We start from the raw sequence: 144,179 nt of genomic DNA on the forward strand, positions 1-144,179 counted from the left end.
CACAGTCGTCGCTTTGTGAGCTGAACTGTCGTCATGGCGGAGCAACCAGGACCTGCCTCGCGGTATTCGAATCGCACTGGAGGAATTCTCGCCCACAAATACTGGACGACTCAAAAAACTTGATTTTGCCTCACTGCCCCTACCGCCATTTCCGATGAGTGTCAGCCACGTATACCGTTACATTTGCGTCCAGGATGTCTGCTACTTTGACTTTCCACACAGCTATTTCTGAATCTTCAAGGATCGGTAACTTCACAACCCACCACGAAATAGCTTTACAGCTTGCAGTTTCACACAGTCAGTCCTAACGGAACTCGAACTCACTGTGTATTTCGTGCTTTCTTGACAAAACTGGAGAAAAATACGGAAAATGTCAAATGTCATGTGAAATGACTTGTCTAAAAGTGAGAATTAAAGTACATTAGAAAAATTACTGACACGCGTTGGAGTGATCCTGGAAATCAGTCACAGCGAAGTAGGGGCCGATTGACAATTTGAAGTCCGTTGTTTAACTTACAATCTCAGAATTTTAAAGAATACTTGAGGATACTTCTTTGGGAGAATTTCACTCAGTGGTCTTCTTACGTCAATAACGTACGAGCACCTCAGCTGCTGTACATGATTTCGAGAATCATTCAAAGGAGCGCCAACTGTCTTTCTAACCTATCGTATTTCTTAACTCATTTCACAAAGCATTTGGCCAGTTTTTCTTCGAAAATTTTTTTTATTTCTCTCAGTATTGCTCCACTGTTTTAATAACACACAAAGTTGTTAAAATCTCCATTAAAGTTTTGTAATGGTGGTCCACAGCCTCTATAAATTCTTTATTTATAATATCCATTTCAGCCATAGTAAAACTAATATCAGTTAGGTTGCCTACACGTTTAAAAAAATTAAAATGCGCTCAGTATGATCAGGCCGAAAACTGCTGCTGCATTCCCTTAATTTGTCGAGCTTACGACGATGTCTTTTCTCACTTAGTTACTGATCGGATGTACATAGTCATGTACCAGTTAGGCAAACTGTAGCGGAATAAGTTAGTTCCTAACTCTAGATACACTTTTCTGTTCAGCTCCTGCTTACTTTAAACTTATCACCCACTTCACATTTAATCCAGAGTCGCTCACTACTTAATTTTTAGTTTGTCTGGCAGACTTGACTTCAAATTTGTGGAAACATAAACATGTTTTGAACTCGCTAAGTGTTTCAAACATTGTGTTCTGCAACAACGGCAGGAAATGTCGCAATTAATAAAATGTTCCGGGCTATTGCGCGGTGGTCGAATGGCTTTCACATTAGAACCAATCTGCGGAGGAAATTATCAAGGGAGATGGTAGCTTCTTTGAATGGCGGAGACAGCCTGTGAATCGGACTTTCAGAGAAACTACTATCACCCTCCACAACGTCCTCCGCAGATGGACACGAAACGTTTGGTTTCAGTGTGAAATCTATTCGACCACAGCTTAATAATCCGGAACATTTTATGAATTGTGGCTGGAACAAATGTCTTACACGAGTCTCACCATTTTTTTGTCAAGTACGTTGGTATGTCAGTAGTACAGTCATTCCCTTCTTCTGATGCGGAACGACAGCCTCTGTTCATTGTTATGCAACGCTTAAAATGGAGTATTCCACATGCCGACAATTGAAAAACATATTATGTACCTGTTTAGTGCTGTGTAAGTAAATGGATCTGAAGTATGATACGGCGTCATCCAGAACAGAACACAACTGAGGCGTGAATGGGTATTTGGATGGAAGAGGAACACGTGATAGGGTAGTCCGTGCACTGTCCGAAGGTACTTGACAGTCATAATTGGCTATGGTATTTGGTTCTTTTCACCAAAGATATTAGCAGCTCCAGTATTTGCCTGGCACATGAATACCAGCTTACTTCAAATGAGAAGAAAAACGTAAGTTAATACAGATTAGTAGGAAAAATAATCCTCTAATTTTCGATTACAGTATCAGTGATGTGCTGCTTGACACAGTCATCTCGATTAAATGTCTACCCTAAACGTTGAAAAGCGACATTAAATGGAACTGGCACCCAAGGTCGTTTGCTGGGAGGAGACTGCTCGACTTGGGAGAATTCAAGGAAAGTGTAGCTCGTCTCTAGTGGAGACGCGTGCGGATCACTTGTACAACCCATTTTTCAGCACTGCTTGTGTATTTGAGAATCCCAGTAGGTCAAATTAAAGCAAGACATCGAAGCAATTCAGAGGCGTTCTCCTATATGTGTAACCGAAGTTCAGTCGGCCGGGGTGGCCGAGCGGTTCTAGGCGCTTCAGTCTGGAACCACACGATCACTACGGTCGCAGGTTCTATTCCTGCCTCGGGCATGGATGTGTGCGATGTCCTTAGCTTAGTTCGGTTTCAGTAGTTCTAAATTCTAGGGGACTGATGACCTCAGAAGTTAAGTCGCAGTGCTCAGTGTCATTTGAACCATTTTTGTAGCCGAAGTTCGACTGACATGCTGTACACTGAGAACTCAAATAGGAATCCCTATTGAGAAAGTTTAGAGAACTAACATTTGCGACAGTCTGCAGGATGATCCAACTGCCACCAACATCTCGCTTAAGACCGTGAAGGCAATATAAGAGAAATCAGGGCTCGTATTGTGTTAGACAGTCGTTTATCCATCGCTCCATTTGCGAAGTATGTGTGATGATGTAGATCGAAGGGAAACATTCCGCTCCTTCTTCCTTCTTTCTCCGTCCCACAAACTCTTTCACCAGAACCATTGGATGAGAACCTACTTTAATTTAAATGGAACTGTATGGATCCTAAAACCTTTTTTAAGTCTCAAACCTCTGTGATGTATATATGCAGACTAAAGCGACGTATTAAAATTTCTACCAAGGCCCGAATTCGATCCGATGTCCTCTGCTCTCGAGGCAGATGTGCTGACCACTACACCACGCTGGTACAGTGCATAGACTCCCCTAGCACATCTCCGTCCTCAGTCCAACTCCCCATTCACTCCTCACCCCACTTGGTATTCCCCCTAAACTCAAACGTTATCGCAGACACTCTTGAAGTGTAATAGATTAGCACCTCAGCATAGAATGAAACGCGGGTTCGAATCCCAGCCTTGGTACAAATTTTCATTCATCGCATGTTTGAGACTTGAAATGTATAGTTTCATTTGATTGAAGCACCTATGCTTGGGTTTCAGACGTGATGTCGCGTTTCATTCGATGCTCAGGTGCTATTCCAGTGGAGCTGGGGAGTCCCTCCAGCGCTGCTTGAGTTTAGGGGGGATTCCAGTTGGGCTGGGACGTGAAACTTAATATGGACTGAGGACGGACGCGTGCTACAGTAGTCCGTGCAGTTATGCAAAGCCACTGTGCCACTGTGTTTAGCGCATCTGTCTAGTGAGCAGGAGACCTGGGTTCGAATCCCGGCTGTGGTAGGAAGTTTCATTCGTCGCTCACTTTTAATATGATTCTCGGACGATGTATACAAAACATAATGCGCGCGCGCGCGCGCGTGTGTGTGTGTGTGTGTGTGTGTGTGTGTGTGTGTGTGTGTGTGTGTGTATGCGATACCATGCTGTTGTCAATATCGGCAGCAGTTTATTTCGGTGTAAGAAAACGTAATTTGCACGTAACGGGGAAAAATCATTACAACCAATTTTTTAAAAAAGCTAATATTTAGTTGAACCCGTGCGTTAACTCAAACAACAGTTAATTCTGTTGTGCGGACGAATACTAAACTAAAATCTTTAGTAACAACAAGCAATGTAACTGATTGAAGGTGAAATACACAACCAAATTCTCGTTCGAGTTGTATACGAAAAGGACTGCTCTCAGAGTTACAGCTCGTTAGTTTCGCTACTCCCTGTTGTGACCACGCGAAGCGTTTGCTGCAATCGCGGCGTTCCTATATTCTGAGTTTCGGCTATTATTCGAAGAGTAAGGTTCTCTCTGAATCACTGACTTTCTTCTAACGTCTGCAGTTGTGCTGCAACTGCAAGACTCTCCAAAAAAGAAACATGGAACATGGTGCCCTGCACAGATAGCGTTATTCATTCCCGTGGCTTTTTATGACAGGAAAGTTGCTGCAATTCTCCTTCGAGTGGAGTAACAAACTGTGCTATGATTCACTCTCTAGGAAGACACATACGACATTGTCTCAGTTTTTGCAGACGCAACCTATTCCTAGCTCTTTTGCTCCACTTCTCAATGACGACGCTATCCATTTCTCTCGAGAACTGAAAACATCGTTCTCGTCTTCCGCAGGAATTTCATATTCACGGTATGCGTGTAAAATTTCTTCTCTTTCTTTTGTTTCCTTGATTTAAGGTACGAGCAGCACTATGTGAAAAGATACTCAGGGGAGATTGAAGTTCGACATCTGATTCAACGACAACGTTCACCTAGCTATAATATACCAATTAGCCAACTTCAACTGTAAGCCCTGTATAACGCTACATGAAACTTTTTTTAAAAAATCTGTCAATGTGTTACAGTAATGGTATTGTAGTTGTGAATACATTCCGGTTCATAAAAGGTAGAAATTCCTTTAAACGAACAAAGTATTAAACAAACATTTCAAAAAGGCAATAATGATGTGTATAAATAGTGGAGTTATTCCGTCCAGTCAAGAGGCTATTCTACCCAGTGTATTTCAGTGTTCAAATTACAAGAATTTATCAACTTGTTACTGCTTGTTTCACGTCTTCCTCGGACCATGAAGCACTTGGCCTTTTTCCCCTTCGTACGTACGGACCATCTGAAGACAAACCAAGAAAATGTGATCTCTAGATTTCTGCAGCAAAACAACAATTAAACTGATAATCTGACTTAACGGAAATAGCCCCAAATGTACAGGACGAGATAGCTCCTTGTGCAGTCATTTCGAAAGACGCGGAAAATCAGACCTTTGTGGAAAAAGCTAGCAATATTTATCGCTAAAACACTGCGTAATCTGTGTTCTTATACAAGTAACAATGAGAGTTTAAAATTTGATAGTGTTGTGCACGGTACACCTTAATCTGTAGGTCATATTCCTTAGCTATGGAATTGGTTTACCTCTATAGTTTGTTCTTCTGTCCTGTCGATAATGCGAAAGAAAACGCTCTTACTACAACCACACGCGGCGACACACAGGTACTGGCACACACTGAAGGCAAAACTACCTCGACTCGGTGCGGAACTAGCGCACTGTTGCTACATTTCTTATTTCAGGTGGATAAGCCTCGTTATCGGAATAGTCCTGCTGTACGCAATTAGTAGTTACAATGTATAATTTCGGAGACAGACGAGTGGTACGTGAAATTATTGAATTCATAGTGGGTCCCGTTAATTCCTCGGCCGTTAAAAATTGTTGCATTTTTCATGACACATAAAAGGCGAAGAACAAGAGGACTGAAACTTCCTGGAAGATTAAAACTGTGTGGCGGACCGAGACTCGAGCTCGGGACTTTTGCCTTTCGCGAGCAAGTGCTCTACGATCTGAGCTACCCAAGCACGACTCACGCCCCGTCCTCATAGCTTCACTTCTGCCAGTACCTCGGCTCCTACATTTCAAACTTTACAGAAGCTCTCCTGCGAACCTTGCAGAACTAATACTCCTGAAAGAAAGGATATTGCGGAGACATGGCTTAGCCACAGCCTAGGGGATGTTTCCAGAATGAGATTTTCACTCTGCAGCGGAGTGTGCGCTGATATGAAACTTCCTGGCAGATTAAAGCTGTGTGCCGGACCGAGACTCGAACTCGGGACCTTTGCCTTTCGCGGGCAAGTGCTCTAGCAAAGTACCGAGTTCGAGTCTCAGTCCGGCACACAGTTTTAATCTGCCAGGAAGTTTCATATCAGCGCACACTCCGCTGCAGAGTGAAAATCTCATTCTGGAAACAAGAGGACTGCATACCGAAAGTAGTGCATCAGCAATGTAAATTGTCACCAGTTTCGTTCATCCTCTGTATTGGGGGAGCCAGTGGGGAATGTAGAGACGATATGAAATAAACAAAACTTCATTAACTGGTAGCCACAATATAAGATTTACCGACGACGTAGCTGTCACTGAGGAAGACTAACAGAAACAGCGAAAAACGTTAGCAGGAATGACGAAGATCTTGAAACAGATCTATTACATAAAGTTTAATACAAATAAGAGGCAAGTCAGGGTGTGGAACCATCAAAATACGAGTACGTAGCCACTGAAGCTGATGACATACCACTTACGGAACACTCAGCAATCAGATGGATAGCACCGTCAGTGACAAGTCGAGCGAAAGATAAGATGTAATGTCGGATTTGTCTTTCTAGAGAGCAGGCCAATACAATTACAAGACCTTTAACAACTCCAGAAGTGAAATCAACTCACATGTCAAACGTTTAGCCGAAATACGAGTATACTCAGGTGATACAAGTAATAGGTTACGTCGTAATGTCGTTCAGACCTCCTGCCGCCCACCGTAGTTCAGCACTCGACGTGGCATCGACTCAACAAGTCGTTGGAAGTTCCATGCAGACATATTCAGTCATGCTCCTTCTGTAGCCGTCCATAATTGGGAAAGTGCTGCCTTGCCGGTGCAGGATTTTCTGCACGAGCTCACCTCTCAGTTATATCCCATGAATTTTCGATGAGATCCATGTCGGGCGATCTGGGTGCCTCGAATCCTCCGGAATGTTCCTCAAACCAATCGCGAACAAATGCGACCTGGTGACAGGGCGCATTATCACCCATAAAAATCCCATCGTTGTCTGGGAACATGGAGTCCACGAGTGGCTGCAAATGGTCTCCAAGTAGTCGAACATAACCATTTTCCAGTCAATGATCGGTTCAGTTGGAGCAGAGGATCCATTCCATGCAAACACAGCCCTCACCATTATGGAGGTAGAGCCAGCTTGCAGAGTCCGTTGTTGACAACTTGGGTCCATGGCTTCGTGAGGTGTGCGCCACACTGTAACTGTACCATCAGCTCTTTCCAACTCAAATCGGGACTCATCCGAGCAGGCCACGGCTTTCCAGTCGTCTAGGATGCAACCGACATGGTCACGAGCCCAGGAGGCCCTCGCGTCCGTCGTCTGATGCCACAGCCCATTAACACCAAATTCAGCCACACTGACCTAACGGATACGTTCGTCACACGTCCCGCGTTAATATCTGCGGTTATTTCACGCAGTGCTGCTTGTCTGTTAGCAGACAACTCGATGCAAACGTGACTGCTCTCGATCGTTAAGCGAAGGCTCCGGCCACTGAGTTGTCCTTAGTGAGAGGTAATGCCTGAAATGTGGTATTCTCGGCACGCTCTTAACACTGTGGATCTCGGGATATCGAATTCCCTGACGTCCAATACGTCCAGCTCCTACTACCATTCCACGTTCAGAGTCTGTTAATTCCCGTCGTGCGGTCATAACCACGTCGGAAACCTTTTCACGCGAATCACCGAAGTACATATAACAGCTTCGCCAATGCACTGTCCTTTTACACCGAGTGTACATGATACTACCGCCATCCGTATATGTGCATATCCCTATGCCGTGACTTTTGTCACCTCAGTTTGAAGAGAATATGAAGCAGACAAAACTTGATGCACTGGAAATCACGATAATAAGATTTACTTTAGACGTAGCTGTCACTGAAAAAAATTAAGAAAAACAGCAGGAAACGTTAGGAAGAGTGAGCAAGATCTTGAAAATGATGTCTAACATAAAAATTACTACCAACAAGAGTGAAATCAAGGTGTGGAAGCACCAAAATACGGCAGCAGACATTAGAGTTGATGATATCCCACTCAGAGAACAACTGTCTGTCAGATGGATAGCGTCGTCGGTGACAAGTGGAGCGAAAGAGTTAAGAGTAAGTTGGGTCCGCAGAAGCTCAGATGTAATGTCGTGTTTCTCCTCCTAGAGAGTCGACCAACACAGTGACAAGACCTTTAATCAGTCTGACATGGCAAAAGTTCGTCCGCTATAAAGAACTGAACTGCACATTCAGAGGTAGCTTGTTGTGGTCTTGTATGGCTCGGAAACGCAGACTATTGCTGTACACGACAAGAGACGTCTGGAAGCATATGAAATACTTCGCTGTAGGGGGATGGAGAAGATCTCGTGGCTGGCCGGGGTGGCCGAGCGGTTCTAGGCGCTACAGTCTGGAACCGCGCGACCGCTACGGTCGCAGGTTCGAATCCTACCTCGGGCATGGATGTGTGTGATGTCCTTAGGTTAGTTAGGTTTACGTAGTTCTAAGTTCTAGGGGACTGTCGACCTTAGAAGTTAAGTCCCATAGTGCTCAGAGCCATTTGAACCATTAGAAGATCTCGTGGCCACAAAGATGATAAACGCAGAATGCTTAGGAGAATACGTGAAAAAAGACGTCTGATTCCAACAGTTTGGAAAACAATAGCTCAAATAATTGGCGTCCTCTATCGACACAATAGTTTTTTAGTTAATCTAACGGAGAAAATGATTGCAGGCAAGAGAGCACGGCCTCTGACTGCAGCTGCCAAATACGCTCATTGTTTCCGGTACGGTACAGAGGGAAGGCGTTTTCTCTCTGTCCGTCTTGCATCCAGACACGACGTTGTATAATTTTTTACAGATCTTGTTTTACACGTAATGTATTAAGCTTCCGTAATGTCTTTAAGATCAATAATGTATCTGGTTTACCTCGATTTCTAGGACTTGTTTTCTTGTTGGAAGTGAGAAGGGGAGGTGCTTCCATTTCGAAAGATCTCCAGCTGCAGATATCCGTACTGGAACACTGTCATATACTCTCATGCTCATAAGTTAAGGATAATTGCAGAATGTGGTGCCACACAACGTGGCACTACACAAAATTGACGCTAATAGCATAGGCACATAGGCAAAACAGACGACACAGATCTGTAAGTCCACGGTATTGGTGATAAGTTGAGAAAACCGTCCCGAAACACATGTGCTACAAAACGCCACTGTTTCCTGCGCATGTAACCCGACATCAGTATGGGATATGATCACCATGCACACGTACATAGGCCGCACAACGGGTTGGCATACTCTGGATCAGGTGGTCGAGCAGCTGCTGGGGTATAGCCTCCCATTTTTGCACCAGTGCCCGTCGGAGCTCCTGAAGTGTCGTAGGGCTTTGAAGACGTGCAGCGATACGTCGACCGAGAGCATCCCAGACGTGCTGGATGGGGTTTAAGTTTGGAGTGCAGGCCACTCCGTTCGCCTGACATCTTCTGTTTCAAGGTACTCCTTCACGGTGGCAGCTAGGAGCGGCCGTGCGTTATCATCCATCAGGAGGAACGTGGGACCCACTGCACCCCTGAAAAGGCGGACATACAGGTGCAAAGTGAGGTCCCGATACACCTGACCTATTACAGTTCCACTGTAAAACACATGCAGGGGTGTAGGTACAACAACCATAATCCCACTCTACACCATCAAACCACGAACTCCATACAGGTCCCTTTCAAGGACATTAAGGAGTTGGTATCTGGTTCCTGGTTCATGCCAGATGAAAACCCGGCGAGAATCACTGTTCAGACTATACCTGGACTCGTCTGTGAACATAACCTGGGACCACTGTTCCAATGACCACGTACTGTGTTCTTGACACCAGGCTTTATGGACTCTCCCTTGACCAGGGGTCAGTGGAATGCACCTTTCAGGTCTCCAGGCGAATAAACCATGTCTGCAGACTGTGTGTCTGGAGACAATTGTTCCAGTGGCTGCGGTAGGGTCATGAGAAAGGCTACCTGCAGTATTCCGTGGACGTCTGCGGGCACTGATGGTGATATATCGGTGTTCTTGTGGTGTTTTACACTGTGGACGTCCCGTATTGTAGCGCCTGAACACGTTTCCTGTCTGCTGGAATCGTTTCCATAATCTTGAGATCACACTTTCTGGCACACGGAGAGCGCGTGCTACAACCCGCTGTGTTTGACCAGCCTCCAGTCGCCCTGGTATTCTACCCCTCATAACGTCATCAATATGTGTTCTTTGAGCCATTTTCAACGCACAGTCACCACTTGCACGTGTGAAAACGTCTGCACTCTTACATGCACCTCTGCGTATATGGACTGTTGCCAGCGCCACTGTGCGACGACCGCAGGTCAAATGCACCGCATGGCCATACCCCGAGGTGATTTAAACCCGCAAACCGCCCACCAGAGCGTTGTTTCACCATACATCAGCATTATCCTTAGTTTATGAGCATGAGTGTAGTTTTGAAAGCATACCGCCTCATGAAAATAGTGAACCGAATGTTCAAAAGAAGTTCTTAATAAGTTTTACTGTGATTTGCAACCCAAATTTTCAGCCGTGTATCTCTGGTAACGTAATCAGACTCGGAAAAATCTTTATATCTTTATTCACAAAATGGAAGCTTTGCATCTCTGCATCTCATGTGCTCTAAGACAAGAAAACGACGCACCACGAAGGAATTATCTAAATGGTACGGAAATCGGTAGATGTGGTGTATATTTGTAGGGAAAAAAAGGACACAATTTCAGAAAAATTTGATGATTTCTGCAAGAGAAAGAGCTTCAAAAATTGGGCAAGTCAATAACACGTTGGTACACCTCCGGCTCGTATGCAATCAGTTATTCGGCTTCGCCTCGATTGAAATGATGGATGTCCTCCTGAGGGATATCTTGCGAAATTATGTGCAATTGGCGCCTTAGATCGTCGAAATCTCGAGCTGGTTGGCGGACCCTGGCCAGGATGCTTCAAACGTTCTCAATTGGAGAGAAATTCGGCGAACTTGCTGTCCAAAATAGGGTTTCGTAAGCCTGAAGATAAGCAGTAGAAACTTTCGCCATGCGCAGACGGACATTGTCTTACTGAAATGTAAGCACAGGGTGGCTTGCCGTGAAGGACAAATGAAACAGAGAGTAGAATTTCTTCGACGTACCACTGTGCTGTAAGGGTGTGGCGGATGACAACCAAAGGGGTCCTGCTATGAAATGAAATATCACCCTAGACCATCACTCCTGGGTGTCGGTCCCTATTGGGACGACAGTCACGATGGTATCTCACCTCTGCCCGGGGCCTACGGACACGTCTTGTTGATCATCGGGGCTCAAACCGAAGATTTGGGGAGCCATTTCTGATCATAACAAGATACCTTTGGTTGTCACCCGTGGCAGTCTTACAGCACAGCAGTACGTCGACGACATTCCACGCCCCGTTTTGTAGCCCTTCATGGCAAGCCATTCCTGGTTTACATTGCAGCAAGGTACTGCCCGCCCGCACACGGCTTTTCTTCGTGCTTGTTAAACAATACCATGGCCAGCAAGGTCGCCGCATCTCTTCCCAATTGAGAACGTTTGGAGAAAGCATTGGGGAGGGGGGGGGGAGGGGAGACTTTGACGATCTAACGCGCCCTGCCTCAGCAGGGTACCCAACAATTCTACCAAACAATGCCAAGCCGAACAGCTGCTTCCATAAGGACCAAATGTGCACCAACAAGTCATTGATTTTATAAGTTTGTGAAGCTATTTCTCTTGAATAAATTATCCAATTTTTGTGAAATTGTAATCATTTGTTTTTCTGTAAATATACATCAAATCTACCGATTTCCGTCCCATTCGGAGAATTCCTGCGTGATGAGTCGTTTTTATGTTCAAATGGTTCAAATGGCTCTGACCACTATGGGACTTAACATCTGAGGTCATCAGTCCCCTAGGACTTAGAACTACTTAAACCTAACTAACCTAAGGACATCACAAACATCCATGCCCGAGGCACGATTCGAACCTGCTCGCTTCCAGATTGAAGCGCCTAGAACCACTCGGCCACAGCGGCCGGCTCGTTTTATCTCTTAGAGTGTATTTCTGAAGGACACGGATTAACATATGAAGCACATTTACTGCCTAACCAATAGCAATGCGTGTAACGGACTTCGCTTTATAGGCTAAGCTCGAGCAGGAACATTGTATTTGGCATTTCTTATACACTGCTGGACATTAAAATTGCTACACCAAGAAGAAATGCACGTGATAAACCTGTATTCATTGGACAAATATACACTCCTGGAAATGGAAAAAAGAACACATTGACACCGGTGTGTCAGACCCACCATACTTGCTCCGGACACTGCGAGAGGGCTGTACAAGCAACGATCACACGCACGGCACAGCGGACACACCAGGAACCGCGGTGTTGGCCGTCGAATGGCGCTAGCTGCGCAGCATTTGTGCACCGCCGCCGTCAGTGTCAGCCAGTTTGCCGTGGCATACGGAGCTCCATCGCAGTCTTTAACACTGGTAGCATGCCGCGACAGCGTGGACGTGAACCGTATGTGCAGTTGACGGACTTTGAGCGAGGGCGTATAGTGGGCATGCGGGAGGCCGGGTGGACGTACCGCCGAATTGCTCAACACGTGGGGCGTGAGGTCTCCACAGTACATCGATGTTGTCGGCAGTGGTCGGCGGAAGGTGCACGTGCCCGTCGACCTGGGACCGGACCGCAGCGACGCAGGGATCCACGCCAAGACCGTAGGATCCTACGCAGTGCCGTAGGGGACCGCAAATTAGGGACACTGTTGCTCCTGGGGTATCGGCGAGGACCATTCGCAACCGTCTCCATGAAGCTGGGCTACGGTCCCGCACACCGTTAGGCCGTCTTCCGCTCACGCCCCAACATCGTGCAGCCCGCCTCCAGTGGTGTCGCGACAGGCGTGAATGGAGGGACGAATGGAGACGTGTCGTCTTCAGCGATGAGAGTCGCTTCTGCCTTGGTGCCAATGATGGTCGTATGCGTGTTTGGCGCCGTGCAGGTGAGCGCCACAATCAGGACTGCATACGACCGAGGCACACAGGGCCAACACCCGCCATCATGGTGTGGGGAGCGATCTCCTACACTGGCCGTACACCACTGGTGATCGTCGAGGGGACACTGAATAGTGTACGGTACATCCAAACCGTCATCGAACGCATCGTTCTACCATTCCTAGACCGGCAAGGGAACTTGCTGTTCCAACAGGACAATGCACGTCCGCATGTATCCCGTGCCACCCAACGTGCTCTAGAAGGTGTAAGTCAACTACCCTGGCCAGCAAGATCTCCGGATCTGTCCCCCATTGAGCATGTTTGGGACTGGATGAAGCGTCGTCTCACGCGGTCTGCACGTCCAGCACGAACGCTGGTCCAACTGAGGCGCCAGGTGGAAATGGCATGGCAAGCCGTTCCACAGGACTACATCCAGCATCTCTACGATCGTCTCCATGGGAGAATAGCAGCCTGCATTGCTGCGAAAGGTGGATATATACTGTACTAGTGCCGACATTGTGCATGCTCTGTTGCCTGTGTCTATGTGCCTGTGGTTCTGTCAGTGTGATCATGTGATGTATCTGACCCCAGGAATGTGTCAATAAAGTTTCCCCTTCCTGGGACAATGAATTCACGGTGTTCTTATTTCAATTTCCAGGAGTGTATTATACTACAACTGACATGTGATTACACTTTCACGCAATTTGGGTGCATAGATCCTGAGAAATCAGTACCCAGAACAACCACCTCTGGCCGTAATAACGGCCTTGATACGCCAGGGCATTGAGTGAAACACAACTTGGGTGGCGTGTACAAGTACAGCTGGCCATGCAGCTTCAACACAATACCACTGTTCATCAAGAGTAGTGACTGGCGTATTATGACGAGCCCGTTGCTCGGGCACCATTGACCAGATGTTTTCAATTGGTGAGAGATCTGGAGAATGTGCTGGCCAGGGCAGCAGTGGAACATTTTCTGTATCCAGAAAGGCTCGTACGGGACCTGCAACATGCGGTCGTGCATTATCCTGCTGAAATGTAGGGTTTCGCAGGGATCGAATGAAGGGTAGAGCCACGGGTCGTAACACATCTGAAATGTAACGTCCACTGTTCAAAAGACCGTCAATGTGACCGAGACGTGTAACCAATTGCACCCCATACAATCACGCCGGGTGATACGCCAGTATGGCGATGACGAATACACGCTTCCAATGTGTGTTCACCGCGATGTCGCCAAACACGGATGCGACCATCATGATGCTGTAAACAGAACCTGGATTCATCCGAAAAAATGACGTTTTGCCATCCGTGCACCCAGGTTCGTCGTTGAGTACACCATCGCAGGCGCTCCTGTCTGTTTTGCAGCGTCAAGGATAACCGCAGCCATGGTCTCCGAGCTGATAGTCCATGCTGCTGCAAACGTCGTCGAACTGTTCGTGCAGGTGGTTGTTGTCTTGCAAACGTCCCCATCTGTTGACTCAGGGATCTAGACGTGGCTGTACGATCCGTTACAGCAATGCGGATAAGATGCCTGTCATCTCGACTGCTAGTGATACGAGGCCGCTGGGATCCAGCACGTCGTTCCGTATTACCCTCCTGTACCCATCGATTCCATATTCTGCTAACAGTCATTGGATCTCGACCAACGCGAGCAGCAATGTCGCGATACGATAAACCGCAATCGCTACAGTCCGAAATTTATCAAAGTCGGAAACGTGATGGTACGCATTTCTCCTCCTTACACGAGGCATCACAACAACGTTTCACCAGGCAACGCCGGTAAACTGCTGTTTGTGTATGAGAAATCGGTTGGAAACTTTCCTCATGACAGTTCGTTGTTGGTGTCGCCACCGGCGCCAACCTTGTGTGACTGCTCTGAAAAGCTAATCATTTGCTGCATATCACAGCATCTTCTTCCTGTCGGTTAAATTTCGCGTGTGTAGCACGTCATCTTCGTGATAATGGCCAGCGGTGTATTTGATATAATTCTCTCACGGTGCACGGCATAGCTGCGGCTATGCGTTCTTACGTGTGCCTGCAGGGAGGTGTCTTTAGTAGTGCTCAGTGATTCTCTACGGACCCTCGGTGGCTTAACACAGGCTGTAAACACGAACGCCGCCTGTGCCGACAAAAGCACACGAATGGCCTGGCCTCTCAGACTCCGCAAACCGCAGTCCCTTGGGAAGCTATTTGTGTGCACAGAGAGCCCGGCAACCGGCCACAAAGAGCGGAAATGGACACCTGAATTGACCCGTCTCAAGACAATATGTAGCTTTAGTAAAAACGTAGGCTTCTGCGGCCATTGTCACAGTCAATAAAATTTTTCTGGCTTTGTGGCCGCATTGTCAATATGTAAAACTACCGACGTTTCGGTCACTGTTGCAAGTGACTTTCCTCGATGTGTTTTTGTTTACTGTAAAACTTGCAACAGTGACTTAAATGATGGTAGTTTTACATATTGACATTGCGGTCACAAACCCAGAAAAATTTTACTGTCAATTTGTAGCTTTATTCCTGAGCTAAAGACCCACACACTTTCCTCCAACATACGATGCATGTTCAGAAAATAAATGTACTAGATTTTTATATTTTTTACAAAAATTATTTTTTAAAATTACGGGTTAGTGTTGACACACTTGTCTATTTTTTTCATATAATCGCCATCTCGCTGAATACATGTGTAGAGCCGTGGCATAAGCCTCTTTATGCACTCCTCGAAAAGTTCTTCCGCCAGCTCCTTCCCCCACTTCCTGCATCTGCTCGTCCGTTGAAACTTTAATTCCACTCATGTGTGCCTTCAGAGAGGTGAAAAGATGACAATCCGAAGGCGCCAAGTCAGGGAAATACGAGGGTGGCTTATAACATCCCAACCAAATCAGTCCAAGTGCGCCTTGGTCGCTAAGGCTGCCTGAGGACGCGCGTTATCGTACATCCGACACACTCCTCTCACCAAAATTACCCTCCTTTTGTTCTAAATGCTCCTTTTGAGTATTTATAAGGTCTCACAATTCCGTTTTGCATTGGTGATCACCATCGGAGGCAGAACTTCGACTAAAATTATGCGTTTTATGTCCTAAAACGCTGGGGCCGTGGTTTTTTTTTCCAGATATGGTACATTTGAACTTTCTAGCAGCTTGGGAATTGGTGTGACGTCACTGCGTTCAGTGCCGCCTTGTCTCAGGCGCGTAATGAGTCACCAGTGTTTCATTTCAACTCACAACAGAGCTCATAAAACCCTCACCTTCCAATTCAAGTCGCTCAAGAACCTCGCGGGCACTACTGACCAGATTTTTCTTTGCCTGCTCTGTCAACTGTTTCGGTATCCATCTTCCGCAGTTTCCGATATCGTAGCGTTTCTGAGAATGTCTCGTCTTGGACAGTTCTGGAGAGTTATGGAAACACTGCATAACTTTCATTTACAGTGAATTGGTAGTTTTCACGAACAGATTCCTCGATTTTTTGCACCCACTGATCAGTCAGATTTAGTCTTCCACTCCTCTGTTTCATCATGAGCATTTCTTCTGCCACCACTAAACTCCCTACACCATATAAACACAGTCGTTCTGTTCATAACATCTCCTTGGAGTAGGAAGCGGATCACAGCACTTGGCGGGATTTCTTACCGAGTTCTTTCACGCAACTGGACACGGCAGAGAGAGTTTGCATGTCGCCATGTTCCTATGAGCCTCGGTCTGGTCAGGAGATTTCCCTCTACCACTCTGTGTTGCCAACCCTCAAAAAAGAAAAAAACACAGTTCGTTATAGTCACAGTACGCTTACTTTCTGAACATGTCTGGTAGTTAAGAAAAATAAAGAAAAGGAAAGTAATCAGACATCGCCTACCGATATGAGACTGTGAAGTCACTATGTTCAAAACATAGCCGGCCGCGGTGGTCTAGCGGTTCTGGCGCTGCAGTCCGGAACCGCAGGACTGCTACGGTCGCAGGTTCGAATCCTGTCTCGGGCATGGGTGTGTGTGATGTCCTTAGGTTAGTTAGGTTTAAGTAGTTCTAAGTTCTAGGGGTCTTATGACCTAAGATGTTGAGTCCCATAGTGCTCAGAGCCATTTGAACCATTTTTTTTTTCAAAACATAAACTAAGCTAGTTTATGGCGTCATTGCTGAAATTATTTGTCACAATTTGGAATCTTACAGTTTTCTTCCTATTGACTCCAAAAACTTATTTTGGTGTAGAGTGTGTGCTGTGACATTCACAGCTGACGTGAGAGAAAAATAAGAAAATAAAAAGAGAGAGAGAAAAGGCTGTTATGGGATTGACAGTTTGGAATTCGAATACATTTTTTTTCATTTTTGTTGAAGCTGTGGACGAGAGGCCTTTAATCAATAACTGTTTCAATCGCAGAGTCATTTTCGCAATCGCGTGACTGTGTAACGTTAGTGGAGCCTATGGCTACGAATCAGGTGTGACCTCTCTCGTTACAAGAAGAGGTTCAGGATATTACAGTGCCTCAAACGCTAACCAGGCCTTCATATTTCCGTAATAGGCTCATTAACCGACAAGCACCTTACTTTCCTCGACGTTACACCGCAGGCAAGAATCACAAAACCGTAGTGGATTCAGAATTAAGTGGTTCAGCGCATGCGAGTGAAACCCGAGGCGGCAGTTCCGAGGGTCGTATAACTCTCGTAACGGCGGAGAAAAGGACGCTGCGTCCATCGGCGTGCCCCGCGGGCTGAGCCCGAAAGCGAGCGGCCGCAAGTGTCCCAGATGCCTGCGGGAAGAAAGCCGTGAGTGAGTGGTTCTGCTCTCCGCCGCCGCAGGTGCTGGCGCTGCTGCTGCTGTTGGCGGCGACAGCCACGGCCGCGTCTTCGAGGCGCCCGGCGGCCAAGGACGCGGCCGCTGACGTCATCTCGGGGGTGTCGCTGGACCGGCCGCACACGCAGCGGCTGCTCAGGCGGCAGCTGCAGGAGCTGGAGCGTCAGGACAGGCGGCCGAGGCCCGGGGGCCGCGACCAGCGCCGCTACGCGCTGGGGGGCTTCGGAGGCGGCGGACACGGGGGAGCCAGCCTGGGGGGCTTCGGAGGCGGCGGACTGGGGGGCGGCGGACTGGGGGGCGCCAGCCTCGGGGGCGGAGGACTGGGGGGCGGCTTCGGGCCGCTCGTGCTCAGCCCCTCCCTCATCGACACGTCTTCTCTCGGAGCTACAGGTATGTACACAGTGACGGTTTCGCCTTTGGAGCGTATCTGCATTCAGCATATGTTGTTGTTGTCTTCAGCCTGCAGATAGGTTTGTCACTGGTCTCAACGCTAGTCCATCCTGTACAAGCCTCTTTATCTCTGCTTAACCACCGCATCCTACTCCCATCTGACACTACTTACTGTATTCAAGCCTTACTCTTTCTATACAGTTTTCACCCACAAGCACTTCCCTCCAATACCAAACTCATGATTTCCTGATACCTCAGCAGGTGTCCTACTAACCGATCCCTTCGTTTACTCAAGTTGTGCCGTAAATTTCTCATCAACATATAAGCAGTTTTGATTTAGGCATCATTACCTGTTCCAGTTTCTGGTAGGCTGCACCTGATCTTTTTGTACTTTTTTAGGACGCCCAATATTTCGTTTCCCATTGGAGTGTACATCTGTGTATTAGGTTAGGTATACGTTCTTCAGACATCCTTTGAATACACAGATTCCAATGTTTTCTGTACTACTCTGTTATTTAAAGTATGGATTTGACGTTCATTTAATTTCTAATTTCACTATTCCTCATCCGACTGATGAATCTGTAACTAACTCGTGGTCTTAGGAGTCTCATCTCTGTTGCTTCTACCCTTCTCCTTTCACCGGGAGTTTGAGTCAAAACGTTCGACCCATACATTAGAACTGGTAATTCCATCACATTATAAAATTTTGGTAGCATCTCTTCTCTTTCCTAACGTTTGTGAGGAGTGCGATTTATAGTACCTACCAACTGTTGAAACTTCTGCAGTTTTTATTCTTGATCATTGAATGTAATGTATGAGATCTCACATGCTAGGTATTTAAAAGTACACTCATGCTAATAAATTAAGGATAATTGCAGAATGTGGTGCCACACAACGTGGCACTACACAAAACTGGCGCTAATAGCACAGGCACATAGGGAACATATACGACACAGATATGTAAGTTCACGGTGTCGGTGGTAAGTTGAGAAAACAGTCCCGAAACACATGTGCTACAAAGCGCCACTGTTTCCTGCGCATGTACCCCGACATCAATATGGGATATGATCACCATGCACACGTACACAGGCCGCACAACGGGTTGGCATACTCTGGATCAGGTGGTCGAGCAGCTGCTGTGATATAGCCTCCCATTCTTGCACCAGTGCCTGTCGGAGCTTCTGAAGGACTTTTGTTTCAAGGTACTCCTCCACGATGGCACCTCGGTGGGGCCGTGCGTTATCATCCATCACGAGGAAGGTCGGCCCACTGAACCCCTGAAAATGCGGAACATACTGGTGCAAAATGACGTCCCCATCCCTACACCTCACTTGTTACAGTTCCTCTGTCAAAGATATGCAGGGGTATACATGCACCAATCATAATCCAATCCCACACCATCAAACCACGACCTCTATACAGGTCCATTTCAAGGACATTAAGAGGCTGGTATCTGGTTCCTGGCTCACGCCAGATTAAAACCCAGCGAGAATCACTGTTCAGACTATACCTAGACTCGTCCGTGAACGTAGCCTGGGACCACTATTCCATTGGCCAAGTACTGTGTTCTTGACACCAGGCTTTACGGGTTCTCCTGTGGCCAGCGGTCAGTGGAATGCACCTTGCAGGTATCTGGGCGAATAAACCGTGTCTGTTCATTCGTCTATAGACTGTGTGTCTGGAGACAACTATTCCCGTGGCTGCGGTAAGGTCCCGAGCAAGGCTGCCTGCAGTACTCCGTTGCCATCTGCGGGCACTGATGGTGAGATATCGGTGTTGTGTTGTACACTGCGGACGTCCCGTACTGTAGCGCCTGGGCACGTTTCCTATCTGCTGGAATCGTTGCCATAATCTTGAGATCACACTTTGTGGAACAGTGAGGACCCGTGCTACGACCTGCTGTGTTTGACCAGCCTCCAGTCGCCCTAGTATTCTACCCCTCATAACGTCATCAACATGTGTTCTTTGAGCCATTTTCAACACACAGTCACCATTAGCACGTCTGAAAACATTTGTACACTTACTCGCTGCACCGTACTGTAACATGCACCAACACACCTCTGCGTATGTGGACTGCTGCCAGCGCCACCGTGCAACGACTGCAAGCCAAATGCACTGCATGGTCATACCCCGAGGTGATTTAAACCCGCAAACCGCCCAAAGAGCGTTGTTTCATCATGTATCAGCATTATCCTTAATTTATTAGCATGAGTGTAGTTATTTGTTCTAGTGGTTTGTCATGAGTTATTATTGTTACTTTTCAGTGCTTCTTACCATGGAATGCCAGTATTTTAGTTTTACCTTTGAATATTGTTGTACTGCAAGAGATCAAAAAGTGTCCGTTCGTAGGCCGTGCAATGGAGAATCGATATGTCAGTTAGGCAAAACTGGCGTGATCATTGAGGCAATCATCCTACCGATGTACCAGACTGAATATACAGTTTGATAGAACACCGTGTCTTGTTGCGTGAAAAAGTTCGTAACCACCTGCTGCACATCCTCGTACGACAGAAATCGTTGGCCCTTCAAGGAAATTTTTAAGGGACCAAAGTCGTGATAATCGGGACGGGAGAGATCAGGACTACAGGATGGGAGCTCGACTGTCTCCCACTTTATTTGGCATAACTTCTGCGTTACGACATTTGTGACATGAGGGGTCTTGTTTTGAATCACGACCAGCACCGAACTTGGCACACCATTCCACAACGACGGCTTTCATTGTTCATTCTCCGATGGATTTCCACATGCATTGCTCATTCTCCGATGGATTTTCCACATGCATTGTTCATTCTCCAATTGATTTCTACCTGTCTTTCTCCTTCAGCAACTTAAAAGGAAATAAATGTTTCCATTTGGTAATGAAGTCGCTATAGTTGACGTTTCCACATTTACCGCATGCGAGTTGTTAAGACACGAATGCCACATTTATCCCTTGGCTACATGTCGGTGCTTCTATACCCGCATCGCAGTCACACTACGTTCCATATACGTCGCAGCAAGGCCTCAAACGGAAACTTTTATCGCCTCTTATAATAAAGTAGCAATCAAGGGTGACAGGAAGTGCTTAAATCCGTTACCTCTTCATCAGTTACCCGACCTCCTGAGTTAATCTTCAGTTTTTCTTTTGGAAAGCTTCCATTCTCTTCTTGAGCGTACTGTCTTTGTTCTGCATTTCACCTTCGTACAACGACAATACTTTCAGGAAAGATTTCCTAACACTGAAATCTATATCAGATGTCGATAAATTTGTATTTCTCTTTCTCAGTAAATCTCTTGTTACTACGGACAATCAGCATTCACGTCCTGTCTACTTCTGGTACCGTCTGTTATTTCGCTCCCCTGACAGCAGAAGAAATGTACTATTTTTAGCATCTCAGTTTGTAATATCATCCCCCGGTATCTCCCGATTGAAATAGAATACATTCCATTGGCTTTGTTTTGATTATGTTCGTGTTCTTCTTTTAATTTCTTTTTAAAGACACAATCCATTCCGTTCAACTAATGTCCTAGGTTCTATATCGTGTCTGCCAGAATTACAGTGAAGTCAGCAAACCACAAAGGTTTTGTTTCTTCTTCTTCTTGAAGTTTAACTTCCTTTCCAAATTCGTCTTTGGCTTCCTCTCCGCTTACCTAATACACAGATAGTATACTACATCGGCCAGGCTACAAATCAGTCCCTCTCTCTCTCTTCTCGGCTACTGCTTGCCTTTCATGACCTTCGATAGGCTGGTTCCTGTGCAAGTTGTAGCTAACCTTTCGCTCCTTTTATTTTATTCCTGCAATTTTTAGAGCTTTTAAGAGCATATTCGAGTCGACATTGTCGATATATTTCTTTCTCCAAACCTGCATACGAGGAAATTTTGGTTTGGCTTTTCCTAATCTAAGATAAATCGATGGGTCAGTATTTTCTCTTCTGCTCCTACGAAATAATACCATCGTGATATTGTGCGTAGAACCACGACTCGTCAGAAAAGGTGGTCGCGGGACCACTTCTGTGTCTAGTGCTGGTCCTGGGCGCACTACTCCCGGGGCGCCTCTCTCTGCTGCCGTCGAAGAAAACCGCAACCAGGGGGATCATTCGAAGCAAAAACATACATACCTTAAGAGCTATTAGCACTTGTTCAATAGAAGAGATGTGTTTCGCAGTAGCGAAGACGAACAGGCGCGCATAGCTCTTAAGGTATGCACTTTGTAGCTCATATTACTGGATTTTTTTTCTTATTTTAGCCCATGTACCACGTTTAAAGATATGCAAAGCAAACAACTAGCAGTAGAAGAGATATGTTTTAGAGTGTCAGTGACGGTGAAGTGCTCATAGCTCTAGAGGCATGCATTTTAGAGGCCATGTTTCTTTGCCTTTTTTCTTTTTCCTGGAATGATCTTTCGTTTCATATCCCTAAATAATGACCATTCCTTCTGGGACGCCATGTAAAATAGGACAGATGACATGTTTCGTTATTGCCCATATAACGCTTCCGTAGAATCGGTGCCAGAATGTCGATATCCAGTGAGGTGACAAAATCATTGTGTAGTTCCCTAATATCGTCTCGGAGCTCCTCTTGCCCGGCGTAGTGCAGCCACTCGACGTAGCGTGAACTCAGCATGTCACTGCAAGACCCTTGCAGATATGTCGAGCCATGCTGCCTCTATATCCGTACATAATAGCGAAAGTGTTGCCGGTGCACGATTTTGTGCACGATCTGACCTCTAGATTATGTCCCATAAGTGTTGGATGGTACTCATGTCGAGCAATCTGGGTTGCGAAATCATTCGTTCAAATTGTCCACAACGTTCTTCAAACCAGTCGTGAACGAAGCAACCCAGAGACGACGAATTATCACTCATAAAAATTCAATCGTTGTTTCGAGCCATGAAGTCCATGAATGACATAAAATGGTCTGCAAATAGTCGAACATAACCATTTCCAGTCAATTATTGCTTCCGTTGGAGCGGAGGACCCATTCCATTCCATGTAAACATAGCCCACACCATAATAGAGCCACCACCAGCTTGCACAGTGCGTTGTTGGCAACTTGGGTCCATGGCTTTCTCAGGTTGAAAATGGTTCAAATGGCTCTGGGCATTATGGGATTTAACTTCTGAGGTCATCAGTCCCCTAGAACTTAGAACTAATTAAACCTAACTAAGGACATTACACACATCCATGCCCGACGCAGGATTCGAACCTGCGACCGTAGTGGTCGTGCGGTTCCAGACTGTTGCGCCTAGAACCGCTCGGCCACTCCGGCCGGCCCTTCTGAGGTCTGCGCCACTGTCGAACCCTACTTTCAGCTCTTACCAACTGAAATCGCGACTCTTCTGACCAGCCCACGGTTTTCCAGTCGTCCAGGATCCAACCTCTATGGTCGGGAGCCCAGGAGAGGCGCTACAGACGATGTCGCGCTGTTAGTAACGGCTCTCTCGTCGGCCGTTTGCTGCTACAGCCCATTAACATCACATGTCGCCACATTGTCCTAACGGATACGTGCGTACCACGACCCACGTTTATTTCTGTGGTTATTTCACGCAGTGCTGATTCTGTGATAGCACTGACAGCTCTATGCAACCGCCGCAGCTCTCGGTCAAGTGAAGTCCTTCGGCCACTGTGTTGTCCGTGGTGAGAGATAATGCCTGAAATTTGGTGTTCTCGTCACACTCTTCACACTGTGGATCTCAGAACATTGAATTCCGTAGCCATTTCCGAAATGGAGAGATCCATGCCTCTAGGTCCAGCTACCACTCAGCGTTCAATGTCTGTTAATTCCCGTTGTAAGTAGGCTGTTTAGGTTCTTATATTGGTAACGCCACGTAGCGCTCTGTATGAATATCACTGGCTGTGCTGGATAGCATTGTTGTAATATTCGCTATTGTAGTATTGGGCAGTTGGCTGTTAACAGCGCGGAGCGTTGCGCAGTTGGAGGTGAGCCGCCAGCAGTCGTGGATGTGGGGAGAGAAATGGCGGAGTTTTGAGAGCGGATGATCCGGACGTGTGTCCATCAGAGAAAGTAACTTTGTAAGACTGGATGCCATGAACTGCTATATATATATATATATATATATATATATATATTATGACTTTTTAACACTATTAAGGTAAATACATTGTTTGTTCCATTGTGTCTAACCTTTGAAGCTTTCGTCCCATTTGTTGTATTAATTGTAATAACAATGCACTGGTGTCTGAAACATGTTCCTCAGTGCTTTTCGGCAGTGAATTTGCACCGGCAACATTCACATTTTGACAAGCAGAAAATGTGTCTTGACTTATTTGAGACAACGGCGAGGACCCAAAACCTGAATCTACAGTATTTGCGAAATTGTGTCCTGTCGTTTCGGATTCCTGAGGCGAGCTGTTGCCGATCGATCGATCGGTAATGCTTCCCTGTTCATTAATTGTTCCACTGTCCACACCATTATTTGCAGGCCGCTCCATTTCCCTATGCACAATTACCAGATTATTAGTTTGAACCTTAGTTAATTCATTACACGGTGGCGCTAACACACTGCTTTCGTCTTCACTGTAATTTCTCAGTTTACTTTGGAGCCTAGTATTACGTTTTTCACTCGCCATTATTGTCACAATATTTTACACGATAACACAGAAAAGTACAATTTGAAGTGCAAAATAAGAAAACACATTAACATAGCATTGAAAATAATATCTCGTTATTTGCAAGCGGAGCTGCGAAATACTTGGTGCAAATCTACATGCATGCCACAACTGTTTTACTGTACCACGATGAAAAGCTACAACTACAATGGAAATTCTCTTCTATAATTACGTGGTAGCAATAAACAATAGCTACACTAATTACACAAACTACAATAAAAAATCAGAAGATTCCAGTGAGGTATCCTCGACTAAGCGTCGACATATCAAACGTCCCCTTAGAAAAATTAGTGAAATACTGTGCTGATAAACCTCTTACATTATTTGATTTTCAAACAGCTGAGCAGAACTGAACCTACTCAGACATTTCGCTCTTTACCTATTCTGATCAACACTAAACTGACAGCCAATATTTTTAGGGCAACGCGATCTGACTTTCAATAATCCCTACAAAAGAATGGCCCTGACTAACATTAACCTATACCTTTCACAAATAACTTACCTCACAAAAATCTTCGTTACTCAAACTACTGCAATACAGCGAGCGCCACTACTGCCAGCTAAATAAAAGATTCAAACTACTAAAGGCACTAACTACTGATAGGCATACTTAGCAAATAAAAGATTTTGATAAAGAACAAACAATGTATTTACCTTAATAGTGTTAAAAAGTCATAATATATATAGCAGTTCATGGCATCCAGTCTTACAAATTTACTGCCTCTGATGGACGCATGTCCAGATCATCCGCTCTCAAAACTTCGCCATTTCTCTCTCCACATCCACCACTGCTGGCGACTCACCTCCAACTGCACAACGCTACGCGCTGTTAACAGCCAACTGCCCAACACTACAACAGCGAATATTACAACAATGCTAACCAGCCACAGACTGCACAAAGCACAGCCAGTGATTTTCATACAGAGCGCTACGTGGCGTTACCAATATAAGAACCTAAACAGCCCACTTACACCGTCGAGCGGCCATAATCACGTCGGAAACGTTATCACACGAATCACTCGAATTCAAATGACGGTTGCGCCAGTGCACTGTCCTTTCTACCTTGTGTACGTGGTACTCTCCTGCAACCATCTGTGTCTGTGCATATCGCTGTCCCAAGACTTCTGTCACCTCATCGTGTTTCTCTGTCTGTATTTCTGTTGCGGCGGCTGCCTGTGTTGCGTGAGTCACAGTAGTGGTTGCCCGCTCCTGCAGGCCACCAGCCTCGCACTCCGGTGTACCACGCGACGCCGCTGCAGCCGTTCGGCGCGCTGCTGCCGTCGCGGCCCGCGGAGGAGCCCAAACCCATAGAGGAGGAGCAGCTGGAGGACCACGAGCCGCCGCCAGCCGCAGTAGCCGTGCCTGCCCCGGCCAGCCACGGCCAGGAGCATAGCCCGGCCGCCGCCAGCTACCAGAACGCAGAGTACAAGATCGTCGAGCCCGCCTACCGTCACCAGCTGCACCACGACGAGGACGAAGGGCATGGGGTGAGCGCCGTCTTTCGTACATTTTCCAGAAGCTAAACTATTTCAGCCCATACTGCAACGAAGTGTTACAGCACTTTTATTTGATCGTGTGTGAACTGCACTGGGCAACGGCCCTGCCGCAGTGGATACATGGGTTAAGCGCTGTCGGGCGTGGTCGGCACTTGGATGGGTGACCGTCCAGGCCGCCATGCGCTGTTGCCATTTTTCGGGGTTCACTCAGCCTCGTGATGCCAATTGAGGTGCTACTCGACCAAATAGTAGCGGCTTCAGTCAAGAATACCAGCATAACGACCGGGAGAGCGGTGTGCTGACCCCAAGCCCCTCCTATCCGGATCCTCCACTGAGGATGACTCGGCGGTCTGACGGCCCGGGTAGGCCACTCGTGGCCTGAAGGCGGAGTGAACAGCTCTGAAGGTCCAAAGAAACTGGTACACATGTCGAATATCGTGCAGGGCACCCGGGAGCACGAACAAGTGGCGCAACTAATGGACTCGACTAATGGCTGAAGTGGCTCTGGAGAGAACTGTCAACATGAATCCTGCAGGGCTGTCCATAAATCCGTAAGAGTACGAGGGGGTGGATATCTGAACAGCACGTTGCAAGGCATTCGAGATATGCTCAATAATGTTCATGCCGGGGGGAGGGGGGGGGGCGGGGATGTCGGTGGCCAGCGGAAGTGTTTAAATTCAGAAGAGTGTTCCCAAAGCCACTCTGTAGCAAATCTGGACGTGTGGGTCGTCACATTGTCCTGCTGGAATTTCACAAGTCCATCGGAATGCACAATGGACACGCATGGGTGCAGATGATCAGACCGGATGCTTATGTACGCGTTACCTGTCAGAGTCGTGTCTAGACGTATCAGGGGCCCCATATCACTCCAACTGTACACGCCCCACACCGTTACGGAGCCTCCACCATTCATGAAGCTGTCTCCATACCTGCACACATCCATCCACTCGCTACAGTTTGGAACGAGATTCGTCCGACCGGGCAACATGTTTCCAATCATCAACTGTCCAACGTCGGTGTCGACGGGCCCAGGCGATACATAAAGCTTTGTGTCGAGCAGTCACTAAGGGTACACCATTGGGCCTTCGGCTCCCGAAGCACATATCGATGATGTTTCGTTCAGTGATCCGCACGCTGACAGTTGTTGATAGTGCAGTATTGAAAACTGCAGCAGTTTGCGGAAGGGTAGCACTTCTGTCACTTTGAACGATTCTATTCAATCGTCGTTGGTCTCCCGTTCTTGCAGGATCTTTTTCCGGTAGCAGCGATGTCGGAAATTTGATGTTTTACCGGATTCCCGATATTCACGGTACACTCGTGAAGCCGGCCGGAGTGGCCGAGCGGTTCTAGGCGCTACAGTCTGAAACCACGCGACCGCTACGGTTGCAGGTTCGAATCCTGCCTCGGGCATGGATGTGTGTGGTATCCTTAGGTTAGTTAGGTTTAACTAGTTCTAAGTTCTAGGGGACTGATGACCTGTGAACTTAAGTCCCATAGTGCTCAGAGCCATTTGAGCGACTAGTGAAATGGTCGTACGGGAAAATCCCCAGTTCATCGCTACCACGCACATGCTGTGTCCCACTGCTCGTGCGCCGACTACAACACCACGTTCCAACTCAAATCCTGATAACCTGCCATTGTAGCAGCAGTAACCGATCTAACAACTGCGCCAGTCACTCATTTTTCTTATATAGACGTTGCTGACCGCAGGACCGTATTTTGCGTGATTAAATATATCTGTATTTGAATACACATGCCTATACCAGTTTCTTTGGCGCTTCAATGTATTCGTGTATGAACTAGGACTGCTGATATTTTTAAAGACATCGGGTATCCGATATATAGATATTTAAGAACGTATCTTTACCGGGCTAGCTATATCGGTAAATGTATCAATATAACGACCGTAGAAATATCGACGTAATGGCCAATAATATACCGGCTGGACATTGTAAATACACTTTTTGTTTTAGAACTATGTATTTAAGTTCAAATGGCACTCAGTGTTGTGGCGTATCAAGACAGCCACGCCACTCGGAAGTAGCCGAAATGCACGCGTTAAATTCAAGCAGGCTTGCTGAGGTCTGAAACAGGATACGTAATGAATGCTATAAAGAAAAGTACGTAGCTTCTGTAATACTTAACTTTAATCCATCATTTGTATACAGCATTCTTGATGATACAAGTGAGACTCTCTCTAGATATGGTTAATGGCGCCTTGCTAGGTCGTAGCCATGGACTTAGCTGAAGGCTATTCTAACTATCTCTCGGCAAATGAGAGAAAGGCTTCGTCAGTGTAGTCGCTAGCAACGTCGTCGTACAACTGGGGCGAGTGCTAGTCTGTCTCTCAAGACCTGCCGTGTGGTGACGCTCAGTCTGCGATCACTGACAGTGGCGACACGCGGGTCCGATATGTACTAATGGACCGCGGCCGATTTAAAGCTACCACCTAGCAAGTGTGGTGTCTGGCGGTGACACCACACTCAGCACTATGGGACTTAACATCTGAGGTATCAGTTCCCTACACTTAGAACTACTTAAACCTAACCAACCTAAGGATATCACACACATCCATGCCCGAGGCAGGATTCGAACCTGCGACAGTGACAGCAGCCCGGTTCCAGACTGAAGCGCCTAGAACCGCTCGGCCACAACGGCCGGCTATATTTAAGTTTTGACTCATTATTAGATATCCTGTGCATCAACAAATTAGTAGACTGCTTATTCCCCTTAGACAAAGAATTCAAAGGGAAACGATGGAAGTTCATACTTAGCGATAACCGCCTTGCCAACAAGGGTAACTGCATGTAGGTGGCACAATAAAAGGTGTCCTATGGGTCCGTCGTTCGGTTTCATCACGTATCGGATTCGTCGGGAACGCTTCATGTCGAATTCCCTGTTTTCCATTACAGCAACCGCCAGAGAAATAGCAGACGTAGTGTCAAAGTTGCGTTGTGAAGCTAAACGTTGCAGTTTCTGTTGGTAGCGCCCAGCGCCGATTACGTCACCGTTTACCCTCACACGTCTCCGCCCATCTAAAATAGCAGTCATTTAGAATTTTGTTCATCACTTTCATTTACTGTTTTTGTAGAATGATAATGTGAAGAAATAGCCACTAATTGCCTTAAAAATTGTTTTTTAACGCAGCTGATGTACTACACTCCTGGAAATTGAAATAAGAACACCGTGAATTCATTGTCCCAGGAAGGGGAAACTTTATTGACACATTCCTGGGGTCAGATACATCAAATGATCACACTGACAGAACCTCAGGCACATAGACACAGGCAACAGAGCATGCACAATGTCGGCACTAGTACAGTGTATATCCACCTTTCGCAGCAATGCAGGCTGCTATTCTCCCATGGAGACAATCGTAGAGATGCTGGATGTAGTCCTGTGGAACGGCTTGCCATGCCATTTCCACCTGGCGCCTCAGTTGGACCAGCGTTCGTGCTGGACGTGCAGACCGCGTGAGAAGACGCTTCATCCAGTCCCAAACATGCTCAATGGGGGACAGATCCGGAGATCTTGCTGGCCAGGGTAGTTGACTTACACCTTCTAGAGCACGTTGGGTGGCACGGGATACATGCGGACGTGCATTGTCCTGTTGGAACAGCAAGTTCCCTTGCCAGTCTAGGAATGGTAGAACGATGGGTTCGATGACGGTTTGGATGTACCGTGCACTATTCAGTGTCTCCTCGACGATCACCAGTGGTGTACGGCCAGTGTAGGAGATCACTCCCCACACCATGATGCCAGGTGTTGGCCCTGTGTGCCTCGGTCGTATGCAGTCCTGATTGTGGCGCTCACCTGCATGGCGCCAAACACGCATACGACCATCATTGGCACCAAGGCAGAAGCGACTCTCATCGCTGAAGACAACACGTCTCCATTCGTCCCTCCATTCACGCCTGTCGCGACACCACTGGAGGCGGGCTGCACGATGTTGGGGCGTGAGCGGAAGACGGCCTAACGGTGTGCGGGACCGTAGCCCAGCTTCATGGAGACGGTTGCGAATGGTCCTCGCCGATACCCCAGGAGCAACAGTGTCCCTAATTGGCGGTGCGGTCCCCTACGGCACTGCGTAGGATCCTACGGTCTTGGCGTGCATCCGTGCGTCGCTGCGGTCCGGTCCCAGGTCGACGGGCACGTGCACCTTCCGCCGACCACTGGCGACAACATCGATGTACTGTGGAGACCTCACGCCCCACGTGTTGAGCAATTCGGCGGTACGTCCACCCGGCCTCCCGCATGCCCACTATACGCCCTCGCTCAAAGTCCGTCAACTGCACATACGGTTCACGTCCACGCTGTCGCGGCATGCTACCAGTGTTAAAGACTGCGATGGAGCTCCGTATGCCACGGCAAACTGGCTGACACTGACGGCGGCGGTGCACAAATGCTGCGCAGCTAGCGCCATTCGACGGCCAACACCGCGGTTCCTGGTGTGTCCGCTGTGCCGTGCGTGTGATCATTGCTTGTACAGCCCTCTCGCAGTGTCCGGAGCAAGTATGGTGGGTCTGACACACCGGTGTCAATGTGTTCTTTTTTCCATTTCCAGGAGTGTATTTATACACATCGGGAAGCTTGTTATTCCATTCAGACCGCCAGTTCGCCGTGTAATCGGACTACTTCTTTGTGCCATCTGTACTTGCTTCAGACCGTCAAAGAGGAAGATTGGATATAATCAAAGCTGAAAAAGCAGTAGGACTCCTTCACACAGTTAAAGGAAAAATTAAGTTCTATTACAGTTTCAAAAGAACAATTTCAAATATTTATAGAAAATTTCTAAAAAAACACATTATATAAAGTTAAAATATCGGCAATTGATAATGACTCCCCAACATCGATAGATCGGAGATAATAAGTACCGACGTTAACTATTGCTACTTCTGGAGAAAACTACGCTATACCGATATATCGCTATTTTATCATCAGCCATAGTATGAACAACACTGCTGGCCATTAAAATTGCTACACCAAGAAGAAATGCAAATGATAAACGGGTATTCATTGGACAAATATATTATACTAGAACTGACATGTGATTACATTGAGAGGCACCCACATGCCTTGCTCATACTGTGGCATCAAGCAGTCAGGCCTGCAATATGAGTGGTCTGCCAAGCGAGTGGATTCATTCTTATTTATCGGGTAACATGAACTCTAGTACTCACAATTAAGTTACAAATTATTCTTCTGTATGAATATTACGCAACGGAAACGCATATCTGACTATTAGTAATTTACACAACTCTGACTGTTCACTACGCACTGGCAATACCACATTTTCTTTTTTATTTAACGGCTTTGATCAACACGTGGCCATCGCACTGAATATGAATGGGGCACACATTATAAATTCTGGATATCATGGCAACATACAATTCGAAGGAAAAGGCCACCAATCTTTTTCTTTTCACTATTTTATTTATTCTGATAAATTCTATAACCTAAACACACAAATTCTATATCCTACAACAATAACACATGAGAAATTCCGCCAAGAGGGCATGGCTTTACACTGGTGATTCTCTATCTTATGGTCTCGTAATTCTTTAACGCTACAGTGCACTTTCTGGATAGGATGGTGGATCTTTTGCTATATCTCACACTTCGACTCTCACAACCATCATCACGAAACTTCCCTCCAGACCAAGCGGTACAAAAGGAACATGCATAACCCACTACCTCTGAAACTACCTTGCTGCTCTCCCATGCAAATCACACATACTTAAATTACATGACATACACCACACTGCAACATGGAATACAACATAAGGAACAGTCACAACATTATAATCACATCACTTTATCTTTCCCACTTCAATTAGTATTCATCCCAGTTCCACACGCCGGCCGGAGTGGCCGTGCGGTTCTAGGCGCTGCAGTCTGGAACCGAGCGACCGCTACGGTCGCAGGTTCGAATACTGCCTCGGGCATGGATGTTTGTGATGTCCTTAGGATAGTTAGGTTTAAGTAGTTCTAAGTTCTAGGCGACTGATGACCTCAGAAGTTAAGTCGCATAGTGCTCAGAGCCATTTGAACCATTTTTAAACCAGTTCCACACGACACTGCCCCACTTCGTAACTTTTCTTTCCTACTACGAACTCTGGACGATATATGCACGTCTTCCTGTGCAATGCAAGCCAAGTGGCGTTGCTGGATAGACGGCTGACTCACCTTGCTTCTCTCTGAGTATTATAGTTTGAATCAAGCGTCACACGGAAACATAACACGCATAGTAATATTAAGAACATATTCATTACACACACGAGTCCTCAACTGATACCATGGACGAGTATTTCTCTTTATCCTTTGTCTCATACACAGATTGAGACACACAGTACTCACCACGTGGAAGTACTCGTCTCTAATTTCAAGTCCTGCACACGCCATTTCTTAAATATTTCCAACTTATAGTACACACGCTAGTAATTCAGCTTAACTTAAGCACTCGGAAGTATTTCAATTTATTGCTAGACGTGGTTTCATTGTGACCGTTGGTCACTTCCGAAGATTACTACGATCCCATTAATATTACCTGCCTGACATTTAATTCTCCCCACAACAGTTCCTGAAATAGAGAAATTATTATTCTAAACTACTCTTATGTATTTCACATGCATACCATGTCTCCACTCTTTTGTCCTTACGGAGCACGCCTAAGACAGGTCTTACCAACACTAGCTCCAGCGGCAGAGTGCTGAAACATGGCCGTTCTTCAGGTCATCTCGCACCTCTGTCGAGGTGGGGGAAGACCATGCTACCGTATTGGTCAGCCACATTTCAGGCGCTCAAAGCTCCGGTATGTTTCATCTCTTTGGTTCCACCAAAGGTGGCCAAAGGATCGTCTCAAAGAAGATCATATATTCACATTCACTATCTGCGGTTAGCAGACGACCATACATTCATTCATTTCACAGATCTCACCAAACTGGATGTAGGGATTTATTTTGTGGGAGTCCACATGTGATCAATTAAATAAATAAATTGTCATTCTTTCCCACACTGGTATCCGGCTTCGCTGTATTAATTGAAATTGAGTTATTTTTACAAAAAATATGTTGTACTGACAAGAATAACGAAGAATGTTGTACCTATTTTCAATGTCGGACGGTACTGTACCCTTTTAACATTTTCACGCAATTTGGGTGGATAAATCCTGAGAAATCAGTACCCAGAACAACCACCCCTGGCCGTAATAACGGCCTTGATACGCCTGGGCATTCAGTGAAAAAGAGCTTGGATGGTGTGTACAGGTACAGCTGCCCATGCAGCTTCAACACGATACCACAGTTCATAAAGAGTAGTGACTGGCGTATTGTGGCGAGCCAGCTGCTCGGCCACCATTGACCAGACGTTTTCAATTGGTGAGAGATCTGGAGAATGTGCTGGCCAGGGCAGCGGTCGGACATTTTCTGTATCCAGAAAGGCTCATACAGGACCTGCAACATGCTGTCGTGCATTATCCTGCTCAAATAAAGGGTTTCACAGGGATCGAAAAAGGATAGAGCCACGGGTCGTAACACATCTGAAATGTAACGTCCACTGCTCAAAGTGCCGTCAGTGCGAACAAGAGGTGACCGAGACGTGTAACCAATGGCACCCCATACCATCACGCTGTGTGATACGCCAATATGGTGATGACGAATACACGCATCCGATGTGCGTTCACCGTGATGTCGCCAAACACGGATGCGACTACCATGATGCTGTAAACAGAACCTGGATTCATCCGAAAAAATGACGTTTTGCCATTCCTGCACCCAGGTTCATCGTTGAGTACACCAGCGCAGGCGCTCCTGTCTGTGATGCAGCGTCAAGTATAAACGCAGCCATGGTCTCCGAGCCGATAGTCCATGCTGTTGCAAACGTCGTCGAACTGTTCGTGCAGATGGTTGTTGTCTTGCAAACGTCCCCATCTGTTGATTCAGGGATGGAGACGTGGCTGCACGATCTGTTAGAGCCATGCGGATAAGATGCCTGTCACCTCGACTGCTAGTGATCCGAGGCCGTTGGGATCCAGCACGGCGTTCGGTATTACCTTCCTGAACCCACTGATTCCATATTCTGCTAAGTCATTGGATCTCGACCAACGCGAGCAGCAGTGTCGCGATACGATAAACCGCAATCGCGGTAGGCTACAATCCGACCTTTATCAAAGTCGTAAACGTGATGGTACGCATTTCTCCTCCTTACACGAGGCATCATAACAACGTTTCACCAGGCAACGCCGGTCAGCTGCTGTTTGTGTATGAGAAATCAGTTGGAAACTATCCTCATGTCAGCACGTTGTAGGTGTCGCCACCAGCGCCAACCTTGTGTGACTGCTCTGAAAAAGCTAATCATTTGCTGCATATCACAGCATCTTCTTCCTGTCGGTTTAAGTTCGCGTCTGTAGCACGTCATCTTCGTGTTGTAGCAATTTTAATGGCCAGTAGTGTACATCATAAGATACAATTCCAGAAAAATGAATTAGTACACTCTTTTACAGGTTTCCATTTCGCGCAAGATATATTTTTCCGACAGTGCATATGGAGTACATGAAACGATTACATTTATAGATCAATAGCACAAGCGAGTCTGAGGTATCAGTTATTGACCCATACTGAAACACCAGTGTTAATAGGAGGTGTAGCATCCACTGGCGGGAGTGCAGTCTCTGACTCTGGCATCTAGTCGGTCGTACAGATAGCGAGCACTGTTGTGCCATACGTTATGCCACGCCTGCTCGACCTTTTTACGTAATTCTGTAAGAGTTGTTGGTTGAAGTGTCGCACGAGCCACTTCTTGTCCCATCATATCTCTCACGTACTAGATTGGAGATTAGTCCGGAGATCATACTGGATAGGAAAGTTGGTGCAAGTCTTGCAGAGTATGTCGAGTTTCACGGTCAGTGTTCGAGAGAGCATTATCCTGTTGGAACAACACATCGCCTTCCTGTTGCAAGAACGACAAAAGAACGGATATAACAATATTCTGTACGTACTGAACGCTGGTTAGGATTCCCTCCAGAAACAACAAAGGTGAAAGAGAGTTGTTGCTTGTCGCTCTCCATACCACCTGTGGTGGGGCGAGTGTGTCTCGGACGAATGCACTCTACGAGACCGGACTCACCAGTTCTATGTCGTACGTGCAAACGACCATTACTTGCGTGCAGGCAGAATCTGCTTTCATCACTGAAGACCACGTCACGCCATTCCATCTTGCAACTGACCATCTGATGGTACCAGTCGAACAGTGCACGTCAATGCTGTGGCGTGAATGACAGACAGATTACACTTGTGCGTGCCCGTAGTCCCACCGTTAACAACCAGTTCGCAACGGCTCGTGATGACTGGCTCAGAAGCCCTCTCATCCGTGGTGTGGAATCTATACGATCTCCCACTCGTGCCCTCACAATAGAAAGATCCTGACGTCATCTGCGCTGCGGGGATGTCTGGAACCTCGTCTACAGGTGTGAGAATGTTCACGTGGACGCATGATTAGCCGAGGGGTCAAAGGCGCTGCAGTCATGGACTGTGCGGCTGGTCCCGGCGGAGGTTCGAGTACTCCCTCGGGCATGGGTGTGTGTGTTTGTCCTTAGGATAATTTAGGTTAAGTAGTTTGTAAGCTTAGGGACTGATGACCTTAGCAGTTAAGTCCCATAAGATTTCACACACACACATTTTTTTTTTTTTTAACGTGGACATTGATACCAGCATCGTTGCAAAACTGACGCAACACGTCCGACTTGTGCGGTAATTATCCGAAAGGACCACCTCTCCACTCCTAAGGCCGCAATTTTACCACTTTCAAACTCATTCAGTTGGCTGTAGGAAGCACGAATTCTTCTCCATGGCATGGTTGCCTGTTTGCTTCACAAGAGGGAAGTAGCGTTGTCTATGGCAGCTGTCTGTGTGCTCGCACGTCAGTACCAGGGAACATCCGCCCCAATGGTGTTGTCGACGCCCGGACGAGTGTTGTATAAAGCAGCGCTGCGAGGCAATGGCCCGTTATATCAACCAGAAATACGAAGTGTGTTCAACAAGTAATGCAACACATTTTTTCTGAAATAAGGTTGGTTTTATTCAGGATTCCGATAAGTCATATTATTTCCCACACCTCTGGTTACAAAACATAATCTCCGTTCAATATGACGTCTTTGCGCCACCTAACTGGGACGGCCTGTACAACTGTTAGTCTACGTCAGAGCCAACCCTTTGATGCGTCAGTAACCTCCCCCTCACCCTCCCCCTTGCCGAGGAATGGGTCCTTCATTGGGCCAAAGTCATTTACAAATATGTCAGAGGGAGGGACATCCGGGCTGTAGAAGTAATGAGGAAGAACAGTCCAATGAAGTTTTGTGATCTCATCCCGAATGCGCAGACGTTTGTGAGGCCTTACGTTGGCATGGAGAAGGAGAAGTTCGTTTGCATTTCTGTGGCGATGAACACGCTGAAGTAGTTTCTTCAGTTGTCTGAAGGTAGCACAGTACACTTCAGAACTGATCGTTCCACCATGTGAGAGGACGTTTTCGCAACCTTTTACACTTCGAGTGGGCTCTTGAACTAATTATTCAAAATAATTTTCTGTGAAAGAATTCAGTAGATTTCGGGCGATGTTTTATGTCTATCACCAACTTTAAATATGTATTTTCTGCAGCAAAACGAAGGTAGATTAAAGTCACCACCAACTATAATTATAGAGTAGGGTATATGTTTGAAATGAGACTCAATATTTCTTTGAACTGTTCAACAAATGTATCATCTAAGTCGGGGGGTCGGTAAAATGAACCAGTCATTAGTTTATTCCAATTGTCAAGACAGCCTTCACCCATACTAACTCACAGGAACCATCATCTTCAATTTCACTACAAGGTAATCGCTTTAATCTATAGTTTATGAACACGGTTAGATCCTTTGTAAAAATTTAGGCTGAGCTTATCTATAGCATCAGTCAGCTTTCCGAAACTATAGCGATTTGAGCTTCAATGCTTTATATTAGCGCTTGGAGCTCTGGTTCGTTCCCAACACAGCTACGACCGTTTACAGTTACAATACCGATTGTTGCTAGGTCCACCCTCGTCCTGTGTTTCCCCTGCACCCTTTCAGACTGACGCCATTTTCGTAGTTTCCCAAGTCCAGTCTGGAAAACCACCCTGTCGCCTCCACACAGTCGTCACTATCCACGTATCCCCTTCCTGTGTGTAGTGGACCCCTGACCTATTAAGTGAAACGCGAAAACCCACTACTCTATGGTGCAATTTGAGGAATCTGCAGCCTGGACAGTCGCAGAAACGTCTGGGCCTCTGATTCAGACCCTCCACTCGGCACTCTACCATGGGTCCCCAGTCTTGTCGATGATGCTGCAGATGGTGAGCTCTACCTTCATGTCGCAAGCTACACTAGCAGTCTTTACCACTTCAGCTAGCCGCCCAATACCGGAGAGAATTTCCTTCGTTACAGAGTGACATATCACTAGTATCGACATGAGCTACCACATGCAGTTGGTTGCACACTGTGCTCTTCAAGACACCCAAAAGCACCCATTCTATAACTGGAATGACTACTCCCAGTAAGCACACAGAGTGCACACTGAATGCCTGCCCCTCATTGGCAGCAGTGTCCATAAGGGACCCATCGTGTCCCTAACGGTGGAGCTCCCAACTACTAGTAATCCAACCTCTGTTACTGCCCAGATCTAGCAGGCCGAGAGTGAAACAGAGCAAGCAACAGCATCTGGTTCAGAACGTTTATCAGACAGAGACAGCACCCGAAACCTGTTCCTCGGACGAACCAGGGAGGCTCTATGATTCAACCCCTGGAAAGTCTTTCGCTGCATGCAACACCTTGGAACGACCTCCCACATGACCACGCGTGAGTGATTGTGGCAGGTACAGTATTAGGGACATGTTAGTCGCACTGGACGTCCGTTGGATCCTCCCGCCCAGCCCCCATGTTGATATCCCATCGGTGACAACCTCAAGCTGCGTGACCAGAACCACCACTGCCTGTAACTGTGACTGAAGAATCACCACCTGAGCTCTCTTCTGAACACAATAATTACAGTTCCTACCAATACTGATGACGGCGGTAATACATCCTAGACAGTTTTTAAAACGCTGCACTGTACCCGATAATAAACAAACACGCAAGAAAATTAGGGGGATTAAACTAAAGAGCACAGAGGAAATAAAATAAGTTGCTTCTTATGAGAAGCCGTGTCAGTTCACAAACTAAATGGTGTGCTACAATGCACTGCAGCAGCTACGAAAGCTACCACACAACTGCAAGTACCACGAGTGAATGGATCACGTTTATTTCTAAACAAGGCACACAGTGCATACCGTCTGGATTTACACTGCTGTGTAGGTACGTAAGTTCAGTGCAATGGAGATATAAAGAGAATGTAATTACTCAGTAACGAACCACCAGAGTCATGGCTTTGTTATATCAAAACATTTAGAAAATATCTTTGAAAAATATCCCTAATTTTTTCAGTGGTGTTCTCGTCCCCACTGTGTCCCCACTGTATAAAATACTTTGTTACGCACTTGGAAATGATGGGCCCTCATAATGCATAAAGGTGTAATACGTAGTCATTTGTGGCAGTATGCCAGATGCTGTGTGTCGTTTAGTTATAAAAACACTGACAGGTCAGTTACTAGAAAAAGAGCGTTCCAGTATTTTATTGAGACATTAATTTGTTCAGTGTCAACAGATTTATCCGAGGTGAAAGCCATGGATGTCAGGTAACTTCTTGTGTAAGTTATTTCCCAACCGTCATAATCGTAAAAGATAAACCAATTGTGCAATGGTTTATAGCATAAAGTGTCGAAATGTGGGTTATCCAGACCTCTGAAAGTAATTTATCACCAGTTTAAAAATATGGGTGGTTTTGTATCCAGGGAAAAATACAGTTCCATTTCAGGTATTTCCAGAACTTTTTAAAGAGAAAAACCACATTAACAGTTGCAAGGAGTATAAAAAATTTTCTTACATCTTTAAAGGCTTGAGGCCTTTTTGTTATATATAAAAAGAATATTAATTCTGTTAAAAACCAATTTTAGCCGTTTTATGTGTCAAGTGGAATATCTAAATTACGAGTATGTTTAATTTAGAACGTTCATGACAGTTTTTGATGTGCTCTACAGAAATAGGTCACCAGAACTGCATTTCGACGGTAATTTATGTTTTCCTTCGTGCCACATATGATTCTTCTACGTCACGTGGAACTATGGAAACCTATGGATGAATGAATGACTATGACTGGCCAGATTTCATTCGGTGATGCCTGATGGCTACAGCCGTCGACTTCGCTCATTCCTGTAGAAAGAAAGAAAAAAAAAAGTAATCATCCATCACCAGCGCTGCAGATTCATCATAGCGCTGTTATTTTAATATCACGGTCTATATTTTCGTGCGACAGGATGCGAATTAATGCTTTGTTAGTTGAAATACTCGTTTCATGGTAAAATCACATAATTTGCAATAGGGAAAAGTGGAAAACACACGAATCCTTTGTAGTCACGAAGTTCTTTGTGTATTATTTGAGCCTGCAATTGCGGAACAGATTTAACAGCGCCACAAAGAGCTGATGGAAGTAACATACATATTTCGCTGTTCCCGAGGGCAGTTAAAAACAGACAATAAATAGAATATTATTCATCGCTAATAATGATTTAAAAACGGTGCATTATAACATGCATCACATTAACCAAATGTATGTATGCATCTACTATCAAAGAGAATCTTGCCTGTTAGAGGCATATTTTATCCTGATCTGTAGATTACAGGATCTCTTTCAAATGCAGTCGGTTAAAATTTGTGAGAAGCTTTTCCGAATATTCTGTTTAAAATTATTTGAGAAATTTTCATTACTCCCGTACGAACCTGATTTCTAGTACATCCGCACAGTCAAAGAATGTGATCGAAAAACACCTTTGCCAGAAGCAGAACGAGGGTTAAAAAGCACACTATCATACTATTTTTCCGATATTGTTTTAATAAGACACTTCCAGCTTAAATCGCTTATCGTTACACGACATATAAGAGTTGGAAGCTAAATAGTGGCAACTATTTATTTACATGCGATACAAAAGAGTTACCTGTTTGCACCTGGTACTGTCCTTCAAAGTAGTCACCAGCGATGTCTAGAACCCGTTGCCAGCGACGTGGAAGGCGTAGTATACCGTTAGCACAGTCTGTTCTGTAGATGGTGCGAATGTAGCGGTCTACTGCCTGTCGAATCTCTGGAACAGTAACGAAGCGAATGCCGCGAAATGGTTCCTTCATCTTCGGAATGAAATCAAAGTCACAAGTCTGGGGAGTATGGTGGATGGTACAGTACTTCCCATTCCCACAGACCGAACAGAGAAGCCATAGATTGCGCTATATGCGCTCGCGCATTGTCGTGCAAAATGATGGGTGGGTTGCGCATAAAGTGTCGCCGCTTCTTTCGCAAAGCTTGTCACAGGTGATGCTCCAAAAACGAACAGTAATACTGTGCACTGATGGTCTGCCGTGGAGGAACGTAATGGGTTCAGTACAATCGTACACAAGAATCACCATAACTTTCACCATACTGGGGCTCTAACACACTTCCGACTTTCGCGGCGACCCATAATGACGCCATTCGTTGGATTGGCGTTTCAGTTTTGACTCTTACGATGTGGCCCATGTCTCATCCAGCGTTACTATACGGCGTAAGAAAGCCTCTCCTTCGCTCTCATAGCGCTCCAAGAGCGTCTCAGCAGCGTCGTAACGCATCCATTTCTGCATTTCCCTCAAGTCATGCGGAACCCATCGTGATGCAATTTTTCGCATGCCCAGGCGTTCCTTCAGCATGCGAAACACAGTCGTATGCGCTAATCCGGTTTCGTGGTCGAGCTCACGAATTGTATGGCGTCGATCACTGTCCACTAACGTGGCAACAGCATGCACTTATTCTTTTCAGAGACGCTAGGACGACCTGCCCGATGCATGTCCGCCACAGTTTGCCGACCTTCGTTGAAGGCTTTTTACCCAATGTGCCACTGTTCTGTACGGCAATGCCGATTCCCCTGTCGCCTCTTGAAGACCTTGATGACACTGTCGTGCTGTACGATCTCTGGCACGTTCAATCTTGATCCAACTCCGTTGTTCCTGTTTCGAAAACATAGTGACACCGTTATGACAGACCGCTCGCTCACAAGTGCCTGTGTTTGTCTCGATTGTGAGCACGCCGGGGACGTGGGTCGGACGAGTCCATTTGCTCGGAGGTAAGGTAGGTGTGTCAGCAACGTGTGCTATCAGCAGCAACAGTAGATTCCATTGCATAGTGTCTCTACAGCAGTGTTGCCACTACTTAAGTTCCAATGTACGTAATTTGACGCGCAAAGTCTCGGTGACACCTTGATATCCTTACTGGGCATATTACGGTAAGTCATTGTGTCGTATGTTCTATGGGAACATGCCTTGCCTATTTTTTGTCAATCTTGTGATGAGTTTGATGAAGTCCGCCACTGCTTTCCCTCCTGCACCCATCTGTTCATCGCGAGCAGCATTTACGCCCAACGTTGTCAATTATTTGTCGGAGCTATAATCTCTATTTTGCCCTAACTTCTACCAATTTATTCGCTATAATAAACGTGACTGAAAATAGAAGCTTCTAAGTAGACTTCGCACTCTCAACCTTTCCCAGCCTGACACAAAAATGAAAGCAATATTAGTGCTTTAAGTACCATCGACGACGAGGCGATTAGGGACAGAGCACAAGCTTCGACTGAGGAAGCATAGAGAAGAAAATTGCATGTGATCTATCCAAAGGGTCCATCCCAGCATTCACCAGTAAGTGATTTTTGGAAGCCAAAGATAACCGCTATCGAGATGACCAGGTGGAGGATTTGAACCAGTGCTCTGACGAATACAAGTCTAGTGTCTTTCTACTGTGTAACTTTGTCCTGTTCCTGACATGGAGGACGTATGTGATCAAGCTTCGGAGACGGTACTGATTTAGTGCTTTATACAAGATTGAAATGTCAGAAATTCCTACCGATTTCTCGCTTATATTTCGGCATCGTAGAACACGTCTGCACAGTCCGATCACAAAGTGTTCTGTCGCTCCGTGGAATAATGGAGGTACTGCTGCAAACACGGAGTGTTTCTCCTGCCATCCATATCTCATAAAGCTAGTAGAGAAGCGAAAGTGTCCTTCAACACATATATTACTGAAACACTGAAATATAAAAGCGAATTTGCGAAAGTTAATGTTTCAGTGACTGAATTTTATATTTTGTAATTGCAATACTTTTTAATTCTTCTCTTTCACACTTGGAACTTGTTTCAGAAAATAATTTGTGTCAGGTGAATAAAATACGTAACAAATGGTTGTGAGCACTATGGGACTTAACATCTATGGTCATCAGTCCCCTAGAACTTAGAACTACTTAAACCTAACTAACCTAAGGACATCACGCAACACCCATTCATCACGAGGCAGAGAAAATCCCTGACCCCGCCGGGAATCGAACCCGGGAACCCGGGCGCGGGAAGCGAGAACGCTACCGCACGGGCACGAGCTGTGGACGAAAATACGTAACAAATGGCACACGCCCATTTCTATTACTCGTAAGTAACCAAGACTTGAGCTTCAGTGCTTTAATTGCAAAATAAAAATTTTATTTCCAATAATAGCTGTATATATGAGTCGACAAGAGGAAATGTGTATAAACACGTTTTAGTGGTTAAATCCTGTGTAATAAATCAGACACGAAAGATTTATTGCGTTTTGTGCTGTCAGTTTTTACTTTACAACTCTCAAATGAAGCTTTTTGTTTGTGGAGTAACAACCCACCAATTGTCAATAATATTGATGTATTTCCATCGTTCCTAGTACCACTCGCCATCCAGAATTTCAATGGAGAAATAATACACTCAACCTGTTGCAGACAATTGTTGAATACATTTATCAAGACTTTGATGCCTCTAAGTGTGTCTTCATCAGAATGAAAATTTAAAAGTCCTATAAAATTATACACAAAAAAGTAAGTTTGACAGATACATTAACCAAGATAAATAATGTCATAACGAAGAAAGGTTACTTAGTGTAAAGCTACACTGCGAGAAGGCAATAGTCAATGTTAAGAGCAGACATGCTCATGTCAAAAATTAAAAGTTGAAAACGTTCCAGCGCTTGGTACGTACACCTTGCAAGGAACAACATCAGTCCGAGCGGCCAAGTGGCTTACATTGCTACGAAAACAAGACAAAAGTTGTGACCGCCTTATCGGACGCGTACAGTGACATATGCCCATTTTAGAAATTATAATAGGAGTAATCGAATTAAACAAGTTAATTATAGAAAAAAATTAAGAATATGAGAGTTTAATGTACCGGTACTTTTGAAAATAGAAAGTAGCCAAGTAAACGAAATACAACTGAGAACAATTTATTAGGCTATACTGAAATGACCATTACGTGAAGTACGGAGTGCTGTAGAATGTTTACACAAACAGCTGCTAGGCGCTCAGTCCGGAAACGCGCGACTGCTACGGTCGCAGGTTCGAATCCTGCCTCGGGCATGGATGTGTGTGATGTCCTTGGGTTAGTTAGGTTTAAGTAGTTCTAAGTTCGAGGGGACTGATGACCACAGATGTTAAGTCCCATAGTGCTCAGAGCCATTTTGAACAAATAGCTGCATAGTCCAAAAACACCTGCATGAAGGAAACTGTAATAGAACACATCTATATGAGATTTGAAGGGAAAGATGTTTCGGAACTAGAGCTAGAAAAACACACCAAAAAATAAAGGAATCAAAAATCCGCGAGTAGTGAATTAGGGTCTATCAGTAAAATTCTTTGTGCTGGTTTTATATTTACGAAGATAATTAAAATGGTCGTACGCTTCATTTAAATTTAAATGAAGCACTTTAGTGTATAATAGTTAAAGTGACACAGCCTAATTCTTACTCTATTGAGGATTACACATTCTTCTGTCGAGCTCTTTTGATTGGTCACTGCGGGCGAATTTCGTGAGAACTGTTTCAGTGGATGAGTGATAATACCACATCGTACGGAAAGTAAACCATAATTGACAAATCACAGTATAAACGCTTCTACATAGCCACTATTATAGAGAACCATACTTTATTCTTTACACTGGATTCTTATTTGAAAAACGACTACTTTATTCCCACGTAGGTGTTTTATTTTGTTCAGCTATCTGCAGCAGTTGATTAACTGTCCTAACGTATTTGGAGGGTTACGCCAGACACCTTTATGTGAATATTGACGATTTATACTTATAAACTGTCCATCGACATCAATGTGGCCACATGTCAAAAACCAGAATAACCACCTTCTGCACCGTAGAACGCTGTGAAACGTGCGGGAAGAGAGTGAGTGAGGTTCTGGAAGGTACCAACAAGGACCTGGAGTCATGCTAACTCCAGTGCCGTCGCAGCTACGCTAGGTTTCTCGGTTGAGAATCCATGGTGCGAACAGCCCAGTCCAAGTGGTCGCACAGATTCTCGACTGGGTTTTAATACGGGGAGTTTAGTGGCCAGTGGAGTGCGGTAAACTCATCCTGGTGCCCTTCGAACTACGCACGCACACTGCGAGCTGTTTGACACCTTGCATTGTACTGCTGGTAGATGCCATCGTTCCTAGGAAAAACAGACTGCATGTAGGGATGGACATGGGCCCCCCAGGATAGATGTAGATGCGTATTTGTATTGATCCATTTTGCTTTCCAGAATGACGAAATCACCCAGGGGATGCCACGAAAACATTCCACAGACCATAACACTCCCTCCTCCGCCCAGGGCCTTTCCGAAAATTGTTACAGGACCTTTGCTTTCAGAGCTATCACGCCGTGCACGCCAAAGGCCATCTGTCCGATGGGGCATGAAACGTGACTTATCTGAAAAGACCACGCCATTCACGGACGTCCAGTTGCGGGAGTGGAAATCCCAGCGTCCGTTGCTGATGAACAGCAGTCAGCACTGGTGCATAATCCAGGCATCTGCCGCTGAGCCCTACACGCAGCAACGTTCCCTGAACGGTCGTTGATGAGACACTGTTGGTAGCCCCCTGGTTCATATGGGCGGTCAAATGCTCAACAGTTGCAGTCTGTTCGTCCATAGACACCTCCTGAGCTGTCGTTCGCCCCCCTTTATCTATAGCCTATGCCTCGGCGCCGGTTTTGGATAGTGGCGTTTTGTCATGCATGGTATTCTTTAACCACTGCGCCGGCCATTGTGGCCGAGCGGTTCTAGGCGCTTCAGTGTGGAACCGCGCGACCGCTACAGTCGTAGGCTCGAATCCCGCCTCGGGCATGGATGTGTGTGATGTCCTTAAGTTAGTTAGGTTAAAGTAGTTCTAAGTTCTAGGGGACTGATGACATCAGATGTTAAGCCCCATAGTGTTCAGAGCCATTTGAACCATTTTTTTTAACCACTGCGGCATGTGCACAGTTAACAAACGTAGCTGTTTCAGAAACGCTTCCATCCTTGGCCTGAAAGCCAATGATCCTGCCGTCTTGGACGTCAGCTAAATTTGACGGTTTCCGCATTACAATGACTACACTGTTTCCTGCGTCCGGCCCCTCCCCCCAAACATGCTTTATATACCCTCCACTGCTAGTGCTGCCATCTGTCACCTGGTTATCGTATGTTGATATCGAACATAAGTGGTGGTCACATTACTATGAAGGGACCGTGTATATTGGTAATAGTCGTCTATTTTATATTTCATTGCGAACATATTGATCTCCTGCTTTGTTATGATATTGTATAGCATTAATGGTTGTAAATGTGTAAACGTGATCAGTGTCCTCTTCGTTAGATTACAGCAGTACCTTCAAAATGAACTGCGAATCAACAACCAGTCGAAGTACATACGTAGGAATATCTACTGGAAGACGGTAATACAAGCACATCATTGATGAGGATAAGAAAAAACGTGACTGACGGAGATAACTGTTTTATTTCGTTAAGTTTTTATTATTTTTTTTCGATGTGACCTTCGACAGAAGCGAATTCTTTCAGATGACCGCTTTTTATAAAATAACTGTTCCATGTAGGATATGAGCTAACCAGTATTAGTCTCCTAGTTAACCGAATAAACAGCTAACTTTGGAGCGCTGCAGAAGGTACAGAACTAAAGTTGAACTAAATAAGCCCTCGGTCACAATTTTTAGTCTTTTTGACCAGGTTTCAACACTTCTATGAGTGACTTCATCAGAATTAAATTTTAAAGTGGTCTATAACATAAGTACAAATTTATGGGAATTTTTTTTATTTTTAGATATCAGTGGAAGTAGTGACTAACAGTACAAGAAAGAAACAGTAGTTACATGTCTCATATAAAATAAATATCAAGTCAGACGTGTAAGTACTGTCTCTTTCTTGTATGGTTAGTCAATACTTACACTTTTATATAAATTTCTTCCATAAAGTTGTACTTACGTAATAGGCCGCTTTAAATATTTAATTCTAACGAAGGCACTCATAGAAGTGCTGAAACCTGGTCAAAAAGACTAAAAATTGTGACCGAGGGCTCATTTAGTTCAACTTTAATTTATAAACGGTCGCTGAACCAAGCAGACACGTTTAAAACTCGGTACAGAACTGGTCCCAGGTCATCACGTGACCCTGCATCGCTGACGTAAGTAGTGGCAGTAAAGTAGGGGGCCATTCTGCTGTATGGGATCAGCACAGTGAGATGTGGAAAAGTGTCAGAACGACAGAAAAAGAGTTATCCTATTTGACGTACCCGTGACCAAGCCGTTAATGAAATTTCTCTTTTTGATGGCGTCTGAACGCGGACCCTCTCACTTGTCAAAGGGACGGCTTACACTGACAGCAATGTAAGACAGTATAAAAAGATCGTAACCGACAGGGATTAGAGACGAGTGTAACGCTGGGATGGTTCCTTCAAAGGGCACGGCCGACTTCCTTCCCCATCGTTCCATAATCCCATGGGACCGATGATCTCGCTGTTTCGTCCCCTCTCTCAAATGAACCAACCAACCAACAAGTGTCACGCATTGGCAGGGACAGTCGGTTTCAAGTTCGACAGGAATTACTGCTGTCAGGGAATGTATGTCTATCTCACCGAGGGCCGCCGCTGTGGCCAAGCGGTTCTAGGCGCTTCAAACCGGAACCGCGCTCCTGCTACGGTCGCAGGTTCGAATCCTGCCTCGAGCATGGATGTGTGTGATGTCCTTAGGTTAGCTAGGTTTAAGTAGTTCTAAGTTCTAGGGTACTGATGACCTCAGGTGTTAAGTGCCATAGTGCTCAGAGCCAGTTGAACCATTATCTCACCTAGTTTCCAATCGAAAACCGCCAACGGAACTGCATACAATGAACATTTAAAGTGGGTACCTCGCCAAATAACATTGCTCGCAGCGGCTCATGCAACAAAGAACGTAGAAACAGAAAGTAGCTGATATGGAGGCTAGTAATGTGGTCGAAAAGTCGTGATTTTTACAATTTTTTGTAATGACTTAAGGCGTAGTGTGCATTGGTTGTCCAAAGGGGACATTTACGCGCAGGGTGTGCAGGGTGTAATTCGCACCGGTGGCGGTTGAACGATGTTTTAGGCGTGTCTTCCGTACCACGACATGGGCGCGCTCATTTAGGCTATCGTCAACATGAATCAGGATGCCTACTTCACCATTCTTGGTTACCAGTTGCCGCTGTTTCGTCTAAATCTTCATGGTGTGGAACGTGCGGAGGTCTCAAATTGAATCCAGGACATTGATACAGAGACTAGGTTGAGGCACTTACGCCACCAGCCTTCCTGTCCCCTCTGCTGTAAAGGCAATGGGGAAAATGTCGACACCCCTCGGCGGATCTGGAGGGTCACCCCATCCAAGTACTGCGCATGCCCGACGGTGCCGAACTTCGGTAATCTGATGGGGTTATTATCACGGCTAGAGCTGATGATACAACGTATTAGTGTGATGTCCTGTGGTGTGATGAATTTTTCGTCCAGTGCGTTTAGTAACACTGAGAAAATCATTCTTCAAACCAGCTGAAACGTTAGTTCAGAAACTTAGGAGCAGAATTTAAACTGTGACTCATCTTTAACTTTCTGCGGAATACGGCGCTTCAATTCGGACAAATTTCAATTTTAATTTCCCGCCATTTCGTAGTTCCCCCCGGAGGTCGCGACTGGCGTTCTTGAAAGCCATAGCCATCTAGTAAATAGTGAGAACTTGAAAATGGCCGAGACGTTACGGATAAGCGCGGTGTACAACCGAAGAGCCGCGATTATCGCGCTGGGAGTTCGCCCACTGAAATAGTTCGATTATTCGGGTACCCGAGATCAACTGTTTATGATATTGTGGCCAAGTGCAATACCTCGGAGAAGTCTGGCGGAGGTTTCGCTAACCCGGCGAGGAAACCTCATTCGAGGAAAAGCTTGTCACGAAGTGCGGCAGTCATCGAAAATGCTCAGGCGCTAATTTCGAAGGACCCAGGCAGTCGCTGAAGACATTGGCGTCAGTATTTAATGTTAGCGAGCGAAATTGGCGTCAGTATTGGATGTCAGTGAGCGAACAGTGCGTCGGATGGCAGAGGATGACCTCATACGAGCCGTTTATTACAAAACTGACTCTCCGATAACATTGACATTTTCTGGTCAAAGAGTTCTGGCCCCCGAATAGCCCGGATTTGTACCCTCTCGATTACTATGTGTGGAGCTTAGTCAAAAGAGCTACCAGTAGGACGAGACCCCCTGACGTCGCATCCCTACGCACCGCTGTCGAAGCAGCGTTCGCCATTACGGACAGCGCTGTTTTACACTGAAGCGCAAAAGAAACTGGTATAGGCATGCGTATTCAAATACAGAGATATATAAACAGGCAGAATACGGTTCTGCAGTCGGCAACGCCAGTATAACACGACAAGTGTTCTGGCGCAGTTTTTAGATCGGTTACTGCTGCTGCAATGAAAGGTTATCAAGATGTACGTGAGTTGGAAGGTGGTGTTACAGTCGGCGCACGAGCGATCTCCGAAAATCTCCGAAGCAGCACGAGTGTACCAGGCGCAGTCGTGTATCCTTGATGACTGCGTGACGCAAAGCTTTACGCATCGCCTGGGCCCGTCAACACCGACATCGGACTATTGATGACTGGAAACATGTTGCCTGGTCGGACGAGTCTCGTTTCAAATTGTATCGAGCGTATGGACGTGTATGCGTATGGAGACAACGTCATGGATCCATGGACTCTGCACCTCAGCAGGGGACTGTTCAAACAGGTGGAGACTCTGTAATGGTGGAGGACTTCTGCAGTTGGAGTGATATGGGACCTTTGATACGTCTAGATACGACTCTGACAAATGACACGTACGTAAGCATCCCGTCTGGTCGTTTGCATCCATTCATGTCCATTACGGATTCCGATGGCCTTGGGTAATTCCAGCAGAACACTGCGATACCCCACACGTTCAGAATTGCTACAGAGTGGCTCCAGGAACACTCTTCTGATTTTAAATACTTCCGCTGGCACCGCTACGGTCGCAGGTTCGAATCCTGCCTCGGGCATGGATGTGTGTGATGTCCTTAGGTTAGTGAGGTTTAATTAAAGTTCTAGGCGACTGATGACCTCAGAAGTTAAGTCGCATAGTGCTCAGAGCCACTTGAACCATTTGAACTTCCGCTGGACACCTAACTCCCAGACATGAAATTTATTGAGCATATCTGGGCTGCGTTGCAACGTGTTGTTCGAAAGACATCTCCACTTCCTCGTTCTCTTACACTTTTATGGACAGCCCTGCATCATTCATGGTGTCAATTCCCCCCCAGCACTACTTCAGACGTTAGTCGAGTCCATGCCACGTCGTGTTGCGGCACTTCTGCGTGCTCGCGGGTGCCGTACACGATATTAGGCAGGTGTACCAGTGTCTTTGGCTCTTCAGTGGAAAGAGTGTGTGCGATACAGGACTAGATTGGAGGCGGTCAGCCCGCATCTCGTGGTCGTGCGGTAGCGTTCTCGCTTCCCACGCCCGGGTTCCCGGCTTCGATTCCCGGCGGGGTCAGGGATTTTCTCTGCCTCGTGATGGCTGGGTGTTGTGTGCTGTCCTTAGGTTAGTTAGGTTTAAGTAGTTCTAAGTTCTAGGGGACTGATGACCATAGATGTTAAGCCCCATAGTCCTCAGAGCCATTTGAACCATTTTTTGGAGGCGGTCATTGCGGCTGAAGGCGGCTACATCGAGTAGTGTTACTCTTGAAAAATACCAGTACTTATATGCAAAAGGATTTTCATTTTCATTTGCATTTTTTTAATAAATTTGATATAAAGAAAGGTTTCCTTTGACCGGATTTGAGCGCCGCATTTTGTATTTGTTGGCGGCGGCGAATCTTCTTCTGATCCGTCTAGTTGGAACGACAAGCTTCCGTTTCTGGAAAAAATGTCTGACTGTTATTTTGTACGACCAAAACAATTACGTTCCAATTTTCGGCACGTTAGCGTTGCTGGACTTGAGCAATTATCCGCACGTTCAGTTCGAATGGCATTATGCCCGCCTTGTCCGTTCATCATACCCTCGGTGCTGGAACCTCCCTCTCTTTCCTAACTAGCAGTAATTTTTGATCGAAACTAATGGGCGGATCGAGTGAGGAGAATCGTTTAATTGCAATCAGGGAGCGTTTTATCCGGGGCGCCGCCGCCCTAATCCGCTCTAACTGCCATTGTTTAGTTAACCCTATCAGCGCCCGCGAGGGTCGCTTTGTGCGGGCAATCCAGCGGACCGCCTGCCGGCTGCCGATGCGCCGCTCCAACGCCCCCTGTCCGCCGGTTCGCCTCTGACATTTCGCCACCCTCGCCCTGCCGCCCCTGGCCACGTGCACCTCGCAGTGGCCTTCCTCAAATAGCATTGCTCACCACCAACTAATAATGGTTCCCGTGCTTATAGCTTTTTTTTTACGTTTTTAATGTAGGGGTTTTTACAGGAGTTTCGCTCGTACACTTTTTATCACAGTGAAAATATTAGTGTTTAAGAATTTGGTTCTGTTATGAGACGGTAAAAAAAACCTCCCTCAACTCGAAAGTTGATTTAAACAGCACATCACCAGACATGGCCAATAGGAGGTGCTATGCTCTTCCGTTCCCATCTCTAGCCTCACGTCTGACAAGGGAACCTCCCCATCGCACCCCCCTCAGATTTAGTTATAAGATGGCACAGTGGATAGGCCTTGAAAAACTGAACACAGATCAATCGAGAAAACAGGAAGAAGTTATGTGGAACTATGAAAAAATAAGCAAAATATACAAACTGAGTAGTCCATGTGCATCATAAGCAACATCAAGGACAAGGTCAGCTCCAGAGCGCCGTGGTCCCGTGGTTAGCGTGAGCAGCTGCGGCACGAGGGGTCCTTGGTTCAAGTCTCCCATCGCCTGAAAATTTTAATTTTTTTATTTCCAGTTTATGTGACAAACTCTTATGTTTTCATCACTTTTTTGGGAGTGATTATCACATCCACAAGAAAACCTACATCGGGCAAAGTAGAAGAATCTTTTTACCCATTCGCCAAGTGTACAAGTTAGGTGGGTGGACAACATATTCCTGTCATGTGACGCACATGCCGTCCCCAGTGTCGTATAGAATATATCAGACGTGTTTTCCTGTAGAGGAATCGGTTGACCTATGACCTTGGGATCAAATGTTTTCGGTTCCCATTGGAGAGGCACGTCCTTTCGTCTACTAATGGCACGGTTTTACGGTGCGGTCGCAAAATACAGACACTAAACGTATTACAGTGAACAGAGACGCCAATGCTCGAACTGACAGATCATAACTTTGCGAAAATAAAGAATGTAAACTTTTCACTCGAGGTGGGACTTGAACCAAGGACTTCTCGTTCCGCAGCCGTTCACGCTAACCACGGGACCACGGCGCTTCTGTGCTAACATTACCCTTCGTGTTGCCTATCTTGCGCATGGACTACTCAGTTTGTATATTTTGCTTATTTTTTCATAGTACCACACAACTTCTTCCTGTTTTCTCGATTGATCTGTGTTCAGTTTTTCAAGGCCTATCCACTGTGCCAACTTATAACTAAATCTGAGGGGGGGTGCGATGGGGAGGTTCCCTTGTGAGTTACCCCAGCTAGTAAAACAATGAGGAGACAAAAGTTACAGGATAGCGATATGCCCATATACAGATGGCGGTAGTATCGCGTACGAAGCATATAATAGAGCAGTTAGTGGTGGAACTGTCATTTGTACTCAGGTGATTCGTGTGAAATGCTTCCCAACCTCATTATGGACGCACGGCGGGAGTTAACAGACTTTGAAATGGTAGTTGGAAATAGACGCGTGGAACATTCCACTACGGGAATCGTCAGGGAATCTAATATTCCGAGATCCACAGTGGCGAGAGTCTGCAAAGAATACCAGATTTCCGGCATCACCTCTCACCACGGGCAACGCAGTGGCTGATGGCCTTCACTTAATGACCGAGAATAGCGCCGTTTGCGTAGAGTCGTCGGTGCTAACAGACTACCAATATTGCGTGAAGTAACCGCAGAAATCAATGTGGGATGTACGACATATGTTTCCGTAGGACAGTGCGGCTAAATTTGGTGTTAACGGGCTATGGCAGCAGACGAGCGACTCGAGAGCCTTTCCTGAGATCACGACATCAGCAGCAACTCTCTTGGGCTGGCGACCATATCGGTTGAACCATATACTGGAAAACCGTGGCCTGTTCAGATGCGTTCCGATTTTAGCTGGTAAGGTCTCATGGTATGGTTCGAGTGCGCTGTAGACCCCAGGAGGCCATGAATCCAAGTTGTCAACAAAAGCACAGTGCAAATTGATGATTGCTCTGTAATGGTGTGGTCTATGTTCACATGTTTCTAATCAAACTGAACCGCTCATTGACTAGGACTGTTTATTTTGGGTACTCGGACACCTTTTGCAGCCATTCATGGACTTCATGTTCCAAAACAACAGTGGAACTTCAGTGTATGACAATGCACCACGCCACCGGGCCACAGATGTACACGATTGGTTTGAAGGACATTCTGGCCATTTAGAGCGAAATATTTGGGCACCCAGATCGTCCATCATGAATCGCACTGAACATTTATGGGACATAACCGAGAGGTCAGATCGTGCAGAAAATCCTGCACCGGCAACTCTTTTGCAATTATAGAATGCTATAGGAGCAGCGTGGCTCAACATTTCTGACTGGGACTTAAACGACTTGTTGAGCCCATGCCACGTCGAGTTGCTGCACTATGACTGGAAAAAGGAGGTCCGTCACGAAATTAGGAGGCATCCCGTCACTTTTGTCTCTTCAGTGTAAGGGGACTTGCGAATTAACATGGACTCTGAACCTTCAGTGTAAGGGACTTGTGAATTAACGTGGACTCCGAATCTTCAGTGTAAGGGGACCTACGAGTTAACGTGGACTCCAAACCTTCAGAGTAAGGGGACCTACGAATTAATGTGGACTCCGAACCTTCAGTGTAAGGGGACCTACAATTTAATGTGGACTCCGAACCTCCAGTGTAAGGGGACCTACAAATTAACATGGACTCCGAACCTTCAGTGTAAGGGGACTTGCGAATTAACGTGGACTCCGAACCTTCAGTGTAAGGGGACTTACGAATTAATGTGGACTCCGAATCTTCAGTGTAAGGGGACCTACGAGTTAACGTGGACTCCAAACCTTCAGAGTAAGGGGACCTACGAATTAATGTGGACTCCGAACCTTCAGTGTAAGGGGACCTACAATTTAACGTGGACTCCGAACCTCCAGTGTAAGGGGACCTACAAATTAACATGGACTCCGAACCTTCAGTGTAAGGGGACTTGCGAATTAACGTCGACTCCGAACCTTCAGTGTAAGGGGACTTATGAATTAATGTGGACTCCAAATCTTCAGTCTAAGGGGACCTACGAATTAATGTGGACTCTGAATCTTCAGTGTAAGGGGACCTATGAATTAACGTGAACTACGAATCTTCAGTGTAAGGGGACCTACGAATTAATGTGGACTCCGAACTTTCAGTGTAAAGGGACCTACGAATCAATGTGGACTCCAAACCACAGTGCAAATTCACGATTTGCCCATGAACAACTCATTCCCACCGATTAAAACGCGATGAGTGGCACATAGAAGTCCTAGAACCGTTAGAAGGCAGTGAAGATTGCAGCTGCTTGGGAAAAAGATCCTGACACGACCTGTTACAAATGGCAGAGGCTTGAAGATTTTGGACTGTGATGTGGAGAGAGCATGGGAGTTACGACGCATAAAGTATGATGTGGAGAACAACCAACAAACACAGACGACGAAAGAACTCTACCATGAACCTTTACCAAAATTAGGGGCTGCATATTGAAATGCTGACTAACACGGGGACCCAGCCCGCTCGTCAACACAGATTTCATCCACATTTATGGTATGTTTGGGACTTGGCTGGAAATGAAAGTGACAGAAGGGGAAGTGTTTAGAAAATATAGCATTTTTTGTCGTGGGTGACAATGGTTCGCGCAGTGGAAAGAGTGTAGGACTGGAATCCAAGGAGCGAGAGACCGAGTTCTCCTGCAGAATCTCTTCCTTTTTTTTTTTTTACTTTCAGTTTGTATGTTACTTTCATGGAAAATAAACCAAAACGATGTATATTTTATTTAATAATATTTTCATGAAAGGCACAAAAACGATAGGCAAAGAAAAATTTGGTGGATGAATAGGTGGCAAAATGTAGGAATTTCGTCCGTACTTCATCGAAATCTGGAAAACTTACAACCTTATACAAATTTGTTTTGACTGATGTGACGAAACCTTATGTGCAGGAGTAGAAATTTATTCTTTTGACTGACTCGTATGGAAGAGAAACGTATCCACAATTACTCAACCGAGAGTTATCAAGTCGAAAATGTACGGTTGTCGCGCAGTGTGAAAGTGATTTCACCTGCCCCACATCCCCCCCCCCCCCCAATCGCCGCCTAATGCATTCCCTACTGCAACGCTGCGTTGTCAGATTTTATCAACAGGTAAAGAATTTCATCAAAAAGCTTCGAAGCTGATTTCATCTTATCGAGAGAGAGAAAAAGAAATCACATCCCGAGAAGACCGCATCTAAACATATTCCATTGCCAATATTTGACGAAATGATTCGTTGGATATGGTTCGCTTCCACACTTTGCGATGAGCGAGAACCTTTTATGAACTGAAACCAGTTTCGTTTTTCTGTAGAAAGTCTAAAACCACAATGTAAATTGTAATGCGACGCCTATAACGTGTGTAAGATGGCAAGAGAATTACTGCCCCCCTGTTTCTACGATTATCACCGCGGAATACGTAAATCATCAACTGCAAAATAATCTAATTTGGTATACGAAGTTCTCGTACATGCGTTACAATCCATTTTTGGAAATTTATTTGCAATCTCAAATTTTCGATGACCTTTCCCTTTTCATGCCTTTCGTAAAAATGTTAATAAATACAACATATTGAGTATTATTTCGGTATGTTTGCAGTATGAGTAACGTAAAATTGAAAATAACAAAGGTTTCCGTATAGAGACTCAACCCCACGATCATCGGATTACCATTCAATGCGCTTTCCTCAGCACCAGCACCTCTCTGGACACAACAGAAAAGAGAGAGAGAGAGAGAGAGTGTGTGTGTGTGGTTCATGCATCGCCCTCCTTGTGCTAAAAATGTGGTTTTCTCTGAACGCTTCGTCATCTAGACTCCCACTTTTGTCACTGTCATTTTGGCCAAGCCCTGCATTTACCATAAATACGGATGAATTCCGTGGTGATGAGTTGGCTCGGTCCTCTGGTAACGCATAGATGAGTGGACATGTTGCCAACTGAAACGAACAGTAGAGAGATTCTGTAATTAGAAAGAGTAAAATATTAAAACTGCCTATCTTTTGCAAATGGCTGCCGGCCGGAGTGGCCGAGCGGTTCTAGGCGCTACAGTCTGGAACCGCGTGACCGCTACGGTCGCAGGTTCGAATCCTGCCTCGGGCATGGATGTGTGTGATGTCCTTAGGTTAGTTAGGTTTAAGCAGTTCTAAGTTCTAGGGGACTGATGACCTCAGAAATTAAGTCCCATAGTGCTCAGAGCCATTTTTTGCAAATGGCTTTTCGAGAAAGAAGACAGTTCTGACAGAATGCCAAAGGAAACTGGTTTCGTATATTGGCCGAAAATTCATGACGAATACTAACGAATTATCCCAGATTACATGTCAATAGAAAAATAGTAGATACAAGTATTTGAAGAATGTGACAAATCAGTGTATCAGAAAGAACCGCTGCAGAGGAAGCACTCGGTTGAACACAAAGAGCACGCGATGTAACTGAAGACGTCTCCAAGAAGCAAGCCTTTTGTCTCTGGGAGAACTACGTTAAACAATCAGTAACTGAATGAACTACAGTTACTAGAACTAAGAGTATCAAAATACGTAAAGGGAGCAAAATAAAAGAATGAGAGGTGGAAAATAAGTAATATTGAGAAAAGTGTTGAAGAATAAAGAAAATATCAGAGTTTTTGACAAGGTGAAGGAGGAAATTTATGTGAAGACGGTTACAGAATTAATAAGACAAGTAACGCCGATAAAATAAATATTCTAGACTTTTTGCGAAAAAATTAGCTATTTGTTGGATTAAATTGAGTAAAACTATGGAAAGAATTAACATTCAGCTATTAGAACTAGTACGATGGTTTAATTATAGGTGAAATAAGATGAATTGGAACCTGTGAGAACCTGTCAGTGCAGAGAAAAAAAAAAAAAAAAACGTTGTGAGGAGAAGAATAAAGAATAATGGACACGTAAATCCTAGTAGGAAGAAACGACAAAGGAGAATACTGAAGTTGTGAATTGTGCTGAACGTTGGTATGCCAATTGAAGAAAGAGGTAAATGGTGGCTTCATCCCAACAGAGCCATCGCGAAATCGAAAGCAGGAACAAAATGAGAAAGGAAACCGTTGCTTCATATAGGAACCGAAAGCTTTACGGGAGGCCACGTTTTATTATAAAACGAGATTCTTTTTTCTTCTTTCATCTTTCTGAAGTAAGCGATTAAAAAGTTACTTAAATTCTGTATATGCAACAAGGAACAGAAGGCGCTGCCACGACTATATGAAATCCGTAGAGTCGCTCGTTTAACGACAGAAATCACTCAAAAAGTTTCTTTACGTAAGCTGCGTTTCACAACGTGCCGGGCCAGATTGAAGGGGAGGACGACTACTTGCCTCGCAGGAGCGGCAGATGGAGTGGTTTTTCCTCTAGCGGACGGCGAAAGCGGTCGGTCGCAGGAAACGTAATACATTAAAGGGCCCTCCAAACGGACGGTTACCGAGTCGGAGGTCGAGGACCCGGCGAGCAGAACAAATCGGCGCGCTTGTTGGCTCGGAAAGACAAATGGGATATTTTAGGAAGGAACGTACGCGCATAAAAGAGTTCCTTTCCCCCAATGATGGTGCTCCGCATCGGTAAACGAGGGGCGGCTTAAGCGGAGGAGGGAGAGGAGAGAGAGAGAGAGAGGGGGGGGAGGGGTGGTAGAGTAGGAGATGAGATCGGAGAACGCTCTCGGACGGGCGGTGGGCGCAGACCAGTGCCGGAAGTAGGGGAATGCGGGAGTGGGGAGAGGGGGAGGCGGTTAGCGGAGGCTGCACAGTGGCGCCGGAAATTGACGCCGGCGGCGGCTGGACCCTCTGATCGAGCAGCCCTGCAAACACGGCGCCGTCGAGGACGGTCTGTGTGGCCGATGGCGGACGCCGCCTCGGCGCGTGTCCAGTGCCTCGGCCGTTGTCCTCTCGTCTCAAGGGCCAGTGCACCGCCGTCCCAGCGTGTACTTGAGTGCTCGCGGAGGACAGATCGGTTTGGCGGTCTGCGACTGCCGACTACACTGCCAACGGACGGTGGAGACTTGGTTGCGTCTCACGCCACATCGTCGAGCAGTCAGTCCCATTTTCAAGCTGATCACAGGAAGAGATTCCTACTCATCTTGGGGTAACTTCCTCCAGAAATCTCACTATTTCCGTCCGTGTTCAACAGTAAATAGTTTTTTACATATACTAAGATGGTATCTGTTCTTTCGGACATGTCCGAAAGAACAGATACAAATCTTAGTACATACAGGGTGTTTCAAAAATGACCGGTATATTTGAAACGGCAATAAAAACTAAACGAGCAGCGATATAAATACACCGTTTGTTGCAATATGCTTGGGACAACAGTACATTTTCAGGCGGACAAACTTTCGAAATTACAGTAGTTACAATTTTCAACAACAGATGGCGCTGCAAGTGATGTGAAAGATATAGAAGACAACACAGTCTATGGGTGCGCCATTCTGTACGTCGTCTTCCTACTGTAAGCGTCTGCTGTTCACAACGTGCAAGTGTGCTGTAGACAACATGGTTTATTCCTTAGAACAGAGGATTTTTCTGGTGTTGGAATTCCACCACCTAGAACACAGTGTTGTTGCAACAAGACGAAGTTTTCAACGGAGGTTTAATGTAACCAAAGGACCGAAAAGCGATACAATAAAGGATGTGTTTGAAAAATTTCAACGGACTGGGAACGTGACGGATGAACGTGCTGGAAAGGTAGGACGACCGCGTACGGCAACCACAGAGGGCAACGCGCAGCTAGTGCAGCAGGTGATCCAACAGCGGCCTCGGGTTTCCGTTCGCCGTGTTGCAGCTGCGGTCCAAATGACGCCAACGTCCACGTATCGTCTCATGCGCCAGAGTTTACACCTCTATCCACACAAAATTCAAACGCGGCAACCCGTCAGCGCCGCTACCATTGCTGCACGAGAGACATTCGCTAACAATATAGTGCACAGGATTGATGACGGCGATATGCATGTGGGCAGCATTTGGTTTACTGACGAAGCTTATTTTTACCTGGACGGCTTCGTCAATAAACAGAACTGGCGCATATGGGGAACCGAAAAGCCCCATGTTGCAGTCCCATCGTCCCTGCATCCTCAAAAAGTACTGGTCTGGGCCGCCATTTCTTCCAAAGGAATCATTGGCCCATTTTTCAGATCCGAAATGATTACTGCATCACGCTATCTGGACATTCTTCGTGAATTTGTGGCGGTATAAACTGCCTTAGACGACACTGCGAACACCTCGTGGTTTATGCAAGATGGTGCCCGGCCACATCGCACGGCCGACGTCTTTAATTTCCTGAATGAATATTTCGATGATCGTGTGATTGCTTTGGGCTATCCGAAACATACAGGAGGCGGCGTGGATTGGCATCCCTATTCGCCAGACATGAACCCCTGTTACTTCTTTCTGTGGGGACACTTGAAAGACCAGGTGTACCGCCAGAATCCAGAAACAATTGAACAGCTGAAACAGTACATCTCATCTGCATGTGAAGCCATTCCGCCAGACACGTTGTCAAAGGTTTCGGGTAATTTCATTCAGAGACTACGCCATATTATTGCTACGCATGGTGGATATGTGGAAAATATCGTACTATAGAGTTTCCCAGACCGCAGCGCCATCTGTTGTTGAAAATTGTAACTACTGTAATTTCGAAAGTTTGTCTGCCTGAAAATGTACTGGTGTCCGAAGCATATTGCAACAAACGGTGTATTTCTATCGCTGCTCGTTTAGTTTTTATTGCCGTTTCAAATATACCGGTCATTTTTGAAACACCCTGTATATAGTTAAGGCTCACCGGGCACTTGACCATCTTCTTCTTCTGTGCGAAAGCACAAACAGTGCCCGAACTCTTACGGGTATCGGCAACGCGCCGCGAATAATGAGTATAATGGGCGGGGGCACTACGAATGCAGTGCGGGACAATACGTTGAGAATGTGGGTATCGCGGGAGGCGTGCCAGAGATAAATCCCTGCAGTCGCGCTATCCTCTGTGTCCTCGGTGGCTCAGATGGATTGCCGGCACGGTAGCTCAGCGTGTTCGGTCAGAGGGCTGCGCGCTCTCTGTAATAAAAAAAACTGTGGCAAGGAATAAACGTTCAACTTGAAGGGATGTCTTGTGACGTCCGCCCAGACCAAACGCAACGAACTACATAGAAATTAAAAAAAAATGGATAGAGCGTATGCCATGTAAGCAGGAGATCCCGGGTTCGAGTCCCGGTCGGGGCACACACTTTCATCTGTCCCCGTTGACGTATGTCAACGCCTGTAAGCAACTAAGGGTTTTCATTTCATTGTAAAATAGTTTTTTGTCTGTTCTCCTTTGAATAAAACATATTTTCTTAACTATGTAACTAATGAAGTACAGTACCACTTAAGCCTTTTCGTGTGTAGCAGGATGCATTTCATAAATTTATTCCCATTTTCAAATTATGTCGTAATTGAATTTAGTAGTGTTCCAATAGCGGCGCCCTCGAATCTTTAAATAACTGAATTCCCTTGTATAAGACAGCTTCACACTCTGATTATGGAAAGCCAGCTTTTCACCCTTCTAACTGTTTATGACTTCATACCTCCTGAACCACAGAGGGATTCTTTGATGATCTACAATGTTTCAGGGATGATGGAGAAGGCTAAATCTATCAATCTGATACAGGAAATGTATTCGCAGTTGCGAATATGAACCACTTTCCTCTGTGTACTAGAATGACGACAATGAAAATTTTTGCTCGACCGAGACTCGAACCCAGATTTCTAGCTTTACGTGAACAGTCGCCTTAACCACTTTTTTATCTCATTTTGTTCGTTATTGTTCATTCTATTTGTTCGGAGCTGACATCCCATGACACCCTTTATAGTTCACTGTTGACCCATTAACTCAGGTGTTTTATTTTTTTATTATTATTATTACAGAGGGTAGCTAACCCTTTGATCGCACACGTTGTGCTACCGTGTCGGCATCACTTCGGGTATCCGTTCACAAATCACGTTCACACACAAATTTCCATATGTCGTCTTCGTCGTGTCACAATATGCACTTGAACGTTACTATTTCTCCGTCCAGAAAGAACACATTTATTGAGAGTCTTGTACGTTACTAAGTTCCCAACCAGAAAGCACATATTTGTTGAGAGTCGAAGGCCTGTTATTGGTGAATAAATACGAAATAGCAGTGCGTGTGTTATTAAGAAGTACGATGCATGCATCTTCGAAAGGACATTGCACCGTGCTTCTTAATAGTGCAGCCACTGCTATTTCGTAGCTATCAATTTGAGATCAGGGCCGCTGGTCTGGAAAGGACGAGGTCAAAATTTAAACGAAACCAGTTCTGATACGTCTGGCAGTACAATACACTACTGGCCATTAAAATTGCTACACCAAGAAGAAATACAGATGATATAAACGGCTATTCATTGGACAAACATATTATACTAGAACTGACATGTGATTACATTTTCACGCAATTTGGGTGCATAGATCCTGCGAAATCAGTACCCAGAACAACCACCTCTGGCCGTAATAACGGCCTTGATACGCCTGGGCATTGAGTCAAACAGAGCTTGGATGGCGTGTACAGGTACAGCTGCCCATGCAGCTTCAACACGATACCACAGTTCACCAACAGTAGTGACTGGCGTATTGTGACGAGCCAGTTGTTCGGCCACCATTGACCAGACCTTTTCAATTGGTGAGAGATCTGTAGAATGTGCTGGCCAGGGCAGCAGTCGAACATTTTGTGTATCCAGAAAGGCCCGTACAGGACCTGCAACATGCAGTCGTGCATTATCCAGCTGAAATGTAGGGTTTCGCAAAGATCGAATGAAGGTTAGAGCCTCGGGTCGTAACACATCTGAAATGTAACGTCCACTGTTCAAAGTGCCGTCAATGCGAACAAGAGGTGGCTGAGACCTGTAACCGATGACACCCCGTACCATCACGTCGGCTGATACGCCAGTATGGCAATGACGAATACACGCTTCCAATGTGCGTTCACCGCGATGTCGCCAAACACGGATGCGGCTATCATGATGCTGTAAGCAGAACCTGGATTTATCCGAAAAAATGACGTTTTGCCATTCGTGCACCCAAGTTCGTCGTTGATACACCATTGCAGGCGCTCCTGACTGTGATGCAGCGTCAAGGGTAACGGCAGCCACGGTCTCCGAGCTGATAGTTCATGCTGCTGCAAACGTCGTCGAACTGCTCGTGCAGGTGGTTGTTGTCTTGCGAACGTCCCCATCTGTTGACTCAGGAATCTAGACGTGGCTGTACGATCCGTTACAGCAATGCGGATAAGATGCCTGTCATCTCGACTGCTAGTGATACGAGGCCGTTGGGATCCAGCACGGCGTTCCGTATTACCCTCCTGAACCCATCGATTCCATATTCTGCTAACAGTCATTGGATCTCGACCAACGCGAGCAGCAATGTCGCGATACGATAAACCGCAATCGCGATAGGCTACAATCCGACCTTTATCAAAGTCGGAAACGTGATGGTACGCATTTCTCCTCCTTACACGAGGCATCACAACAACGTTTCACCAGGCAACGCCGGTCAACTGCTGTTTGTGTATGAGAAATCGGTTGGAAACGTTCCTCATGTCAGCACGTTTTAGATGTCGCCACCGGCGCCAACCTTGTGTGAATGCTCTGAAAAGCTAATCATTTGCATATCACAGCATCTTCTTCCTGTCGGTTTAATTTCGCGTCTGTAGCACTTCATCTTCGTGGTGTAGCAATTTTAATGGCCAGTAGTGTACATATGCCGGTACTGTTGTTGGTACGATTACAGTGTAAGCAGTTTCAAGAGATGGTAGTTGGACCAAAACAGTAAAAAAAAAGTGTGGTATATTGGTGTTTACCTTCTTCCAACGCGGATTCGGTTATGTGTTCACTGTTATTGCGCTGTTTGTACGTATAAATGGTGTAGTGCATTAACATTTTCTCCCTTCCACCACTTGTTAGAAATGAAAGCCTCCTATTCGACAGGTGAAGTGGCGGTTATGATTAGACCACGGATTTTTAGGTCCTAAAAAAGTGTCTTTTAGGCACCTAAAATAGGCTCATTCAGTAGTTCATGTAGGCTATATAAAACCTAAAATAGGCTCTAATAAAAATGATGCAGAGAAAATAAAAATAAATTAAAATACACAGTGTAGACAGTATGAACATCGTATTAGTCATTAAAACAAGAAGATTGAATATTAACACAGTTACAGAGCACAGCAATCTACAACACTAATGTTGAACATAACTTCAAATATTTTTGAGTTCCTGCAAGATAAAGATCTCCGTAAAAAAGATGTGGCAATGGTTTAATTAATACATTCGTAGTTTCACATATTCTGATCATAGTTGGCTTCACAATAAATAACCAAAGTCTTTTCTAGGTTTTCTAGTGAAAAACTGTGGCGCTGAAAAAGAACGTTCTACATCAACAGATGTGACAGGGGCGTACTTCATTTTCGGCACATGTTGGACAGGAACGCTGCAGTCAGGAGTGCTGGATTTTCCACTACGTATGTTGGCTGCTGCACACAACTCCTTCAGGCCAGTGTTCTTCTGCAAAACTTTTTCTCCTGCTTCACGTGACGCTTCATTAATTTCATTTTGACTTCTTCAAGCAAAGAAATATGTCGTAGATAGGTCTCCCTGAGCCTTCTAATTACGAAATTATTCTTGCCATAAATGTGTAGTGGGCCCTAATGTAAGATAAGTCCCGTTTTAAAGAAGAATCTTTGAGTAACTCCATTGCTGCAGTTACTGATGCAGCATCCTCCGGTATATTTTCAACTACCTTCTGGACAGCGGAGAGATTCGTACTATAGTATTCTGCTGCTATCACCCACGTGCCCCAGCGGGTGACAACAGGCTCTGGCGGCAATGGGACATCTGGAAGCTGTTCTTTGAATGCCTGTATTCTTGATGGTGCCTTAACAAAAACTTTCTTCACCATAGATATTACTTCATTTACTTTGGGAAATTGTAGCCTTACTTGCTCTGCTACGCGGTTGATCCCATGCACTGCACAAGTTAGTGCAGCATCAATGGGTAGAAAACTTTTAATAGTTGAAACTCTGCTATCATACGTGCAGCAGCATCAGTGACGACCAGAAGCACCTTATTCTCATCCACTCCGTTTGGGTGTAGCACCTTAAGCCCGTTGTTCACAAACTGAGCTATTGTTTGTTGGTTAGTTTTTGCAAGCTGTTTTGAGTAAATCAAATGAGCCCTGGATGGAGCATCTGGATCTAGCTTGCCAGTAATCAGATTTGCAAATGTAACGGCCAAGGCTGTCAGTAGTTTCATCCACAGAAATCCATATACAAGATTCTCCAACATCTTCTCGGATTCTGTGCAATGCAGCATTGTAAGCTGAATCCACATAATTCTTACGTAAAGTTGACTCTGCAGGAATTGACTGATGGCAGTACTTCTCAAGAAAACCTCTGAAAATAGGGTTTTCTAGTTTCCGAAAGGGGATATTTGCTGCCACAAGTGCATGACACAAATCACTGCAGAACTTTTTTTTCCGGAGGATTCACCAGATTTATTGGTTAAAAGAGTTTGTTTCAATTTTGACTTTCGTTCAACATTAGCCTTATGTGCGATTCCATCTGCATGCTGAGTCAAGTGAGATTTCTTAACACTCGAAACCTAGTACGAGAGAAAAAGGAAATGCAGTTTAGAATCACATATAAAGAGTATTTCGTATTACTAAAGGATAGCGATAAAAAAGAATCCTAAGTGACAGGAAAATAAGAAGTCTAAGAAAAACATCAACAAATCTCCTTGTTGCGTGCTTGACAGAAAATAATTTTCCCATCTGTTGTATGATGCGGAAAATGTTGCAGCCACTGCCTTATATGAGTAGACTTTGAACTAGCTGTTTTCGGCATGGCGTAGTATTCTCACACAGAAACTAGAATTTATTGTGCACTTAGGTCGTCAGTAACACTTAACACGTCGGTTGCTACACAATGTACTGATTTGTTTTCGCTGTGAAAAAAGTGAACGATGACTTTTTTTTTTTTTTTTTTTTTTTTCTGCGGTGTATGGGAGCGGTAGGGGAAGAACCGTACTCGTTGCTGGACGTATGGCACCTGACAGATGGCCGCCCCTTCTGAACAAGCGAATGGAATCTACCGGTGCTTCAGATGAAAACATCTCACTACTGGCAAATTATTTTTCGAACCGGAAAATTCACGTATAATACCTTTCACGAAACAGAGTAGTTTGATAGGACTGCCTGTAAACAGCAGCGAGAAAACGCGCGAAGGGCAGTAATTTAGCTATAGAGGGCGTTTACGATTAACATTGTGATTTTTTAATTCGTGCTCAGCTTAAGGCCTATGAAACAGTTCCTTTGCGAAAATACACAGCTGGCCAGAATCCTACGAACGAAATATTTTCAAATATAACATTTAGTACTCCCACGTTCGATTCTAATGTGTAACTCAAATCTTTGACTTGTTCCCATTCGCTCACCGAAGTTAAGCACTGTCGCGCTCGGCGCGTACTTGGATGGATGACCATTCAACCGTGCCGAGTGCTGTTGGTAGTAAGGCAAGCAAAGGAATTGTAAACAGTCTCTAACGACGTTCGACGAGACGTAAAGCCCTAAGTTTATTTCCTTTTCCTAATCTTTGAAAACACAAGAACTCTGTCAGATTAACGAAATAGGTAGTTTTCAGGATTTTGATGCCAAAATAAGCAAAATTAGGCGTCAACGTCGAAATACGCAATTTTAGGTCCTATGGAACTAACGGTATTCAAACGTATAAGTACCAACTTATATGCAAATTGGTGGTTAGGAAAAAACATAGGTTTTCACGTAAAGATCCGTGATCTATTTCTTACATATGAATAATAAAACACCTATAAAGAGTATTTGGTATTAACAGGAATAGCGATAGAAAAAAATAAAAAAAGACCGATGTGTTAGGCAAATACGAAGCATGAGCACATATCAACTAGCCACCTCGCTGCACGCTGGGCAGAAAATATTTTTTTTCCATCTGTTGTATAGTGTGGAAAAACTTGGAGCCACTGTCTTATTTGATGAAATAGGCACTTTTTAGGGTGTTGAAGCCGAAATAGGCAAAAATAGGCACTAACGTCGAAATAGGCTTTTTAGGTCCTATAGAATTAACGCTATTAAGTGTAAATAGTCATGAAACGCATAAGTAAAAATTTTTATGCAAATAGGAACTCAGGACCAAAATAGGTTTTTACCTAAAATCCGCGGTCTAGTTATGATATTCTGCTATGGTTTAACAAATGGGCGTAACCTGCAAGTCCATGCCATCGACGCTGGAAAATAACCACTAATAAGCTGTTCGGCAGACTTTTCCAGCATCTCAGGGACACAGATACCCTGGGACCTAGGGAGGCTGACAGTGAAAGGCCCCGGACAGTTCGCACACCGCACATGGAAGAGCGTGTGCTACGTTCGGTGGAAGAAACCCCTGAGACCAGTGTGCAACGAGTAGCGGCAGCAGAAGGCGTGTCTCACTCTCTTAGATTAATGGGGCCGTACTTGCTACCACAAAGGTTAACTGGGGCGTATTATCTGGACTTTCTCATTAGTGTATTGCCTACCTTGCTCGAGGCTGTGCCATTGCAGCAATGAATACAAATGTGGTTCATGCATGATGACGCACCAGCACACTTTCGTCTCAACGTGCGCGAACATCTAACGCAGACATTTCAGGACAGCTGGATTGGTCGGGGGCCCAACGCCTTGACATTGTCGTTCCACAGAGCCCAATCACCTAGTCCAGGGGCGGGCAAACGTTGCACGCGGCTCATGAGCGCACAGCGCTGCACGTGTGCTGCTCACGTGCAATCGTCGAACGGGACAGTGCCGACAGCCTGCAGGTTGCGGCAGTGTAGTACCAGGCTAAGCTGCGGACGTTGAAGCGAAGCGTTCACTACGTAGTGAACGTTGTATTTCAATAACCGGAAAATGCAGAGTGAATCAAGGAAACGGAGAATTGGAGATTTGCTATCTTTTAAAAAGGAATGGGAGAATCATTTGTTCTCTGTGGAAAAACGTGAAAATTGGAAATGTATAATATGTGACAGTATTCTCGCTGGTGAGCGGAAGTTTAATATTGAACGCCATTATAATAAATTTCAGTATGTTGCCGTTCTTAGTGCAATAAAAGAGGAATTTCTCAAGCGATTTGGGGATATATCTTACTTATCCCAAGGTTTTGAATAGTTCTCGAGAGCATCTGGTTTCTGTAGATGATATTCATCTCAGTTTGCAAATGGAATTAATAGATCTACAGTGTAATTCTCGTCTGAGAGACAAGTTCCTTTTGGCAAGACGTGCAATAGATTTTTATCACGACTTTCCACAGCAAGAGTTTCCTCGTCTCCATCGTGAAGCCATGAAGGTAGTCAGTGTTGGGCTTGACATACTTTTGTGAGAGATTTTTTTCTGTTATGAAAATTAATAAGTCTCGGTTAAGAGCAAACATCAGTAATGAAAATTTACGTAACTGTTTGCGTTTGTCTGTATGTAGAAATTTTGTTCCAGACATTAAACGTATTGTAAACTCCACCTGTGATAATTAAATAAAACGTATCGTAGGTAACAGGTACTCTTTTAAACCATGATTTCTGTCAAGCACTCCTACTAACCTTATTCCTTCATTTAATAAAGCAGGCCAGGAAACAAAACGCATTACAGAGGAAGAAGCGGTGAGACGGTATGGTGGGGAGGGGTGAGAAGCGGGTGGCCAGCTTGCCCCTGTGTGCACGCAGAACACCTGTTAACTGCACACGTGCATGTGCACCGCACATGTGCAGAATTCCTGCCCGCCCCTGACCTAGACTGTTATTTATGAGGACACTTGAAGGAACTGGTCCAATCAACGATGTGTGGACAGTACGTGGTCGCGTCTTCAATGCGTTTCAGTAGGTACATCAGCAACCGGGTATACTTGAAAGGGTGCCTCATTCCTTACGTCGGGGGGCAAGAAGGCTGCAGTGTCGTGGATGGACGCCATGTTGAACACCTCCTGTAAACACGTGTTTATCGCAGAAAGTTGGATTTCCGGACCCATGTTTACTGGACTTATCTCAGGAAGTATGCGTTTCCGGACCCATGTATATTGGACTTATTTCTCGTATTTCGATGAGTACTACCACCTCTCAAAGTACTCGAAACTTTTTTGAACACCCTGTAGTTACTAGTAAAGAAGCAGTAAATTTAAAACGTCATGCCTGATGCTCTTGAGTAATTGTGTTAAACCTTTAACGTAGGATTATATCTCTTAATGAGTAGATTATGACAGCATTTTTAATTTTTAAATTCCGTTAGTAATTAAACGAAATACCGAAAATTAAATTTTTGTTGCCCCTAGACGTCGTTAGACAAACAAAATGCAACCGAAAATGTGATCCTCTTAGCCGTTAGTAGTACGGATGAGATGAATACTGCCACAGTAATTGAAAATAAATTTCCGCAACGCGTCGTACCACGGATGGAAAAACGCAACAGTTACAGTACTTTACAAGTTAAACCAATGTTGACACCCATGTAGGCTTTCGAAAGCGGTTTATGTCATGAATGAAATTAACATTTTTTCTAATTTTTCTTATGCCAACGGCCTTGCCACAGTGGTAACACCGGTTCGCGTCATATCAGCACAGATCACGTAGTTTCTTACGTGATCTGGGATATCAGCTAAGTTAAGCGCTATCGGGCTTGGCTGCTCTTGGATAACTGACCGTCCGGGTTTGCCGAGCGCTGTTGGCAAGCAGGCCGCACTCAGCCCTTGTGAGGGTAATTGGGGAGCTACTTGATGTATAAAACAGCGGCTCCGGTCGCGAAAACTGAAAACGGCCGCGAAATCGGTGTGCTGACCACGTGCCACCCATATCCGCATCCAGTTACACCCGTAGTTTGAGGATGACACGGTAGCCGGTCGGTACCGTTGACACTTTCGAGCCCTATTCGTACAGAGGTTTTTTTTTTTCGCATGGAAACATCACCAGCTTGACCTCATATTTTAAGGACCACACTTGTAAGATATCAGCCCTGGAAATTAACCCCCCTCGAAAATTTGGGCCATAATTTTGACGGTACACAGTTATGACCTTGTGAAAGTACAGCTTTTAAACTTTTGCGTGCACCGGTTGTTTGTCATACGCTCCGTCCCACTGCAGCCGCTGAACGGCCGAACGTGTAAGTAATGTGCAGCGGAGTGAGAAAGAGGTTTATGAAATACTGTTTTGGCATTGGTAATACGCTTTGTTTATTGCCTCAAAATGTGTGGTTTCTAACCCGTCGCTGGAGCCAGAGGTTTTTTTTGTTTTGAACATTTTTATGTTGTGATTCCCAAATGCAGTATAAATAAATGAAAGAAGTGAGTCCTCATTAAAGAAATAGCGCAGCGCTATTTAATTATTAACATGGCTGTTGAACTTCATTTTCTTTGCATTTTAAATATGGCTCTGTTAGAGTGAAGGACAGTAGCAAGCGATGCCCTATTCTTAAACATGATTAGGATGATCAAATTGTAAATTGAAAAGCATTAATTTCCGTTCATAATGCTTCTTCACTTGCTTAGGTTTGTTCATCTTGATTTTGAGTCTCATGCATAGCTGCAGAATATCAGCATTACAACAATGATCGTGTATGTATGTGACGTTTATTCTACGGGAAAAATTATATGTTAACATAATTTTTCACGGGGGACAACATCTTTTGTCGAACATGGTTTCGTAGCACGTTGGGCAGACATGTCGACCACCTGTAACTGCACTTGTCGTTGTGACCACATGCACCTGTTCACCACGCCCCCAACTCCCTCCTAATATTGCTCATAATCTGAAGATGACCAATTAAACGTGCCGAAACTGGTCATTTCATAATTGAGACATTCTGCGATCTTTTCACTAACTGATCTTCAAGAACAGATCGCTGTTACCTAGTGTCCATGTTGATGAATGAATTAATGTCGTGTGACTAGTGCCTCCCGTCGGGTAGACCGTTCGCCGGGTGCAAGTCTTCCGATTTGACGCCACTTCCGCTACTTGCGCGTCGATGGGGATGAAATGATGCTGATTAGGACAACACAACACCCAGTCCCTGAGCGGAGAAAATCTCCGACCTAGCCGGGAATCGAACCCGGGCCCTTAGGATTGACATTCTGTCGCGCTGACCACTCAGCTACCGGGGGCGGACACCACGTTGTTTGATATTACAGTTGCGTCCACTCCCCCTTCCTTCTTTCCTATTCTGCAAATAGGAGGGCTTTGCTGCAGAGTACTTCGCACTCAGGCAATAGGAGGCTGCAGTGGGACGGAGTGAGTGCCAAACAAGCGGAGGGAGCAAAAGTTTAAAAGCAGTACTTTCAGTAGGTCGTAACTGTGCACTGTCACAATTATGGCCCAAATTTTCGCACGGGATCGATTGCGGGGGCTGATATCTTGTATGTGTGTTTTTTCCTTAAAATATGAGATGGATTTCGTGGTGTTCCCCTGTCAGCGTATTTTCAGCCAACATTTATTTATGTCTTACACTAGAATGAAGAGAAAGCCACTGATGACGGTGAAACCTCGCCCAAATACAATCGGTAATCAGCGAAATCAACAAATTGTGCCCAGAATGAAACTTCAATTCTGTTGTGAAGCGTGCGGTGTTTTGAAACTTCCTGCTAGATTTTAATTCGAACGCGAAACATTGCCCCTCAGTCTTATCGATTGGGCTATCGAGCCACATTTTCCCTCAGCTTTCAATCATTGTCTCCAACCAGTAACATTAAAATTTGAAAATAATACAGTAAATAGCTTCTTCATAGAGTTTAACAATCTTCTTGAGAGCTAAAATTTCTCTTCCAACAACGGAAATCTTCTTGAAAGCGGCACTACATGTTTCTTGAAAACTGAAAATTATTCTGACGATCAGAGGCTTCTTGGACGATACAAGTCGTGTTTTCCACTGAAAATTTTTTGAAATTTAACAGGTGATTATGGCGCCGTTTTGGTATTATAGCTACAAGTAGGTAATTCTGAAATTTGTTTCTGTTCTCACACTTGTCGGATCAACATTCAGTGCTACAAAGAAGGTAACCTAGATACTTCATTTTCCGCGTTCGAGTCACGGTCCGGCACCCACTTTCAATCTTCAGAATGTTAGCAGAAGGCAGTACACATGGAAAGTACTTGCGATTGTACATATTATCGCTGCTGGTCGGGTGCATGTATTCGGCATATCATTAACGTGACTGGCGTTATCAGTTCGATGCCTTATATGGTACACAGCTCTCATGGAAGCATTTCGTTCAAAGGCGTCTATGGCTTCGATCTATTACACAAGGAACATTGGCTGCCGATATTGTAATAGTTTGATAAGCGTTGCCAAAAATTTATTGGGGCTCATGAAGGATGCTTTAAATTCAAACAAAGGTATTCCATATGCGGTTTTTTTGTGTTTTATGATAATATTAACTTAACTTTATAGACGAACTTTTACTAATAGCTTTCAGGATCAACAGCCCACAATGCTTACTACGAGGGTAATCCCAAAAGTAAGGTCTCCTATTTTTTTATAAGTACATAGACCTGTTTATTTTTACAATGTTTTACATCGGTCCGCAGCTCGTGGTCGTGCGGTAGCGTTCTCGTTTCCCACGCCCGGGTTCCCGGGTTCGATTTCCGGCGGGGTCAGGGATTTTCTCTGCCTCGTGATGACTGGGTGTTTGTGTGCTGTCCTTAGGTTAGTTAGGTTTAAGTAGTTCTAAGTTCTAGGGGACTGATGACCATAGATGTTAAGTCCCATAGTGCTCAGAGCCATTTGAACCATTTTTTTTTTGTTTACATCAATTTACAGCTTGAATATTTAGCTATTTTCCGACTTAACCACCATTTATGTCGATGCATTTTTGTAGACGCTGTGGAAGTTTTTGTATGCCTATGTCATATCAGCTTGCCGCCATGCTGCTCGGAAAGTTATGAACCTCTTGAAACTTCCTGGTAGATTAAAACTGTGTGCCGGACCGAGACTCGAACTCGGGACCTTTGCCTTTAGCGGGCAAATGCTCTACCAGCTGAGCTACCCAAGCACGACTCACGCCCCGTCCTCACAGCTTTACTTCTGCCAATACCTCGTCTCCTACCTTGCAAACTTTTTTTACCACGTCGTCGGAGCTCAATCGCTTTCCGGCCAAATGTTCTTTTAACCTAGGGAACAGGTGATAGTCACTGGACACCTAGTCAGGACTATAGGGTGGTTGGGTGATTATGTTCCGCTGAAACTGTTGCAGGAGTGCAACCGTTTGCCGAGCGATGTGTGGGCGAGCGTTGTCATGGAGAATGTGTACACACTTCCTCAACATTCCTCTTCTACGGTTCTGAATTGGCCGTTTGAGTTTTTCAGAGCCTCACAATACCTGTCAGCGTTAATTGTGGTCCCAGCAATTCAGCTCCGACAACCAGGTGAAAGAAGAGGTTCATAACTTTCTGAACAGCATGGCGGCGAGCTGGTGTGACATGGGCATACAAAAACTGCCACAGAGTCTACAAAAATGAATAGACAGAAATGGTGATTATGTCGAAAAATAGCTAAATGTTCAAGCTGTAAACTGATGAAACCATTGTAGAAATAAGCAGGACTATGTACTTATAAAAAAATAAAAGACCTTGCTTTCGGGATTACCCTCGTATATGTCTCTAACACTCAGAACAAGCTTGTGTCTTTTTTTTTTTTTTTAAATCATTTTTCCAACTAGTCTGATGTTACCCAGCATGAGCACATGTCGTGTGGCAATCGCTTCACCTCATAGTAACACATCTTATACGTAACATTCTAAGTTGAATATCGGATAAATTCTTATCTCTGACTTCCCTTACAGCTCTCCCTGGTTCCATGGAAGTTATTTCTTGATGTCCTTTCACACGGTCTGTCATCTACTCCATTGGCCATCAGACTGCGGCCCACGGTTCTCAGTCGCATTTTACAATAACAAGCAGCTAGCAAATAACAGCCGAACCCGCTCGGTCTAGGAGCCTTGCCACGGTTCGCGCGGCTGTCCCCGTCGGAGGTTCGAGTCCTCTCTCGGGCATGGGTGTGTGTGTTGTCCTTAGCATAATTTAGTTTAAGTTAGATTAAGTAGGGGCCTCAGCAGTTTGGTCCCATAGAAACCAGCGTTAAGACCTTCTTAAGAGTGTAGTTTTCTCACTCATTAAATGGCTCTGAGCACTATGGGACTTAACATCTGTGGTCATCAGTCCCCTATAACTTAGAACTACTTAAACCTAACTAACCTAAGGACATCACACACATCCATGCCCGAGGCAGGATTCGAACCTGCGGCCGTAGCGGTCGCGCGATCACTCATTAGAAAACAAGAATACTTACAGAGATAGTAATGTTTTAAGATGAGCTTAAGTTTAATTAAGTTGGTGAATTCGGCCGTGAGCTAAGTAAAGTTGGCAGCTTCCCTGAGCGACAGAGGCGTACGTTGCGAGAGAGGACGTGAGAGGGGGAGTTTTTATCCTTTGTCTTCCAGTACTGACAACCCACGGGAGAGTGTGGCTGGCACCGATCACCTTCTATGGTATAAATGTTGACACCTAAGTAAGATCGGATCGTGAATCCACGTTATATCATCTTGAAATGCGGTACATATTTATTGCGAGGTATACGAAATTAATGCTTAATAAACGTAAACATAGTCCGTAGTGGGCTGTGATGCGATGTTTATTTAATGGCGCTACTACTATCTACGTTCGACTAAGCGTCATTGTCAAGCACATTTGTGACATCTATATATCATGTTATTTTCAAATCAATCTTAATTACAGGTAAAAAGTAGCCATATTCCGTCATTTTATGAAAGGATTTACACTACAGTGACATCTTTTAAGATCGTATTCTACTTTTTACTTGTATGTACATGAAATTACTTGTATGTACATGAAATTACAAATGTGCTTGACAGTGAAGCTTAGTCGATATCAGTTAGTTACACGATTAAATAAACATCGCCTTACAGCCTTCTAGTCGGCCGCGGTGGTCTCGCGGTTCTAGGCGCTCAGTCCGGAACTGCGCGACTGCTACGGTCGCAGGTTCGAATCCTGCCTCGGGCATGGATGTGTGTGATGTCTTTAGGTTAGTTACTTTTAATTAGTTCTAAGTTCTAGGGGACTTATGACCTCAGATGTTAAGTCCCATAGTGCTCAGAGCCATTGGAACCATTTTTTGAACAGCCTTCTACGAACCTTGTTTACTTTTATTAAGCATCTGGAGACAGTGAATCCCCACAAAAACAAAATTTTAAGGAATTAAAATTGTTATAATACGATTCAGTGAGTAGAGTATAAAAGACATTCCAAACATTTGGTTAATATTTGTCATCGCGTCTCATAGTGAACGTAAGTCTCACATTGTGTATAACTAAAATTTCCGTTATTCAATAATCATCTCCTCACACAGACAGCACAAGACCACTTCGTCAGACTATTACGGATTTATGCCTTCAGGGTCACTTAGGATGCCAGCAATCAAACAGAGAACAGTTGACGCGAAGTGTTCGTAATAATGCCGACTTCTGATGGGACCAGTGACCAACTTATCGCGCTCTTACTGTAGTCAGTCTATCGTGGGCTCATAACATAGTAACTGATGTAGGTTATCAATTCATAATAAGACTATTACGTATGTGATCAATACAATGTCAGTATTGGCTCTTGAGCAAAACGACGGCTGATCCCGGTGGAGGTTCGAGTCGTCCCTCGTGCGTGGGTGTGTGTGTTTGTCCTTAGGATAATTTAGGTTAAGTAGTGTGTAAGATTAGGGACTGATGACCTTAGCAGTTAAGTCCCATCAGATTTTACACACATTTGAACTTTTTTTTGTGCAAAATGACTTGAAGACGGCCCGCCCCGGTAGCTGAGTGGTCAGCGTGACAGACTGTGAATCCTAAGGGCCCGGGTTCGATTCCCGGCTGGGTCGGAGATTTTCTCCGCTCAGGGACTGGGTGTTGTGTTGTCCTAATCATCATCATTCCATCCCCATCGACGCGCAGGTCGCCGAAGTGGCGTCAAACCGAAAGACCTGCACCAGGCGAACGGTCTACCCGACGGGAGGCCCTAGCCACACGACATTTCCATTTCCATACTTGAAGACCACTGATCTAGGTCCCTTCTTTTAGTTTGTGATTTCCAAATAGTGCTTCGGCTTCCTTGCGGGTGCGATTTCTGTATGCATCTAAAAATTCCCCTGTCTAGTGAACCTTAAGAGTTCAGGTAGTCTGCATTACATTAATGCTATAACACTGATACTTAGTCAAAGATGCTGGAGTGTGAACAAGAGAAGATCAGTGATAGTGACCCATTCTTCTGGACACCACTACTAAAGCGTACCTTATAGTGGTTGTCGTACTCTTGGTAAAGTACCTTCGTAACTCTACGAGGAAGGACAAGTGATAAATATTTTTCTTCGCTGCTGTTCAGTCTATATGTTTTCATTCCAAGCGGAAAAAAGTAAGTAAATTGTTTATTATTTTAAAACTAATCGTCATAACTGTTATACATTTATCACAAAGTAAGAGAAGATGGTCAACGTCATAATCGTAAAATGTTCGCTGTTGCCTACTGAATCATGGTTGTAGCCAGGCGTGCAGCTCTTCGTTAGAAGCAAATCGACAAGTCGATGGAGCCTCACGTTGCCAACGTTGTTTCGATTGCGCTGCAGAAATTACGACAGAAAGCCCTAACGCGTACTCTGAACAGTCACGATCTCTTCACATGCGATTTCCATATTTTTGGAGCGCCGAACAAAGATATCAGTTGAAGTCGATTTGCTTCGGACGAATCGTGCACGCCTGGATACAATCAAGGTTCTGCGGGCAACCACAAACATTTTTCATGAAGGCATTGACCGCCTTGTCTCACAGTAGGGGAAAGAGTTACGGCGATCGCTTTTGAAACAATAAACAGTTTACCTCCCTTTCCCCATCTGCCTCGTTTTCATTTGACTGCCTCTTATACTTTGGTTTTGAACTGTGAGCTTTGTTTTACGAAAATATCGTTCTGATTTTGCATTAACGCTCAACAAAATTCAGTTCAGGCAAATTCGTGGAATTTCGCGTTTCTGCTGGTCGATATTAAAATTTCTATCTCGTATTCAATCCATCAGAGGTGTTAACGTGCACAATGACGGTTATCGCCATTATTTACGATTCCAGGTACTATTTTTTTCTGGTGAAAGCTCAACACCGTGGAACAAAACATTCGACGAGTAAATCAAAGCGAACGCAGCGGGTGCGGGACGCGTCATTAATTTCCTATGTGCAGCCACAGTACCTGCTAGTGGGCCGCCATGAGCGCGCTTTAGCTGTTCGCTGCGGGCGACCCCATCGTCACGAGCGGTATTTGCGGTGATTAATGAAATATAAAATCGTCCGCCCGGCGTAAATCACAATATTGCATTTTCGTCGTCGCTCTGTGTTTGTGGTCGCGGCCGTAGGCGAGCGCGCGCGACAGGTCGGGGCCGAAAGTCCATCTTCCATGTTTCGCGTTTCATTAATTTTTCGTTAATACGGCGCGCGCGCTATCACCGCGTGTTTTGCGCCGGAGGTGCGAACACGTTCGTGCAGTCATTTGTCGCGGATAATGCTCTTCCTGTCGGAGTATTCACTGGACCGTGTTACACTGGAGTGTGCTTGGTGTTCGCCAGGTGGTATTGTATTTTTATCTATGACATCAGTTCATTAAAAACATAAACTCAGAGTGACAATGCAATCAATTGAGCACTTGGGATAAAAAAAGGTTGGTTCGTGAAAAGCCGTGTTACGAGTGGGTGATATAATAACAAAGCAGTAAGAAATGGACTGAGGTAACAAAAGTTATGGAATAGCGATGTGCTCTTATACAGATGGCGCTAGTATCGCGTACACAAGGTATAAAATGGGAGTCCATTGGCGGAGCTGTCTGAAAAGGCCTACGACCGTGTCTGGCATCCCGGTCTCCTGTTTAAACTCCAAACCTACGCCCTTCCTATCAACTACATCCGTCTGGTGGCCTCCTTCCTCTCCCGCCGCCCCTCCTACGTTACCATCCATCATGCCAATTCTCGCACCTTCTACCCCTCTGCCGGTGTGCCCCAGGGCTCTGTCCTCTCCCCTCTCCTCTACCTCCTGTACACAGCAGATATGCCCCAACCCCCCCCTCCAGTGCACCTCTTGCAATATGCTGATGACACCGCATTCCTCGCCCTCGCTCCTACCCTCCAACGGTCCCAACGCCTTCTCCAGAATCACCTTGACCTTTTTGCTGCATGGTGTAACCAATGGCTCCTGAAACTCAATCCTTCCAAGACCCAGGCAATCATCGTAGGTCGTACCACTCGCTCCTTCCGGCTCCTGGATTTCTCCCTTACTGTCTGCGCACGTCCTGTCCGTCTCACCCCCACCCTCACCTACCTTGGCCTCACCATTGACCGTCACCTCACCTGGATCCCTCATCTCCGATCCATCCAATCCAAAGCCCACAACCGCCTCCGCCTCCTCAAACTCCTCTCTGGCCGGACATGGGGGTTGCACCCCTCTACCATCCTCCACACCTACAAATCCTTAATCCGTCCCATCCTCTGTTATGCCAGTCCTGCCTGGATATCTGCCCCCCCCAAATTCTATCAGTCCCTCCAGATCCTTGAGCGTCATGCACTCCGCCTCGCCTTCCGTATCCGCCTCCCGTCCCCCACGCGGATCCTCTATGATCTCATTCCTTTCCCCCATCTGCTCCTCTTCCTCGAACATATCCGCATCCTCTACACCTCCCGCCGTCTTGACCCCCCTCACCCCCTGGTTGCTCCTCTCCTCTCCCATCCTCGCCCCCTGCCCCGTCTTCACTGTTGTGTCCCCCCTACCCTCCATCTCTACACCCTCCATCTCCTTTCCCAAGGTGGCTTCCGTCAACTCCCCCTCCCGGATGATGCCCTCTCTCCCTCCATTTATCCTTCCTATCAACTCTGATCCTCCCTCCCCCTCCTTTCCTCTGTCCTTTCCCTGGGCTCCCTCTTCCCCCCCCCTTCCGTCCTGTTTCCTCCCCACTACACCTCTCCCTACCTCCCTTCTCCCCCCCAGTCCTTTTGTATTCCCCTCCTCTGCCTACCCCCCTCCCTGTCGCGTCTGCCCCCCACCCCTCTTATGGGTTCTCATCCTCCATCAGCTCCTTTCCCGGTTTCCCCCCCCCTTCGCTTTTCCTCTCCTTTCCCCCCCTTTTTGTTTTCCCATCTCCTGTCCAGTTTCCCCCCACCTGCTCTCGACTGTGGTGTCACCTTTGCCGACTTTTCGTGCTGTGTTCTAGTGACTATTCAGTGTTGTGTTGCGAACAGAAACCATGCTGTCGCTGGGTGTGCATTTTTATATACTTTGCGAACAGAATCCAGACTGTCGCCGTGTTTTTTTAATTGTCTATTGTTTCCCCTGTCTGCTCCGTATGTATTTTTATTCGCTTCATCCTCCCTCTGTTGTTTGTTTTAATTTCCCCATTTTCTTTTCACCTGTTTACTCACTAAGTCCCCGATTTTATCGCCTGTTTTTTATTATTGTTTATTCTCCTGCTTTTTATCAGAAAATCTGTAGGCTGCAGAGCGGCGTCCTAAGCTGCTGCCAGCCCGCCCCCTTCGGGGGGAATTGAAATTCAATAAAGGAAAAAAAAAAAAAAAAAAAAAAAAGCGGAGCTGTCATTTGTACTCAAGGGACTCGTGTGAAAAGGTTTCCGACCTGATTGAGGCCACACGATGGGAATTAACGGTTGGTTGGTTGGTTGGTTGGTTTGGGGAAGGAGACCAGACAGCGTGGTCATCGGTCTCATCGGATTAGGGAAGGATTAGGAAGGAAGTCGGTCGTGCCCTTTCAGAGGAACCATCCCGGCATTTGCCTGGAGTGATTTAGGGAAATCACGGAAAACCTAAATCAGGATGGCCGGACGCGGGATTGAACCGTCGTCCTCCCGAATGCGAGTCCAGTGTTTAACCACTGCGCCACCCCGCTCGGTCGGAATTAACGACTTTGCACGCCGAATGGTAGTTGGAGCTAGACACATGCGATATTCCATTCCGGAAATCGTTTGGGAATTTAGTATTCCGAAACGCACAGTGTCAAGAGCGTACAGAGAATACCAAATTCCTGGCATTACCTTTAACCACGGACAACGCTGTGGCCGACGGCTTTCACTTAACGACCCAGAACAATGGCGTTCGCGTTGGTTTGTCAGTGCTAACTGACAAGCAACACTGTGTGAAATAACCGCAGAAATCAATACAGAACGTACACGCACGTATCCCTTAGGACAGTGCCGGCAGGGGTGGCCGAGCGGTTCTAGGCGCTACAGTCTGGAACCACGCGACCGATGATCTCAGAGGTTAAGTCCCATAGCGCTCAGAGCCATTTTTGAACCTTAGGAGAGTGCGGCGAAATTTGGTGTCAGTGGCTATGACAGCAGACGACCGACGCGAGTGCTTTTGCCAACAGCACGACATAGTCTGCAGCACCTTTCGTGGGCTCTTTGGACGCTGACCCTTTGAAAACGGTGGCCTGGTCAGATAAGTCCCGACTTCAGTTGGTAAGAGTCGATGGGAGTGTTCGTGTGTGGCGCATACCTATGAAGCCATGGACTCTCGTTGTCAACAAGGCACTGTGCAAGCTGGCAGAGGTTCCATAATAGTGTGGATTATGTCTACGTGGAAGGGACTGGATCCTCAGGTCACATTCAATCGACCATTGACTGGAAATAGTTAGGTTATTTTTTTTTTTATTTTAGTTATTTATTGTTCCGAGGGACCAAATTAAGGAGAAGTCTCCATGGTCATGGAACGAGTCAATACATGAAATTTAAACACGATAGTAGAAACAGATAAAATAAAATATAAGAAACGTGTTCAGGCGACAATTCGTAAGTTTAAATAAAGAAAATCAACAATGTAACACTGGAATTTGCTTAATTTTTCAGCTCTTCCAGGAGCTCCTCAACATAATACAGGGTTATTACAAATGATTGAAGCGATTTCACAGCTCTACAATAACTTTATTATTTGAGATATTTTCACAATGCTTCGCACACACATACAAAAACTCAAAAAGTTTTTTTAGGCATTCACAAATGTTCGATATGTGCCCCTTTAGTGATTCGGCAGATATCAAGCCGATAATCAAGTTCCTCCCACACTCGGCGCAGCATGTCCCCATCAATGAGTTCGAAAGCATCGTTGATGCGAGCTCGCAGTACTGGCACGTTTCTTGGTAGAGGAGGTTTAAACACTGAATCTTTCACATAACCCCACAGAAAGAAATCGCATGGGGTTAAGTCGGGAGAGCGTGGAGGCCATGACATGAATTGCTGATCGTGATCTCCACCGCGACCGATCCATCGGTTTTCCAATCTCCTGTTTCACCATCCTGTTGAAAGATGAAGTCGGCGCTGTCGGTCTCAAGTTGTGGCATGAGCCAATTTTCCGCGGGCTATGCGTGAAACTTGCCCGCACGCGTTCAACCGTTTCTTCGTTCACTGTAGGCCGACCCGTTGATTTCCCCTTACAGAGGCATCCAGAAGCTTTAAACTGCGCATACCATCGCCGAATCGAGTTATCAGTTGGTGGATCTTTGTTGAACTTCGTCCTGAAGTGTCGTTGCACTGTTATGACTGACTGATGTGAGTGCATTTCAAGCACGACATACGCTTTCTCGGCTCCTGTCGCCATTTTGTCTCACTGCGCTCTCGAGCGCTCTGGCGGCAGAAACCTGAAGTGCGGCTTCAGCCGAACAAAACTTTATGAGTTTTTCTACGTATCTGTAGTGTGTCGTGACCATATGTCAATGAATGGAGCTACAGTGAATTTATGAAATCGCTTCAATCATTTGTAATAGCCCTGTAGACGGAGTGAGCCATGAAGAAACTCTTCAATTTAGACATAAAAGTCTTTGGGCTACTGCTAAGATTTTTGAGTTCTTGTGGTAGCTTATTGAAAATGGATGCAGCAGAATAGTGCACTCCTTTCTGCACAAGTGTCAAGGAAGTGCATTCCACATGCAGATTTGATTTCTGCCTAGTATTAACTGAGTGTTTTGCTACTTAGAGATTATTTCCAACCATTCATGGACTTCATGTTTCCAAACAACTGTGGAATTTTTATGGATAACAATGCGGCATGCCACAGGGCCACAAATGAGCGCGATTAGCCGGAAGAACGTTCTGAACAATTCGAGGAGTGCTTTGACCACTCATCAGATCGCTCCACATAAATCTCATCGAACACTTATAGGACATAATCGAGAGGTGAGTTCGTGCACCAGCCAAACTTCCGAAATTATAGACCACTATACAGGCAGCACGGCTCAGTATTTATTGACGGGACTTGTAACGACGTGCTGAGTCCACGCCACGTCGAGCTACTGCACTACGCTGGGCAACAGGAGGTCGGACACGATATTAGGAGGCACTCCATAACTCTTGTCACTTCAGCGCATTTAAACTGAGTTTCAGTAGAACACGTTCAGGGTTTTGACAAGACAGTAGTTTCCAATCTTTCTGACACCTTTACCCCTTGCACAAAATTAGACCTGAGCCAACATTACAACGAGGTTTAGAAATGTATTAAACTTCAAATTGAAAAAAAAGATGTTCAAATGTGTGTGAAATCCTATGGGACTTAACTGCTAAGGTCATCAGTCCCTAAGCTTGCACACTACTTAACCTAAATTATCCTAAGGACAAACACACACACCCATGCCCCAGGGAGGACTCCTCCGCCGGGACCAGCCGCACAGTCCATGACTGCAGCGCCTTAGACCGCCCGGCTCAAATTGAAAAAAAGTACTTTATTTTTTAAATCACGATAAATTACTAACGATTAGGTAGCTCACCTATAAACAACAACTGAATGTTTTGAAGCTCTTTTTAGGTACCTTCGTTATCCCCAGTGCGTGCTGTTTGGTTTGAACCCCAAACGCTTGACTACATCCTGAAGCGGGACACACAAGTGACTTCCAGGCAGCTTCTTTTGTAGCATTTTCTCAGTACCATGCTAATGAACTGAAGTCTGCGACCTGTCTTACCTACAGTTGAGCCGATGTTCAAAATGGTTCAAATGGCTCTGAGCACTATGGGACTCAACTGAGGTCATAAGTCCCCTAGAACTACTTAAACCTAACTAACCTAAGGACATCACACACATCCATGCCCGAGGCAGGATTCTAACCTGCGACCGTAGCGCTGAGGCGATGTGATCATTCCATTTCATATCCCCACAAACTTTTACATACAGTTATTTGTATGACTGACTGAGAGTAATTGGAAGTTACTGATATTTTAATCATAAGATAGTACATTGTTACTTTTTGTAAAATGTATAATTTTAAATTTCTAAATATTTTAAGCAAGTTGTCAATCTTTGAACTCCTTTATAATCTCATTAGAATTTGACCGAAAATCCTTTTTGCTCTCGGCAAGAGCACATTAATAGAAAATTCACATTCACTCATGTAAGTTGTGGCGAATGGCATCAGTATTCTTAAGGTTTTCCCCGATAGCAGTAGGGGTTCACCACCTACCTTGCACCAAAATGTTACCACTCCTAATCCCTCGAAAACTAGTTCAGTGTCATCTTTTCGCAGAGCTCAAGAGATTGTAACTTCCTGGCAGATTAAAAGTGTGTGCTAGACCGAGACTCGAACTCGGGACCATTTGCCCGCGAAATCCAAAGGTCCCGAGTTCGAGTTCCGGTCCGGCACACAGTTTTAATCTACTAGGAAGTTTCATATCAGCGTACATTCCTATGCAGAGTGAAAATCTCATTCTCAAGAGATTGTACTTACGGAAAATGGCCTACGGGAAGTTCCCGATGAGCAAATAGCTGCCATTAGAATCTATTACTGACGAGAGAAGCTAAATTTTTATACGGATGCTTGAGTGTTCTTTCTTGCTTGCGTCGAGCATTATTGTCAGTTCTGTGAACGTTGAAGCGTCGTCAGTTTTAGCCCTGCGTCGGTGAAGCCTCAATTTTTAACGTGCGCTCTTAAAAGATTCACCATATTGCGTATTTATTTCTCTAAAGAGATGCACGAGGTATGCCAGTTTTGAATTAACACATAATCTGTTATTTCGGATGAAGAGGCGTGGCGAGGTGGCGAGTACCTGACTGGCGAGACACTGTGCGAAAAGCGACGTGGTAAATCTGTGCGTGCTGCCTGAACGAAATGGCTGCGATAAAATCGCTGATTGCATTCCTCAGAAAATTTCGATTTGTCCCCCCCCCCCCCCCCATGAGCACAAAGCTCATGGCCACTGGCTTCCTAACTGAACTGTGATGGTCTACCGATGGAACGCATTACCGAAGCGATTCTACGTGACGCGGATTAGACAAATCCTCGGATGTTTACGGAGATATAAACCACCAGATGTCTACGTAAGGACCACGCAATTCCCGTAAATTAAGGTTCGGTGATTTGTAGCCACAATATGACGCCTGATAGCGTCCCAGATGTGTTACATTGCGTTCAGGCCACGCGAATTTTATGGGCGAGACAAAGACGTGACTTCACTATTATGTACCATAAACCACTGTAGCGCGATCCTGGCCTTATGACACTGGCCGTTATCCTGCTGGAAGATGCCAACGCCGTTAGGGCAGGCATCAAACAGAAAGGGCCGCAAGTGGTCCACAGTCATGTTCAGAAAGTTCAAAGCTGTGCCTTCGAGTACTACCACATGTCCCATGGACGCCCAGGTAGATGTCCCCCACAGTATAATATTGCTCCCACCGGCAGGCGTCCGTGTCGTGGTGCAAGTTTGGAGCATACGTTCTCCTAGATGACGACGTATCCAGACACGACCACCGAATTATTATAGCAAGAAACGTGATCCATCCGTCCAGGCGACACATTTCCATTGATGTACGTGGATCAACGTAGGACAAGTAGGGGTCATCAGCTGCAGAGCCCCATGTTCAACGAAGTGCGCTGAACTGTGTGCTCCGGAACACTTACGACTGCTCCAGCATTGTACTCTACTGTCGTCAGATCTGCCACTGATCGCCACTTGTGCTGCTTGAGAGAGCAGGAAAGCGTCCGACCTCCATATTCTGTGGTTAGGCGTGGACAGCCAACACCTTATCGCTTACTCGTGGTTTCATGGTCCTTCAACCACTTTCCATACATGCTCAAGACAGTATCACATGAACAGACGACCAGCTTGTCTGTTCCCGAGATGATCGTTCCCTTGCAATGCACCTCGACAATCTACATTTTGTCAAAGTCTCTCACGTCAGTGGAATGCTCCATTTTCAGTCCGTATCATCTCCGAAATGATTCCCCTTTCGTCTCTGCTACGTCATACAAGGTGTTTTACATTTCCCTTTACAGGATTTTAGGGATTGTAGATGGGACTTAGTAGACGAAGTTTTTACAAAGAGACCATGTCCAGAAATGTACTGTTTGCATATAAAATAAGTTTTCAGATCGAATCACTTTCAAATCTCCCCGCTTCGCGGTACGCTCACGAGCTAAGAAGAGGGTGACGTGGCCAGTTTTTGTCGTGACTATGACGTCACATCACATTGTCGTCCGACTACAACAACAACTGGGAGAAAGTGGTACGTATCTAGCCGGCTGCTCCACGGACACTCTGCACTTTTGACGTTGTAAAAAACGCGCTTCTTGGCGTATAAGAGAACCCGACCACGAGTACTCGAAACACTGTTCATTTCAGCGACACGTGTAGAGCGCACAGTTCAGAACTCGTTGTCTCCGCTGTGTGAGTACCGTGAAGCGGAAGATTTGAAAGTGGCCGAACTTCGAACTCATTTTATATGCAAATGATATACACCCGGATCTAGATTCAAAACTTTGACTGTAAGTCATCTCTACAGCCCATAGAAGCATGTGACGCTATTATCAAACACCATACATACTTTCTTTAAAGCGTCATGTGTTCACAGTGCCATAACATGGAATTCATCCGTCTCGCGTTGACCAGAGGTCATTATCTTTCGTCTCTTCAGTGTAGGATAGTTTTGCAGCAATACGTCTGTCTACAGTAAAAAATTAAAGAAAGAAAGAAAGTAATGAAGAAAGAGATTGAAGAAGGAATAGAAAATGCCACAAAAATTTATGTTCAAGATCCCATAACCATAGAAAATAAAGAAAAGCTCGCAGTCAAACGCCTCTATTGGGACCATTAATGTCTTAATGAGCTCGGGTGAGCTAGCTTGGTCTAGAATATAGGCAGTGGTCTTGTGAAGGATTCACTCCGGCATTCGCGTGAAGTAATTTAGGAGCGAAGCGGAGAAACTGAATTACGTCCAGGTAGAGATTTGACCACCACTTCTCCCGAAGACCACTGCACTTTTGAGGTTTGTCTCACACTAAATTATTTGGCTTCCTGAGGTTTGCTCCAGAAAGTATGTGCATGCTCGGGTATCCAGTGGTGAAACGACGGAACCAGACAAACTCTAATATCTAATGGAACAGTTCAACAGACCAAGCTTGAAAGTGAGCTTGAAACCAGTTTTAAGAAAGGTAAAATAATTTATTTCCAGTAAATCGAAAACAAAATTGTACAAATTAGTAATGAAGGCATATAACCATTCAGTGTGTATGTATGTGTGTGTGTGGGCTTGTGTGTGCGTGCGCGTCTATTTAAGGCAATTCAAAATGCTTATTCCAAGAACACGGAAAAATGAAAATCATGGACTATAAATGGCCTGGAGCGGTGAGATAAACTTATCTTTCGATGAGTTACGAGTTCTACGAAACTGAGACCTGGATAACAAATTCAAAAATCAGTCGAAAACGGTGAGCTGTTAAGCGAGTAATAGACAAATGCTTGTTGGTTATTAGTATAAGAGATAAGAAAACAAGTGGATCGGGACAGATTGCAATGGAAGCCGTGATTAAGAGAGTGAGAATAAATGAATGACGGCTACCCCCGTCGGAGTTTCGAGTCCTCCCTCGGGCTTGGGTGTGTGTGTTGTCCTTAGTGTAAGTTAGTTTAAGTTAGATTAAGTAGTGTGTAAGCTTAGGAACCGATGACCTAAAGTTATGAGAAGGTTTCATGATCATCCAGAGGATTTTTAATAACCTTGTACACTACACGATACCAGCACTACAGTAATATATTCCACGTATGATTAACTTACTGGTAAGACATCACGCGTTCCATGTATTCTGCAAGTGTAGCTAAGATCAACTGTTTTTCTACCTTAATTTACTAGGCAAATGCGCAAACAAGCACTCGAGATAACACCCAATGGCCACGATAAAAGACTTAAAACAACTGAGACCGCACCATCGTTAAGAGACTGCTTCACCAACAATGTCGTTAAGCAAACAATTGCTGAAGTTGTAACATTGCCTTCAAACAATCTTCGAATAACATTGTAAGTAGGCTGTTTACGTTTTTATGTTGGTAACGCCATGTAGTGCTCTGTATGAAAATCACTGACTGTGCTGTGTGCAGTCTGTGGCTGGTTGGCGACCCTTCCAGAATCATATAAAACGACCCTTTAGAAAAATTATAAATTACTGTGCTGGTAAACTTCTACGTTATTTGATACAGAGACAGCTGAGTAAAACTGAATGTACTCAGACATTTCTCTCTTTACTTATTCTGATCATCAATAAACTGACACACAATATTTTTAGCGCAACGCAATCCGACTTTCAATAATTCCTACAAAAGGATGGTCCTGACTAACAATAACCTATACCTTTCATGAATGGCTTACCTCACAAAAATATTCGCTACTCGAACTACTGCAATACAGCGAGCGCCAATACTGCCAGCTAAATAAAAGGTTCTAACTTCGGAAGGCATTGTTAGCAAATGAAAGATTTTGATAGAGAACAAACAATGTATTTACCTTAATAATATTCAAAAGTCATCATATCATGATATCCAGTCTTACAGATTTCCTCTTTCTGACGGACACACGTCCATATCGTCCGCTCTCAAAACTCTGGCATCTCTGTCCCCACATCCACCACTGCTGGCGGCTCACCTCCAACTGCGCAACGCTACGCGCTGCTCACATCCAACTGCTCAACACTACACAAGCGAATATTCCAACAATGAGTCCAACCAGCCACAGACTGCACGCAGCACCGTCACTGATTTTCATACAGAGCGCTACGTGGCGTTACCAACGTAAAAACCTAAACAGCCTACTTAACAACATCCGTTGGCAACACTATGGTCTTCGTCGGACAACACCTTGATGAGCAGTCTTGTGGTGCGCGCATTGCGGCTATTTATGTATCTACATAAACAGCCATTAGTACTGCAGAGCAGCTGAGACTCCTACCCAGCGACCAGGAACCCCCCCCCCCTCCCTCCCCCCTTGCAAGAGGAGTGCAGTAGGTGCCGGGTCGTCTTACGTATTGACTTGCTACCCTTAGACGCTACGTGAGCGGAGGTAGAAATTGAAGCGCTGCCCTTTGGGGCGCTATTAATACAATAGATGACTCGCAACAGCTCAGTGATGTTCTACATCTACATCTGTATCGATACTCCGCAATCGACGGCGCGTAGCAGACAGTACACCCTACTCGGAAATAGAATGGGGAAAAAACGACTATCTATTTGCTTTTGCATGAGTCCTAATTTCTCATATCTACGTGGTCCTTATGCGCAATGTATATTGGAGACGATAGAATCATTCTGCAGTCAGCTTCGAATGACAGTTCTCTAACTTTTCTCAGTAGTGTTCCTCGAATGATCGTCACTTTCCCTCCAGTGGTTACCGTTTGAGTTCCCAAAGGATGGGTGGAATACTTGCATGTTGTTCGCACCTACAAATAACAAATCTAGCAGCGCGCCTCTGAACTGCTTCGATGTCTTTCTTTAATACAACCTAGCACGGATCCCAAACACTCGAGCAGTACTCAAGAATAGGTAATACCAGCGCCCTACGCAGGTCTTCTTTACAGATGAACCAATCTTTCCTAAAATTCTCCAAATGAACCAAAATCGACCATTTGCCTACGACAATCCTGACTTGTTCGTTACATTTCATGTCGCTTTGCAGCGTTACACCCAGAGATAGATCAGTGAGAAACAGCATTGCCCGTGTGTGGCAGGCACCCGGTTTCGAGTCGTGGTCCATCGCAAATCGCATGGTATGTAACTTACAACGTATCTTGAGGTCAATGGATTCGTCATCTCTCTGTTACTGTTGCAGTAATGAAACTGTATCACTGTTCAGCTGTGCAGAACCCTGGAGCACAGTATGGGAACCACTGGTTTAGTGAGTCAATGTGAGTTCTGAATGGGAAGAGTTCGTACAGTCGACCGGCCACTTTGCCAGTGGTTTTTTATAAATTTCCCAATCGATGTTACGGATTATCGCAGTGTTTCCTCAAACAGACCAGCGCTGCCTGTTTCCTCGACTCTTTTCCATCTATTACGCCTTTAATTAGTCCGGTTTCGAGCTTACTCCCTACCCCTTCTGCTGTTGGTCACCAGTTCTGTAAGAGGTGGACCACACTAGGCCGGTAATCATTTAGTGACTTCGTGTATTTAGGCAAAAATTATTTAAACAAATAAAATGGTAAAATCATTTAGTAGATAGTCCCTGTCGAACCGTAACCTTAAATGTAACCTTCCCGACAATTAGCAGCACTGATCCAAACTGCACACTTTCCCAGGTTTCGCGTCGAGCAGAGGTGGTGCCTGCTAAATTTTACTGCAGGGTATCTGGAAAGCTTCTGCGCGCAGGCGGACTCGTGAGTGAAAAGTTTCCAGAAAATTCGGCGGGAAATTACGGCGCGCGCGCCAGTGGCTAGTCGCTAATGCACGCACCTTACGGCCCACGGGACAGCTGACGGCCCGCTCCTGGTACAAGCCAGGACCGCGCTTCCAAACTTCGGAAACTAAATTAACGTGTAGAGCGGAGTCCGCATACGTGTGTACTCGCATCGCATGAACGTTGTAGGCGGGCGGTTAGCTCCTGCCAGCGAAGTCGCGGAAGTTTGTCTCGAGTGCCGAGTGGTAGACCCGCCAGGAAGTGCTCACGGCGTAACTCATGCACGTAACGTACTGTCTTTGCAAGTTTCGTTACGTCCCTGAAGTTTCTCGCGGCATCGTCATCGCTCAATACAGTCCCTAATTTTTCAGTGGCATCAGCTGTTAACTGTCAACGCTGTGAAGATTATTTCCGTCTTCACGAGTATGACTGAATTTTACCTTTAGGGAATCATTCACACATCAAAAAAAGTTTTGCATCACTTCGGTTCCGAGAGTTACGGAACCTGTACAGAAAATTGAAATAGAGATCAACATAAACATCATTTCCGCCCCTTTTATTGCTCATAAAAAACACACATTGCATGTTGTACCACCATACAGCGAGACGTTCAGAGGTGGTGGTCCAGATTGCTGTACACAACGGTACCTCTAATACCCATTAGCACGTCCTCCTGCATTGATGCATGCCTGTATACTACTACTATATATATATAGTATATGGCATACTATCCACAAGTTCATTTAGGCACTGTTGGTCCAGATTCGGTGTAGAGACCTCAGAGTGGTTGGTGGGTCACGTCGTCCATAAACAGCTCTTTTCAATGTATCCCAGGCATGTTCGACAGCATCCACTATGGATAAAATTCATTTAATGTTCGACAGGGTTCAAGTCTGTAGAACATGCTGGCCTCTCTAGTCGTTATACTGAAGGAAGTCATTCACAAAATGTGCACGATGCGGCCGGGAATTGTCGTCCATGAAGAGGAATGCCTCGCCAATATGCTACCGACATGGTTGCACTATCGGTCGGAGGATGGCATTCACGTATCGTGCAGCCATTACGGCGCCTTCCATTACCACCAGTGGCGTACGTCGGCCCCACATAATGCCACCCCAAAACAGCAGGGAACCTGCACCTTGCTGCACTCGCTGGGCAGTGTGTCCAAGGCGTCCAGCTTGACCGGGTTGTCTAAAAACATGTCTCCAACGATTGTCTGGTTGCAGGCATATGCGGTACTCATCGGTGAAGAGAACGTGATACCAATCCTGAGCGGTCCATTTAGCATGTTGTTAGGCCCATTTGTACCTCGCTGCATGGTGTCGTGGTTGCAAAGATGGACCTCGCCATGGACGTCGGGAGTGAAGTTGCGCACCATGCAGCCTACTGCGCACAGTGCGAGTCGTAACACAACGTCCTGTGGCTACACGAAAGCATTATGTAACAGGTGGCGTTGCTGTGAGGCTTTCCCCGAGCAATAATCCGTAGGTAGCAGTCATCCACTGCAGTAGCAGCCCTTGGGCGGCCTGAGCGAGGCATGTCATCGACAGTTCTTGTCTCTCTGTATCACCTCCATGTCCGAACAACATCGCTTTGGCTCATTCCGAGACACCTGGACACTTCCCTTGTTGAGAGTCTTCCCTGGCACAAAGTAACAACGCGGACGCGATCGAACGGCGGTATTGACCGTCTGGCATGGTTGAACTACAGACTACACTGTATCTCCTTCCTGGTGGAATGACTGATCAGCTGTCGCACCCCCTCCGTCTAATAGGCGCTGCTCATGCATGGTTGTTTACATCTTTGGGCAGGTTTAGTGACATCCCTGAACAGTGAAAGGGACTGTGTCTGTGATACAATATCTATAGTCAACGTCTAACTTCAGCAGATCTGGGAACTGGGGTGATGCAAAACTGTTTTTGATGTGTGTATATGTTATTTCTCAAGTTAACATCACTTTTTCTCAAAACATGCTAATCTTACTGTGATAAATAAGATATCGGCAGAAAGGTTTGGTAATCGGCTTCTGACATTGCATATCGATTTGGCGCTAGAATTTACTATTGAAACGTCCCCTTTGAACAATTTATACACGACTGTGCTGATAAACCTCTTACACTATTTGCTTTTCAAACAGCTGAGCAAAACTGAACGTACTCAAACGTTCACTAAAGTGACACACAATATTTTTAGCGCAACGCAATCTGACTATCAAAGATCCCTGCAAAAGAATGGCCCTGAGTAACATTAAACTATACCTTTCAGAAATCACTTACCTCACAAAAATCTTCATTACTTGAACTACTACAATACAGCGAGCGCCACTACTGCCAGCTAAATAAAAGATTCAAACTACGGAAGGCACTAACTACTGATAGGGATAGTTAGCAAATGAAAGATATTAATAGAGAACAAACAATGTATTTACCTTAATAGTCATAATATATATATAGCAGTTCATGACAAATTACAAAACTCCGCCATCTCTCTCCCCACATCCACCACTGCTGGCGGCTCACCTCCAACTGCGTAACGTTACGCGCTGTTCACATCCAGCTGCCGCTGCCCAACACTACAATGGCAGACAACAATGCAAACTAGCCACAGACTGCACACAGCACAGCCAGTGATTTTCATACAGAGCGCTACGTAACGTTGCCAATGGAAATGGAAATGAGCGTTTGGCGTCATTGGCCGGGAGGCCCCTCGCGGGGCAGGTCCGGCCGCCATGGCGCAGGTCTTATTACATTCGGCGCCACATTGGGCGACCTGCACGCCGGATGGGGATGAAATGATGATGAACACAACACAACACCCAGTCCCTGAGCGGAGAAAATCTCCGACCCAGCCGGGAATCGAACCCGGGCCCGGAGGACGGCAATCCGTCACGCTGACCACTCAGCTACTGGGGCGGACACGTTGCCAATAAGAAAACATAAACAGCCTACTTACACTATTTGTGGAAAATTTTAACATGAAAGAGACATTCAACTATCATATGCAAAAGGGCATCATGGATGACCACCTTGAAACCTATATTTTACGAAGCTAACTTATTAATCACGAATAAGAGACTCCCTTTTCATATTAACTTACCACAAACACCATTTTATTTGTTTTAAAATACTAGTAAAGGGTAACTTGTGAACAGCATAGTCATGGATAATAACCGTGACCACTGCGGTAGTCTGTTATCATTGCCGCCGATCGGAGTGACCGAACGGTTCTAGTCGCTACAGTCTGGAACCCGGCGACCCCTACGGTCGCAGGTTCGAATCCTGCCTCGGACATGGATGTGTGTGATGTCCTTAGGTTAGCTAGGTTTAAGTAGTTCTAAGTTCTAGGGGACTGATGACCACAGTAGTTACGTCCCATAGTGCTCAGAGCCATTTGAACCATTATCTCTGCCCGTTGTTCAAGCTGACTTTTCTAAACGAATATACTTTCCGAAACAAACTAATTTCTCATTTTCGGCAATCACCCTTATCCCAGCGACTACACTTGTTCCAAATTTACAACAATGAAACTGCAGAAGTTCCGCACAGGTTCCTAATTTACAATTAATGCTCAGCTGATTGACACTGATGCGATCATACATTTTCAACAGACGTGAAGACAGTTGTCTATTAAAAGTCCCTTGGTGATCACTATAACCGCATAGACAGATGCTTCAAAGAGCATGATGTACACTACTGGCCACTAAAATTGCTTCACCACGAAGATGACGTGCTACAGACGCGAAATTTAACCGACAGGAAGAAGATGCTGCGATATGCAAATGATTAGCTTTTCACAGCATTCACACAAGGTTAGCGCCGGTGGCGGCGCCTACAACGTGCTGCCATGAGGAAAGTTTCCAACCGATTTCTCATACACAAACAGCAGTTGACCGGCGTTGCCTGGTGAAACGTTGTTGTGATGTCTCGTGTAAGGAGGACAAATGCGGACCATCACGTTTCCTACTTTGATAACAGTCGGATTGTAGCCTATCGCGATTGCGATTTATCGTATCGCGGCATTGCTGCTCGCGTTGGTCGAGATCCAATGACTGTTAGCACAATATGAAATCAGTGGGTTCAGGAGGGTAATACGGAACGCCGTGCTGGATCCCAACGGCTTCGTATCACTAGCAGTCGAGATGACAGGCATCTTATCCGCATGACTGTAACGGATCGTGCAGCCACGTCTCGATCCCTGAGTCAACAGATGGGAACGTCTGCAAGACAACTACCATCTTCACGAACAGTTCAACGTCGTTTGCAGCAGCATGGACTATTAGTTCGGAGACCATGGCTGCGGTTACCCTTGACGCTGCATCACAGCGCCTGCGATGGTGTACTCAACAACGAAACTGGGTGCACGAATGGCAAAACGTCATTTTTTCGGATGAATCCAGATTCTGTTTACAGTATCATGATGGTCGAATCCGTGTTTGGCGACATCGCGGTGAACGCACATTGGAAGCGTGTATTCGTCATCGCCATACTGGGGTATCACCTGGCGTGGTGGTATGGGGTGCCATTGGTTACACGTCTCGGTCATTTGACGGCACTTTGAACAGTGGACGTTACATTTCAGATGTGTTACGACCCGAGGCTCTACCCTTCATTCAATCCCTGCGAAACCCTACATTTCAGCAGGATAATGCACGACCGCATGTTGCAGGTCCTGTACGGGCCTTTCTGGATACAGAAAATGTTTGACTGCTGCCCTGGCCAGCACGTTCGCCAGATCTCTCACCAATTGAAAAGGTCTGGTCAATGGTGGCCGAGCAACTGGCTCGTCACAATACGCCAGTCACTACTCTTGATGAATTCTGGTATCGTGTTGAAGCTGCATGGGCAGCTGTACCTGTACAAGCCATCCAAGCTCTGTTTGACTCAATGCCCAGGCGTGTCAAGGTCGTTATTACGGCCAGAGGTGGTTGTTCTGGGTACTGGTTTCTCAGGATCTATGCACCCAAATTGCGTGAAAATGTAATCACATTTCAGTTCTAGTATAATATATTTGTCCAATGAATACCCGTTTATCATCTGCATTTCTTCTTGGTGTAGCAGTTTTAATGGTCAGTAGTGTAGCTGCCTTGTCTTCGATAATATTTCCATAACAAAAGCGAAGGAGACTTACTTCAGACGATAAATTAAAATACACTCCTGGAAATGGAAAAAAGGACACATTGACACCGGTGTGTGAGACCCACCATATTTGCTCCGGACACTGCGAGAGGGCTGTACAAGCAATGATCACACGCACACACGCACACACGCACACACCAGGAACCGCGGTATTGGCCGTCGAATGGCGCTAGCTGCGCAGCATTTGTGCACCGCCGCCGTCAGTGTCAGCCAGTTTGCCGTGGCATACGGAGCTCCATCGCAGTCTTTAACACTGGTAGCATGCCGCGACAGCGTGGACGTGAACCGTATGTGCAGTTGACGGACTTCGAGCGAGGGCGTATAGTGGGCATGCGGGAGGCCGGGTGGACGTACCGCCGAATTGCTCAACACGTGGGGCGTGAGGTCTCCACAGTACATCGATGTTGTCGCCAGTGGTCGGCGGAAGGTGCACGTGCCCGTCGACCTGGGACCGGACCGCAGCGACGCACGGATGCACGCCAAGACCGTAGGATCCTACGCAGTGCCGTAGGGGACCGCACCGCCACTTCCCAGCAAATTAGGGACACTGTTGCTCCTGGGGTATCGGCGAGGACCATTCGCAACCGTCTCCATGAAGCTGGGCTACGGTCCCGCACACCGTTAGGCCGTCTTCCGCTCACGCCGCAACATCGTGCAGCCCGCCTCCAGTGGTGTCGCGACAGGCGTGAATGGAGGGACGAATGGAGACGTGTCGTCTTCAGCGATGAGAGTCGCTTCTGCCTTGGTGCCAACGATGGTCGTATGCGTGTTTGGCGCCGTGCAGGTGAGCGCCACAATCAGGACTGCATACGACCGAGGCACACAGGGCCAACACCCGGCATCATGGTGTGGGGAGCGATCTCCTACACTGGCCGTACACCACTGGTGATCGTCGAGGGGACACTGAATAGTGCACGGTACATCCAAACCGTCATCGAACCCATCGTTCTACCATTCCTAGACCGGCAAGGGAACTTGCTGTTCCAACAGGACAATGCACGTCCGCATGTATCCCGTGCCACCCAACGTGCTCTGGAAGGTGTAAGTCAACTACCCTGGCCAGCAAGATCTCCGGATCTGTCCCCCATTGAGCATGTTTGGGACTGGATGAAGCGTCGTCTCACGCGGTCTGCACGTCCAGCACGAACGCTGGTCCAACTGAGGCGCCAGGTGGAAATGGCATGGCAAGCCGTTCCACAGGACTACATCCAGCATCTCTACGATCGTCTCCATGGGAGAATAGCAGCCTGCATTGCTGCGAAAGGTGGATATACACTGTACTAGTGCCGACATTGTGCATGCTTTGTTGCCTGTGTCTATGTGCCTGTGGTTCTGTCAGTGTGATCATGTGATGTATCTGACCCCAGGAATGTGTCAATAAAGTTTCCCCTTCCTGGGACAATGAATTCACGGTGTTCTTATTTCAATTTCCAGGAGTGTATAATCGTATGCGTTAGAAATGTTAATCACATTAACTCTTCTACAAAGCGTATTAAACATGAGTTGCAGTAAATTACTTGATAAATGTTATTGAAACAGTTTCCGGGATACCACATATCGTCAGTCTCATGTAGTCTTGCTTTCTTGTTAGCAAATCATTTCTCTCCTTCTATCGTATTCTGGCAGAACGAATAAATACTGTGTGGTCGAAATTTTAAAAAAAATGCTCAAATGTCTGTGCCGGCCGAAGTGGCCGTGCGGTTAAAGGTTCTGCAGTCTGGATCCGCAAGACCGCTACGGTCGCAGGTTCGAATCCTGCCTCGGGCATGGATGTTTGTGATGTCCTTAGGTTAGTTAGGTTTAACTAGTTCTAAGATCTAGGGGACTAATGACCTCAGCAGTTGAGTCCCATAGTGGTCAGAGCCATTTTTCAAATGTCTGTGAATTTCTAGGGACCAAACTGCTGAGGTCATCGTCCCCTAGACTTACACGCTGCTTAAACTAAATTATGTCAAGAACAGCACACACATACATCCCCGAGAGAGGACTTGAACCTCCGGCGGGAGGGGCCTTGCAATCCGTGACATGGCGCCTCAAACCGCTCGGCCACTCTGCTCGGCTCGAAATTAAATATGTTAAAAGCGAGATGCAAATAGAAAAACTGTAGCGCTAGTTTTCACATCACGACATAACTGTTGTTGTGAAAACATTAGTTTAAAATTCCTTATATTAAATAAAGACCCACAGAATTACTAAAGACGTCTGGGCGAAAGTAAAATATCGAATTGGGACCATTCCTGTGTTAAGAAGCACCTTTTGATTAAGGGAAAAAAGGATTAAATGGAACGAAAGAAAACAAAGAATTTCAGCTGGGAGCAAGACAGTCTTTATAGTACTGACTAACGCCAAGTTATGGCTCTTCAAATAGAAGGCAGCTTTTGCTCTTTTCTAAGGATCTCGTCTTTTTTACGGCCCGCGAGATGAGCAGCTTTTCAGTGTGAATCGGATGCTCGGTCAGGTAAGAAGAGAAATAAAAAAGGAAGAAAGACAGAAAGGATATGGAAGGACGTGGCACGGCGGTGGAAGGGACAGGGGTAACTCATCCAGCGGGGAATCCCCCAGGGCGTTGCAGCTGTTACCTGCAGAGCGCTGTTCTCCGCTGGAGAATCCGGGACGCCCAGGGCCAGCAAAAGTGCCGGCGAGGGAGTCGACGAGCGATCGATGCTGCGGTCGAACAAAGATTCGACCGCGGTCGACAACCTGTCGACAACTCTTTAATTCAAGTCCAAGCGCTTGCTGCGGGCTATGAAAAAGTTTCCTGGGACAAAACTGCAAGCCGTTCGTTCAGAAGTGGTTTTCAACGTGCAAATATAAACATGCCGTTTAGTTATTTATTTTTGTTTCTAGCTCCATTGTTCTGTAAAATGTATCAGAGCCATAACCTCTAATTAATCTGTTAATTGGTACAAAGCCACTAATTAGTTTCGGTATCTTCAATTTTCGCAGCAAAATATCCTGAAGGAAGCCAACCCAAGTAGCCATGGGCAGTTCATAAGCAGTCTAGAAGGAAGGAATATTAAATATGACGCCGAACTGACGTCGGACTCGTTATGGACGATACGCAAACTCATGTAGAGCAACGGGTGGGGAAAGAACTGCTCCAGTTTCTCCTCATATTAATTTGAAAATCTACGAATTCTGAATATATTAGTTGCGCCATGTCGCCCTATGCGGTGGCTAAAGGTCTACAAGAGCTCTTTGCGGTTTTGCCGTTCCGAATCAGTTTCAATAAACGAGCTGACGATGTTGTACAGATACCGTGATTCCCCGATGGTAAAGACGACTGGACTAATATTCTTCCTTAACAGTAATTGCTTTAAATTTTAAACTTCTCATAACTACGTCTTTGTCAAGGTGTGAACTACACATTCTACTGTTCTGCTGTCTGGAGATACACTTTCGTGCTAGACTTCATCAAATTTCGGAACTTTTTATGGGACGAGCTAGTTTTAACGGCTGCTGTTGGTTTTGTGTTCGTGCTATCGGTCTGAAAGCCTCAAGTACACTACACGTTTACTGCGCTGATGAATTTGTTAACTTCAATGCCAATTAAAATAAAAAGAACGTCAAGCGTGTAGTGATATCAACATAGTTCATAAGCTGAATAAATTTAATAAGGAATTACACATCTTTTAGGCTGCAGTGCAGTGTTTAATGATCATAAAGTAATCCTACAACTTTCCTACGTCATTACTACCTTCCGAGGCACTCCCGCAGTAAATGATTTCAATGCAGTCTTTCCACCGTATCTGCGGAACCATATATGACACGAGATTCCTTTACTATTTATGTAGCATAATCTAAGGCGATCAATTGTGAAAACTTTCTGCAGGATCTGGCGTCTTGGTCTATATCCCGATCCGGAATGCAGCGCACACTTCTCCCAGAGCAAAATTTATTTACATAGAAAGTCGAATATTTGAACAGATTGAAGATATACTTACAGAAGTCCTGACCTCTCTGGCATCGTATTACAGGGATAATGCACTGAGATCAAGTCCACCTGTACTCAAATATGTCACGGGAAGACTAGTTAACAATACATAGTTAAACACGTACTAATCCGAGAGTGAACTTAGACTGGTTTTTTTTTCAACTATAAGAAATGACATCCTTAGAAAACTGATGAACAGAAAATGGTAACCAAGTTATCGCAGAACCGAATTATTTTTTTTTTTTTGTTTATTAATTTTATTTTGATTTTTTCTTTTTTTTCAGTTGTATATTCCTTATTCCTTCCCAGTGAGAACAGATTTGTCCACACGAAGAAAGCAGATACCATTTTTAATTAAAAATACTGTGCAATACCTGGTTGAACAAAGCAGCACGTTCCACCAATGCGATGAACACCTTTTCAAATTCAGGCAAGACTCTGAAGAAAGCCATGTCATGCGTGGAGCAGAGCACACTTCTCGTATACCTGAACGGTTTAAATCAAGCGGTCGGGCGAGATGCCGCAGTGGTAAAACAACGGACTCGTAATCAGGCGACATCGGTTCAAATCCGCGTCCGACCGCCCAGACACAGGTTTTCCCTGATGTCTATAAATAACTTAAGAGAAATAGCGCGATAATTCTCTTGACTGTGTACGACAGATTTGCTTTCCTATCCTCACCCAATCCGATACCTTTACTTCGCCCGTGGGGCCTAGACGTTTGCGGGGCGTCAAACCCTAATCTTCTTCTACGTAAAAAGGAAAATCAAGGAGAGCTTTCTTGATACAGCGTAGTGTAGAACCTCCAAACTGGAACCCACTTCAAGAGGGTGGTACTATTGGCATGGAACTTCCACGGAGGACTTGCACGGCTGCTATGGTCGCAGGTTCGAATCCTGCCTCGAGCATGGATGTGTGATGTCCTTAGTTAGGTTTAAGTAGTTCTAAGTCTAGGAGACTGATGACATGTTAAGTCCCATAGTGCTTAGAGCCATTTTTTGAGGATTTGCACCATGCTCATTCGGCGACGAGCACGTATAGTTTGCACGGAGACCATCTTACTAGCACGAGCCCTGTGCAGTGTGGTCGACCTCCTTTGTGATTGTTGACAGGCCCAAGGCATCCAGCATGTTCTCACGCTTTTGCCGTTCACAGTACTCATCAGTATCAATGGGAAACAAATTTGCCAGTGATGTATTTCGCAAGAAAAAACCGAAAGAAAGTTCTATACAATACTGCAGTGCATGCATGTCTGAAGGCAATGCAATACAGTATTTCATGCCAGGGCAAGGTGCAACAATAATCATACGTTTCTCCCAGTTCGGGGATCACAGAAAGTGGGCGATCACGAGACATAGACACACGATAACGTATGGAACTTTGGGTCAGTCATGGCCGAGGCGGTTAGGTGAGCGCTCGCTAGAGCAAAAATCGGGTTTGAGTCCCGCTTCGACACAGATTTTCATTGTTACCAATGCACTGTTCACCTTGAGCCGGATCACATTCACAATTGCGAATACATTCCTTGTATCAGAAGGAAGTTGTAAACTATGCAGGTGTACCTGTTCTACCGCCCATCACGGTTATTTGTCTGTAACACTCTGCATCTGTGTGCAATCGGCATTTGAATGTTGTCTAGAGATTGCAGAAGAAGCAATACCGGTAATCAGACATTTAGAACCAGCAGATTCACAAAAATCAGAAATGGGGAATTGGGGGAAAAGCTAAAAGTTGCTTGCAACAATATATGTTAATACATGCAGTACTTGCGCGTCATATTTTCTAAAATACACTGCTGAAAAAAGTTAGTACACTCTTTTAGATATGTCATTCACTCAAGATTTATTGTTGCAACAGTGCAGTTACATATCAACAGCACGAGCGGTTGTGGGATGAAATGAAATGTCGTGGTGTGACGAGGGCCTCCCGTCGGGTAGACCGCTCGCCTGGTGCAGGTCTTTCGATTTGACGCCACTTCGGCGACTTGCGCGTCGATGGGGATGAAATGATGATGATTAGGACAAGACAACACCGAGGCCCTGAGCGAAGAAAATCTACGACCCGGCCGGGAATCGAACCCGGGCCCTTTGGAATGACAGTCTGTCGCGCTGACCACTTTTTTTCTTTTTTTAATCTCATTTTGTTCGCTTGTGTACGTTGCATCTGCTCGGGGCGGACGTCGTAAGACATCCATTTATGTTCGTTGTTGATCGATTGACTCAGTTTTTTTTATTACAGAGGGCACGTAACCCTCTGACCGAACACGCTGAGCTACCATGCCGGCAACCGCTCAGCTACCGGGGGCCGACGGTTGTGAGATACCAGGTATCGACCCGCGCTTTAACACCCATATCAGCACGTGGTGTAGCCTCGATGGGCGACGATGCAGGCGCTGACTCTGGCTTCCAGTCGATAGTACAGATGGCGAGCACTGTACTGGTTCAAATGGTTCAAATGGCTCTGAGCACTATGGGACTAAACATCTGTGGTCATCAGTCCCCTAGAACTTAGAACTACTTAAACCTAACTAACCTAAGGACATCACACGCATCCATGCCCGAGGCAGGATTCGAACCTGCGACCGTAGCAGTCGCGCGGTTCCAGACTGAGCGCCTAGAACCGGTAGACCACCGCGGTCGGCCACTGTACTGGGATGCGCTGTGCCACATCTGTTCGACCTGGTCACGTAGTTCTGTAAGAGTTGTCGATTATTTATCGTCCTCTTTTATCCCACACATCGTCGAGTGAAGACAAGTCTGGAGATTGTGCTGGCCAGGGAAGTTGCTGCGCGTGTTGCAGAGTAGGTTGAGTTTCACGGGCAGTCTGTAGGCGAGCATTATTCTGCTGGAACAACACGTCACCTTGATCATACAATGTAGGCTTTCACGGCCGGTATTGTGTTCACTTAAGACTTCCGGGCTTATAGGCCGTGGTCGATGTATAAACCTCTCCCCTGACGTTGCTTCTCCGACTGCGGGAGACATCCTCCGAGGTAGAGCGGCGAACTGCGAAGAGAATTCGAGGAAGCGCTGATTATGTAGGCAGTACAGAGGGCGCCTCTGTCCACCACGTGGCGTCGGCTACGAGACTGTCTCTTGTAATGCCAACATTCTCGATTGAAAGTAATCGATCGTCGCGCTTCCGGTGCAACGCTGACATCCCAATTTTATCCGGTTTAACACCTTCGTCTTTCCTGTTAAAATTATTACGGTGTTTATTAATCTCGATAGCCTCTCTATACATGCGTGCATAATAATGCGAGGTTTTAGATATGACGCTCGTCTCGCTGAATTTTATTTCGTGATCACCTTCCTGGTAAACATGTTCCGCTACGGCCGATTTATCAGTGTGACCCAGGCGGCAATGCCTCTTATGTTCAACAAGATCGGTGTTCACACTTCTCTTTTTGGTACCGATAGATACCTGTCCACAACTACAAGGAATTTTATATACCCCCGGTGTAGCCAAAGGGTGTCGTTCATCTTTTGCCTATCTTAAATATTCTTTTATTTTCATGGTGGGTCTGAAAATAGTTTCCACCCCATACTTGCTTAAAACTTTCCCAATGCGATCTGTGGCCTTACTAATGAACGGAAGAAAAACCTTGCCCTTGGACGGTTACTTTCAGCCGAGAATGTTGGCATTACCAGAGACAGTCTCATAGCCGACGTCAAGTCAGGTGATGGACAGAGGCACCCTCTGTACTGCCTATATAATCGGCGCTTCTTCGAGTTTCTTCGCAGTTCGCCGCTTTACCTTGGAGGATGTCTCCCGCAGTCGGAGACGAAACGTCAGGGGAGAGTTTTATACATCGACCACGGCCTAGCAGCCCGGAAGTTTTAAGTGAAGACACGTCACCTTCCTGTTGCAAGAACGGCAAAATAACGGGTCTACAAACATTCTGCTCGTATCGAGCGTTGGTTAGTGTCCCCTCCAGAAACAGCTAAGGTGAACGAGATTTGTAGCTTATCGCACCCCAGACAATGAAAACTGCAGTGGGACGGGTGTGTCTAGGACGAATACACTCTACCAGACAGAGCTCACCAGGTCAACGTTGTACGTGCAAACGACCATCATTTGCGTGCAGGCAGTCTGCTTTCATCGCTGAAGACCACGGCTCGCTATCCCATCTTCCGAGTGGTCGTCTGACGGCACCAGTCGAACAGTGCACGTTGACGCTGTTGCGTGAGTGGAAGATGGGCTACAGCTGTGCGTGCTCGAAGTCTCACTGCTAATAATCGGTTCGCAGCAGTTCGTGATGACACGTCCGAGTTCACAGGCCTTCTTAACTGTGCTGTGGTAGCTGCACGATCTGCCACTGATGCTCTTACAACATAACGATCCTGGCTGGCGTCTGTCCTATGTGGACATCCAGAAACTCGACTGTGGGTGTGAGAATATTCACATGACCACTGATACCAGCATCGTTGAACAACTGAAGCAGCACGTCCAACTTGTGCAGTTCTTCGAAAGGACCGTCCCGTCACTCCTAAGACCAGAATTTGACTCCTTTCAGATTGGCTCATTTGGCTGTAGAAAGCTCGAGTGCGTCTCCATGGCATGGTTTCTGCTTGCTTCACACGTTTGCGCCACACTGAACCTTCTGGCTGTGAGCATTCCGTATTAAATCGTAGACACAGATGGCGCTCTGGTAGCTATGTCACAACGCTATCTGTTGGTGAACGACACTCAAACCATTATCAGTACCTCTACCATCCCTCAGGTAATATATGGCGTCATCGGATCTATGTTATTCCGTTATTCGTTACCGAAGCGCGAGTGAGCTGTTTCAGTAAAGTGATTGAACCAATGTGAGCTGAGTTTTTGACAGTACATTCTGGAGAAGTATAAAGGCGCAGCGTACCTCAGTAGGATGTAATTTTTAAAAAAAATGTAACTCTTGAGCAAATGATTTTAATTGCACTAAAAAATAAACGTTAGTCTAATGTAAAAGTACTTTCTAAAGATGCGTTTGTAAACATGTCACGTGCTACTATAGTTTGTAATCAAGCTCATATCCAATCACTTATGCATTTACTAAGGCGTGCTAGTTTTCAAGCTCTCGAATTCTTTCAGAAAGTGAAACAAAAACCGCTTCTGAATTGATAATGAACGCTTAAAGTTCAGCATGGACACACGTCTGTTTAAATGGAAATTTAACATTCCACTAAACAGATTGCAAGTTTGTAAGTAGAAAGTAAGAGGAAGGAAGGGAGGCAGATTTATATTTTACAGGGTGACCATTGTTGAACTGTACGAAACAAAATCGTCATAACTTCTGAACAGTTTGCGTTAGGACGGTCAAACTGCACGGTTGGCCGAGGGGCATGATGGGAATTAGAAATACGTGAATACGGTTTGGTGTAGCTACGAAGCCCACTTTCATTTGGATGGGAGGATGTTTGATGTCCTGGAGGAGCACTTTGGGGCACGCATTCTGGTTCCGGGGTATCCAGAGGCGACTGACGTGGGCCCCGACTGGCCCCCATATTCTCTGGCTCTGAACACATGCGACTCCTTTTTGTAGGGCTATATTAAAGACAAGGTGTACAGCAATAAACCCAAAACCATTATTACTGAGCTGAAAACAGCCATGCAGGAGGTCATCGATAGCATCGATGTTCTGACACTTCAGCAGGTCACGCAGAATTTTGCTATTCGTCTGCGCCACAGCATTATCAATGATGGCAAGCGTATCGAATATGTCATAACCTAAATCTGAATATCTGTAGTGACGTTTACACATTGAATAATCTGTGTGCACGCTGTAGTTTGCAACTAATTCAGTAATTGTCACCCTCACCCTGTATGTGTAAGCAAGTTTACATTAGTTTTTTTTTAAGTTAATGTCGTAGTAACAAGTAACAACACGAGAAAAATATTTCCCACAGTTCCATTTTCCAACATGAGGAGGGGTGGGACGTACAGCGTTATTCACAAGTACCTCCGAGGTTTTTTCATAAGATTACTCCCAAAAAATTACTAGACAATTTTTGTTTATAACGGATTTGATGGTGAAATACTGTTAATGAAAGTGGATTTGATAGTAATTTAATTTATTTAATTTAACTGATATTGGCTCTGAGGTGTGTACACATCGCCCGTCGCTCTCATTATTGATTATTCTATTTTATTATTTTAAGGTAGCTTCAATTTAGATGAGATAAGTCGTAACGTAGTAGATGTACTGGAAAGTGTATCTAGGAAGAGTTTCAAGATATAACTTATTAGTAAAGTGTTTCACTTACACTGAAAATTTTTCTGTGCAAATCAGGATATCTTGATTATTTATTTTATTATATTTATTTTTTGTTTATTTAATTATTTAATATAAATAATTTTGTCGAATTTTGTCTTAGTATATTCTGTAGAATTGATTTTTTAGATTATAGTTTATTGGTAATGTAAGTGTTTTATGAAATATTATTTTAAATTTTTAAAAGTAGATTTTATTTATTGTACCTTTTGTATCAGGGTTTATCAAAATTTTGGTATTTACTTTACTTGTCTCGATTTGGGTTGATTTATAAATAATTTATAGTTAATGTATCATAATTATTATTAAATTCTTTATAGAAATGAGATGTTAGTCGTTTCCCAAGATATCTAGTTTCTTAAGAAAAAATTTAATTTTTTGAAGTTAATTGTTTTCATTTAATTTTTTAAATATAAATTTTAACTTATTTATTCTTTAAGGGATAAGCTTTGAAGTTAATAACCTACAAAAAACTGACACACATCACTGGATGGAGCATCTCTCCAACTTTGTAACTACAGAATTGCAGGTGTCACATACTGGCGCCCTTTGTGCCAGCGTCAACGATCTCGATGCAGCAATGCGGAGTGGAGAGGAGCGGAGGGTTAACAATGAAACGTGAGGGCAACGCAACCTACAGGTGCAATATGTGATTATAAGAATCCTTAAAACCATTGGCATACTTTAGGAGTAGGACATTGACACACAGCAATAACCTGCACCCAATTGCCACTGGTTCTCTGATAACTTATCGTCGTACAAATACGTCCCAATTATAGTGAAAGAGTCGAAGACGGTGCACAAACTCGGACTGGGAAAGTACGGGAAAGGAAAGTAGCCACGCTCTTTCAAGGGAACGATCCCTGCGTTCTCCTCGACCGATTTGCAGAAATCACGGGAAATGTAAATCTGGATGGCAGAACAGGTTTTGAACCTCCATACTCCCGAGGGCGCCGACAGACTCAGAGAGGTAGGGATGGAGGTATTCATCACACTGCACGGACACATGAGCAGCCAATTTCTCTCGCTCGTTCTGTGTGGAAATTATCAGAATAAATAAAGGCAATTAATGGCACTGCTCTTTGGTCAGCTTATATTAGAGTTGACAGCTGATGAAGGGGCACTTATCGGGGTCGCTGTACCTCGACACACAGCTATCAATATACTCAGTTGTTTTCGAGTTCTGAACATCGCACGACAGCCGTAAATGTTAAGTGGTGAAAACTCCGCAAATATTTTCGTTAATCAAATAATGAATCGCAACAGTATCCAACTTTCGGTCTCTGAGTATTTGCCAGGACAGGCAGTTGACCAACGAGTTGCTTGTTTTACTGGGACAAGGGTATTACACAAAGCGTGACATTAAAGTACACAAATCAATTATACACTGCGAGGGATTGTGGTGCGCATACAAATGTTCCGTGGCGGCGCAATTCCGGTCCCCATTCAATTAGAGCGGACCCAGCGCGCCGCTGCGGACGCGCCACGGGATTATTTAAACCAGATCAACTGTTCACTGTTTTCTCGTCTGTATCTACGGTTTTTTTCTGACACGTACACAACGAATACATAAAGTTATAGCTTGAAGTAATTCGACTGGAAAGACCTAAATAGTAATTCAGCCACTTTTCTTCGAATGGAACTGTTTCAGCGGCATTGTGAAGTTTCTTTCGCAAGTTTTAAAAAGCACAGAAGCAGCTGTAAAATTTCAGTGTGTCGTGATATAAGTTTTCCACTGAAATAGGATGCAAACTCACTGGTTAAAATGCAGGTGAGTATCAAAGCTCGATTTCAGTTTCCATGAAATTACACTTGTCATAATTCTCAGTGCTGTGACTGGTCGCTAGCGCTGTCGAAAACCATTGCAACCAGCGAGTCGGCTTAAGTCACGTATACGGAATAATAATGAGGGGGGCCACAAGTCAACGAATACCATCCGTTGAAAACTGGACTGATAAAGGGCAAAGTTATTTTAAAAAACAAATATAAAAAATTAGTTAGTGTGTAAATTATTACTCACTTACTTGAGAGGTTCTTTCGAAATGAATTCCACGGAAAGTAGCGGAGTTAAGTCTGTGTTCCCTTATTGACTGTTCGACAGCAATGACGATTAGGCTGTAGTTTGAGACATGGCTCAGTGCATGCTGCGATCGGACAAATACGTAGAATCCAGCAGCTCTCACGAGTAAAAATAGAAATGTCGTGTGGCTAGGACCTCCCGTCGGGAAGACCGTTCGCCTGGTGCAAGTCTTTCGATTTGACGCCACATCGATGACTTGCGCGTCGAGGGGGATGAAATGATGATGATGAGGGCAACACAACACGCAGTCCCTGAGAGGAGAAAATCTCAGACCCAGCCGGGTATCGAACCGGAGCCCTTAGTATTGACATTTCATCGCGCTGACCACTTTTTTTCTGTTCGTTCGTTATAGTTCGTTGCGTTTGGTCTGGGCGGACGTCACAAGACATCCGTTCAAGTTGATCGTTGATTCCTTGACTCAGTTTTTTTTACTACAGACAGCACGCAGCCCTCTGACCGAACATGCTGAGCTACCGTGCCGGCAGCACTCAACTACCCGGGGCGGACGGCTCTCAACAAAAGTAGCAAGTTACAGTGTGTGTATACACAATTGTCCTGTGTTGTTCTCAGTGCACAAATCTTTCCCACCATCCAGTCCATTACACAAAATTCCTTTGTTCTTATTTTTAGAACTATTGAATAAATGTGGCGCAACACTATCGTCTGCTAACATCTTTTTTCCAGTTATCTACGCAATTTCCTTCAGTACACATCCATGCTTACGAGTTCTATCTACAGACTGGCTACTTTACAAATCAACGCAAAAATACGTGGGAGCCCATCAGAAGGGAGTAAAAACTTGACGGTAGTTATGTTACAGCAAAGCAGGAAAGTGTTCCCATATGGGACATGCTCCAGCGTCCTCATCTGCCAAGAGAGAGAGGGCAGATGTAGGAAAGAGAGAGACAGCAGACTGATGCCACTGCAACCTGCTGTGTGTCTCTCCACACGAAAGATGCGCCACGCTGCCGGGCTGTTATGTACCTCCAGAGTGATTTAACTAACAGTCTGCATACAGTTTCTCCACTTCCCTCAGTCTAGCTCTAGATCCATTTGAGTATCACACTGACGTGACAAAAGTCCTCGATGTGGCATGAACTAAACAAATCGTTGGACGTTCACTGCAGAAATATTGACCGATGTTCCCTCTACAGTCGTCCATAATTGCGAAAGAGTTGTGCAGAATTTTGTGCACGAACTGACCTCTCCATTAGGTCCCATAAATGTTCGCTGCGATTCATGTCAGACGATATGGGTGGCCAATTCGAATTGTCCAGAATGTTCTTTAAACAGGTCCAGAATAACTGTGGCCTGGTGATATAGCGCATTCTCATACATAAAAATTCCATCGTTTTTTGGGAACATGAATACCTGAATGGCTGCAAATGGTCTCCAAGTAACCAAACGTGCCAGTCAATGGTCGATTCACTTGGATTAGAGGACCCAGTCTATAATACACTCCTGGAAATTGAAATAAGAACACCGTGAATTCATTGTCCGAGGAAGGGGAAACTTTATTGACACATTCCTGGGGTCAGATACATCACATGATCACACTGACAGAACCACAGGCACAGAGACACAGGCAACAGAGCATGCACAATGTCGGCACTAGTACAGTGTATATCCACCTTTCGCAGCAATGCAGGCTGCTATTCTCCCATGGAGACGATCGTAGAGATGCTGGATGTAGTCCTGTGGAACGGCTTGCCATGCCATTTCCACCTGGCGCCTCAGTTGGACCAGTGTTCGTGCTGGACGTGCAGACCGCGTGAGACGACGCTTCATCCAGTCCCAAACATGCTCAATGGGGGACAGATCCGGAGATCTTGCTGGCCAGGGTAGTTGACTTACACCTTCTAGAGCACGTTGGGTGGCACGGGATACATGCGGACGTGCATTGTCCTGTTGGACCAGCAAGTTCCCTTGCCGGTCTAGGAATGGTAGAACGATGGGTTCGATGACGGTTTGGATGTACCGTGCACTATTCAGTGTCCCCTCGACGATCACCAGTGGTGTACGGCCAGTGTAGGAGATCGCTCCCCACACCATGATGCCGGGTGTTGGCCCTGTGTGCCTCGGTCGTATGCAGTCCTGATTGTGGCGCTCACCTGCACGGCGCCAAACACGCATACGACCATCATTGGCACCAAGGCAGAAGCGACTCTCATCGCTGAAGACGACACGTCTCCATTCGTCCCTCCATTCACGCCTGTCGCGACACCACTGGAGGCGGGCTGCACGATGTTGGGGCGTGAGCGGAAGACGGCCTAACGGCGTGCGGGACCGTAGCCCAGCTTCATGGAGACGGTTGCGAATGGTCCTCGCCGATACCCCAGGAGCAACAGTGTCCCTAATTTGCTGGGAAGTGGCGGTGCGGTCCCCTACGGCACTGCGTAGGATCCTACGGTCTTGGCGTGCATCCGTGCGTCGCTGCGGTCCGGTCCCAGGTCGACGGGCACGTGCACCTTCCGCCGACCACTGGCGACAACATCGATGTACTGTGGAGACCTCACGCCCCACGTGTTGAGAAATTCGGCGGTACGTCCACCCGGCCTCCCGCATGCCCACTATACGCCCTCGCTCAAAGTCCGTCAACTGCACATAACGGTTCACGTCCACGCTGTCGCGGCATGCTACCAGTGTTAAAGACTGCGATGGAGCTCCGTATGCCACGGCAAACTGGCTGACACTGACGGCGGCGGTGCACAAATGCTGCGCAGCTAGCGCCATTCGACGGCCAACACCGCGGTTCCTGGTGTGTCCGCTGTGCCGTGCGAGTGATCATTGCTTCTACAGCCCTCTCGCAGTGTCCGGAGCAAGTATGGTGGGTCTGACACACCGGTGTCAATGTGTTCTTTTTTCCATTTCCAGGAGTGTATATCTGAGGACCCAGACCTTATCGTGTAAATACATCCCACATCATTATGGAGCCATCACCAGCTTGCACAGTGCCTTGTTGGCAACTTGCGTCCGTGACTTCGTGTGATCTGCAACACACTAGAACCCTACCATCAGCTCACACCAACTGAAATCGAGACTCATCTGTTGATGCCGCTGTTTTACAGTCGTCTATGTGCAGCCGATACGGTCACGGGTCCTGGAGAGGCGCTGCAGGCGATGTCGTGCTGTAAGGTTGCGGTCACAGTGGCACCGTTATCGGTGGATTCCGCCGACGACCGACATCGGCCGAAGACGTCCGATCGTTTCAAATCAGTGCGCCACTATGTGCACGCTCGCAATGTAGCCGACCTTATCGTTCGAACGTACATATTACGGACGAACACCGATGAAATTCAAATCAGTTTTTTTTCGATCAAAAAATGGTTCAAATGGCTCTGAGCACTATGGGACTTAACATCTCAGGTCATCAGTCCCCTAGAACTTAGAACTACTTAAACCTAACTAACCTAAGGACATCACACACATCCATGCCCGAGGCAGGATTCGAACCTGTGACCGTAGCGGTCGCGCGGTTCCAAACTCAATTGCCTAGAACCGCTCGGCCACACGCGGCTGGCTTTTTCGATTATAATGGCCGATACGACGCGAAACATGCACTATGAGAAACTGATAGATATAGTCAAAGAGCGGAGATTGTGGCATCCTGAGCATAAAAAATATCATAACTGGGATACAGTTCAGAATCTATGGACTGAAATCGCAGGTTTATTAGAAACCACAAGTGGGCTAAATCTTTATCAGAAATTGTAGGTGTGGATTATAACCTAAAAAAATCATTTGTTAAAGTGGGAAGGACGGCTTATCTTTTGTTTAAAGTTACTCTAGCGGATGTTCTTGGGTTGGAATAGATGGACATCAGCTACCTACAGATTATTATTACTGCTTACTGGCGTTGTTTTTAAGCCAGTAGGGTGGTGATTCTGTTACGTGAAGTGGTTTGCAAATGCGGTGTACGTATGTGTTCCAATTTTCAGTGCTTTAAGTGCTCAGAGTACCTTACACTAAACCTTATGTTTGTCTTTCACACGTGTAGTAAATGACAGCCATTGAAGGTTAACTGATGTTTTCTTGCACAACGTTAAATAAATTCAGCAAAACAGATTTCGAGTAGGCCCCTGCTTGTAGAGGTGTGATTCGAGGTTGTTGTGTTTCGTAAGAGTGACGTCTTTTAAATCCGTTTTAACTATGTGCCAATTGACGGTTCTCTTCGAGGTAATTCATAACGTTCGAACACAATATATGTTCCAAAATACGCACATCGACGCTAATGATATGAGCCTGCAATTTAGCGGATTACTCCTACTGAATTTCTTGAATATTCGTGTGACCTGTGCAACTTTCGAGTCTTTGGGTACGAATCTTTCGTCGAGCGAACGGTTGTATATCATTTTTAAGTATGCAGCTACGTATTGCATCAGTATATTCTGAAAGAAACCTAAACGGTACAGAATCTAGACCAGAAGACTTGTTTTTATTAAAAGATTTAAGTTGATTCACTACTCCGATAATATCTACTACTAAGTAGGTAAAAAGACGAGGGCTAGTAGTAATCCTTGGGTAACAGAAGAAATATTGAATTTAATTGATGAAATGAGAAAATATAAAAACGCAGTAAATGAAGGAGGCAAAAAGGAATACAAACGTCTCAAAAATGAGATCGACAGGAAGTGCAAAATGGCTAAGCAGGGATGGCTAGAGGACAAATGTAAGGATGTAGAGGCTTATCTCACTAGGGGTAAGATAGATACTGTCTACAGGAAAATTATAGAGACCTTTGGAGAAAAGAGAGCCACTTGTATGAATATCAAGAGCGTTGATGGAAACCCAGTTCTAAGCAAACAAGGGAAAGCAGAAAGGTGGAAGGTGTCTATAGAGGGTCTATACAAGGGCGATGTACTTGAGGACAATATTATGGAAATGGAATAGGATGTAGATGAAGATGAAATGGGAGATACGACACTGCGTGAAGAGTTTGACAGAGCGCTGAAAAACCTGAGTCGAAACAAGGCCCCGGGAGTAGACAACATTCCATTGGAGCTACTGACGGCCTTGGGAGAGCCAGTCCTGACAAAACTCTACCATCTGGTGAACAAGATGTATGAGACAGGCGAAATACCCTCAGACTTCAAGAAGAATATAATAATTCCAATCCCAAAGAAAGCAGGTGTTGACAGATGTGAAAATTACCGAACTATCTGTTTAATAAGTCACAGCTGCAAAATATTAACGCAAATTCTTTACAGACGAATGGAAAAACTGGTAGAAGCCGACCTCGGCGTAGATCAGTTTGGATTCCGCAGAAATATTGGAACACGTGAGGCAATACTAACCCTTCGACTTATCTTAGAAAATAGATTAAGGAAAGGCAAACCTACATTTCTAGGATTTGTAGACTTAGAGAAAGCTTTTGACAATGTTGACTGGAATACTCTCTTTCAAATTCTAAAGGTGGTAGGGATAAAATACAGGGAGCGAAAGGGTATTTACAATTTGTACAGAAACCAGATGGCAGTTATAAGAGTCGAGGGACATGAAAGGGAAGCAGCGGTTGGGAAGGGAGTGAGACAGGGTTGTAGCCTCTCCCCGATGTTATTCAATCTGTGTATTGAGCACGCAGTAAAGAAACAAAAGAAAAATTCGGAGTAGGTATTAAAATCCATGGAGAAGAAATAAAAACTTTGAGGTTCGCCGATGACATTGTAATTCTGTCAGAGACAGCAAAGGACTTGGAAGAGCAGTTGAACGGAATGGACAGCGTCTTGAAAGGAGGATATAAGATGAACATCAACAAAAGCAAAACGAGGATAATGGAATGTAGTCGAATTAAATCGGGTGATGCTGAGGGTATTATTTTAGGAAATGAGACGCTTAAAGTAGTAAATGAGTTTTGCTATTTGGGGAGCAAAATAACTGATGATGGTCGAAGTAGAGAAGATATAAAATGTAGACTGGCAATGGCAAGGAAAGCGTTTCTGAAGAAGAGAAATTTGTTAACATCGAGTATAGATTTAAGTGTCAGGAAGTCGTTTCTGAAAGTATTTGTATGTAGTGTAGCCACATATGGAAGTGAAACATGGACGATAAATAGTTTGGACAAGAAGAGAATAGAAGCTTTCGAAATGTGGTGCTACAGAAGAATGCTGAAGATTAGATGGGTAGATCACATAACTAATGAGGAGGTATTGAATAGAATTGGGGAGAAGAGGAGTTTGTGGCACAACTTGGCAAGAAGAAGGGACCGGTTGGTAGGTAGAATGTCGATGAAGTACGTTTTATTTAAAATGCTTTAAGAGTTTGCACATTAAAAAATTTGGAGTCAATACTGTTCAGCATGCGCTCGTAGTTTCAGCGTAGACCGTCACACATTTGTCTCTGATGGTAGAGTCGCTATGAATAAAAAAGAAGAGCATCAACATTTTTCCGCGTGTAAAAGTGTTAGTCTTACTCTGACAATTAAACCGGTGGAAGAAGAATTTGTTACAGTGGCTACGCTAGACAGTTATACTCGCAATATCTTTCTGCCGATCTGCTGCAGAGTCGAAATATTTTGTCCGTACGTTTCCCATTAAGTAACGACATTCTATTCCATCTCACAGTTTCGGTTCAAATACCTCTCCAACATGTTTGTTCGAGTAGGGCTGTTATCGGCATCTGCCCATAAATAAAACTTCCTTACTATCAGCGGTAATGGTATCTGGTAAAAGAACATTGCCTCTTCGTGGCTGGCAAATGGCTCTTTCACCAGGACGCGTTTCATCGCAGTGGAAAAATACGAAAACTTTTTAATATATCGATTCGCAAACTAGCGCCAATGTGAATCCTACTGTGAATGGGTAAGTTTCATTGAAAGTAAAAGCAAATATTCTGTTCTTGAAGATATTTCAATTATTTGAACTCAGCTGAAGTCGTTCCCAAATTCGACTAGGCATTTTGATAGTGTTCTTGTTTACACCGCACTTACTTTATACAATGGTCAGTCAAATGAAAACGAGAGAGATGGAAAAAAGTAAGTAAACTGTTTGTTACTTCAAAAATAATCCCCATAACTGCGTCCGCCTACATGTTTCCAAGTTTGTTGCGAGTATGATGGAAAGCCCTTACACATGCTCTACACAATCCCGATCTCTACCACTGCGATTTCCATGCTTTTGGAGCTGTGAAGAAAGACAATCAGGCCGTGGATTTGCTGCGGACAAAGATGTAAACGCCTGGATGCAAACGTGATTCAGTGGGCATCCGCAAACATTTTTCCATAAAGGCTTTAACCGTCTTGTCTCACAAGGGATAAATGTGTTAAGAGTTACGGCCATTACTTTTGAAATAATGAATAGTTTACTTATCTTTCCATCTGTCCCGTTTTCATTTGACTGCCCCTTATACAGGGTGTTACAAAAAGGTACGGCCAAACTTTCAGGAAACATTCCTCACACACAAATAAAGAAAAGATGTTATGTGAGCATGTGTCCGGAAACGCTTAATTTCCATGTTAGAGCTCATTTTAGTTTCGTCAGTATGTACTGTACTTCGTCGATTCACCGCCAGTTGGCCCAATTGAAAGAAGGTAATGTTGACTTCGGTGCTTGTGTTGACATGCGACTCATTGCTCTACAGTGCTAGCATTAAGCACATCAGTACGTAGCATCAACAGGTTAGTGTTCATCACGAACGTGGTTTTGCAGTCAGTGCAATGTTTACAAATGCGGAGTTGGCAGATGCCCATTTGATGTATGGATTAGCACGGGGCAATAGCCGTGGCGCGGTACGTTTGTATCGAGACAGATTTCCAGAACGAAGGTGTCCCGACAGGAAGACGTTCGAAGCAATTGATCGGCGTCTTAGGGAGCACGGAACATTCCAGCTTATGACTCGCGACTGGGGAAGACCTACGACGACGAGGACACCTGCAATGGACGAGGCAATTCTTCGTGCAGTTGACGATAACCCTAATGTCAGCGTCAGAAAAGTTGCTGCTGTACAAGGTAACGTTGACCACGTCACTGTATGGAGAGTGCTACGGGAGAACCAGTTGTTTCCGTACAATGTACAGCGTGTGCAGGCACTATCAGCAGCTGATTGGCCTCCACGGGTACACTTCTGCGAATGGTTCATCCAACAATGTGTCAATCCTCATTTCAGTGCAAATGTTCTCTTTACGGATGAGGCTTCATTCCAACGTGATCAAATTGTAAATTTTCACAATCAACACGTGTGGGCTGACGAGAATCCACGTTTGGGTGATGTCTTGATTGGGCCCCATGTTCTTCCACCTACGCTCAATGGAGCACGTTATCATGATTTCATACGGGATTCTCTACCTGTGCTGCTAGAACATGTGCCTTTACAAGTACGACACAACATGTGGTTCATGGACGATGGAGCTCCTGCACATTTCAGTCGAAGTGTTCGTATGCTTCTCAACAACAGATTCGGTGACCGATGGATTGGTAGAGGCGGACCAATTCCATGGCCCCCACGCTCTCCTGACCTCTTGACTTTCATTGATGGTGGCACTTGAAAGCTCTTGTCTACGCAACCCCGGTACCAAATGTAGAGACTCTTCGTGCCCGTATTGTGGACGGCCGTGATACAATACGCCATTCTCCAGGGCTGCATCAGCGCATCAGGGATTCCATGCGACGGAGGGTGGATGCATGTATCCTCGCTAACGGAGGACGTTTTGAACATTTCCTGTAACAAAGTGTTTAAAGTCACGCTGGTACGTTCTGTTGCTGTGTGTTTCCATTCCATGATTAATGTGATTTGAAGAGAAGTAATAAAATGAGCTCTAACATGGAAAGTAAGCGTTTCCGGACACATGTCCACATAACATATTTTCTTTCTTTCTGCGTGAGGAATGTTTCTTGAAAGTTTGGCTGTACCTTTTTGTAACACCCTGTAAAATACTGCCCCGGCTTCGTATAGGTAGCACTATGCGCCAAGGACCGGACAACTTGTCTGGCGTAACGGTGATTTGTTTATGGTTCAAATGGCTCTGAGGACTGTGGGACTTAACATCAGAGGTCATCAGTCCCCTAGACTTAGAACTACCTAAACCTAACTAACCGAAGGACATCACACACATCCATGCCCGATGCAGGTTTCGAACCTGTGACCGTAGCAGCAGCGCGATTCCGGACTGAAGCGCCTAGAACCGCTCGGCCAAAGCGGCCGGCTTTGTTTACGGACCGCTGCATATAGTTGCGATTAAAACTCAGAAAACAATGTTAAGTATGTCAATATCATCACTTTAATAGAACTTAACGCTAGGAGAGTTGTATGAATGTTACCTGTTCGGTATCTAATTGGCGTATGGAGTGACATCTCTAGGCAACGAGAGAAGCTGCAAACTACCACAGCATCTGATCCGTGCAACTGCAGCGCCGATTCGGCACGAGCTACGGACACTTTCCGCACACCCCACTACAGCGTGAGTCTGGTGCAAGGTACATTTTCTGTGTCACCTTTCCCACATTTGCTTTCGCACCACTTAAACATTAACTCTGAACTAAAAAATCTGTTCTTGTTGGATTAAGATCTGGTACGTCCTGCATCGCAAGTCGTGTAGCAAGTCGGCGTCAGTTTGCCCTGGCTGCTCGGCAGAGGTAGCTCGCGCCTGGTATTTTGTGTGAACGATTCTAAGGAGTTCTACCGTTCATTGCTAGATCGTAATGGTATCGTTTTTGCTTCGGCAGGGTACTTTAACTGACCCTACTTCACACAATTTGCACGAAATATTTAAAAATTATACATACAAACATTCTTCGTGAATCATTCTTCACTGGTCTACAAAACTTAAGGACGGAAATAGCATTCTCGACATATACTACTATCAGCTAACATAGTTAATGAAACTTGGACCATACATACAAGGAACTGCTACAGCATAGTACAGAAGATAATTTAAAATTATAATGAGACGAACAGAAATGGCGGTTTTATTCGAACACTATAATTAAACTGAAGTCACCGCGATTTATGATGGACATTACAAAAGGCTAGCAGGGTGCTTAAGAGGTTGGCAACGCATGCTCTCCAATGTGGCCACAAGGCTGATAAGGAGTTCTTGTGACTGTTAACGCTACATTATTCCTCTTCAGCCGAGAGCATTTATGAAATGTGAAGATACAATTTGTAAAAAATTATGTGTATATATGAAGGGCTTATTTCAGTAATGGTACAAGTCTATTTTTGTTCATTGTGAGATACAGAGTCCTAAAGTTAAATGAGCGCTGAAAAATCTGCAGTTGACATACCAGAAATATTCGATCATATGGCTTCTTGATAGAGATGAACCGTTCTTTCTGTTTGTTTGGATCATTAATTTCAGAAGCATTATAGGCGGAAAAGCGGAGGCAATGAACTTGTACCACTATTGAAATAAGCCCTTCATATGTACGTGTGTGTGTGTGTGTGTGTGTGTGTGTGTGTGTGTGTACCAACACCTGTTTTAATAACTTCCAAAACATGTACATATGTGTCTATAAACCGTGATATGCATACGTGTCTATAAACTGTGAAGGTTTTAGTAACGTATTCGTATATACGTTATTAAAACCATCATGGTTTATAGACTTATAAACACGTTTCGGAAATTGTTAAAATAGGTGTTCGCACGTTCAAAATATTAAACAACACATGATTGTATTTTGTACAAATAAAGCTTCTTCGCCCCCCCCCCCCTCCCCCATTCTTCACTGGTGCACAAAATTTAAGGAAGAAAATAACTTTCACGTGATGTCTTATTACCAATTAACATTGCTCGATGAAACTTGTATTGTTGGGGAAGAGTGTTTTGGAAAAGTTGTGGGATCTAAGAGTGTGAAAGGGCCGGCAGGGGGGGGGGGGGGGCGGGGGAATGGTGGGGTGAGAGGAGCACTGACACAGACAGTGGGAAGTGCTGGAAAGATGAGTACGCCTCTGAACGGATTTCCTTGCTAGTATGGGTAGGCGGATAAGATTTCGTTGTGATAGGATATGAAGACTAAGTAGGTGGAACGTTGATGGGGTGTTTTGATATACAAGAATGGCAGAGCACAGAGGTTATGAGAGCGGCATTCAATAAGTAATGCAACTTTTTTTTTCTCGGTCAATTTCTATGGAAAAAATTTGTTGTGGGAAATCGTGGATTTTTCCCGCTTCATCCCGTATACGTTTATGAAGTTCCAATAGCTGACGGCGCTATATGTAGTCCTCAAAACATCTGTAACGGAGGTGCGATCCAAGCAGAGAGCTACCATTGAGTTTCTTTTGACGCAAAACCAGAGCATCGCAGACATTCTATGGAGACCTGGTAGTGAACAAAAGCACGGTGAGTCGTTGGGCGTGGCGTCTGTCATTAAAACTTCATTGGACTCTTCTTCCTCATCCACTCTACAGCCCAGATCTCGCACCTTCCGACTGCCCAACGTCGACCAATAGAGTGGTACCATGTGGGCATACAGGTGTTCCCAGAAAGGTGGCGTAAGGCCGTCGCATTAAACGGAGATTATGTTGAAAAATAGAATTTTGAAAAAAAAAAGTGGGTAAAAATATGGTGTATTGAAATCCTGAAAAAAGCCAAACTGCTTTCAGAAAAAGAATATTTGCATTACTTATTGAATAATCCTCTAAATTAGAGACCAAACGTTAGGGCTGTTGATAAGAATGCAGACTAGCATATCCTTTTGGTTTGTCATCTGCCGCACCTTCTGACCTTCGCCTCCGTCTCTCTGTGCTTGCAGCAGTACGCGGCCAAGTATCAATTCGGCTACCAGGTGCGCGACCCTAAGACCGGCAGCTACTTCGGGCACACCGAGTCTCGCAGCGGCCACCTGACCAAAGGACACTACCATGTGCTGCTGCCCGACGGCAGGTTACAGAACGTGCAGTACTGGGCAGATCCGTCCGGCTACCACGCACAGGTGTCCTTCAACGGCGTCGCCAAGCACCCTCCGTCAAGCACCTCGGCGCACAACCACGCGCCTGCACCGCTGCCTGCGCTTGTGCACCCCGGCTACGGCTACGGGGCGGCGCTCAAGAGGGTAGCCGCCGAACGGAAGGAGGGGGAGGCGCAGGGGGAGGGTGACCAGCGCTAACGTCACACGAGTGGTCCGCTCTGAGGGTGTCGGCAGCGTAACGGACTACTCTGCTCTCCACATGGAATTAGCTGCTTCCTATTCAGTCGAGTCTCAGTAACACTTGCCCAGGCAGAGACACATGCAGTGGCCAGTGAGATCCAGTATCATCACCATCATCATTTTCCTCTGAATCACTGGTCTCAACCTTAAAAATCTCACGTTATTCTCAACATTCCCTCCATTGTTTTATCTTGTAGCAAACAGTCACGCAACTCTTGATTTCATTTCATTTATGATTGTTTGTGAACTCCATTACTAGATAAGAAAATTAAAAAGAATGGTCATCAGTTGGAAGATTAGTTTGAACATCACAGTGCATCACTGGCCATTCTAATGAAGGTATACCTCACATTGACCTCCTAAGCCCCTGTCTGGATTTCATCTGGAGAATGAAATCATGCATCTCCTAATTTTATTGTATTTATGATGTCTTGTGAACTCCATTACTGGATAAGAAAATAAAAAGAGGTCATCAACCGGAAGGTCGGCTTGAACACCACAGTGCATCACTGGCCATACTGTTGTAGATGACATGCCATTTGCCTTCTTCCGACTTTTGAACCGACTTACCTAACCAGGCATAGTGGAACCAACTAGTTAAAGTGAACACTTGACTCCAAACGACGATGTATCTTGCATTTTCTGTATTAACCAATCATTATGAGAGATGAGAGACAAGTGACAGGCCAATGGGGATGTAAAACTTCCTCTTTAGTTTCACTTTGCAAGAACAACATAGATCTATATCCTCACTGATGGTTGCCTCAGAAAAATTTCACAGGAAACTATCTCAAACTTATTCAAACATCCAGTGAATGTTTATTCTTTCAAAGACTGTGATTTTAGTTTCTATTACTTCTTCGTCAGACAGAGATGGTGGTCTAACGAAGAGAAGTTTGATTATAGATGAACAAAGTTTCTTTCTAAATCGAATATCGGGACTGCACGAGAATAGTTGTAATATAAGTTCTGTTGTAATGTAAGTTCTGTTCACTCCTTAGGAAGTTTGACTGGAGCACATGAACAGTTGATCCCTATCGAACGTTAAGTTTTATGGCCCATAATTCTTAGGGATTAGAGCGTATCTTTATAACATAGTAAGTCTGGAACGCTGCGGAGTTTAACTCATCTTTTTGATGTTGTTGCAGATAGTTAAAATCCAGAAATAACTTCCACAGTCGACATCAGAATTAGGTGGCGAATATTTAACTTTCATAACCCATACCGTTCCTTAAGTATTCCACTTTTACCATAGTTTATTGGTCACAGTAGCAAATAACAGCCAAACCAATGTTATCTGCGAACGGTGTGATTTATACCAGCTGCACTTCTATTGTTATTTGATCTGTTTGTCTATGGCGGAAACAGAATCTACACAGTGGATTAGACTATGAGATATTAACTAGAAACCGTCAAACTATTTGCTCTATTCTTCCCGGCGCCGAGGTCAGAGTAAAATATTCAGACCTAGCTTATCTGTCACAAAGCTGTTGAGAAATATGTGAGATCAAAATATTTTACATAATCACCTTAAATCAATTTTTCAAAATTATTTCCCTGTTACTACGGAATTCGAATACAACTGGCCAAATAGTTCTCGTTTCTAAGGCGTAATTAGTGTTGACACCTATAAATGTAAGTAATGGGAAATACGCCGTCATCCATTAAGTATCCTGTCACTCTATATCACCACTGCCTTCAGAAACGATTCGATTATTGTGGGTTGCATTAGTCAGATTCGAAGCTATCAGTTTTTAAGATTTCCGAGTAAAAGAAGTCAGTTACGGTTATTCTGACTCCTCCTGTAGAACTAAAGAATGGTGCCTTCACATTTTTTATTTTCAGACTGATACTGCACGTCGTTCAGGCAACAACACTTTCTTTGAGTAGATGTTCGTTAGTATGAGGCTCTATTCCATGATGTGAGCTGCCGACACGCCCTCAGATGAAGTATCTATTACCTATCCTAGCTGTAACATGTATACTGCCATAATTTATTTCATTACTCTAGCAGTGTCATCAGCTACGTTAGACAAAGACTCACTCATCTAACTCATCGCTACATGCTTCCAATTCAGATATCGCAGCATCTTTCAGTTAGGCAGGCAATACCCAACGTTCGCCTAAGCATACATAAACGTCCAAAAGCACAGGCAGTTACCTGCCGCGATGTTCAAACTATTAGCAGCCTATGCTAAATGTGAAACGAAGATTCTAGTAGACAAATCGTCTTTTTTGAGGAAACATGTATAGAAACAAGAAAAGATGATTTGTGACGAATGTACAACAATTTCACATGAAATACCTTACAAATCTTTACTTTGCGTGATTCTGTTAATTTATATACTTTAAACTGTGAGACATATTCTGTTTCAAAAGTGTTTACTACAAATATATTTTAATATTTTATTGTGCTCTTTGTAGGTTTACAAATGTGATAGAAGGCCACTGGGAAATGTGCAATATTGTATTGATCTCAGACAATACACACCACTTACCTGATATCCACAGCTGGTCTCCTATCTTATACACTTTTTATATTTTGTATTTGTTGTGTTTTATATAATAAATGTTTTCGTTGAAAAATAGTTGTTTGAATGAAAACCGCTTTACTCTGTTCTGTGTTCCCACAGACACAGATTTTCCTATAGCCCTTAAGCTTGTACTTACCATGACACTTTCATTTACAATTCAACAGTCGCAATTAAGATCTTCTCTTCAATTGGTATGAAAGAGCACGCAGCGACTTTGAACGCACACAGTCCGGTTTTTGAGCCGATATGGCATCTCTTTGGAACTATCTTTCGATCAGTCAGTGCTCAAGAAACTAGAATGCTAGGTGAGTATCTTGCAAAAACATTGCAGCTCCAGGAGTCACACAACAGCAGGTACCAATAATAATAATTGCAACCTCCATTTCATTCTCTTAAGTCTATGTCGTTATACGTCACTTTGTACCCATACACTGATATCAGTAAGTAACAAAACTATCAAAACAAACAGTTCCACTGCCTAACTGTATATAAAGGTCAACGACCAGACAGGTAAGTACACGTGCTGTTCTACATGTCATCAGTTGCTGTTGTGGTTGTGACGTACCTTATTGGTGGTCTAGGAGATGCGTCTTATACTAGTAATCAAAATATCACATGCAACACCCCAGTCCTATTTGATATCCCTGCCGCTGTGTATCTTTTTTATGAAAATGATCAACATTGGCCGCCTTGGACTTCTAGTATAGGGTGTCATCCTCGTACTGACAGTTGCTTGTTAAAGAGGCCGGGGAAGCGGTCAAAACTACAGAGCACCTTCTAGTCGTTGGGGTCGACAAATCAACCATGATGAACGGCGTGAGCGTGCAAAGGCAATGGAAACCACTGTATTAAAAACACAAAAGGTATGTCCTCAGGACATATGGCCTCTACATGAAATAGTGTCGTATTTATCTTTTCATTTTCAAAAGATTCTGAATAAAATGGCTCTGAGCACTACGGGACTTAACTACTGTGGTCATCAGTCCCCTAGAACTTAGAACTACTTAAACCTAACTAACCTAAGGACATCACACACATCCATGCCCGAGGCAGCATTCGAACCTGCGACCGTAGCGGCCACGCGGTTCCAGACTGTAGCGCCTATAAAAGCACGGCCACACCGGCCGGCGATTCTGAATAAATCCCCCATTCCGACATCCGGAAGTGGTCTATCAAGACGGGGGGGGGGGGGGGGGGGTGTACCCATGAGTAACCAACACGTAAAGATAATATCCTACGAGTTGGAGGGAGGAACATCAGAAGTCTAACGTGGTAGGGAAGCCATAAACTCATAAAAGGGAAATAGAAAAGCTCAGTGTATAGACAGTGATTAATTGAAATGCACTGGAAAGAAAATAAGAATTTATGGTCAGAGTGATACAGGGTAATACCACCACCAGCATGTAATGTTATAATGGGATTCGTTGTGAACATAGGGCAGAGAGTGAGTTGCTGTGAACGATTCAGTGAAAGGAAAGTTCGCAGCTAAATCGACAGCAAACCACCGCCAAAAATATCAGCTCCGATACACTTGCCGACGTCAGAAGTAGAAATCGAAGATATACAGAAAGCATATACACTCCTGGAAATGGAAAAAAGAACACATTGACACCGGTGTGTCAGACCCACCATACTTGCTCCGGACACTGCAAGAGGGCTGTACAAGCAATGATCACACGCACGGCACAGCGGACACACCAGGAACCGCGGTGTTGGCCGTCGAATGGCGCTAGCTGCGCAGCATTTGTGCACCGCCGCCGTCAGTGTCAGCCAGTTTGCCGTGGCATACGGAGCTCCATCGCAGTCTTTAACACTGGTAGCATGCCGCGACAGCGTGGACGTGAACCGTATGTGCAGTTGACGGACTTTGAGCGAGGGCGTATAGTGGGCATGTGGGAGGCCGGGTGGACGTACCGCCGAATTGCTCAACACGTGGGGCGTGAGGTCTCCACAGTACATCGATGTTGTCGCCAGTGGTCGGCGGAAGGTGCACGTGCCCGTCGACCTGAGACCGGACCGCAGCGACGCACGGATGCACGCCAAGACCGTAGGATCCTACGCAGTGCCGTAGGGGACCGCACCGCCACTTCCCAGCAAATTAGGGACACTGTTGCTCCTGGGGTATCGGCGAGGACCATTCGCAACCGTCTCCATGAAGCTGGGCTACGGTCCCGCACACCGTTAGGCCGTCTTCCGCTCACGCCCCAACATCGTGCAGCCCGCCCCCAGTGGTGTCGCGACAGGCGTGAATGGAGGGACGAATGGAGACGTGTCGTCTTCAGCGATGAGAGTCGCTTCTGCCTTGGTGCCAATGATGGTCGTATGCGTGTTTGGCGCCGTGCAGGTGAGCGCCACAATCAGGACTGCATACGACCGAGGCACACAGGGCCAACACCCGGCATCATGGTGTGGGGAGCGATCTCCTACACTGGCCGTACACCACTGGTGATCGTCGAGGGGACACTGAATAGTGCACGGTACATCCAAACCGTCATCGAACCCATCGTTCTACCATTCCTAGACCGGCAAGGGAACTTGCTGTTCCAACAGGACAATGCACGTCCACATGTATCCCGTGCCACCCAACGTGCTCTAGAAGGTGTAAGTCAACTACCCTGGCCAGCAAGATCTCCGGATCTGTCCCCCATTGAGCATGTTTGGGACTGGATGAAGCGTCGTCTCACGCGGTCTGCACGTCCAGCACGAACGCTGGTCCAACTGAGGCGCCAGGTGGAAATGGCATGGCAAGCCGTTCCACAGGACTACATCCAGCATCTCTACGATCGTCTCCATGGGAGAATAGCAGCCTGCATTGCTGCGAAAGGTGGATATACACTGTACTAGTGCCGTCATTGTGCATGCTCTGTTGCCTGTGTCTATGTGCCTGTGGTTCTGTCAGTGTGATCATGTGATGTATCTGACCCCAGGAATGTGTCAATAAAGTTTCCCCTTCCTGGCACAATGAATTCACGGTGTTCTTATTTCAATTTCCAGGAGTGTATGATGATATTGAATGGATACAGCAATACAGTATATAAAGGGGTGCAATACACAATAAGCACTGGAGATTGGAAGGTGTCAATCGGGAAACGAGCAAAAGACAGCGTAAAGGAAGAATATGAGCTTGGTAGTAAGAGTGAGAGAGAAGAAAGACTGATTTTCTGCATTAAATTTCATCCAGTAATAGCGAATAAATTGTTCAAAAATCATACGAGGGGGAGGCACACTTTGAAAAGAACGGGAGAAACGGGAAGATTCTAGCTGCATGATACCATCGTCACACAAGGATTCCAAACTCAGGTATTGGATTGCAAGGCATACCCAGGGCCAGCTGTACACCATCTCACCCAAATTATCCTGGCACCTCTGCGTAATGCGTAACTGACCATTAGATGTCGTAACAGGCGAAATAAATCTATCAGGAGACTTCAGTGACATCGAACATGGGCTAATAATTGGATATCGCCTGCGTCACAGATCCATCAGAGACATTTCACACTTTGTAAACCTGTCCAAGTCGTCTGTTGGTGACGTGACTGAAAGAGGAAACGCCAAGGAACAGACAAGACCATAAAAACCTCACCTAGTGACGAACAGGGACTGTTGAGAAATGAGGAAGGTGGTAGTAAAAACCCGCGTGAAATCAGCGTAAAAATCCATTCATAAGTTTCACAGTGCTACAGCAGTGCAGTTATCACAATGGCGGCGCACAGAGAGCTAAAAAGAGTGGGGTACGAGGGGCGAGCAGCTTCTCATAAGTCACACGTTTCTTTAGCCATTGCTAAGCGACGCCTAAATTGGTGTAAACAGTGACACTATTAGACAGTGAATGACTGGAAGCGACTGATTTGGAGTGATGAATTTCGCTGCACCCTGTGGCAGTCCTACGGAAGGGCTTGGGTATGGCTAATGCCTACATAACATTATCTGTTATCATGTACAGGGTGTATCATAATTAATGGCCTAAACGCATAACGTTGAAGGTACACGATACTAGAAGCAAAAAATTCCAGTAAACGTGGGGTGTAAAATGCATTCCTGAGGAGCTATGTGCACTTCTTCATCTTCGATATTATGAAACAAACCTCTTTTAACGCAAGTGCTTTGCTTTCCGTATTTTAAGACGAGATAATATCGATCAAAACAATAAGAAACTATCTCGTAAAAACTAGCTCTATCATGCGGATCTTAAAAGCTATGCGCACTTGTTCAGTAGCAGAGATGTGTTTCACAGCAGCGAAGATGAATAAGTGCTCATACCTCTTAAGGTATACACTTCAGAGCCCATATTTACCGGACAATTTTTTCTTGTTTTGGTCCATACCACTACCTTTCAAAATATGGAAATTTGCAGTAGAAGAGATTTCTTTCACATTATCCAAGACGGGGAGGTGCCCATAGCCCTTCAGGTATGCATTTTAGAGTCCATGACTACTTAAATTTTTTTGCTTGTGGTAGGATGTAGTTTCAACTCTATACGTTTAAGTCATTAATCACGAAACACCATGTACAGCTCCTACACTGCAGTACGGAAGAGGTGGTGGTACGGTACGGCGATGTTTTTCGTGGTTTGGGATATAGTCCTCTTATTTCGCTTAAGAAAACACTATATTCGGAATGATAAGAACACCTTTTACAACATTTTGTGCTGAATTCAGAGGAATAACAGTGCTGACACGGTAATTCTGTCAACATGACAATGCGCGCTGTCATAAAACAGCATCTGTGGGGCAGTGCTTTGTGAGCAACAACATAACTGATCTGCCAGAGTCCGTTCCTTAACCCAATGGAACACCTTTTGGAACAGCCAGAACGTCGACTTCGAACCAGATCCAACTGCCCAACATCGCTACATTCTCTATTTCCGGCTTTTAGGAAAGAATGGATTGCCATTCCTCCCCAGACATTCGAACACCCCATTTAAAACATCCTCAACACAATTCAAGAGGTCACAAACGCGTAAGGCAGATACACCCCACACGAATATCCACTGATAGGTATCCGGATACCTTTGATCAGATTTGACTCGGATCACAATTTAGTAACAATGGAGGACTGGCTGAAGTTCAAGAGAACCGTCCGGAAGAATGAGTGCGCAAAGAAGTGGGATAATCAAGTACCGAGAAGTAATGGTACGCGTTTTTCACTAAGGACGTAGATACTGTAATAATGGATACTGCAGTCGGTAATTCAATTTAATCTCAAATAGGCAATCACAGAAGTTATGCAGACAAGTGCAGGTACAAGGAAAGTAAGTGTGATGGTATCTCGGGTAGCAGAAGAAATACTGCAGTTGATCGAGGAAGGAAGGGTATACAAAAATGTTCAGGGAAAGTATGGAGCACAGTCACTTAGGAATGAAATAAATAGGAAGTGCTGAGAAGCCAAGGTGAAATGGCTGGCATACAGAACAGTCAAAACTACTGTCAGTGAAAAGAAAAAGCAATGTCGTCAACATTAATAGTGCAATGGCAATGCCACTACTGAGCGCAGAAGAGAGAGCGAATTGGTGGAAAGAGTACACTGAAGGCTTCTCTTCGAGGGGGAGGATTTGTCTGATGATGTGAAAGTAGACAGGGGAGTCGATATGGAAGTCATACGAGACCCAGTATTAGAGTTAGGGCTTAACATAGTTTTGAACACTTACGATCAAATAAGACGGAAAAGATAGGGAATATTCCTTGGAACTCTACAATCATTGTTAGAAGTGGCTATCAAACCGTGACGTGCCAGGTGAGTAGTTTAGCCTACCCCTGAAGTTAAAATTAAAAGGAAGGTCAGCGTAGGCAGTAATATTGATGGTTTATTGATAGCAAAATCGATTTTCAATCACATAGTGATCATCTTCACTGCTGGAAGTTAAAAATTTCACATAGCAATCAGTGAATAAAAACAAAAAGAGACAAATACGCTTCAATATAAACCAACTGTTCGAAAGAACATACCTGTGGTGTACAAATTAAACTCATAGACACTGGTATCAAGTTATCAGTAACCAAAACTGAGAAGCGACCACAATAACTGAAGCCTCTGTTTACATTCACCTATACAGCAGACCTCGGTGTGACAGGGTCCTGGAACGCCTTCTATGTGGTGTGTGTCACGTGAAGACTCAACAATTCTTTATTTGCCAAAAGATTACCACCAAAGTGCGCTTGCAAATCATCAATTGAATATTTCAGTTTTAAAATTGTACATAGCAAAAAAGACAGATGGGAAATGCACACCTTGCCAACATACGCTGGCGTGTTATTTTCAAACAACTTAAAAAAAATGTCAGAATAAAAATCAACAGGTGAAGTTATGTGGTGTCAGATTACAGGACAGCAAAGAAGAATAAACGAATAACATGACATCAAATATAAGAGAATTTGTTATAACACAGTAACCGCCATCTGGCGTAGGGAGGCAGAGATATAAAGTTCTTAATTTACGTAAAATATTACATTGAAACCAAGAAGTCAAATACATAAATAGTGGTAATTATACAATGTATGTCACAATATAGCAGGTCAAAATGTCATGAAATTCATTACGTGTTATTAAAAAAATTTTTAAGGCTGCAGGCTAACAATCTTTTATCGTATTTAACGACGTGATGAAACACATATCTCTTTCATCCTGTTGGGACACGTGAACACTTTGTATAAATTAAAAAATCATCGTAATTATGAAAGCAGAACGTTTTAAAAGCACAGAGATTATTTAGCGCATTCGCGAGTGAAAACTACTGTTACAAATTGCAAAGAATAAATTATACGTTGGATAGAGACAAGCGTACGATATACTCTAGCTTAGTAGATACCTCCACTATCACACCTATTATTTATAGAAAAATTTATCATATGATACAAACAGAATTTGGGTATAAGGAAACAGTTTTCTCTTTAAAGTATAAAAGCTTTGTTCCAAATAATACATCGCACTCAAGTTATACCCTTTTGCACAAGCACTGGGTCAGAACCCATCATACTTTTACAGCTGATAAAAGAGAAATGAAAACTGTCAAGCAAACGGTTTTGGATACTCATATAAAGGAGATAATTTTATTACATTACATTACATTACACCCCTGAGGTGCTACAGATTGTATTCCCGGTGACAAACAGCGATAGAAATCTTCCTCTCCCCCCCCCCCCCATAAAATCAAACGAATTAGAAGACAGTGTCACACACCAGGTACGGATTATCTGATGAAATTACCTGGGGTGGCCAAATTAAACATGGACATACTTATAACGGCATCCATCAGACTACGAAAGGAAGCTAAGGATCATTATAAAAACCTGATTTGTTGCCAAAAGACATGAAACATGTTTTATCCACTGAATCAAGAAGACAATCAATTATTAACTGAACAAGGAACACTACAGCCTTGGCACAGGTGGGTGGATACCTGATAGAGTATGACCAAAGATTGCGGAAAGACTTAATGAGTTAAAGAAGGTTCGGAAAAGCGTGAGTAAACTCCGGTACTCTCGCCTAACCGAATGATGGGGGCAGCTAGCTGGCTGTGAAAATTAGATCAGCAAAACGAAACCCTGATGCAGGAGAAATGACTTCGCTCTGGCCTCGGTTCGGTGAATGCAAATGCAGTCCATGCTCACCATTCTAATGAAATACAAGCGCAGAAGTTGGCTGCAGCAGTGGCTGGAAATTCTAAGTTAGGCCTGGCATCTGAGTTCCACTCCAAGTTGGAGACCTCTCACTCGTCAGCTCTAAGATCAAGTGCACTGCCTCAAGCCCTCTGGAGAGGCGTATTCCACAATGTCCCTGCAGCAAGAATTACTTTTTACACTGCTCTAAGGAAATGTATGTACTACGTCTCCTAAATAAAACTTAGTTGTTTCTGTCTGCGTCGGATCATGCTGGCCAATTGCTGCAATATACACTCCTGGAAATGGAAAAAAGAACACATTGACACCGGTGTGTCAGACCCACCATACTTGCTCCGGACACTGCGAGAGGGCTGTACAAGCAATGATCACACGCACGGCACAGCGGACACACCAGGAACCGCGGTGTTGGCCGTCGAATGGCGCTAGCTGCGCAGCATTTGTGCACCGCCGCCGTCAGTGTCAGCCAGTTTGCCGTGGCATACGGAGCTCCATCGCAGTCTTTAACACTGGTAGCATGCCGCGACAGCGTGGACGTGAACCGTATGTGCAGTTGACGGACTTTGAGCGAGGGCGTATAGTGGGCATGCGGGAGGCCGGGTGGACGTACCGCCGAATTGCTCAACACGTGGGGCGTGAGGTCTCCACAGTACATTGATGTTGTCGCCAGTGGTCGGCGGAAGGTGCACGTGCCCGTCGACCTGGGACCGGACCGCAGCGACGCACGGATGCACGCCAAGACCGTAGGATCCTACGCAGTGCCGTAGGGGACCGCACCGCCACTTCCCAGCAAATTAGGGACACTGTTGCTCCTGGGGTATCGGCGAGGACCATTCGCAACCGTCTCCATGAAGCTGGGCTACGGTCCCGCACACCGTTAGGCCGTCTTCCGCTCACGCCCCAACATCGTGCAGCCCGCCTCCAGTGGTGTCGCGACAGGCGTGAATGGAGGGACGAATGGAGACGTGTCGTCTTCAGCGATGAGAGTCGCTTCTGCCTTGGTGCCAATGATGGTCGTATGCGTATTTGGCGCCGTGCAGGTGAGCGCCACAATCAGGACTGCATACGACCGAGGCACACAGGGCCAACACCCGGCATCATGGTGTGGGGAGCGATCTCCTACACTGGCCGTACACCACTGGTGATCGTCGAGGGGACACTGAATAGTGCACGGTACATCCAAACCGTCATCGAACCCATCGTTCTACCATTCCTAGACCGGCAAGGGAACTAGCTGTTCCAACAGGACAATGCACGTCCGCATGTATCCCGTGCCACCCAACGTGCTCTAGAAGGTGTAAGTCAACTACCCTGGCCAGCAAGATCTCCGGATCTGTCCCCCATTGAGCATGTTTGGGACTGGATGAAGCGTCGTCTCACGCGGTCTGCACGTCCAGCACGAACGCTGGTCCAACTGAGGCGCCAGGTGGAAATGGCATGGCAAGCCGTTCCACAGGACTACATCCAGCATCTCTACGATCGTCTCCATGGGCGAATAGCAGTCTGCATTGCTGCGAAAGGTGGATATACACTGTACTAGTGCCGACATTGTGCATGCTCTGTTGCCTGTGTCTATGTGCCTGTGGTTCTGTCAGTGTGATCATGTGATGTATCTGACCCCAGGAATGTGTCAATAAAGTTTCCCCTTCCTGGGACAATGAATTCACGGTGTTCTTATTTCAATTTCCAGGAGTGTATCTTGTGAGTTCTGACCAATGACAATTTAATAAAGAAATTCCCTACTCTAGCAGATTTGCCGTGGTTAATCGATGATGTATATGTCTCACTTGGCTCGAGAAGAAGTTAGAAATCCCCTCCCCCCCTCCCAACTATGGTAACAGATTCATAACTATGGCCTATGAGAATGAGTCGACATACACACACACTCGCACAGAAATTCCTCCGTTCTGCCAATATGACTACTTTGAGCTAATCACAGATCCCATTAATAAAATTTTAACGAAAATTCCTGCTGGTATCCACGGTCGTAACAGCTGGTCCCACACTCACGGCCTATTGTTTTCTCCTTTCCTTTAGATATCTATCTTTGCTACAAGGGATTCTTTTCACTCTACACACAATGAATCTTCATGAAGGGCTAGCCGCACTCCTTGGTTACTCCTGCTGCATTCAATTGATAGAGGTCTTTCCACTGCATACCATGTGACTTTTTCCTTTCACCAGCCAGCTGAAAAACCTTAAGCTGGCATAAACACAAATCTCCTTCACAGTACCAAAAGAAAATGGTGTAGAGTTAGTTAGAAATGCAGCCATTGGCATCTGTTATTGTTGTTTGCAGTTTTTATGCAATGTTAGTCACTTGATTTGATTCAGTAGTCGGATATGCATATTGGATTACTAAGCAGGTTACATGACAGTTTTTTGAAAAAAGGCTGTCACAAAACATCTCCCCTTCCTCATTTCCAAAACGAATGCTGAGGTAGTTGTGCTGAGATAAATCTGTAGCACATGTAAATCAAAGATATTGTTGTCAGGTCCTATTTTTAATTTTATTTTGCATAGTCATTGATTGATGTGCTTCACGCCAATATTATGTGTGGAAATGGTTCATCTTGCGTGATTGCAACAAGCATTGAAATTCACATACACATTTAACCACAAGCCTCTTGACACTCACTCATACAACTAGTTAAGGATAACTTTATTTGGATTACATTAAATAAAGTGAAGACTAGCTAGAAAATTCCACACATACACTTACCGATTTTTTTTAAATACAAGAGAAGGAAATACATTGCAAACCTCAAATGTACATAGATGGTTGTGTTCAAATACACTTATACTTAAAATCAATGGGACAGTTGCTTATTACACATTAACACTTAATGTATTACAACTGCAAATCATTCATCCTTTTAGAAAATAATCCTATCAGCATGGCTCATGAGAAATACACTGTACATATAAACACATATAGTGCATTAATATATATATATATATATATATATATATATATATATATATATATATATATAGAATTGGCATTCAAAACATTAAAAAAATAAGCCCTTACAAACCTGTATAGCCTTATTGGTCAATCATTAGACTTGTTTAAACTCATAGCCATCACTTTGGTTCAACATGGATTTGCATATATAACATTTATGACATTAAAACTTTAGAGAAATATGCATGTACAAACACTAGTGCATTAACAACACTAGTGTCACTATTTGAACAGGTTCAAGTACAGGTTTGTAAAGCAGTGTCATAGTTGTGGCGTTGAGCTGGACAGGATACAACACTGAAATGTTCAGCATAAGAAGATTATTTTCATATTAAATCACTTATAACAAAATATGATAAATGTATAAACATATACAAGTTGAACATCACTGATGCCGCACATCTAGAACATTTTATTAATTAATATTCTGAATGGGCCAACAGGCAATTGTCAGACAACACTTTTGCTGAGAAATACAAAAATATACACACAGAACAATAAGTATATCTCTTTAAACACACAAATAAAAACACAAAAGAAAAACTGATATAGTATTCTTGGGCAAACACACTGTTCATCGTATGAATTGTCTTGATTAATAGTTCAACACATGAAATTATATGTTTGCAAAAGAGTTAATGATTATGGAGTTTCTGCAGTTCTTCTTGCAAAGTGTAGATGGCTTATAAGCGCAAATTAAGAGTTCATTCGATTAGTTTATGGCATGTCTCGATTTTAATCAATGGGCTGGCTAGCATAAACGTTCATGGCCATAGCCTGCACACTGTCAACAGTTGAATGTTCCTCACCTCTACTACTTGTCATCACGAAGTTCACAAATCCCAACTCTAACGTATGACCAATATGCTAATAGTTTTAGTGAGCAACATGAAAAGTCTACTGTTTGACACTAAAATCGATATTGAGGTGAGTAGTATGGTAACACCGATCTTCAAACGTAGGTAACAGAAAATAATTTTATGCTGTTTGCTAAATCAATGAGATTAAATCTACGTCACTTTTCTCACAGGTTATGCGTGCACCCAGACAAGAGTTCAAAAGAAGCATTACACTAAATATTGTCCATTGATACAACTGAAACGTCCCCTTATAACATTTATACACGACTGTGCTTAAACTGACACACAATATTTTTTTAGCGCAACGCAATCTGACTTTCAGAAATCCCTACAAAGGAGTGGCCCTGACTAACATTAACCTATACGTTTCACAAATCACTTACCTCACCAAAAATCTTCGTTACTCTAACTACTGCAATACAGCGAGCCTACTGCAATACAGCGAGCGCCACTACTGCCAGCTAAATAAAAGATTCAAACTACGGAAGTCACTAACTACTGATAGGGATAGTTAGCAAATGAAAGATTTTAATAGAGAACAAACACTGTATTTACCTGAATAATCATAATATATATAGCAGTTCAATTTCAAAACTCCGCCATCTCTCTCCCCACATCCACCACTGCTGGCGGCTCACCTCCAACTGCGCAACGATACGCGCTGTTCACATCCAGCTGCCGCTGCCAAACACTACAGTGGCAGAGAACAATGCAAACTAGCCACAGACTGCACACAGCACAGCCAGTGATTTTCATATAGAGCGCTACGTAAAGTTGCCAATAAGAAAACATAAGCAGCCTACTTACATAAAGAAAACATAAACAGCCCACTTACATAGCCCCCATGCTCCCCACAAAAAATTTTACAAATTATTTTGGCCAGTGGCCAATAATGATTTGATAAAATTTTTCAGAATTACAATAACAAAGATATCAAATGCACACACTTATTAATACAATGTTGGTCAAAAGCTAAAATTTTCTCACAGTCCATAAAGACAGTCCTGATCATTCATCAAAGTGAAACTGCCGTTTCTTTTCTCAAAGTCTGAGCAGTAAAAGACAATGCACACAGAAGTAGTGGATGTCCATGCAGTCTTGAAGAAGTAGTGTTGTCCTTCCAACAGAAAGACAGTGCTGACTCTTGACATGCTGACAGGTAATGGGCCACAACAGAGCAAACCCACAGCAGAGTCAGTCGAAGTTGATGAATATTGGTAGGTAGGTCATCACAGAGTAGACCTACTGTAGTCCTGGTAGAGATTGTGGTATTGGTGGTCCACCAGAGGTGCAGACCCACTGCAGTCCTTGTAGAAATAATGGTACTGGTGAGTCAGCAAAGGTGTAGACCCACTGTAGTCCTTGTAGAAATAATGGTATTGGTGAGTCATCAAAGATGCAGACCCACTGCAGTCCTTGTAGAGATGGCCAGCAGCCATCTGTTGTGACTGTGCGGGTGCACAATCACCATTGATGAGTCTTGCAGTTAATATAGCAAGTCCATAAACCACCACTTGTACACTCACGGAGTTTTTGGAATTGTCCTTAGAACCAGCAATGCTGTTATCCAGTCCCTTGCTGAATTATTAACACACATGCAAACACAACAGTCCCAACTTCTCACATATTGTGCATTACTGTGACCAACAGAAACGTGTGCAGTGAAATGTAACTTACAAGTTACTTAAATTTATGTACTGGTTCAATTACAAAATTATAACATGAGAATACAATTACAAGGGTACAAAATACATCATTAAAGAACATAACAATACAGATAACATTTGTAGTACAGGCTTTACAACAGAATAGAAATAAACATATACATCAATGTTACAGAAATTATGAGATAAGTAGATACATAAACGATCAGAATAACTTTTGAAACATCAACTTTACACATGAGCATTAAAACAAAACAGAATAAATAATGTCTAAGCATCTTTACAAGGTAAATAACATATTATTAATGCCAATTATATTTGAGGATAACAGTATTCCTCATCATAGTGAATATAGCTTAGTATTAGAAGAAGAAAAAATTCTATGAAACTACACAGAGACAGGAAGAAAACAACTACACAAGGGCACACAAACACATAGTCAGATAACACAAAAGGAAAGGACAGGGTTCGTTTTCAGTGTAACATTTGGTACTGCAGTCCATCCCAAAACTTCATTCCATAGATCTTTCGTCTTATTTCAACCTTTGCTTCCACCAAAAAAATCCTATCCAAGCATGCTTTCTGTATTTATTTCACATATGTCTTACCTCATTATTTATTTCCAAGAAAATCCTACCTATACCTGTACTTTGTTCGTATAACTTCTCAGTGCATTTCTTCAAATTCATTGCAACTCATTCTCTTAGATACATTAATCCTCACGGGGGTACACGCTTACTTTGTGTATCACGTGTTTGGCAAGCACAAGGAGCCCTAGCTAATATGGTATTTGCTTATACAACTTTACACATCGGTACCATATTTCTCTAACACAGAATTACACAGCTATCTGATTATTTAACAGAGAAACAAACATTTTTTTTACTACATCAGTGACACATGTTTACACAATCACACCGTCGGATAACTTCACACTTGCGAAATTGTATTTTGTCTGTACTTTGTGAACTGTTCATATTTTTTCGGAACCATTGTGATACTATGAGAGCTTTGAATGATGTATTTGGTAAGGGAGCATGATTTTAAAGTACGTTTGAGGTAGATGACACTCTTGAAATGAGCAGAGAATTTTTTTTAGGTTTTGAAATTATTGGGGGAAGCTACGACGATTTTGAGATTTGACTGAGGAGTTATGATGTTATTTTTACGACGACGATGTGTATTATGCTGATGAGGTATGTTTATGATCAATAAGATGATGCTACGTATTTCTTATGATGAAATATTGAAGAAGTGTCGACGAATATGTATATGTATAATAAGGTAAGGAGTAATGAATATTGGTTAGGGACTCTGACTTGTGAAAAAGGATGTTGGAAACTAAGAATCGTACTTTAAGAGTTATGAAATGTGTGTAAATGCGTGAATGTATCACAATGCAGGCGAAAATTTTTTGCACACTGTTATATTCATAGGATTTTGTTTCTACGCATTTGTAACGTAAATTTTCGACCTGTGAAATTTTCATATGAGACTGTCACTGTAGTGGAAACTGCTGTCGTAAATATTTCCGTAAGAAAGTTAAGTGACCACCTGCACGTGCGTCGTGGGCACCCAGCTGTGTCAGACGCCTGGAGAACAAGCCATTAGAGTGCGTGCCTTTTCAGAGGCACAGGTAGAAAAGAAAAAAAAGGGAGGCCATTATCCTCGCTTTTGACATTCCTTTGTAGAAAGCACCGCAAATACGACACGCTTACATCTGCACACCTGATTATGACAAGCGTCTTTCTCTAGAATTGAGGGAATTTTTACTGCGTTATGAAATGCCATATGGCTAATGAATGATGTTTCATGCAGTCCTTTGTACATATTTGCTCATTTTCTTTAATATCTAGTTTCTAGCTGCACTGCAGCATTGTTTAAAATAAAATTTTATGAATGTACTAATATAGATATTTTATGCCTACAGATCCAGTAAACAATAACTTTAAAAAAAAAAAAAAAACGAAGGAGCACAAAAAGACATTTCCCTTCACAGGACTTGCATACATAATTTTCTTTACAACTACTTGGTAATATTTTTCGTAGAATAAGTTGTGGTGCACCACTTTAATTACATAGACATTAAGATGTGAATAGACATTTCCCTTTTCTGCATTGTTGTTTTTACTGTAATATTTTTTCTGCTTGAGCTATGTCATGTTTAGGTATAAGTTACTGCTGTTTGCGAGGCATAGTGTTACTGAATTTGACTTTGTGTTACTCTTCTAAGCTAGTTTTACTACTGTTTTATTTTTCTTGTTTGCTGCTCATTGCCTTATATTAGTTGTAATATTGTTGCTTACTTTGCCAATTTAAATTTTTTTGTCATTGCTGTTCATGTTAATTGTTTTGTGCTGCTGCATTGCCTCATCCCTTAGTTTAGCATCTGAGCTCAGTAGATTTAAGTTAGCTTAAGAGGGGGTAGCCTATAAGAGAATGAGTTGCCATGAATTTGAAGAAAAGCACTGAGAGGTTATACGAGAAAAATACAGAAAGCATGCTTGGATAGGATTTTTTTGGCTGGAGCAAATATTTTAAATAAGACGAAAGATCTATGGAATGAAGTTTTGGGTTGGACTGCAGTACCAAATGCTACACTGAAAACGAACCCTGTCCTTTACTTTTGTGTTATCCCACTATGTGTTTGTGTACCCTTGTGTATTTGTTTTCTTCCTGTCTCTGTGTAGTTTCATAGAATTTTTTTTCTTCTAATACTAAGCTACATTCACTATGATGAGGAATACTGTTATCCTCAAATATAATTGGCAATAATAATATGTTATTTACTTTGTAAAGATGTTTAGACATTATTTATTCTGTTTTGTTTTAATGCTCATGTGTGAAGTTGATGTTTCAAAAGTTATTCTGATCTTTTATGTATGTACTTATGTCATAATTCCTGTAACACTGATGTATATATTTATTTCTATTCTTTTGTAAAGCCCCTATTACTACAAACGTTATCTGTATTGTTATGTTCTTTAATGATATATTTTGTACTATTGTAATTGTATTCTTATGCTGTAAATTTATAATTGTATAGACACCATTTCTTCAAATTAAGTTTCATTTCACTGCACACGTTTCTGTTGGTCATAGTATATGGACAATATGTGAGAAGTAGGGACTCATAGTGTTACAAGAAAAAAATCAGAAGATTCCAGTGAGGTATCCTCAGCTAAGGGTCGACATATGAAACGTCCCCTTATAACATTTATACACGACTGTGCTTAAACTGACACACAATATTTTTTTAGCGCAACGCAATCTGACTTTCAGAAATCCCTACAAAGGAATGGCCCTGACTAACATTAACCTATACGTTTCACAAATCACTTACCTCACCAAAAATCTTCGTTACTCGAACTACTGCAATACAGCGAGCCTACTGCAATACAACGAGCGCCACTACTGCCAGCTAAATAAAAGATTCAAACTACGGAAGTCACTAACTACTGATAGGGATAGTTAGCAAATGAAAGATTTTAATAGAGAACAAACACTGTATTTACCTTAATAATCATAATATATATAGCAGTTCAATTTCAAAACTCCGCCATCTCTCTCCCCACATCCACCACTGCTGGCGGCTCACCTCCAACTGCGCAACGATACGCGCTGTTCACATCCAGCTGCCGCTGCCAAACAGTACAATGGCAGACAACAATGCAAACTAGCCACAGACTGCACACAGCACAGCCAGTGATTTTCAAATAGAGCGCTACGTAACGTTGCCAATGAGAAAATATAAACAGCCTACTTACATAAAGAAAACATAAACAGCCTACTTACACAACTTGTCCTTGTGTGGGCAACAAGATAATAAGTGCACCTGTAGTCTTAGTGCAGATGCCACACAGATTTGCTAATGTCTCACGTCGACTCAAAGGTTTCCTCGTATTTAATGTTGCAGACATAGATAAGTTACCCTCTGAAGCATGGCTGTCCCAAGTGGGATTGTCATACATAATCTCTTGTTGTGGCGGTGCAAGTAATTAATTGTGTCAGCTAGCAGTAGAACCGGTCGTCTATTGTGCATGCAACATTCTGGCCATCGGTGCCATATGGCGGGTAACATGTGCGAGCACAGGTAGGTGTTGCTCTTCAGTGATACACCTAGTTGCACATGGCTGACAGTGACCCCGGTAACTACGACTCAGTGCTCGTAGTGTGACATTGTATCAAGGCCAACTCCCTCCCTTCTGCCAGCTGCCTCTCGTTCCTGTTTCATAGGCTGTATCCATTATTTTTCCCTCAAGTGACGTTACATAGATACATTAGAAACACAGAACAAATCAAGTTTACATTTTTAACAAGTCGCTTAATGTTTTCAACAATAAAAACTACTGACAGTTACTGAAAGAAAATGATTTGTGTATTCATTATGGCACGAATTTTGGCGACCTGGCCTCTGGAGAATGAAGAATTTGAATGTTCTCGCTCCGTGGCAAAAATGAACAATTGCCCAAAAAGTGAATAATGTAAATGTCTCATTGATGTGCTTAGTGGTGCATGTTACATTTTAATATACAGAATTACAGTTCAAAATCCTCAAAACCAGCCAACATATTTTCTTTAACAAATAATGCCTTCTACGGAATTTCATTCTTAAATAAGTGTCAGTATATATGAACATTCAGAAAAATTGTGCTCCTTCTGCAGCTGTGAAGAAATGGAGGTGTTTCTTGATTAATAATGAGATATGTGAACTATGTAGTAAGAATGACTTTCTTAAGCATAAGGCTTATGTGTTACATTTAGGATTTAGTAAATTATAAAATGCCACAGAATTTGACCTTATTTCAAAATCCATTAATGAGTGGTTAACTGTAGTGATATCCGATCATTCAACAACACCACAAAAAATTCATAGTCTTCGAATATGCTCAGAAACGAATTTATAATGGTACTCACTTTCCTTTCAATGGGAGGGTCATTAACCAAAACCAACATATCCTTTGATACAGTAGAACTTAACATTCTGAATGAAGGTCTTAATTATAACGCTAAAACTCTTCCAGACTACTGTATTGAACTAATTGTTGATATGAAAATTACTACGGATACTGCGAAGCACGACAAATACGAACAAGCTATGTTGCAAGGTAAATGAGCTTATAACAAAATAAACTAATAACAGCAGTCACAGAAAGAGTCACAATGCTCGTAAAATTCACCGCAAAAAGGAAGTTTGGGGGACAGATTGTGGCTGTTTACCAATAACAACATAAGTAATCCTCACATAGCTGTCAAACATACGAACTTACATGTACTAGGAATGTGGTAGCAACATTAGTGAATGTAACTTGCCTATACTTTTTTACAAGTCAATAAGCCATCAAAAACGCTGCAAATACATATGATGGGAAAGTATAATATTTTCGATGAGGGTTATGGTCAATATCTATCTGGCACACCACATTTCAAGAAGAAAAACTGAACTGCCATCTCCAGCAAAGAGCAACACCAACTCACAGAAGATTACTGTAGCATCACCGGCGACACAACACCTCCATCTGGTGAAAAATAAAAGAATGTTCTGCCTCAAGAGCACTGCCAGAGACCTAACGGGAAATCATGGAGGAAAGCATTACGTTTCCATAAATAGACTACAGCTACATGAATCACACGCTTTGACGCGTTGCTCAGAAGGACGAAGGCGGCCACCATGTTACCCCTATTAGTCGGCTGAAACCTAACCGACCACAGCTTGTCGAATTTTTCGTCATGTCACGGAACTTTTATGGCGCATTCTTAACATCTGTTTTCCCCATAGGATTTGTAAATGGCGACAGACAACAGATATACAGCAGGACACTGAATTTTCACATCAGTTTTATGGTGAAGTCAATGAATAACATATACATATTAATTAAATTTCCATTCAAGTAATTGTTAACCCTCCTTTTCAGGTGGAGGCTTAGGCTTCTAAAACGAATATTGTATCGAAAACAAAGAATTTTGCTGTATTTTGTTGTATCACAGTTCTGTCTTACATGGTTTGAACAAGTTCTTGATAGATTAAAAGGAAGGAATATATGTTGTTGCTCTGTCTCCATAAATGGCAAAACACTTGCTCCAAAACTGAACAGCCGATTAGCGCTAGTGATGTAGACCTTTGGTTGTATGCATCAACTCGATGCTATGTCGTACAGTAAGTTTTACATTTCTACTATAATTTTGTACTCTCAGAACAGCTATAGTTTTGACATACGACACTACAGACCACTGAATTATCACGTTAACGTGCTCCCATTTCTGCTAGAGATCCAAAACCACAACTAGGAAACTGTGAGTTCAACACAAATTTTGACGAATAGTGGTGCTAGTGGTATTATAGCTTGTTAATGGTTCCAAGGTATCTCAGTCCCAATGAGCCTCTCTTGTACTTTATGACCCCAAAGAGCATCTCATCTCTAACCACTCCATGCACAGTGTTGTCTTCTTATAACCCAGCGGATATGTCACAGAACATTGTTACACAGCCTATGTCGCACAGAAGCATATGACGTAGTATGAGTACAAATACCGATTCTTAGTGTGACAAATACCTAGCAGCACCGTGGAGCTGCAATATGTGCCTTTACTGATGGTACTTTATAAAATCATTTACAAACCGCCTCTGCCTAGGCTGGAGTCAGATCACAACACAGACATCGAACTCGACAACGATCCTCCGTGCTGGAAGGAATAAGATGAAACTTTCGTGGGAGCTGTTTCCAGCAATACACCTCTGACTAATGCTATTTACAGTACACAAACGAAAAAGCGGCATGTTACGAGAGTAAAAGTCAGTTCCCTTCTTATTCATGACATCTCAACACGAAAAACAACTGCCAGTGTCAGACGCCAGTCACTGTATTCAACACAGACTAGGCGTCCGGAAGGCTAACTTTATGTTCCAACACATACCTGACAACACAATCGAAGAACATTTTTAGATATGTCCACCATAGATTGAGTCTTTCAATAGAGATCGATATAGCAGAGTACAAGTCGCCCAGGTTCATCACTCTTGAATAAAGTTTCTAGATTGACTCACATATTCGTTGTATTTATTTCTCGTGAGTTGTAATGGAGCTTGTATAGGAAAATGTGCTATAATAGTTCATACAGACGAGTGAGAAGTCTCTTCAAACAGTAGTACTATCCCGGATATTAGATAACATTCTGTTTTTAGGAAGGATGGTTGAAGTTTAACGCTCTGTTTTACATGGATATCAAATTTGCATCGTACCAAGAAGTGCCTACATCGAAAATTGGTGTTACTTAAAAAATGATACTGACATCCATCAAAAGAGTGTGTGGAACGCTGCAATACAGCTGGTTCAGTTTGTATAGTACTGCCAATTTCAGTAGTGGTAGCAGCATATTCGTAAGATTCAAATAGTAGGTCTCATGGCGATTTCAGATTGCAGTGCGTCCCCAACTCGCGCTCGACTTCTCAGCCAGCTGTACAGCAGCGTTCCACACACTCTTTTGATGGATGTCAGTACTATTTTTTAACTAACACCAATTTTCGACGTAGGCACTTCTTGGTGTGATGCAAATTTGATAGTCATGTAGAACAGAACGTTAAACTACAACAATCCTTCCTGTGATCTAATATCCGGGGCAGCATTACATTTGAAGTGACTTTTCACACAACATATAAGTGTTTTACATAGAAATCTAACATTTCCAGAGGATTCCTATCCATCACTCACCTGTAACGTCCAGGCTTACTACCATCGAGGATGTATTGGTCAACTTGACCACACTTATATTAGTCTTCATGCACTGGTGGAAATGACAGACTGTCAACTAGCACTTTAAAGTATGGAACGTTCATCTGGTGGTGAGAGTTTTGATGATGATGGAAGCTGAAGTCTGTGAAGCATTTTGTTGGACATTTTGGCACAGTTTTGAGATATTTTGATACAATGTTTTTTGCTGTAACATGTATGGGTTTAGGTGTTACATAGTATCCACTTACCAGATTCCTGCTTTATACACTCCTGGAAATTGAAATAAGAACACCGTGAATTCATTGTCCCAGGAAGGGGAAACTTTATTGACACATTCCTGGAGTCAGATACATCACATGATCACACTGACAGAACCACAGGCACATAGACACAGGCAACAGAGCATGCACAATGTCGGCACTAGTACAGTGTATATCCACCTTTCGCAGCAATGCAGGCTGCTTTTCTCCCATGGAGACGATCGTAGAGATGCTGGATGTAGTCCTGTGGAACGGCTTGCCATGCCATTTCCACCTGGCGCCTCAGTTGGACCAGCGTTCGTGCTGGACGTGCAGACCGCGTGAGACGACGCTTCATCCAGTCCCAAACATGCTCAATGGGAGACAGATCCGGAGATCTTGCTGGCCAGGGTAGTTGACTTACACCTTCTAGAGCACGTTGGGTGGCACGGGATACATGCGGACGTGCATTGTCCTGTTGGAACAGCAAGTTCCCTTGCCGGTCTAGGAATGGTAGAACGATGGGTTCGATGACGGTTTGGATGTACCGTGCACTATTCAGTGTCCCCTCGACGATCACCAGTGGTGTACGGCCAGTGTAGGAGATCGCTCCCCACACCATGATGCCGGGTGTTGGCCCTGTGTGCCTCGGTCGTATGCAGTCCTGATTGTGGCGCTCACCTGCACGGCGCCAAACACGCATACGACCATCATTGGCACCAAGGCAGAAGCGACTCTCATCGCTGAAGACGACACGTCTCCATTCGTCCCTCCATTCACGCCTGTCGCGACACCACTGGAGGCGGGCTGCACGATGTTGGGGCGTGAGCGGAAGACGGCCTAACGGTGTGCGGGACCGTAGCCCAGCTTCACGGAGACGGTTGCGAATGGTCCTCGCCGATACCCCAGGAGCAACAGTGTCCCTAATTTGCTGGGAAGTGGCGGTGCGGACCCCTACGGCACTGCGTAGGATCCTACGGTCTTGGCGTGCATCCGTGCGTCGCTGCGGTCCGGTCCCAGGTCGACGGGCACGTGCACCTTCCGCCGACCACTGGCGACAACATCGATGTACTGTGGAGACCTCACGCCCCACGTGTTGAGCAATTCGGCGGTACGTCCACCCGGCCTCCCGCATGCCCACTATACGCCCTCGCTCAAAGTCCGTCAACTGCACATACGGTTCACGTCCACGCTGTCGCGGCATGCTACCAGTGTTAAAGACTGCGATGGAGCTCCGTATGCCACGGCAAACTGGCTGACACTGACGGCGGCGGTGCACAAATGCTGCGCAGCTAGCGCCATTCGACGGCCAACACCGCGGTTCCTGGTGTGTCCGCTGTGCCGTGCGTGTGATCATTGCTTGTACAGCCCTCTCGCAGTGTCCGGAGCAAGTATGGTGGGTTTGACACACCGGTGTCAATGTGTTCTTTTTTCCATTTCCAGGAGTGTATAAATTCTTCATAGTCCAAACTTCATCTGAAATATTTCAGATGTATCAGAACACTTCAGACAAAGAAGTCGGCTGTGAATTACTAGCATGTTATTCACATGTAAAATTCCAACACAGTAAAGCACTGAGCAGGTTAATGGGCTAACAGCCCTCCTGGTTTGTGGCCACATCACTATAACTGCCAACCTACTATCGATATAAAGCCTTCCAAGGCGATAGCAGCGTCACCTGGCGAGGAATGACTGCTAGTCAGACACACGCAGGGTGCATGAAGTATTAGTGAGCGTGCTGTCAGTGTGTAGAATGGAGAAGGCAATCTGACTGAGTTGGATCGAGCGGATATTATGATGGCCCCTAGACTGACTGTTCAGAAACTGCACAACTTGTTGGGTGTTTAAAGAATGCTCTGGCGAATATCTTCAACAAGGGCTAAACCAACGTGAAACCATGCAGACGTTGTGGGGCTGGGCGGCACACCCATTACAGACGTCGGATCTCGAAGGCTGGGCAAACTAATAAAACACGACAGACGGCGCACTGTGGTGGAAAAAACATCAGACTTTAATGCTAGGCAGAGTACAAGTTCATCTGAACATAGTTAATGACCTTTTGGTCAGGCAAAAGCATGGCAACATGGCAAATCCTTAAATATTACACTCTGTATTTACGTATTATAAAAATTACCCATTCTGTGCTATTAATCAATCCTTGATTGGTACAATTTGAAGTCTACAATGGTCTGTATAACTATAGTTTTCCAGAGCTTGGATACTCCAAGCAATAATCATTTGTGTGAGGTATACCAATGACTTTGTATGGTCCATTATAAACAAATTTAATTTTAGAGATTTCATTGCCTATCTCGCTCGATTTCTCATGAGCTTTTACAAGTACTAAGTCTCAGATTGCAAACTTAGCAAAACGCGCTTTAGCGTCATGACGACGTAAGCGAGCATCGGCTTTTAGCTTCATTACTTCTCGCAAACGATCTTTTTTCACACCAATACTAATGTCAATCCGTGGAGTGAATTTGCTTATCTCCTCCAT

The 144,179-nt window shown here is 44.7% G+C and overlaps 1 protein-coding gene across 1 annotated transcript; it reads left to right on the forward strand.

The window, feature by feature from the left end:
* The first annotated feature begins 7,650 nt into the window (after positions 1 to 7,650).
* Positions 7,651 to 120,579, forward strand: LOC126088169 (uncharacterized). Its single transcript, XM_049906292.1, has 4 exons — positions 7,651 to 7,812; positions 17,490 to 17,874; positions 25,700 to 25,971; positions 117,676 to 120,579. Exons 1-4 carry the CDS (start codon positions 7,651 to 7,653, stop codon positions 118,027 to 118,029), a joined length of 1,173 nt encoding a protein of 390 aa, XP_049762249.1. The 3' UTR covers positions 118,030 to 120,579.
* The last annotated feature ends 23,600 nt before the right edge of the window (positions 120,580 to 144,179 follow it).

Source organism: Schistocerca cancellata, chromosome 6 (assembly GCF_023864275.1).
Source record: "Schistocerca cancellata isolate TAMUIC-IGC-003103 chromosome 6, iqSchCanc2.1, whole genome shotgun sequence".
Taxonomy (NCBI): Eukaryota; Metazoa; Arthropoda; class Insecta; order Orthoptera; family Acrididae; genus Schistocerca; species Schistocerca cancellata.

Excerpts from the sequence above, each read along its gene's own strand:
- LOC126088169 (XM_049906292.1), top strand. The coding sequence starts at position 7,651 with ATGATGTCTAACATAAAAATTACTACCAACAAGAGTGAAATCAAGGTG. Across the intron at positions 7,813-17,489 it reads GTGGAGCGAAAGAGTTAAGA|GTGCTGGCGCTGCTGCTGCT; the intron begins GTAAGTTGGGTC and ends CCGCCGCCGCAG. Across the intron at positions 17,875-25,699 it reads GTCTTCTCTCGGAGCTACAG|GCCACCAGCCTCGCACTCCG; the intron begins GTATGTACACAG and ends CCGCTCCTGCAG.